The sequence below is a fragment of the Perca fluviatilis genome, chromosome 13, assembly GCF_010015445.1.
Source record: "Perca fluviatilis chromosome 13, GENO_Pfluv_1.0, whole genome shotgun sequence".
Classification (NCBI taxonomy): Eukaryota; Metazoa; Chordata; class Actinopteri; order Perciformes; family Percidae; genus Perca; species Perca fluviatilis.
The window spans coordinates 29,882,478-29,984,968 of NC_053124.1; the positions used below are offsets into that span (position 1 = coordinate 29,882,478).

General features: G+C 41.3%; 3 protein-coding genes and 1 long non-coding RNA gene across 10 annotated transcripts; 3 read left to right on the forward strand and 1 right to left on the reverse strand.

Moving 5' to 3' along the window:
- The first annotated feature begins 6,395 nt into the window (after positions 1 to 6,395).
- LOC120570845 (polyhomeotic-like protein 1) lies at positions 6,396 to 30,005 on the forward strand. 5 transcript variants are annotated; one of them, XM_039819431.1, is made up of 15 exons: positions 6,396 to 6,710; positions 8,031 to 8,158; positions 13,339 to 13,455; positions 13,894 to 13,965; positions 14,141 to 14,263; positions 15,904 to 16,068; positions 16,173 to 16,254; positions 17,087 to 18,066; positions 18,868 to 19,003; positions 19,117 to 19,286; positions 21,118 to 21,208; positions 24,111 to 24,198; positions 24,834 to 25,041; positions 26,188 to 26,395; positions 27,120 to 30,005. In XM_039819431.1, exons 2-15 carry the CDS (start codon positions 8,036 to 8,038, stop codon positions 27,269 to 27,271), a joined length of 2,715 nt encoding a protein of 904 aa, XP_039675365.1. In that variant the 5' UTR covers positions 6,396 to 6,710; positions 8,031 to 8,035; the 3' UTR covers positions 27,272 to 30,005. The 5 variants fall into 5 exon arrangements, with proteins under 5 accessions (XP_039675365.1, XP_039675366.1, XP_039675368.1 ...); XM_039819432.1 differs by having other exon boundaries at positions 8,034 to 8,158; XM_039819434.1 differs by having other exon boundaries at positions 6,397 to 6,710; positions 24,852 to 25,041.
- A 534-nt stretch (positions 30,006 to 30,539) lies between these two features.
- Positions 30,540 to 45,642, reverse strand: LOC120570846 (tyrosine-protein kinase STYK1-like). 3 transcript variants are annotated; one of them, XM_039819437.1, is made up of 10 exons: positions 45,370 to 45,642; positions 42,848 to 42,903; positions 36,426 to 36,632; positions 36,057 to 36,293; positions 35,647 to 35,828; positions 35,089 to 35,169; positions 33,649 to 33,857; positions 33,093 to 33,133; positions 32,674 to 32,770; positions 30,540 to 31,611 (listed from the first exon to the last, which is right to left on the reverse strand). In XM_039819437.1, the coding sequence occupies exons 2-10, from the start codon at positions 42,900 to 42,902 to the stop codon at positions 31,416 to 31,418; spliced, it is 1,305 nt and encodes a 434-aa protein (XP_039675371.1). In that variant the 5' UTR covers position 42,903; positions 45,370 to 45,642; the 3' UTR covers positions 30,540 to 31,415. The 3 variants fall into 3 exon arrangements, with proteins under 3 accessions (XP_039675371.1, XP_039675372.1, XP_039675373.1); XM_039819438.1 differs by lacking the exon at positions 45,370 to 45,642 and adding an exon at positions 44,482 to 44,752; XM_039819439.1 differs by lacking the exon at positions 42,848 to 42,903.
- On the forward strand, positions 31,518 to 46,036 carry LOC120570849. Its single transcript, XR_005641144.1, has 5 exons — positions 31,518 to 31,623; positions 32,676 to 32,761; positions 33,684 to 33,847; positions 35,665 to 35,747; positions 45,701 to 46,036. It is a non-coding gene; the product is annotated as an uncharacterized LOC120570849 (long non-coding RNA).
- Positions 46,037 to 50,937: 4,901 nt separating this feature from the next.
- LOC120570844 (chloride channel protein 1-like) lies at positions 50,938 to 100,303 on the forward strand. Its single transcript, XM_039819430.1, is given in 25 exon segments — positions 50,938 to 51,184; positions 62,723 to 63,020; positions 63,114 to 63,245; positions 63,548 to 63,676; positions 65,997 to 66,130; positions 66,304 to 66,381; positions 66,538 to 66,616; positions 66,854 to 66,979; positions 67,648 to 67,732; positions 68,063 to 68,164; positions 69,042 to 69,126; positions 72,698 to 72,853; positions 79,291 to 79,360; positions 80,974 to 81,084; positions 82,178 to 82,391; positions 83,394 to 83,527; positions 83,808 to 83,899; positions 86,322 to 86,393; positions 86,688 to 86,775; positions 88,820 to 88,902; positions 90,862 to 90,906; positions 93,929 to 94,033; positions 96,704 to 96,790; positions 98,154 to 98,330; positions 98,332 to 100,303. Coding segments are annotated over 25 exon segments (3,105 nt in total). The 5' UTR covers positions 50,938 to 51,076; the 3' UTR covers positions 98,647 to 100,303.
- The last annotated feature ends 2,188 nt before the right edge of the window (positions 100,304 to 102,491 follow it).

Sequence of the window (102,491 nt, forward strand, 5' to 3'; positions counted from 1 at the left end):
GGCATGTGTGTGTGGGGGGGGGGAATTCGTGGTAGAGGGAGACCTGAGAGAGTGACGGTGATTAGCTTCGGAGCGAGTAGCGACTCTAGAGTCACAGTGAGAGAAACAAAGTGTCTCCCCTGTGCTTTCTGACCACGGTGAGACATCTGTAGCAGGAAAAGTTAACCCTCTCGTTGATTTCATGTTGTTTATGGGGAAGGAGAACCAGGAAATGAGTCGAGGGAAATGGAACGCTACGAAGCCACGGCCGAGCCACGTGCGTCGTTGCGACATGTAGTTACATTTTTCGAGAGGTGCATGTCAGGCTACGGCGTATCGTCCGGCATAGGCACAGAGGGGTCTGCGGGGGTACGCCGTCGATTCTGCGCGCAACCATAAAAAGGCCTTAACTCAGCAGTTTTGATAAATCCATGGCCCTGTCCGTGGTGCTGAAGTATCAGACGGATTTTTAATTCCATCTTTTTCTCTGAGTCCGGCCCTTCTGTCAGTTTCGACTTGGATTTATATTATTCTTTAAACTTTTTTAGACTTAAAAAAAAATACAAACCCAAAAGCGTCGTTAGTCCGTCCCCCCTGTTAAAAATTAACAAATTACTTGCATCTGTCGAGGTAAGATAGCTACAAAGGGACATCCTGTGTGGTCTTGAATTTACCATACCAGTGCCAGATTTGTTATTATTTATTTACCAAAACCTTTTTTTGTCTGTTGGATGTAACCTATCGTGCTCCAAATACGGTAGTATTCTTACTCAATCATTCATTTTGGTGTTTCACCATGGTGATATTTGGAGAACAGAGGTTACAGGAAACGTAATCTCAAGCTCTGAAATTTGTTAACTCAAACAAATGAGATTCTGCCTCCAGTGCAAACTGCAAAAAAAAGCTTGGAAATTGTTTAAGAACTGAAACTACAGTCTGCCTTCAGGTCAAAATTGTTAAAGTCATTTTTCTTGAAAATGAAAATTGCATTTTGGTCTAAAACTTTCAGATGTGCTATTTTGTCCCACGTGTTTCAGGATGCCAATATGACAAGTTGTTGTGATCCAACATGCAGATTGTGTTCACACTTAGAAAATCTGTATAACATCCAAAGCCCAAACGCACTGAACGCGACTTTTAACACATCATTATCGTGAGTAACATATTAATCATGTATCCCAACATGGAAATAGCTATATAGATAATAAAATTAACAATTTGTCCTCCATATACCACCAAAATATCTTTGATTGTTGTCTGTAGGCATTTAAAATCAGACACTTTGGGTGTGTTTCTGGCTTTATTTGTCGGGTCTGTCTACGTTGTGTCGTGTGTGTAGCATTGTCAACCTTTTACATATGTATGCATTACCAACATTGTACAGTATCTTTGGTGTATAAGTGTATGACACAAAGTATATTTTTTACATAGTGACTCTAGTTGTGAAAATAGCTTTTTCAACTACAATAATTCATGCTGCACTTTGAGAAATATTTATTTATTCATGTAGCCTTTTTATTGTTTTGGCTACACTGGGAAGATATTTATCTTGACAAGTATTTCAAGTGATTTATACTGAAGTGTAACATTTGATTGGATGGATCTGCTTTGTTTGGAAAAACTGACTGATACGCTGATTTGAAAACAACTCTGTGGATAGTTTTCACTTGTTATGAGACTCATTTGATGCAATGTAAGCGGAATTGTTAAGATGAATATTTCTTACAGTGATGGGATAGATAGATAGATAATTGTCGGAGTCATGGCTTCGTTGTGCATTTCTGTATTTGTGGGTGATAGTGACGTGCTGTGTTTGCACTGGGGGAGGTGCGTGGTACACTCCTCTCATGGTAGTGTTCAATGTTGTATTCAACCTCTCCTTGCAAGGTCCTGCTTCTGTCTGTGGCTACGCCTACACTGCTCCATCAATAGGGCACTAACACTGAACTTTACCTAAAACCTGAGTCTAGTATGGATTAAAAATGCTTTCTATTACTCAGCTTGCCCAGTCGGGTTCGCTTTTTGTGATATCACAATTTCAAATACCTCCGAGATCTAAGCTTTAGTGAAAAAAAAGATTGTTTAATGTGACGTTTTAAAAGTGCTAAAGAGAGCCTATATGTCTCTTTAGACCAGGAGGGATTTGGTTTTGGTGTGCCACATCCATCCATAAGAATTTTAAGTTTAAGGTGCAGGTCTGTGGCCGGCCGACGGCAGGGTGCATTCACACCCATAACTTGTTTCCTCTGGTTCAAACCATTGTGGAAAATATAAAAAATTGTGTTCGTAGTTAAAACTGCCCATTTATAAGTGAATCAGGGATTGAAAATGAATCTCATATGACAGCAGTCTTGTTCGATAGCTAGTTGGTAACTTGGTATCCAAGCAGATTAGATATTTTTTGCAGTTTGGACAAATCAAGACAAATCCCAAAAAACAAAAGAAGCTTTCATTGTTTTTCACCTGGCAATACAAACTAAACGAACAAGCCAAATGCTCCAGACTTCAAGCTAACTTGTCTGGTGTGCCTGCACTCTAAGAGACAGCTGAATTCAGTGAATCACAAAAGTACGTGAAAGGATTGTAAGCAAATATGTGGACCCAGGTGCACACTGCTCCTAACCATAGCCATCTACTTTATGCACATGTACGAACTCAAAACGCTCCACTCACTGTACAAAGATAGAGAGTATAAGTATTCATTTGTAAATATGTATTTTTTAAAAGAGTACTATTTATATGTTGACTTGCACGGTCATATATGTGTTTGGATTATTTTTCTTCTTTGGGGTGCACGTGTTCATTTTGTTGAAGGAAGGAACAGACTAGCTGATTTTAGCTGAATATCTCTTTAAATAGTGGCACAGATAGCTGTTTTTGTGTGTGTGAACGTCAATCACTGACTAACACTTCTGTCTCCTCTCTTTCACCTCATGTATTTCTCATCCCTCAATCACAGCCATTCACTTTTATTTGTGTGCCTAATCAGATTTTTTTTGTTTCTCTTTTAAGAAGTCATGCCATGGCGACTGCTGCCAACATAGTGAGCCAAGGAATGAATTCCAAACATGGTATATTTTACAGGCTAATATTTACCCAACAGTGGGTTGCCTTTTACCCTTTAACTCAACATAGAATTCAGTTATTTCTCTGCCTTTTAACAAAAACAACATCTTATTCAGCTGGATCTGGCTGTTTGATTAAATCTGCAAAATAAATTGCATAATAACCAACCCGTTCTCACTCCCATTCCGTAAAATACAGACGCTTGATCAGGTAACTTTGGCGTTGTTATTGACGCTAAAAGTCTCCTTTAGCGTCAGATGGAAACGTGCTTTATCTAAACGCGCTGGGTCTGGACTATTGGTGTCACTTTTAACGCAGTTAGGTTTAGGACAAGTACGTTAACGTGACACGCGGGACAAGAACGGGACAGTTGGGTTTAGGAAATGAAGGACGGGACAGTTGGATTTAGGAAAAGAAGAATGGGACAGGTGGGTTTATGAAAAGAAAAACGGGACAGTTGGGTTTAGGAAATGAAGAACAGGACAGTTGGGTTTAGGAAAAGAAGAACGGGACAGTTAGGTTTAGGAAATGAAGAACAGGACAGTTGGGTTTAGGAAAAGAAGAACGGGAAAGTTGAGTTTATGAAAAGAAGGACAGGACAGTTGGGTTTAGGAAAAGAAAAACGGGACGGTTGGGTTTAGGAAATGAAGAACAGGACAGTTGGGTTTAGGAAAAGAAGAACGGGACAGTTGGGTTTAGGAAATGAAGAACAGGACAGTTGGGTTTAGGAAAAGAAGAACGGGACAGTTGGGTTTAGGAAATGAAGAACAGGACAGTTGGGTTTAGGAAAAGAAGAGCGGGACAGTTGGGTTTAGGAAAAGAAGAACAGGAAATTTGGGTTTAGGAAATGAAGAACAGGACAGTTGGGTTTAGGAAATGAAGAACAGGACAGTTGGGTTTAGGAAAAGATTGTAGGTGGGGTTATAAAATGAACCCCACTGTGTTGTTTGAACCGAACGCCACCCCAGCTAACCTCCCTATGCGGAATTTCGCCCTTTCATACCACTCCATTCCATTATCGCTCTTAATACTACGTCATCTTCACGCGCCGCGGAGCTGCTGCTCTGCCCGGCGCATTCCATACACACGCTGAGGGGCGCTTATTGCATCATATCTGACGCTGAGAGCCAATGACCAAGCGTCCGTATTTTACGAGTTGGGGGGGAGAATAACACGGCTCTGAAATCAACAACACAGTGTCACAGATTTGACTCTAACTCTACTCTGCTGTGATCTTTGTTTTTCTATTGTTTGTTTGGTCCTGATGTGTGTGAATAAATGTACTGTCTGTATGTGTTTGGGATGTACCTTAAGTCTGCTATTTGTGCCTCTCTGCTGCTCACGCATTCACAGACTGTTATTCAACGTGTGTGACTGGAGGGATTTTAGACACATACAACCTTTTTTCTGTATGCTTATGGCTTGATAAGACTCCATTAAGCGATACTTACAGGGTGGTTAGGGGTTCTGATGACTCTGTTAATGAGTTTTGGGGAGATTGACCTCAGCTGTGGTGTCTGGAATATGATGGAAATGAACTGAGCAGGCTACATTGTGGCTTCAGTGTGTGAATATTCAGGCTTTTTAACGTTTCTCTGTGCCACACCAGTTACCCCCCCCCCCCCCCCCTTTTGTTTCACTTGTGTTTGTACATATACAAGATATAATGTTAAATAAAATATTCATCATGTAACGAGACATGGTGTGAATGTGCACTGAGATCTTTTTATTCCCTTTCTAGGATTTTATATATCTGAATGTTGGGTGTGTTTGAGTATAAATGACATATCAAGATAAGATAGGATAAGAAAAGATAGATTTTATTAATCTCACAATGGGGAAATTAATAGAATAATATAGTTGTAAAATGCCTTCTGAGGCTTTGGAGGAAGTCTTAAAATATAACCATGGTCATGTTAACTTGGGTGTGGAGACTTGAACCTACTCAAACTGGGGTTATGGAGTTTGAAATATGTGCGTTGACCACAGTCTAACAAAAGATTATAGAGTTGCATTATGGGAAGTGTAGGATCTAGCATTCTTGGGGAGTTTGAAGACTAATAGTCAGAAGATCTCAGCCTCTGCAGCATCAAATGTTTTCAAACTACAAACACTGAACATGAATTGAAGTAATTTATTTATTTATTAATTTTACAGTCTAGCTGCAAGATACAGTAAATGTGAAATCATTTAAATCTAGTACTGAAGATATAACATTAATAGAAAAGCAATTTCTACCACAAACAATAGGCCTATAGGCTGATACCTATTTTTTTTTATTTCTGACAAAGTCAGATATGATATTAAGATGTCCTTAAATAGCAACAAATATGACAAGTATGACAAACACTACTGTGTGACAACTGATTTGAAGGGCACTGTCATGAAGTTTGGGATTTTGGGATTACAGGCTAATTCCAAATTCAGAAAATTTGATGGCACTGAAAGGAAATTAGGGATCATTATCTACGATTTAGCTAAAGATATTGTCGACATGAATGAGACTGTAGAGACGGTGTATTGTATAAGTTGTACAGATTTATCTTCTTTCAGTGATTTTAATTTTCATAAAATTAATATATTATATATAGTTAATAGTTATTATATATATAGTTAATATATTTTTAACATCTTGGGGCCCATGCTGGAAAATATTCACACTTTAAAACATTTAATCCCTTAGATAGATAGATAGATAGATAGATAGATAGATAGATAGATAGATAGATAGATGCTTTATTGATCCCCAAGGAGAAATGCAAGGTCCCAGTTGCTTAAAGACATCACACACAACATATAATACACATACATCATAAACAGGATGATAAAATAACAAATAACAAACAAACAAAAAAAATATCCACATGAATAATATGGACAATAAAAGAAAAGATACTAAATAAAAAATCCACATGAATGTACTCAGGGATGTATAAGCATGAGACACTTGCAGTGACAGGGCAGGTAAGGTGCTCTATGAGAGTGTGTGTCATGGTGGTAGTGCAAATAAGTCCAATAGTGCAAGGATAAAGTCTAGAGACCAGCATCAAATATGGACAATATAAGAGAATAACGTAGTAATATAAAAACTATATAGCAGTGCAAGGATAAAGTAAAAAAAAAAAAAAGCATTAAATATGGGCATTGTAAGGGAATAAAGTAGACAGTAGAATAGACACAAATCAACAGTCAATATTAGAGGTTTGAAGTGATAACAGGTTGGTGGGTCCACAACTACATCAAATCAGAATCTGTGCACATCAGGGGGAGAAGGGTTTCTCCTGCTTAGAGTCCCAGAAGGGCTCGGTCCGGCCCTGGAATGGACCGAGGAGAGTCCGGGAGTGTCCCCCCTGTGGTCTCTCCATGGAGGGTCTCTCCCTCTCCGTCCTGCTGCTCCGTCATCCCGTCGCGCCGGAAAAGGCAGAGCAGCGGAAAAAAAAGGAGGCGTTGCCCTCCAACAGCACCATCAGCTGCAAATTTATGCACAACAGTAAAAGCACTGCTGCTGCTGCTGCTGCTGCTGTTGCTGTTGCTGCTGCGGCCGTCCTGCAAAGCAAAAGAAAGGAGCACCAACAACAAGCTCCAGAGACCGGTGAGCCGCCTGGAGGGCTTCGGCAGCGGGCAGCCGGGTGCAGGAGCAGGCTGAGAAACCCGGACCGGTGACGGTAAGCACGTACCGAGAGCCCCCGTTAACGAGCCAGACAGCAGCAGCGGCGGCGGGGGCTAACGGGATGCTAGGAGGAGTAGCCTCCGGTGGATCCAGTGTTAACTGGTCTGAAACATGGAGGGTAGCTAGCTAACAGCCAGCCCAGTGTCTGACTATCAGATGATGCGTGCAGCTAAAGAGCTAAAGCCTTTTTTTTTTTAGGGTTAGGAGGCTGAAGCTAGCTGTGTGTGTGTGTGTGTGTGTGTGTGTGTGTGTGTGTGTGTGTGTGTGTGTGTGTGTGCGCGCGCGCGCGCGTGCACGCGTTACAGGGGGTAATAAAGATGCTGCAGGGATGAAATGGATACACCAGATTTAGGTGGGCCCAAACTTAGTCCACAGGTTAAACAAGTAAGAAGAAAAATGAAAGAAAAAAGTAAATAAATATTTGTTTATGTTTCTGGAAAATGAACAGAGTTGTTGATGAATAGGTGTGTGTGTGTGTGTGTGTGTGTGTGTGTGTGTGTGTGTGTGTGTGTGTGTGTGTGTGGGGGGGGTCAGTACTGTCCTCTTTTAATGATTGTTTTTATGTGTTCATAGTTGTTCTTTTCAAAAGCCTGTTGCACTTAAAAATAAAAATAAAACCAGTGAATTTCCCCCTAATACTTTCCTGTTGAACGTTTTGAATTCAGCCTTGAAAACACTAGACGAAATGAGAGTTTACTTGGAACACATAATGTGCAAAATAAGCGTTTCCGATTACATTGTTTTTGTGATCGTTGGGAGCCGATTGTGGATTTATTAAATACGACAAATTGTCATAAACATTGACGCGGGGAAAAAAACTGTTTAGAAACGCTGCAAAGAAGTTTTTAATTTTCTTTGGAGATTTTATTAATTGATTATTCAGGCATGCTTTTAATTTGGAATTTAAGTTGGGTTACGCTTGTGGTTTAACGTGCACAATACAGTTTTCTGTGTTCCAGTGGGGATTTCAGTGTCCAGTCTCCGTCTTTTTAAAGTATTTTCTGCAAGTGAACACGTTGTTTGTAAGTCACTGTGTTATTATGGTCAAATTTAAAGCTGTTGAAAGTATGTAAAGAAAACATCCGTCATCATCAACGTCAGTCTCCAAGTTCCCTATGTGTCAGTCAGTGTTAAGTAGTGAGTCAGTGTTGCACAGCGTCTCTTCTCAGTGAAGAGCATGTTTGTCAGGAACAGTGACGGGTGGTTTTTCATCAGCTGGGCTCTCCCAGAGAAAGTATTGTGTGTGTGTGTGTCTGTGTGTGTGTCTGTGTGTGTGTCTGTGTTTGACTGATGGACGCCTCCGCTGTCTCCTCAGCAGCCATGGAGACTGATGGAGAGCAGGGCCAGCAGGGGGCCTCGACCAATGGGAGCGCTGCATCTGGGACGAGCTCCCGCCCCTCTCCGATGAATTCTATGTCTCTGTATGAAAGACAGGCGGTGCAGGTAGGTGTGTGTGTGTGTGTAGGTGTGTGTTCAAATGCATTGATTATAGTTTACAGGCTTTCACTTTGTCCTGATTGGTGCTTTTTTTTTCTCCTTTTGACACTCAACAGTGTCCAAAAGGTGTAAAAAGAGAATTTTTTTCAAAACCATTTATGCTAAATTATGATCCTTTGAGTTTTGGCTGCATTAAGTGTTTCTCCTCCCTCCGTATGTTTATGTTTTCTCCACCTTGAGTTCACAGGTTAAAAAAAAAATACATTAAATGCATTAAATCCAATAAGGTATTACGGTTTTGACAGGTGTGCAACACATAAAATGATAAAATCAATGTTCTTTTTTTTCTTTTTCACTTTGGTATCTTTTTTTTTTTTTCTTGCTTATGCTGACTCAGCCAATCGGCTGTGTTGCCAATGATGTTAACAGCGGTCATATTTACTCATCAGCACAGTAAGCTTTAATAGGAGGGGGCTCTAGAGATCATACCTGCACCGAAGCCATCCAAGATTGTTAATCTTACACAATAATACATTTTAATCAATTGTATGTAGTGTTTATTAGCTGAACATGCATTTTTAACCCTCATTTATCTCTGTCTTTAATTAAAGAAGCAGACCTGATGTTGTTTTGTCAGCTGCTTGCTTCAGCAGCAAACAGGCGAGATGCTGCAGTTGTTGTCGTTGGTCATCATGATGCAGCGGTTTAGCTGTTAGTCTTGCGTTGCCAGACCTTCCTCCACAGCGCCGCGGAGGAGGGTCTGGCTAGTCCACACAGCATTCTGGGATTGGAGGCAAACGTGCTCTGGTTTATTGGCATTTCTTTAAACCAATCCCAATCGTCTTGGGCGGCGCCTCTGCTAAATAGCCTCGGGAAGGAACTTGTTTTGGTGGAACATGTGTACGTTCAAAAGTTGTCTTAGTTGTGCAACAGAAAACTCCGATTGGACAGATAGTCTAGCTAGCTGTCTGGATTTACCCTGCAGAGATCTGAGGAGCAGTTAACCATAGTCCTCACAAATTCACCGGAGTTTAAAATTCCAACACAAAGAAAACAGAAAAGGTAACGGATATCCGTCTGAAAAAATTTTCAGATTTTAAAAATGAGACTTCTGGAAGCTTTTGGCTGCTCGCATATATTAAAAACGTTACATTTTAAAAATGAAACGTATATTACAGTTGCCAAAAAATGTATGAATCTACTTCTAATAGGTTATTGAGAAAATGGAGACTGACGAGAAGTAATTCATTTATTTTTTTTAATATGGCATATAGTTTGTAGGAGCAAAAATCTGGTTAACGTCTGATTTGGTTTACGTTTCGTTGAATGTTGTAAATTCCTCATGAAACATACATGTAAGCTTTCACATGACAAAATCTGAATTTAGATTTTTATTTATTAATGATGAGTTGAGAATGTGTACATCTCTGTTGAGTTTAAAACAATACTTAAAATCTAAAATAATGAAGGGTTATGAAGTAATTTGGTGTTAATTTACTAGGATTGTACTCAAGTATTTAGTGTTATTTATTTTTTGTTGACTTTCTGGGTGATTCTATAGGAATTGTAGGAGAGGCAAAAATAAGCCTTGGCTTCAGCCTATTCCATTTTCGGGGTCAGCCCTATGTTCCCACATTTCTAAGATTTTTCTTAAAATTCGGCCGTTTCAACAGCTCTGTGTTCCCACATTTCAAAATTTTTTCTTAAAATTAGGCCCTATTTTCCCACAACCCAATGGTCCCACAGCCCTATGTTCCTACAATTCTAGGACATTTTCAAAATTAGGTCTTGTGTTCCTACATTTTCCTTCAATTTAAGCCCTATCCTCCCACAACATTTTTTTGGGTTAGGGGGATAAAATCTGATAAAATGTTATGAAAAAGGAAACATAGGGCCTAATTTTGGAAAGAAAATCTTAGAAATGTGGGAACTGTGGGAACATAGGGCCTAATTTTGAAAAAAAAAAAATCTTAGAAATGTGGGAACATAGGCACGCTCCCCCTTTTTCGGTTAGCTACGAGGGCAAATTGTGGGAAATAATTGTTTCTTTCATGTATGCTAACCAAAATAAAATTATTAATTACAAAATTACTCCTCATCATATTTGATTGTGAGCGGGGCTTGTTTGTGTATACATGAGGTCAGGAGATTGCAATTGTTTGTCTTTATACTTGATGATTTATGGTTAAGCCGATGATCTAGAGAGTGACTGAAACAGGGAGGTGAAGAAAGAGATTGAGTCGTGCTGCTGGGTTGATGGAGGCTCCTTGTCATTTTCCCAGGCTTCTGCCGCCCTGCACGGCCATCTGTCTTTGTCACCCTGCACACACTAATCCAGCCCGCCGCGCTCGCTTTCATCTCTCAACTTATGGCCGTACGAGCCTGCTCATACATCAGGCAGCTGGCAGGAGGCTTTTCACTCCGCTACAGCATCCCTCCCTCTGCCCTCGTTTCTCTTACTCCGCTTCTCTCTTTATTTTCATGGCACTGTACTAGGGTTGCACGATATTAATTAAATGTGATATCGATTATGAATATTGCAATATCGATATTCATTTCAATATTTTTAAACAATCAACTGACCGAACGGGTCCGACATGAATAAATAAATAAGGACCATGTCTATAGAACAGGACATGTTTTACTGGTTGGACAGTATAAAATATATAAATAAAGAGAACGGGACATGTTTTACTGGTTGGACAGTATAAAATATGTAAATAAAGAGAACAGGACATGTTTTACTGGTCGGACAGTATAAAATATATAAATAAAGAGAACAGGACATGTTTTACTGGTCGGACAGTATAAAATATATAAATAAAGAGAACAGGATATGTTTTACTGGTCGGACAGTATAAAATATATAAATAAAGAGAACAGGACATGTTCTACTGGTCGGACAGTATAAAATATATAAATAAAGAGAACAGGACATGTTCTACTGGTCGGACAGTATAAAATATATAAATAAAGAGAACAGGACATGTTCTACTGGTTGGACAGTATAAAATATATAAATAAAGAGAACAGGATATGTTTTACTGGTTGGACAGTATAAAATATATAAATAAAGAGAACAGGATATGTTTTACTGGTCGAACAGTATAAAATATGTAAATAAAGAGAACAGGACATGTTTTACTGGTTGGACAGTAGAAAATATATAAATAAAGAGAACAGGACATGTTTTACTGGTTGGACAGTATAAAATATATAAATAAAGAGAACAGGACATGTTTTACTGGTCGGACAGTATAAAATATATAAATAAAGAGAACAGGACATGTTCTACTGGTCGGACAGTATAAAATATATAAATAAAGAGAACAGGACATGTTTTACTGGTTGGACAGTATAAAATATATAAATAAAGAGAACAGGACATGTTCTACTGGTTGGACAGTATAAAATATATAAATAAAGAGAACAGGATATGTTTTACTGGTTGGACAGTATAAAATATATAAATAAAGAGAACAGGACACAACTTTTCTTTTGTCTCTGATTCGTTCCGTTTTGTTGTCTCCATCTATTTCTTCCCTCACACTGTCACTCTGTTGAAATATTCACACCCGTGGTACGCTCCATAGGGTTTGTCACGTAGTGGACCCGTGCGCTGACGTGCACTAACATGTGCCAGCGGCACGGTAACTGGCCAATGAAACATGATCATTACAGCGCTTCAAGCGGGCTCTAAATCAAACACAACTAAGCCACACAGCCAACGGACGGGACGCAGCGCTCCACGATATAAACAAAATATTGCATCTTATTGCGACGCTTTCGATATAATATTGCGCAACGTGATACCGTGATAACGATATTGAGTCAATATATCATGCACCCCTACGCTGCGCTTCCTTTTTCTTCCACTTCATTCAGGTTGTTTTCTCCTGCTTCTTTCCTCCTTCCCTCCCACGTCTTCTGCTGGTTGTCTGCCGTCACCTTCTCCGTCTCCCTTTCTCCGTCTCCCTTTCTCCGTCTCCCTTTCTCTTACATCATCCTTCAGTAAATCTTTCCTGCTTCTTCTCTAGGATTGGAGCATCGAGAACTGGTTCCAACTTGGAACCGTTAAAAAAAACAAAACAAAAAAAACATTCCAATGGAATTCTTTTTTTTTTTTTTTATTGGAATCGTTTGGAATATTTGGTTTCCAGTCCGATCATCGGTTCCAAATTTAACACAAGCAAGTTTTGGTTGCCATAAGCGGCCGCCGTACTTTCAGGCGCGTGTTGTTGTGTTGCAGCCACGGAGCACAGTAAGCGGCGCTCTAAAGTGTGGCTTTATTTTACGTTGGAAAAAACCCGTAAAACTGTAAATCATTATTGAATCGTCTCTGAATATCTGTGAAATAAGCATGTGACTCGTTTCAACTCCACCCCTCAAAGAATCGGAATCGAGAATCGATAAAAAACGCAATCGAAAAGAAGAATCGGAATTGGGAACAGAATTGTTAAAAACAAAAATGATGCCCAGCCCTATTCTTCTGTCTTTTCCTCATATCCTCCTGTCGTTGAAGTGGGAATTGTAACTAAAATACAGGCCTGAAATAAGGCCCTAAGGCCAGAGAAATCTGACTCCAATTACCTAATTCCCGCGCCTTCTTTAATCGGACTTAATGTTTACCAAAACACAAGGATCAATCTGAGACGATGAGTTCAGTTAAGCAATAAGGGTACAGCATAAGGGTTACAACGCAGCTGTGGGTTCACAAGACGGAGACTGAGTTTCCCTAGCAATCAGACATCAAGTCAGACCTGGTTCACCGAGTTGTCCTCCGAATGATGAGCCCCGATCTGCTCTCTCCCTCAAGCTTTTATCCATTCCTCATGGGGGGGGGGGGGTGTCTTCTTGTTTCTAGACAGAAACTGGTGTCTTCACAGACACACACGCACAATTTGTCGGGACCTTGTGGTGCAACTTCCTCGTCTGTTCTCGCAACCTTCAAACAATGCACCTCTATGCCATAAAAGCCTAAACCATTTTAGGACTTCATCAGAGGTCATGTTTAACCCCTTCCTCAATGACTAACGCGGCTCTTTTGCAACGAGCTCATACACACATTTTGTGAATAAAACATTTCTACGTCTATTTCTCTCTTCCTCTCGGTTTCTCTCTTGTCGCATGTTTGCTTAACAGCCCCATGATTGTTCTTTGGTCTCCTCTCGTCCTCCCTCCTCCAGGCCCTGCAGGCGTTACAGAGGCAGCCGAATGCAGCGCAGTACTTCCAGCAGCTGATGCTGCAACAGCAGATCAACAACGCCCAGCTGCAGAACCTGGCAGCCGTGCAACAGGTAAAGGTGTGTGTGTGTGTGTTATGCCATTTTAAAATAGCTTGAATATATGTCAAATTCTGTGCCAAGTCTATTTTTTATAAGTCAGGAGATTCACAAAGGAGCTTACAGAGACGGCAAAAAAAACATTAGAAAAAGTCAGAATGGAAGACAAAAAAGAAATAAGACTAACTTATGAATCTGGAATCACAGAACAAAATGAAATGGCAACATCCTTATTAACAAGGCCAACAGTTTATATATATATAATATCACATTTGCTGTGTCCATGTTCCAAATGGTGTGTTTGTGACCAAAACAAAGAGCCACGTTTAGCTGCAAACATCCCAATTTTGATTTTGTTTGGAGTAGACTGAAACATAAAGCTCTTCTCTTCTCTTCTCTTCTCTTCTCTTCTCTTCTCTTCTCTTCTCTTCTCTTCTCTTCTCTTCCTCTTTCTTTCAGGCTACTCTGGCTGCCAGTCGTCAGTCAAGTCCTTCCAGCAGCAGCTCTTCTCAGACCACCAGCACCACAGCTGTATGTACTGTTTTGTGTTTACACCAAAATGGCTGCTCTATGTCCCTTACAAAACGTAGCAAACTCAGTATCGCTGTAACATTTCCTCTCAGCTGACCCACCCCTATTTTTTTTTTAATAAAAGCTACATACTACACGTTGAAGTTGTTCATTATCGGTATCTTGTATTTGACAGGCCATTGTAACATCTGGATCTACAACCAGCAGCCGTCCTATGGGTTCCCCGGCAACATCCACAATCAGCCAATCGGTGCTGCTGAGTGGGACGGCAGGGGGCCAGGGACAAATGTACCTGAGGGTGAGTTTCATGCTAAAATGTTATTTCAAGCACATATTAAATAACTAGTGCCAGTGAGTGTGTGTGTTCAGTGTGGTGATGGCTTGTGGAAAGAAGCTGTTCCTGAGTCTTATTTGTCCTGGTCCTGATTGGCCTGCAGCTCCTGCCAGAGGGCAGCAGGTAGGGCGTAGGCAGGATGGGAGAAGTCTGTGATAATTGCCTTAGCCCTGCTGAGGCAGCGGGATGAATGGATGTCCTTCAGGGAGGGGAGGGGGCAGCCGATGATCCTCTGTGCGGTGTTGACCCATCTCTGGAGCTTCTTCCGTTCTGCCTCATTGCAGTGGGAGAACCACACCGTGATGCAGTACGTCAGGATGCTCTCGATGGCGGAGCGATAGATAGATAGATAGATAGATAGATAGATAGATAGATACTTTATTGATCCCCAAGGGTAAATTCAAGGTCCCAGTTGCTTAAAGACATTACACACAACATACATCATAAACAGGATGATAAAATAACAAATGAATAGTCTAATGAATAATATGGACAAGAGAAGATACTAAATAAAAAGTCCACATGAATGTACTAAGGGATGTGTAAGCATGAGACGCTTGCAGTGACGGGGCAGGTACTGACCCTGTGATTCGGTCTGCATGCTAAGGTGCTTTATGAGAGTGGGTGTCATGGTGGTGGTGCAAAGAAGTCCAATAGTGCAAGGATGAAGTCTAGAGACCAGCATTAAATATGGACAATATAAGAGAATAATGGAGACGTAGTAATATAAAAACTATATAGCAGTGCAAGGATAAAGTATTAAATTCAATATGGGCATTATAAGGGAATAAAGTAGACAGTAGGATAGACAAGAAGGTCACTAGGCTAGGTAGAAGGTCACTAGGCTAGGTGGCTAGGTAGAAGGTCACTAGGCTAGGTAGAAGGTCACTAGCAGCTCCTTGCCCACGTGGTTCTTCCTGAGCACTCTCAGGAAGGGCAGACACCCATACTGTGTCTCGAATCGCACACTTCTGTACTTACTTAATTACTTAATTTGCTATTTTGCATACATAGTGCGTTCACAATGACAAAGCATGGCCAAGTGCAGCACTACGAGTACCTGGATGCTACGCTCAAAATGGTCAAAACGTTGAGTGTGGAAACGTGGGACACTACTCGCCCTCAACGGTCGCCATCTTTGCTACGTAGCGGAAGCCACAGGACCACAAACGTATTTTTTAAACTTGTGAAAATGGCGGGCTAGGAAGCTTCAGCGGTGGCGATTGAAACCCTGAACTATACAAATGTAATTCATACAGGTGTTTTTTTTTTCTTCAGTAAGTTCCACTATACTGTAGTCAGATAGTGAGAAAACAAGCCGGTATATATGTTTTCGGGCGACAATAGGTGGTGGTAATGCTCTGCCCGGTTACAATTTACCGTTAAAAAGAAGATGACAAGTCATTTTCGGCCAGTGGATGACGAACCTGTCGAAATTTAGGCACTACCAAAATGAGTACACACTGTACACGGTGTACTACATGTAAATATACTCACGAATCCAATTACAGCATCCAATTACAAGTATCCAAATTGAGACACACCTCCAGCTTATACTTGACATTAGTTTCTTTGCGTTTGATAGCCGTCTTGTCGTCCTGCAGGTCAACCGCTCCCTGAGGGCCCCCATCTCCTCACAGCTCATCTTTATGCCCGGCAACACGGCAACCGCTGCCGTAGCAACCGTCACCCAGCAGCCTCACGCTCAGCAACAGCAGCCGGAAGTGACACCGACTTCCTCGTCCAGCAGCCAATCGGATAACGACCAGGTTTGTGGAATGAATGTGTTGGTGATTTGAGTACAAACTTTGTATCTTCCTTGCCACAGATTGCCTTTTTATCTCTTCTTCGTTCTCTCCTTCCTCGTCTCCAGGTTCAGAATCTAGCCATGCGAGGTATGTCCAGTCCCAAAGGCGTTGGTGTTAAGACTGAAGCCCCAGAGAGGAGTGACTCAGGTAGGGAGGAAAGGAAAGGCAACCTGAAAACCATATCAGGTTTATGAGGTTATAATATGTCGGTGTTGTGTTCGGGTGATGCAGGTTTAAGTGTCATAAGCCCTTATTTGCATTTGTAATAAAAGCGGAGGCTGTCGAGTAAAAATCCCACCGCAAATGACCTACCGTGGTTGTGTGATAATATTAGCGAGAATCGGCAAGTCTGTGATTCGGGGGTTGTATTGGCTGCGTTGGCAATTACAAATAGGTGATATGGAGTAAATCAGATATCACGATGTTCTTGACCAAATACCTCGATTTCGATATTGTGTATAAAATATCTTCAGACTTAGATTTTAGATAAATAATCATCAGTAATGTGACCATCATTTCTAAGTGGGGGAAAAGGCAAATAATAGAACAGCTAGAACAGGCTGGTAAGTTCAGAAAAGTACATCACTTTACTGTAATGCAGCTTTTAAAACTAGTAAAAGACTTCATAACGTTCCCATGGCAACAGGGTAAAATGGCTGCTCTTGTGTGAAGTAAAAGCAACATTTTTCAACTTTCTGCTAAGATATATCTGACTTTTTTGCAATGACAATGGGGGGGATTATGAAATCATGCAAGCCCCGCATATTTTGCGCAGAAATCGGCAATTTATGCGGCTAAAGTGTGGCGTATTTGAAAAAATGCGGGCCCCGCATAAATATGCGGACTTTGTCTGATTATGCGTTGAATTATGCGATCGCATAATCGCGTTTTTCTGGAGGGACTGACAAATGAAAGTTTTGACAGAGCCTTGACATCCTATGTGGGGGGGTGTGTCATTTGTTTTTTTCTGTCTTTTCAGCTGCTTTCTCCCTGGTCCAACCCTCCCACCAGTTAAACTCCCAGTCCCCCACTAAGCCAAGCCAGCCGCTGCACCAGCCGCCCCACATCAAAATCCCCACGTACCCTCAGCCCACCAACCTCAAAGCCCACCCTTCGTCCTCCGGTGCCTCCTCCTCGTCGTCCTCGTCCTCCATCCCTCTCTCCCAGCTTCTGCTTCACGGAACCCGGACCCTCACCACAGGGACCACAGCTCCCACAGCAGCGCACACTCTGGTCCTAGCGTCCAGCGCGGCGTCCCAGGCCCACGGCTATCCCGTCGGCACGGCGGCCATCAAACCAGCGGTCAACGCTCAGACCCTGGTGGTGCAGCCCCTGCAGAAGACCTCGCTCAGTGCGGAGAAATCCGGCCACGGCAACGGACCCATCCCCATCCAACCCAAGCTGCAGGGGCTCCGCCTGCCCCTCCAGCTGCCTTCTAGGAACCCCCCTCCCATCCTGCCTGCCCCACCGCCCGTCAGCAGCTCCGCTCAGCCCCCGCAGCCGCCGCCGCACATCCCTGTTCAGATTGTGGGTGCGAGGCAGAGCACGCTGGGAAACACCCAGGCTCTGGCTCTGGCCCGGGGGAACAGCTGCTGCCAGGACGGCGCCGCGGTCCTCAGCAGCTCGTCCAGCCTGCTCACCATGGTGGCGTCCATCGCGTCCAGGGAGGGCGGGGTCGTGGGCCGAGGGGTGGGGCTGAAGACGCTTCAGTCGCCCCAGGAGGCTCCCCCGTTGGCTCAGGTCTCTCAGGTGCATCCGCAGGCCAATCAAAGCTCTAGACAGGCTCAGAACGGACCGCTGGCCTCGAGCCCCGCCTCCTCCCAGGCCCCCACCGTTCCCTCTCCTCCCTCCTCGATGTCTCGCTCCTCCCTCTCCCTCCCCCTGGTGACGGAAGAGCAGAGAGGAGCGTCAGCCGTTGTGACCACCAATGGAGACTCATCGGGAAGTCGGACACCGCAGGTCAGCTGATTACTGATTACACTGTGTGTTGTTCAAAACATTGCTGATGTAGTTTAATTAAACAGTTTTCCCTCTTATTTTTAAGCCCTGGTGACTTTCGTCTAAATAAAGGTGACTCGACTCTACCTCTTCTTATGTACAGTGGCTCTGCTAAGTTTGTGAACCCATGCTAAAGTTGACTAAAAAGAGGAATAAAAAAAATCATCTTTTGGAAATTGATCTTAATGCCTTTATTAAAAAAATGAGGAAAAATCCAGTCTTTAAGGACACCAATTTTCTTTGTGAATGAATAATGTAACGTAATTAAATAAATGTTCTTCCTTAAAATACAGGGGGCATGCGTAAGTACACCCCTATGTTAAATTCCCATAGAGGCAGGCAGATGTTTATTTTTAAAGGCCAGTTATTTCATGGATCCAGGATACTATACATCCTGATAAAGTTCCCTTGGCCTTTGGAATTAAAATAGCCCCCACCCCCCCCATCATCACATACCCTTCACCATACCTAGAGATTGGCATGGTTTTATGTCAGTTAGCCTAATAGCTGGTTTGATTTGCATTGAGAGATGATTTTATGGAAAGTACCCCATGCCGATCTCTAGGAGTCTGATAAAAGTTCCCTGCTTAAATTTTTAAAAGACATTCTGCGTTAACTGCTCCTCCATCCATCCATCCATCTTCGTCCGATTATCCGGTGTTGGGTCGCTCCTGACCCGTGTAATTATTAGCTTTATAAAAGGGACCAACTGTTATGTTGTTTTTTAATCTGTCCATCTGTTTACACTGGTTTTTGTTTTAGGGAAAGCAATTGTCTGGGTCACTAAAAAGAAAATCTGACTCCAATTCAGCCAATGATGAAGATGGCCCCTCCCCTCCACGGCTCCAGCCAGTCAGAGATCATGCCTCAGCACTCCAGACCAATCCCATCGAAGCAGGTAACAAAATAGAAATGTCTCTTAAGTTTATGAATGTGAATGTAACACAATATTGACAATTTTCCTGCTCCTGTCTTTTCTCCCCCTCGGCCCCCCCCTCTACCCACCAACAGGCTCTGGTGCTCCACCTCCGGCCTCCTCCTCTCCCTCCCCAGTGCTGTCAGTGTCCCGTGGGGTCTGCCAGGGGGAGAGAGCTCCTCCCCCCCAAGCTGTGGTTAAACCCAACGTCCTTACACACCTCATTGAGGGCTTCGTCATCCAGGAAGGGGCAGAGCCTTTCCCTGTGAGTACATGGGATTTGTAGTTTCTAAAAGAGGAAGCGAAAGTCCCTCCCCTTCCGGTGGACCTCGTGGGACCTTGATTCGGAAACAAATATGTATGGCAGTGAATGAGGAGAGACAAATTATTTTTTTGATTCCCGCTTGAATTGAGCCGTGAATTACACACATGATGTTTGTCATTTTAAAAGATGATTTTCCAAGTGAAGAAAGTCTCATTTTGTTTGTAGGTTTGTCGTATGACCGCTTAGTTTTGTGTGAAACCGCTCTCACACAATATGCGTCACCTTGCTTGATGCTCGGCTTGCTCGCTAGCTAGCTAGCTTAGTGCTGTTCCACAACACAGGTAGTCTTGCATTGCCAGACCTTCCGGTTTATTGGCATTTCTTTGAACCAATCATAATCGTCTTGGGCGGTTGCTAAGCGCCGGATGGAGCCACGGTGCCGCTGCAAAATAGCCTTGGGAAGGAACTTGTTTTGGTGGAACATGTGTACGTTCAAAAGTTGTTTTAGTCGTGCGACAGAAAACTCAGATTGGACAGATAGTCTAGCTAGCTGTCTGGATTTACCCTGCAGAGATCTGAGGAGCAGTTAACCATAGTCCTCAGAAATCCACCGGAGTTTAGAATTACAACACAAAGAAAGCGGAAAGTAACGGGACATCCTGCCCAAAAAGAGGGGCATCCGGCGGAATTTCCGGCGGCACCGGAGCAAACCCGGAAGTGGAACTTCGTGGATATAGACTATAACACAAGTAACATTATCTTACCTGATGATGTGTTTTATACAGCAAAGTTGTATCAGCAGAGAAGCGAAAGAACTAGCAAGATCCGCTGCTCGTGTGAGTAACGTTACATCCCGGTACGAAACAGACAGACACCGTTTGCTTCAGCAAGACGTCATCCATGTGACTTTGAAGTGTGTAGTCTTTCTAATTACGTATTTTCACAGTCTTACTACTTGCAAAATTATCTTTCGAACATATGTGTAATCCATGGCTCAATGCAAATGGGATTTTTCCCCATTCACTATCATACATGTTTTTTTCCGAATTAAAGGAACACGCCGACTTATTGGGAATTTAGCTTATTCACCGTAACCCCCAGAGTTAGACAAGTCCATACATACCCTTCTCATCTCCGTGCGTGCTGTAAGGCTGTCTGACGTCTCCAGCGGCATCAGGCCAGGACAGAACAGGCAGGTGAATGGTTCCAGAAATCCTACTGCTCCGAATAAGTGACAAAATAACGCCAACATGTTCCTATTTACATGTTGTGATTTGTAGAGTCACAGCGTGTACACAAAACAACGTAACATGAGACACAGCCATCTTCTATCCGTAAACAAACCGGGAACTATATTCTCAGGCGGAAGAATATAGTACTTTGGCGGAATGATTTGCTTTGCAGCAAGCCTGTCTGAGAATATAGTTCCCGGTTTGTTTACGGATAGAAGATGGCTGTGTCTCATGTTACGTTTTTTTTTTGTACACGCTGTGACTATTTTGTCACTTTTGTCACAATTCGGAGCAGTAGGATTTCTGGAACCATTCACCTGCCTGTTCTGTGCTGGCCTGATGCCGCTGGAACCGTCAGACAGCCTTACAGCACGCACGGAGATGAGAAGGGTATGTATTGACTTGTCTAACTCTGGGGGTTACGGTGAATAAGCTAAATTCCCAATAAGTCGGCGTGTTCCTTTAAGGTCCCATAGTGGTCCACTGGAAGGGGAGGGGATTTGCCTCTCTATACCACTTACAAGCACAAGACTCATGTATGACACTGGGCTGATGGTCACCAACCTTTAGTTTTGTTGCTTTTTGTGTTTGATTGACAGGTGTGTGGTTCAGTAAAGGACTCTGCTGGTGAGGATTTAACTAACGACAGTCCGGACACTAACCAATCAGAGACTGTTACAGCAGCGACAGGTAACAGCCAAAGGGTAGAAAATTGCCTTTTTAACGGCAAGTTAGTTGGACAGAAGCTCTTTGAAATTTTTTGCAAGCCTCAAAATACACAGAAATTCTAATTTTAGCATCACACAAATATGAACAAACAGCTTTGTGGTTTAAGTATAAGGGCATAACATTATAGGTGTAGATTTGCAATTAAAGCTAATTAGGCTGCCCATGCTAATTTGTCAATTAACCTTGCCAAATATATTCAAAGGGATAGTTCTGATTAGGGGTTGTTGTAGGTACTTATCAATAGTCAGTGTATTACCCACAGTAGATGGCGGTCGGCACAGAGTACCGACACGGAAGCTAAGCAATGTACTGCTGTTGACAGAGGCTAGAGCCCGACCGATAAAGACTTTTTAAGGCCGATATCGATAAAAATATTTGGTGATTTAAAAATCTGATATTCCGATATATCGGCCGATATATATTTAAAAAAAATAATAATCCAGAAACGCGTAACAAAACATAACCAGATTTCCCTAACATCAAAATATATTAAAGTTCTGATAAATGTATAAAAATACAAACTTAAGATATGAAACTTAAAGGGTTAAACACGAGTGTTGCCAACGGGGACATTGTAGAGCAGAACACTCAGAACATTGTTGAAGGGTGTTTCGTCCGTTTTTATTTTATTTTTTAAATATTCGTTTATCGGCCATTATAAATGCAGATACCGATAGTTTTGAAAATGCCTAATATCGGCCGATAATATTGGATGTATTGGTCGGGCTCTAACAGAGGCAGCAGCTAAAGGTATTTTAGACATCTGAAAAAAAAATCAATAGCAGTTTAAGTGTACTGTTTAAGTGTACTTTTCCTTGACTTTGGTGAACACCAAAGTCACACAATAACACAAAAAAAACTAACCGATTGAGACAGCGGTAGAGCACCAACTCCTGTGTTCTGCGAGGTGAAATGGTTATGAACCCATGCTAAAGTTGACTAAAAAGAGGAATAAAAAAAAAATCATCTTTTGGAAATTGATCTTAATGCCTTAATTAAAAAAATTTGGAAAAATCCAACCTTTAAGGACACCAATTTTCTTTGTGAATGAATATAGTATTGTAAATAAATAAATAAATGTTCTTCCTTAAAATACAGGGGGCATAAGTAAGTACACCCCTATGTTAAATTCCCATAGAGGCAGGCAGATTTTTATTTTATGGATCCAGGATACTTTGCATCCTGATAAAGTTCCCTTGGCCTTTTGGAATTAAAATAGCCTCCCCCCCCACATCATCACATACCCTTCACCATACCTAACTTAAATGACTGTTTTTGCCAAAGGAGTCTGGTGGCTTTGAAGAGAGCAGAGGTAACGACTTCAGTTCCCCGTCATAAATATTCTAAATATAGCGTAACTGATATAGGTTCTTTTCTTTAGTATATGCGCCCCATATACTAAGGCTGAGTCCTTACCACAGCGGCCCGGGTTCGAGTCCGACCCGCAGCCCTTTGCTGCATGTTCCCGCCCCCTCTACCTCTCCACCCTTATCTGATATAAAACTGATATAGATATATTTTAGGTGAGCCTTTTTTAAGTGTCTAAAGTCTGTTAAGCTGCTGCTCCCGTCCACAGCAGGACAATGCTTATCTTCCGTGTCGGTACTCCTGTCTGCTTCTCCAAACTGTGGGCCGTGCCGACCGCCATTTACTGTAGCTAATACTCTATGACTATGAAAGAGTAGTTAATACAACCACAATTTAAAAAAGAATTCACACTATCCCTTTAACATAACATGGACACGGAGGACAGAAAAAAGACCTTCGTGTGAGCCCTGTTTGTCCGAGCTGGGCCACAGGAACGCAGGCAAGGTTTTGATTACAGCCTTGGAGCAGGGAGTTTCCCACCTCTGACAGCAGAACAGCACAGTGAAATATCATTATAGTCTTATCCCTTGTGTTGTCCTCAGGTCACATTTGACCCGCTTTCAAAGTTTTAAATATCAGAAATATGGGTTTCTTTCAACCAAATTGCCCCATAATGACATGGATGTAGGTATGTAACTTTACCGTTCTTCGCGGGCAAAATGAACGATTACTTTCATTGAATTTGGGGTGTTTTATTCAATTTTATAGCATTCGACAAAAACATTTAAATGGTTTCAAAACAGTATCCTGACTAAACGTTGACATTAACCAGTCTGTGATCCACTTAACAACGCCGAACGCCGTGCAACCAGTAACCAGTAAAATAGCTCCAACACAGCGTTCGTGATTCGACTGGTCATGACTGTTATCTAAGATGGTGGCCGCATATAAATATTAACGCTACTGTCTTTTATAATCTACCTTTTGTAATAAACTGTCTGTACACTTATAAAGTTCTCAATGCTTCGGTTTGCATGTAGGGACCCTCATTATACTACCTCTATATTTTGAGCCTTGTTCGTGTAGAAATAGTGATTTACCCTCTGCCCCGAAAGCTAGCTTTAGCAGCTAATCACCAGTTTGCGTTAGCTTGTTTCAAGCTAGAGACGCATTCGATTAGCATGAAAACAGATCCCAGAGAACGGTCGACTAGGTACACATATGTAATTAACCCCTAGGTTCATTTTGCGCCAGAATTGTCCTTTAGGCTATTTTAGCTTTTTTTTTACTAAAAAATGAGATAATATGTCATATAAATCAGATTCATTTTCAATATTGCCCCAGAAGGACAACAAGTTAATGGCCGACGGAAAAACCACACAAGGGTTACACCTTTTAAAGCTATGTGAATGCATTTGCATTTCTTTGTGTTTCTCTGGATTTTCTGATGTAGCATTACAGCAGCGCTACACATTTATTTATTTATTTATGTAAGAAATGGTTCGAAACGATATATTATTTACCACCTGCTCTGTTTTTTGTTTCCCTCCCTCAGTGCTGAAGTGTGAGTACTGTAAAAACTTTGCTCCTGCCAGCCAGTTCAGAGGCACCAAAAGGTTCTGCTCCATGTCTTGTGCCAAGAGGTACTTCAACATGCATGAAATATAATATATGCTGTGGAACCCATCTTAGAAAGAAAATACTGCACTGCTGAGAGCTGCAGCCACTTTAGTGTCCATCACATTTAATTTTACAACGATTAAAAATACAAAACTTCTCACAAATTGACAACCGAGAAGACTGTTTCTCTCAAAAAGTGTGTGCATTCTCCGGTGGCTACAGCTGTATATTACACAGCGTGTGTGTTTTCTGGTCCCTTTTATTTATTTTTTTATTATGTTGAATTCTGTGATGATAGTGCCACTTCATCCACTTTTGTCTACAAAAATGGCATGTAAACTGATGTCTGTTTTTCGTGTCAAATTTTAGTGCAGTGAGTCCTGTACATTTTTTTGCTCATTTTGAATTTGCTCCATATCGATATGTATTTATTATGCCGTACATGTTTCACTTTACAAACAATGCACTGTCTGCATTGTTTTGAACAGTATGCTGTCAGCATATGATTTTACATGTTCTGCTTCTGCTTTACATTTGTCCCTTTGCCCACTACATGCGTATAGGTTGTATACCACGTGTGGCGCAAAGAGATAAAAACTGTATGTGTTGCTCGTCTTGGCTTCAGTACCGTATATGTCACTCTTTGTCTACGATACAGTATGTATTGGTTCTCCAGGTACAACGTCAGCTTCAGGCAGCCCTTCTGCATGCGGCAGGGGCCAGATCACGCTCCGGATCAGGATCAAGGCCAAGGCCACCTCTCCAACTCCGACGAAGAGGGAGGGATTGCCAGGCGCAGGGTCCCCCGAAGGACGAGCTCAGAAATAGCAAGTGCCAAGATAGCAGGGCGACCCATACCTGTTAAGGTGAGAAGGAGCCGCACGTTTTCATAAGCCTCTTTCCGACCAAGTAGTTACAGGAACGTAGTTATAGGAACAGTCCGCTTCTAAACAGTTCTACGAACTACTCTGCCCCAACACCGGTTTTGCCATTTGCATTCACACTGGCCAAGTGGCCATAGGAACTGACCTTTTCTTATTATAATCACAGCCATCTAACCACCACTATGCGGAAAAGGGAAAAGGAAAAAGACCCTGCCCTGAAGTAGGAGCTGAAAGAGTTACAGGAACTGTGGCCAGAGGAATTTAATAATCCCCAAATTGGTCCAGTCGGAACAGGAGAAAAAAAAAGGGTTCCAGGAGCGTTATGTTCTAGGAACTGCAAAAATCCCTCCGGCGGGAAAGCAGCTATACATCGAAACCAAAAAAAAAAGGTTTTTCATTTTTAAGTTATGAAGGATCCACATACTTTTACATACAGATGTAGTAAAAAAAACCACATTGAAATACATCAAAAGAGCCACAGTTTGTGACTTAGAGAGTGAGCTGGGCAAATTCTGAGGTGGAAAGCAATTTATGGATCCATCGATAGCTGTCAGTTGTTCAAGTTAAGCCAGTCTGCCCCCTAGTGGCTAGGATTAGGCTCACAAACAAAGCAACTAACTTGGATCATTCTCTCACCTCTCCGTGATTCTGCCAATTGGGGGACTCTATTTCACTGATGACACACACACACACACACACACACACACACACACACACACACACACACACACACACACACACACACACACACACACACACACACACACACACACAGAGGGAGAGCTTGAGTAAAGGTAATCATTGTCACTTATCTCTTACATTCTCATGAATACAGAAATAGTTTGAAGACAAAAAAGTGCAAGTGACATTTGAGGTTAAGTTTAGCACGAACCTGCAGAGGACTTTGCATATTTGATACATGCGCACACACACACACACACACACACACACACACACACACACACACACACACACACACACACACACACACACACACACACACACACACACACACACACACAGTCAGACCAGGAAACAATCCAGTGCAACCACAGACTTCCACTGTCAACCAGTACGGCATTTTTTGACGCCTTGCTCACGGGTTCCCCCACCTCTCCCCCTGCACAGTGCCGTTCAGAGTCCAGCCATTCAGATGAGGAGTCCAGCGGAGAGGAGGATGAAGATGACCCCATGTCGCTCTCGCCCGCCTCCTCGGCCTCCTGCCACCAGCTGCCTCCTCCGCTCCCGACGGAGAGTTCTGCACCCAGCTGCCTGCCCGCTAGCCCCGCCCAGTGGAGTGCGGAGGACGTGTCGCAGTTCATTTCCTCACTACAAGGTTGGAAGATTTTCACAGTAAAAATACTGATACATCTGATTTGTGCATATTGCACTTCATTAGAAACTAAATGTTAAATTTCCTCCAACTGTGTCATTGGTCTCTGTTATTAATGCTTATTTTATGTTGCACTGGCTTCATATTTAAGTTAAAATGTTTTTGTTTTTTTAAAGATAATTTTTTGGGCTTTTCCGCCTTTTAATGGATAGGACAGCTAGGTGAGAAAGGGGAGAGAGAGAGAGGGGGAAGACACGCAGGAAATCGTCACAGGTCGGACTCAAACCCTGGACCTCTGCGTCGAGGCATAAACCTCTCAGTATATGTGCGCCAGCTCTACCCACTGAACCAACCCGGCCACATTATTGATGTTTTTTGATAGGAAACTGAATGTCTTTGGGTTTTGGGGTCAAAAATAGCACTATTTTCTTATTTTCTGATGTATTATTGCCTATTGGTCCTAAATGATCACGGAATAGAGAAAATAATTGACCGATTTAATCGATAATGTGATTAATAATAACTTGTTAGCCCTAGTTCTCTGCATTCTTTTTTTTGTAAATGTCTGCTCTTTTCATGCAGTCTGTATCTTTCCCACCTTTTTTGTTCCTCCATTTTACATTGACCTTATTGCTCTTTTCTTCCTTCTCTTTGTTTTCTATTTGCTGCCCTCCTTCCCGATTTCTCGTTTGTCCCCATTAATATTTCTCTTCCTCCCTCTTGGCAGGCTGCGAGGATCTCGCCTCCCAGTTCCTGTCGCAGGAGATTGACGGACAGGCCCTGCTGCTGCTGAAGGAGGAGCATCTCATGTCCACCATGAACATCAAGCTAGGTCCCGCCCTCAAGATCTGCGCCCACATTAACACCCTGAGAGACTGATGTCAGTGTTTCTATAAACCCACCGTGTTCAAAGTCAAGCCCTGGGCATTTACCCCCCAAACTCCTGTTCCGTACCCAGTTCAGATGTGAAACTGGTTCCAGAGCAGTCAGAGTCCTGCTGGGGGGTGTATAAGGTACAGTTCATTTTCAAGACAAAGCCAAGCTTCTTGAGCTCTACGTACATAGGGCTGCAGCACTTGAATGTGTTGTTGATTTCTCCACTCTGGAGCACATGTTCAAAGGTCCTACTTGCACAGGAGTGTTGTTAATTATTTGCAAAAATCACCAACTATGTTTTGGTGAAGATACATGTTCCCTAAAATGTTAAGTCTGCGCAAAACCAGTACTTGCAGTCAGAAATAGCTTTTACCAAGTGGTTTCATTTTGCTGTTTAGTTGCACGATTTCAGTCTTACGTCTGCATTGTGAAATGCAGAAATGAAGGTTTTGAATGTATTTTTAACGCTGAAGTCATTCTTGTTGTGTGATCAGCAAATAAACAAAACGTTAGATCCATAGTACTTGCACAATATTCCCACACGTTATGTACAAACAGTACACTGGGCTGCCCTTTCCACAGACCTCGACCTAGGCTGTGCTTATCTTATTTCAGTATTTTTATTTTTATATTTGATATTTCTGCTGAAGTTCAACAAAACCTTGAACAAACTGCAGTTCATTCATTGTATCCTATTGCACAGAAAAGTTTTTTTTTTTTTTTGACAGCTTTGCCCACTTGTTTCAAATACATTCATGATTCTTTTTTTTTCTCTTTTCTGTCTTTGAGAACAATGTTGGTTCTCATCTAGGCGAACACACGTGATTTTGATTACAACTCTTCTTATTTAAGCCACAGTCGGCAGAGCATTAGAACAGAAATGGAGTAAAAGACACGGAATTTAATTCAAATCCACCCAAAACTAATGTATCAGTCAGTCAAAAGCTTAAAAACTTTAGTATTTTTTAAAGGAAGCACTCGGATGATTTATAACTTCAATGTTATTTATGTAAAAACTGTTACTTTCAAAATTATAATCATTTTGTAAAAGAAAAAACAGAAAAAAAAAACCATTTTTAAATGGTGGCACTTTTATATTGGAAGTGGCCTATTCTACAGCTGACAGGGTACAGTTAAAGTACAGGGTACTGGCCGCAAAAAAATGGCGGACCAGAGTCCAAATCCAAACCCACATCCCTCGAGGTTCAGAGAGCATTTCATATTTCCAAGTGAGGCATAAAAAAATACTCAACGTTGCATATTGTTTTCTCACATCCCTACCTTACTTTTTACACACGGTGCACCTCAACATTTGATAAAACACTACCGTTTTTACATGAAGAGTTTTTTCACTCTATCTCTAGGGGATCCTGTCTTTTTACGTTCATTTTTTTAAGCGTTGGACTTTTTGTTGACTGCTCTTTTAAAAGGACTGTAATCTGCAAAAACCTGTTACTATTTTGTTCGGTCGGGCAGTTTCGAGATCACTTCTCTTCAAATAGTTCAACCAGCTGCTCCTGATCTAAACGCAAGTATGTGTGTAAGTGAAGGGTAACATCGCGGGCTTGATTTTGCGAAGTGACATACAGTTGTTTTTGTTTTTTTTTAATGTTGAAAACAGATGAAGAATGAAAGTAAGCAGCACATGTAAGCTGTTAAATAAGCTGTTCATTTTGAAGTATCTTTAGGCTACATTCATCAAGAAAAGCCAGGAGGTTCGTAAAGAAAATTAGGCTGGTAGCCACATGTGGACCTACGCTTAGGATGGATGAAAACAATAATCGATGAATGAGTGTGTGAATGAGGGGGAAAAAAAACTTCAACTATACTGTAATAAGTGTACAATTTGCCTTTTTATATTTAAATGCACATTTGTTTGCTGGACTGCCTTGTTTAAGCTTTTTACTGTAGGAGTTTTCTCATATTATCTCTCTGTGAACCTTGTGGCCTTTCTCGCTAGTCTCTACGATAGGTTTAGATGAGGATTGTCTGTTTTTTTTAACTGCTTTTCATATCATTCCTTGTTTTATATTAATAGTGCTTACGTTTTTTACTATTTGTTATTTCAAGCAATGACATCTGTTGCCTTTCCCTAGGAAAAAAAAAAAAAAGCGTGACTGAATTTGTAGCTACCTTGATCAAGGAAATTAGCTGTCTTCCTTATAGCTTTGTCACATAGCGTGTAACTACCAACAGTATTTACCTTTTCTAGCTAGCTATCTTTGGCTTTGTTGTTAGTGACTGTGGCTATTACAGCATTTTCTTTCGAAAAGGATAATAGTCTCTTTGATAGCTGTGTGTGTTTTGTATTTCATAGTCGTCCCCCCCGGATTTTGAAGGGTTTCAATCTGCAGATCCCTCGGCATATTGTGAAGACCAAAAAAATAAATAAAAAAAAAAGCACTTGTACTGCATTACAAGTGATGTGAGCCACAATTTCTTAGTGAAATCATTGCAGGTCTGTGGTGATATCCAGCATAACATTTGTTGACAAGCAGACCATTGGACCTTTGTTTATTCAATCATCGTTCTCCCAAAAAGTAGCACTTTTCTAATAAAATGACAGTGGATTCTACAAAACATTTTTTTTCTTTTTTTTTTTAATAACGAGGCTACTTCAGAATCAAAATGTGTTTGTTTGCAATAATCAGAAAAAACTGCAAAATCTTGGAGGGACTGAGTTTGACGAGGAGACGCTAACAATACTATCATGCAAATAAATAACCAAGGAACTGTTTTAAAACTGTGATGCCTGTTCTTTTATTTTTGATATGGGACTAAACTGACCTATGAAGGTAACCTAACCCTGAGGGATGATTGACTCTTTTATGGTGTTTTTTTTTATTTTTATTTGCGTGTCATACTTCGCATGGATTGCTTTCAGTACGCGCCATGAGCTATCCTGTCTGACATGTGAGAACAGATCATTACAGGGTTATAGGGCTAGGATTGTTTTTAGCAAACCGGTTCATTTTCAGCATACCCATGTCCTTAGTCACTGTTGCTGCAGGCTGTTAAGCTTAGAATTGAGGGCAAAGCGATGCACTGTATTTATGTGACATGAATTGTAACTTCAGTCTCAGAGAACATCCTGTTGGGCTTGGGTTATGTTTAAGTGTCACACAGATGATATGTTTGGGTTATGGCTAAGGTTGGGTTCAGTTTAAGTTGAGGGAAAACACAGACTACACAATACGGTGTAACACCTGCATGTACAGCCTAATTATGGGGTTCGAAATAATACCAGTATTGCCACAAAGTAGACAAAAAGTGATGACAATTGATCATTTATTGATGACGGCAGTCGTCGTATCTGCTTTTCTGGATTGGTGGGTAATACACATAACCTTAATTGCAGGAGTATGTCAAACTGTTTGCAGCTGACATTTTGTTTAGTTTTTCTGGCTAACTAGTTTGATAGAACTTGCATTGCTTTCTTTCATTATATTATTTTTTTAGATGACCAAAGATTTGGTTTACAGAAAAATACATATTTACAGTCCATATATTACTCTACAAACATAAATGTTAAAGTGTTCCAACAGTACAAACAAATGGAAAACTAAAAATGTGTTTCATAAACAATATGCATTTTCTAATATGTTCTAAAAAGTTCTTTTTCATTAATTCTTAATTCTTGCAGATGTCCTTAGGGTAGTTGCCCATTGCCAGACCTACACGCTGCATCTATTGACACTTATTTGATAGCTCATCCACTTCTCGGTCCTCCGCTGAAGCTGAAGTTGTTCTGTCCCTCTTATTTCTGCCCGGAGGACTGAGGAACGAGCATCGAGGAGGGATCTTAGTGGAGCTATAGGCGAGGATACACGAGTGCAGCCTTCCGGGAAGCCGTGCAGCTGAAAGAGTTACTTGCTCCGCCCAAACATCTGGCGTATTTATGTGACTCTTCAGAGGAAAGGACGTCTCATTTCTCTAAAACACATTTGCTCGATTCCTCTCTCCTTGCATGATTTCCTGCGTCCCTCCCGTTCCTCCTCAGAGGAAGGGACTAAGACGAGGAAAGGAGGCAAGTGGGGGAGTCGAGGAGGCATGATGCACCAATAGCGTACATTACGATGGTAGTAACAGTACCCATATATCTATGAACAGTACCAATGTAGTCCAGACTGATGCCGCTCTCAGCGAATTAGAGCACAGCATAGTTGTATGCCTCTTCATATCCCGCCTCCCTCAGGTACTTCTCGATGTCCAGTGGTTCGGGCACTCTGAGAACTGTGCGCCCATTGGCTGATTTCTCTCCCGCCTGAAGTGTTCTAATAAGCTCCGACGTTGAGAGACGTTGTTCAGGGCGCCAATTGCTGCAGGCCTTGATGATGGAGTACCTACAGAACATGGTAACAATGTTAAACCGAAACCCAGCGAAAAACATATGTATCTCTCCCTAGATAAGAAACTTAGAGTTAGCATATTTATATACAACATTTTAATGATGTGGGTCGTCCTTCATGAGCGACGTGTCGTGGTCGGCCGTTTAAATTTTCTTTAGCTTAATGTTAGCTAGCTAGCTAGCTAACCAACTGTTGTAACGTTACCTAGCTAACATTAGTTTATCTTCTTGCAAATTTGTTTGTCTTTGTGGCTAAAGTAAAACAACAACAACAAAACTAAAGCAACTTACGCAGTCATTTTAGTTATCTTAACTAACATAAGTTATAAAGCTGAGTTTGACATTGACGTTATGTTAGCTGGTGTTAGCTAGCTAGCTAACTTAGCTAAGCTAAGTGAATTTACAGGGAGCGTGTCTATGTTCCCCGGGTCCTATGTTCCCTGGGTCCTATGTTCCCCTCTTTGTATGAGACTGGGGAACATAGGACCCTTTTTTTTAAAAAAAGGGTCCTATGTTCCCGGTCTGTTACTTTTTCCACCATTACTGCCAAATTCCATGGCACATAGGCCTATGTAACCCTAACTCTAACCCCCTTACCCATAGATTGCGGGGAACATAGGACCCAGATTGATAGATTGCAGGGAACATAGAACCCCGGTATGTATTGCTACAGGGGAACATGGGACCCTTTTTGGGAAAAACAGGGAATATAGGACTTTTTTCTAAAGAAGGGTAGGGCCCAGCGAACATAGGGATGACCCCAATTTACATGTTAAGTGCTTTCCTTTTAAACTCTAACCTTAGACTAACCTAAGAATGTTAAGTTGTATCCTAGAATGGCCAGCTGGTTTTAAGTTAATGTATAACATTAAGATGAGGAAGAAGGATATTGTGTCCAGTGCAAGAAATAGAACCATGTAATTTGATGCCAGCTTTTGATACTTGATGTTTAGTTTATGATAAAGTTACTTGTGATATGGATTCAGATTGGTACGTAACGTTAACCTTACTCAAACATAATATAATATAAAACTGTTTTATCATTTGTTTGTCTTACAGTGAGTTGGAGCAGGTGGCTGGCTGTTTGAGATGCTTTCCTCTTTGTAGATACTGCAGAAGTTCATTCGCCACGATCTGGGCAAATGGTGGGTCACCTGTATTACATGGGAGTATCATGTATTAGATTTAAGTCCCTTTACTTAACGAATATGCACTAAATAGAGAAATGAATATGCACTAAATACAGAATCACAGAAGTTTGGGAAATATTCATCTACATTTCTTAAAAATGTGTTGTATTAGTATCTAGTTTAGGCTTTATAATTACCTCACCTCTGTTGTATGAATTCTAGAAATGTGTTTAAGAATCCTCCACAGTGGTTCTTACTGTTGTACTGTTTATTATCTTTCTAAGGAGAGTTCACACTTATTTCTCAACTTCTCTTGAAGGTGTATTTAAAATTTTAAAACGCCTACCTAGTGTGACCATTTCATAGAGAAGTAAACCAAAGGACCATCTGTTAAAAGAGAGAGAGAGAAGGGCATTATGTTATTAAAGGGAAAGGATTTTGGTCCCAGATAAAACTAAACAGTAGGTGCAAATTTGCATAGAAACGCATCCTTTATCTCCTTCGATAGCCAATATATGCTCATGATAATTAATCTTAATTGTGCACCAGAAATGCCTTCATTACTCAACCTGGTTGATTTTTTTGTAACATCAAAGGATTATAATGTGACTGTTTTTTCTTTTTGATCACATAATCCAGTTGGTCTCTTTGTATGAAGCAGACTCTAACCTCTTGATGTTATACTTATTTTATACACGGTGGTGAAATGTGCTATTAATTACATAAAACTATAAACATATAAAATGTGAATTTTAACATTTCAAATAGCTTAGTTTTTCAAATTGGGATAATAATCAAGCTGCAACGTCAAGCGTAATAACTTGGCTGGGACATTTCAATGACATTATTTGTATTCAGACATCCTAATCCCATTATTTCATATTCTTAGAGAGGGTACTCACACATCACTGCTCTGACTGACGGCTCTTCTGCCTAGCACTTCTGGGGCCTGCCACTTCCTCATCTCCATGTCCTGCCCCGGTGTAACGGCCTGTGTTCTCCTGCGGTAGGCTGGGCCCAATCCCCACAGCTTCGCTGTCAGATCTCCATCAACCAGAACGCTGTGTGCTCCCACGTTGCCATGGATGCAGTTCTGACTGTGTAGGTACTCCTAGAAGATGTTCAGATAGAAACAGGGTATTAAGAGGGATTTTGGAAATGAGGATTGTTTTAGGACCTGGCTGTGGATATTCAAAAAATGTAGCACTGCAAGGATACTTTGTTTTCTATTGCCCCTTAATAAACATTTTAAAGTGCTCACATTATGCTAATTTTCAGGTTCATAATTGTATTTAGAGGTTGTACCAGAATAGGTTTATGTGGTTTAATTTTCAGAAAACACCATATTTGTGTTGTACTGCACATTGCTGCAGCTCCTCTTTTGACCCTGTGTGTTGAGCTCTCTGTTTTAGCTACAGAGTGAGGCATCTCACTTCTGTTCCATCTTTGTTAGGAGTCGCACATGCTCAGTAAGTACTGCTAGCTTGTCAGTTGCAGAGTATGAGGGCGTGCCATGCTAGCAGCTAGGTGAGCATTATAACGTGTGTTACAAAGTGACGCACGTTCATCACAGAAGTAAAGGCTGGACTACAATAGAGCTGTTTGGAGCAGTTTGTGAACAGTGTTTTCTGTTGGAGATGGTAAGTCCCTTTGGGGTGGACTTTGGGCTTTTTCACTTTGTAAACCTATAACATGCACAAAAGATATATATATATATATATATATATATATATATATATATATATATATATATATATATATATATATATATATATTTATATATATATATAACCCAATAAAGGAAAGGGGAAAAGCCAAAAAGAATAATATGAGCACTTTAATTGTTTTTAATTGCTCTTCAATCTTTCATGTAAAGCACTTTAAATTGCCTTGTTGCAGAAATGTGCTATATAAATAAAGTTGCCTTGCTTTGCCTTACAAAAAATACTACTTACAAACAATAACCAGATGTAACTTGGACATTCATAATGATTTAAACTGTATTCATACTTTTGCAGAATTCCTATTTTTTTGTTTAACCTGACAGCGCAACAACATAACCTTAACCCGAGAGTGATGGTACTGATGAGACTGTTTTTTGCCCTATAATTGAGACATCAGGGGAAAACTGCAAGATGGACAGAAATAAACTTTTGTTTTCCACCATATCATAACAGATGTGGAGGATATAGACAGATTGTGAGATAAACAGTAAGACAGAATGAGGTCTCTCACAACTAATTCCCACAAATACAGTATTTTGGTCCATGAAGCAGTGAGAGCGAGAGAGAGAGAGAGAGAGAGAGACTGACAGACAGACAAATAGCAGCAGTTCAACCAACCAGAGCAGAGGCCACTTGTCCTGCCATGGTGAAGATCCTCTTCTCTGTCATTTCACATGAAGACTCTAAACTCGAGTTATCCTTCAGTGAGGGAGAAGGAAGAAAGGGAAAACATTTCACATGAGTTATTGTCAGTCTCCTTATGGTTGGATACTAGAATTTTGAGTCAGACTTCCAGACCTGTTTTTATATGTAATGTGATATACCTTTCTCTCTGTTCATCAGCTAAATGTACCTGCCACTGTCAAGTAACTATGGATACTGCTGGTGTCTCTCCCTTTCAGTAGTAGTATGATGTATTGCTTAGCATAAATAGCAAACCATACAGATGTTTTTCTGCACTACATGACCCTAACCATGGCTGGACTGAATGTTCCTTAATAATTGTGTTATGGCCTCTCTTTGTTCTTCTGCCCATTGAGATTAAAATCATTCGTCACCAGTGTCCATCTTCAAAATAAGCTTATTCTTTTGCAGATGACAATTTAACGGTCATAAATATTGCCACTTGACTCTGAATAACCTGCCTTTGTTTTGTAAATTAATATATCACCGTACCTGTCGACATCTCCACAGGTACCCCAGCAGATCCCTGTGCTGCAGCTCTTCGACGACCATCATGAGGGGCGGCTGCACTGAAACCACACCCAGCAGCTCAGGTAGGGAGGGGTGCCGCCCCAGTCCTGACACGAAGGAAGCAAAACCCAAAAAGTGCTGCTTCTCACTGCTGTTTGCTTTCTCTGAGGAAGAGGTTAAATATATATAAGATAAGAGAGACTTTATTGTCGTCCATTTAAATGCCATGCAGAACAGTTAAACATGTTAACAGGATATTGTTTCACTTTTAATAAACCAGAAAAAATTCACTGAGAAGCAGTGCTCTCTTTTTCAGGAACACCCATCTTCACAGTTGCGTTACTGCGCACGCACGCACGCACATATGTTTGGCTTTGTAGAGCTCACTTTACCTTTCAGAACCCTCAGGATGACCTCTCTGTTGTCCATTCTGGCTCTGTATAGGCTGACTGTGTCATTAGGCCTGATGGAGAAGGACACTGGCAGGGCAGTGACCTGGTTAAAGGCTCCATGATGCCTCTCTGTGGACATCTGAGGTACTGCAGCCAGAGTTGGCCTGACAATCTGCTGCACTTGTTGAACTGACATCGGCAACTCTTCATGTTCCAGTGGGTTTATCCCTGTGGGAGCTTTTGAGAGATATGGAGAGAGAGAGAGAGAGAAATAATACATCGGTTTATGTAGTTCTTTGGTTACTTGAGTTCAAATGAAAACTACAACAAAAATAAGATGGACACCGAGACTTATGCATGCTTGCTTACCATCAACGCCCTGTAGGTGACGTCTGTGGCTGTGCCTCTGATTGGGTCCGTTCGATGAGCTGTGGTAGGGTTTAGGGGCTGTGATCTGTGTCCGGTTCTGTTTGGGTCCGTAGTACTTCAGTAAGCACAGGGCCAGTAAGGTGATCAGGGTTCCCAGGAGGAGCACTGTAGGGACGATGATCACCGCCTGCATGTGCTCCAATACAACTGAGCGAGAAAGAGACATTCATGTGTAAATGTCAGGTACAAGTAGGGGTGGGTATTCTTAAGTATTTCATCAATACCACTACTACTCCTATCAATACTCCTTAACGGTTCGGTTCTTTGTCGATACTCCTATTGTTTCTTTTTCATGCTTTCCAGAGAGAGAGAGAGAGAGAATTTTTGCGATGTTTTGTGACGCTGTCTTTTATTGCTCGATAACCTTATTTTCTGCTATGGAAATCTCACTCACTAATTTCCCAACTGATAACTCACACTGGGCGTAACTTTGTGCCGGTTTGGTTTTAGTGTTCTGCTTCGGGTACTGTTAAAAGGTTGCTTCTCTCAAGTGTTGACAGGCTGTTCTAGCTTAACATTACCCCATCCTCCATTTACACCAGTGTTGATATATAGCTAGATGACACTGGAATATAACACCGCACAATGGTATGTGAGTGCAACAACTATCAATACCCTCACTCTGTATTTTTTTTGGCTTGTACCATTGCAATACAGATATAAAAAAATAAAAAAATAAAAAATCTGTATTGCAATGGTACAAGCCAATCAATTGTATAAACACTCAGACGTGTCGGAAATTAAATAATCAGTTCCCAGTAGGGTTTGGTACCGAACCCGGTACCTTTACCCATACCGACCAAATCACGTTGGTACTACCAAGTATTGGTTCACGTAAAGTCAAACGGTACCACACACACAGTGAGTCACGGTGATGCCGATAAAGTGGTTTCAAGTGTGGTTACAGTTTTTCAAAACTTCACGGAGGCACCTTTCACCGCGATATGATATTAATGGCGAGCCGAAAGCGGTTGCGGTGCTATTGACATTACACTTCCTCTGACACAAGCAGGCACAACGGTGGTTTCTGTGCCCTGGGGAATGACTGACAGGCTGAGGTTGCAAGGCAAGGCAACTTTACTTCTACAGCACCTTTCAGCAACAAGGCAATTCAAAATGCTTTACGTGAAACATTAAAGAGTAATTTAAAGTGGTCATGATGAAAATAAAACCGGCTGAAATAGAATAATATACAAATGCAAGAATAAAAGTAGAATAATTATTCAATTTAATAGGTTGTAGGGACGGGTTTGGGAGGAGAGAGGGAGGGGTTTTATATTTTGTTTGTTTGTGTTTAATTTCTGTCAGTGTAAAACATTCTAAATAAATAGCAATGTTCTAAGTAAATAGGTTTGGAATTATTTTTACAACTGAAATATTTTTTTTTTGTAATTACAGAGGGATAGTACCGAAAAAAATACCGTTGGGTACCTGAACCGAATTCCAGGTACCGGTATCGGTAGTGGTATTGGTTGAGATGCGAAAGGTACCCAACCCTAGTTCCCAGTCAAAAACTGGAAAAGCTCAGGAATTCACACTATTCAGTTATAGATTCATCGTCTATTTGGACACACTGCTAGCTCTTTATTTTTGTCTTTATTCCTGTACTTTTTCTCACTATGATATGACTATGGCATGTGGAATGCATTTGTCACAACAGTGTTGTACTCTTTGTCATTGTCATGTTGAGCAACTTTTATCCTGCTGCATTGTTACTGCATTGCCAACATAACAAAATTAATTAGGCAGTAAGACTGGCACTAGACTGAGTCATTCAGACTCAGAGAATAAAAGATTCAGACAGTGCTGATTGATTACATACATCATTGAGCCATTGATCTGTTTTTTTGATAGCTTTGCCTGGCAGGAAATAGAAATTTCTTTTCCTGGTCACACAATGTTTTACCCAATATTACATTGTTTAATACCGTATTCTTGGTTTAGACCAACACCCTTCATATCCATTACCCTACACACTTGTTGTTGTTAAAATCCTGATGTTAATTCAATGTTGTTAGAAAGGATAAACCAGAATGTAAGCCACTGCTCCGTGTAAACATTATGTTCTTGTTGGGACACATTCTTAAGTGTGTCAAGAGCATTTTCTGGAATGGCATGAATCATTTCTTGTCATTCTCATTAAAGACTGTATTTAGCTTGAACTTTCGACACCTCTCCTCCACAAAGACTCAATACAAGTCCAACATTTTAGGCTGTTTACACCCAGTTACATTTTTGTTAACCTAAGACGTCTAGCATTCCCATTCTATTGATTGGTTGACTCCTAGTCTATTATCAGACTTATAGCTGAGTTTGTGCTGTGAAAAAAACGCATGTGGGGTAAAGACAATTTAAGGTGCTCAACGACAAAAAATAAATGCATAGAACGTAAGCGAAAATAAACCAAAATCAACCCTAAATCTTATTTTTTATATATGTGTGTGTGTGTGTGTGTGTAATATATATATATATATATATATATATATATATATATATATATATATATATATAAAAAAAAAAAATACACACAGTGCCTTGCGAAAAGTTTTCGGCCCCCTTGAACTTTTCGACCTTTTGCCACATTTCAGGCCTCAAACATAAAGATATAAAACTGTAATTTTTTGTGAAGAATCAACAACAAGTGGGACACAATCATGAAGTGGAACGAAATTTATTGGATATTTCAAACCTTTTAAACAAATAAAAAACTGAAATATTGGGCGTGCAAAATTATTCAGCCCCCTTAAGTTAATACTTTGTAGCACGACCTTTTGCTGCGATTACAGCTGTAAGTCGCTTGGGGTATGTCTCTATCAGTTTTGCACATCGAGAGACTGACATTTTTGCCCATTCCTCCTTGCAAAACAGCTCGAGCTCAGTGAGGTTGGATGGAGAGCGTTTGTGAACAGCAGTTTTCCGTTCTTTCCACAGATTCTCGATTGGATTCAGGTCTGGACTTTGACTTGGCCATTCTAACACCTGGATATGTTTATTTGTGAACCATTCCATTGTAGATTTTGCTTTATGTTTTGGATCATTGTCTTGTTGGAAGACAAATCTCCGTCCCAGTCTCAGGTCTTTTGCAGACTCCATCAGGTTTTCTTCCAGAATGGTCCTATATTTGGCTCCATCCATCTTCCCATCAATTTTAACCATCTTCCCTGTCCCTGCTGAGGAAAAGCAGGCCCAAACCATGATGCTGCCACCACCATGTTTGACAGTGGGGATGGTGTGTTCAGGGTGATGAGCTGTGTTGCTTTTACGCCAAACATAACGTTTGGCATTGTTGCCAAAAAGTTCGATTTTGGTTTCATCTGACCACAGCACCTTCTTCCACATGTTTGGTGTGTCTCCCAGGTGGCTTTTGGCAAACTTTTAAACGACACTTTTATGGATATCTTTAAGAAATGGCTTTCTTCTTGCCACTCTTCCATAAAGGCCAGATTTGTGCAGTATACGACTGATTGTTGTCCTTTGGACAGAGTCTCCCACCTCAGCTGTAGATCTCTGCAGTTCATCCAGAGTGATCATGGGCCTCTTGGCTGCATCTCTGATCAGTCTTCTCCTTGTATGAGCTGAAAGTTTAGAGGGACGGCCGGGTCTTCGTAGATTTGTAGTGGTCTGATACTCCTTCCCTTTCAATATTATCGCTGCACCAGTGCTCCTTGGGATGTTTAAAGCTTGGGAAATCTTTTGTATCCAAATCCGGCTTTAAACTTCTTCCACAACAGTATCTCGGACCTGCCTGGTGTGTTCCTTGTTCTTCATGATGCTCTCTGCGCTTTACACGGACCTCTGAGACTATCACAGAGCAGGTGCATTTTACGGAGACTTGATTACACACAGCTGGATTCTATTTATCATCATTAGTCATTTAGGTCAACATTGGATCATTCAGAGATCCTCACTGAACTTCTGGAGAGAGTTTGCTGCACTGAAAGTAAAAGGGGCTGAATAATTTTGCGCGCCCACTTTTCCGTTTTTATTTGTTAAAAAGTTTGAAATAGCCAATTAATTTCGTTCCACTTCATAATTGGGACCCACTTGTTGTTGATTCTTCACAAAAAATTACAGTTTTATATCTTTATGTTTGAGGCCTGAAATGTGGCAAAAGGTCGAAACGTTCAAGGGGGCCGAATACTTTCGCAAGGCACTGTATGTATATATATATATATATATATATATATATATATATATAATTTAAAATAAAAAGATATATATTTTTTTAAGATTATTTGTTGGGCATTTTAGGCCTTTAATTTCAGAGGACAGATGAAGACATGAAAGGGGGAGAGAGAACGGGAATGACATGCAGCAAAGAGCTGCAGGTCGGAGTCGAACCCGCGGCCGCTGCGGAGTAAACCTCTATATACAGTATCTCATAAAAGTGACCACCCCTCACATTTTAGTAAATATTTCATTATATCTTTTAATGGGACAACACTGAAGAAATGACACTTTGCTACAATGTAAAGTATTAAGTTTACAGCTTGTATAACAGTGTAAATGTGCTGTCCCCTCAAAATAACTCAACATACAGCCATTAATGTCTAAACCGCTGGCAACAAAAGTCAGTACACAGGGCTCCAGACTAACTTTTTGCCTTGGTTGCACTGGTTCGCCTAACTTTTTTTATTTAGGTGCACCAGCGCAAAATTTAGGTGCACCCAAATTTTTCAACGCTGACGTTAACGCTGAATGGCGATACATGATATATAGCTCTGTATTTTTTTACAAAGTGGGCTAAATGTTCAGTTTTAAGTCAAAGCCACTTTTCATAAGCTCTTTTATTAAAGCAGATTGTGATTAAAATAAAATGCAAAGACAGGGTTTCCTTTACCAGTTTAAAAATATACAGCTGCAACACATGTTAATGAAAGTTATCTAAAATAAATAGCCTAGGATATATTAAAATCTATCTATCTATCTATCTATCTATCTATCTATCTATCTATCTATCTATCTATCTATCTATATATATATATCTATATATATATATATATATATATCTATATATTGTATATAGAGATTGGCATGGTTTTATGTCAGTTAGCCTAATAGCTAATTTGATTTGCATTGAGACATGATTTTATGGAAAGTACCCCATGCCAATCTCTAGGTATGGTGAAGGGTATGTGATGATGGGGGTCTATTTTAATTCCAAAGGCCAAGGGAACTTTATCAGGATGCATAGTATCCTGGATCCATGAAATAACTGGCCTTCAAAAATAAAAATCTGCCTGCCTCTATGGGAATTTAACATAGGGGTGTACTGACTTTTGTTGCCAGCGGTTTAGACATTAATGGCTGTATGTTGAGTTATTTTGAGGGGACAGCACATTTACACTGTTATACAAGCTGTAAACTTAATACTTTACATTGTAGCAAAGTGTCATTTCTTCAGTGTTGTCCCATTAAAAGATATAATGAAATATTTACTAAAATGTGAGGGGTGTACTCACTTTTGTGAAATACTGTATGTGCGCCTGTTCTACCAACTGAGCTAACCCGGCCACATAACACCAAGAATATTTTAAAAAGGGTATCTTCCTGTTAAAAACACAATGTTGTAACTCAACACAGGACTCCTCATTTGTAAGATCTTAGTTGTAATGTGACATCTGGAGGCTGGATGTTGCAACATCAATGTAGACGGCAGCGGGCAGTTTCATAGTATACAGAAATAATGGTGTACTTTATGGTTGTTGAATACCAATACATTGTCAGATTTGAAGAGTTCACATCTTTGGTATCATGTTCAAAGAAATGGCTTTGAACCAAACTTTTTTGTTTGCAAATTGGTTACCAGGACAAATCAAGTAACTGTAGGTCTGATGTCAGCATGACCTCGGCAGAAGCATTCACCATTTGTCTGTTGTCTGCTGATGCACTAGGTTTACATTTAAAAAAATGATGTAGCTGCTTTACTTTAATGAACATACACAGTAGGCAGAGAACTGAATTGGTAATAGTGAAGGAGTAAAGGATGAAAAGGATAAAGTGGGAGGAAACTGGAGGATAGATACGGTAGAGAAGGCCACAGAGGTTGAAAATAAGGGGCAAAATAGTATAAAGTATAGATGTGAAATATTAGGTTGAGCCAATATTTCCCCATTAATTTTCCCCGTAGCTGTTGTCAGTTAGTTCTAACATTATCTATCAAATATTGGAATATAGGCGTGTTTTAAGTTTGCAGAGAAAGCACATGGCATTTGCAGAAAAGAGGAGGAATGTGAAGAGGATTAGTCTAACAGCATTTCAAGGAAAAGGGAGGTGAGAGACCGGTTGAGGAAGAGGGATTGGAAGTGAGAAAGTGTAGGTGAGAATGAGAGAGAGATGAAGAGTGGCAGTTGTGTCCTTACTGCAGAGGTGGTCATGCGGTTCACACAGATTATCAGCCGTGGAGCTGGATGACATGCTGGAGAGGAACACAGATAGGTCAACATTACTATCCGTTGGAGGAAGAGATCAGCATTACCTCCTCTTAGCAGCAACCCTAAGTCCTCTAAGCTTAGACGGAGTGATGCAGCATCTGCCTCTAATAACTCCAAATACAGTAGTAGCTGGATGAAGTAGCTGGTTCGGATTTTAACTGGGCTTTAGGAGCTATCAGTGAAGTTCAGTAAACAGCAGGGCACACGCCCAGGAGGATATCAACATTTTAGACTCTGTAAATATTTACTGTGGCCTTCTTTCTTTTTTTTATTGACATTATACTTAAATACATAGCAAATATTAACTGACCTTTTTTTATCTGAACTCACACAGCAAATTTATAAAGGAGTGCTCAGTGACTTGTTTTCTATGTGTATAGTTAACCAGCTCTCAGTTACATAGACAATAGAGGACCAGCGATCAGCATTACCATCGCTCAGCAGTGAGCGATGACTTTTTGTCTTTCAAAAATGGTTGTAGTTGTGAGCTTCAGAGAGAGTCTAGGATCATCACCACATTGTTTTTCCTAAGTAAAACAAACTTGGCAATAAGGCGTTTGTCAAGACAGCTAACTGGTAACTACAGACATATTCAGGTGAAAGTCAGTAGCTAAAAGGGAAACAAATAGTCCTGGCTTCTCTCTGCTTTTTCTTGTCGATAATGTGAATGACCAGTGCGAGCCAATCATCCTGCTACATCCTGTGTGATGTTGCTACTGCATGTACATTTGGTAGTGATTTATGTAACGAAAAGGCTCTTGAAATAATTTTTTTTTTTTTTTTTATTGTTTTGGGATATGCCGGGTTTTTTAGAAACGTTTCTATGCTGGGAAAACCCCTGACACAGTGCTGTTATGGACATTTCCACATCACTCATCCTTATGTAATCAAATGGAAAGGTTCCAATCAGACAGAGCTACCCAACCCTAACCCTTTTTGCAGGTTGCAAAACGTGAGGGGCACCACACCTTTTTTGTGTAAACCTACAATTAAAAAAAAAAAAAAGAGCAGCTTGAAGGCCTGCCTTTCAATTCATTCGAAAAAGCGCTCCGTCTGAATGTGGCCTAACTTTACCAACAAATGACTATCAGAGAAAGACTGTAACTGTAAATCAAACTCCGTAGTGAAACACAAAAAAAAAAAAACAATAGGAAGTGAAATACATTAAAACCTAACCGAAGGACAATATGAAGTTACAGGGGAAGTGAGCGTGTACTAAATGGGGAAATTTAATCCTGTGTACTTGAAAGTGTGACCCAGGTATTTTCAAACATACAATATATTTAACACTATTCGTAGATCTTATATTCAGGAGGTAAATCGGGAGGTTAAAAGGAACAACATATGTTTATTTTAGGGACCCAAACATTGCTGCTACTTGGATCCCCTGGAAACCGCTATGTACATGTACAGGCACATATACGGTTGTCCTCCTGTCGATCTAATTTGTTTAACAAATGTAGCCATGAGTCTGTCTGTCAGACTGGTAGAATCCAAAACACTACTCGCCTGACATTCAGCTGTCAGTCAAATAATACTTAAGAAATTGTTTTCATGCCTACCTTGTCCTTTTCTGTCATCTGGAAAACTGTTTCACCAAACAGTTCAACACACGTTATGTACTGTAATGTACACTACAGGCCGAGGTGGTGTAATGTTATTGTTAGCATTATAAGTGAAGACAATTGCTCATGAAAAAAGGACATTACAGAACAGGTTCAAAGTGTGTTTTGACTTGTTTCATGTGGTAATAATGCAGCCGTCATCCTCCCCTCTCATGGCATGGAATAAAGTTGACTTTCCGTGTGACATTTCCTTATGAAGTCTCAATGGTATGTAAGAATCCTTTTTAAACAAAACACAGACACTGTCCTTTACTCTTTACGAAGAATGTATGTCAATGAACCGGTTTGTCTGCATTGTTCTTTCACATTCACGTGTGACAATTACACCCCTGCATTAACACATACCTGCATGCACAACAAAAGACCGGCCGTCTCACGCCCACACACAGACATGCACGCCACACCACAAAAACAGACACTAAAATATGCTGTTAAAGACACACAGACGAGTAAAATATACAAACAAAACGGTGGGTCAAAACACACATTTAAATGTGTGATGATGCACATCAGATGGGATGATTCCACAGACATTAGAGATACAGAGATACCATCTGCTCACGCATACAGTGCCGTATGTAGATGTGCACTTACATGTACCCATAGACACATACGGAATATATCAGTGCATTGACACAAACACATATTGTGATATAAACGTTCATATTTTGTCCTGTGATGGATTTCAGCAGGAATGTGTTGAAACAAACGTGGAAATCACATCACAAATGAGTGATTTGGCCGCTGTTAAATCGCAGACTGAGTTTCAGTCACACATCCACAGTATTTAATTTGCCTTAACAGTTTTAGTTTTTTCCACCTTACCTGGCCGACTCTTTGCGGCTATCCAGGTGTCAAACTCTGTGCGCTCTTCTTATCCAAAACGTGTAGTTTGCTGTCCCTGCGAGCCATATAAGTGTGGAGTTGCAAGACAAATTGAAGTCCACCCTCTCAGTTTTCATGTTTTTGTAGTCAGTCTGCAGTATACAGTGACATCCGCAGGCTACACAATTTCCAGTGAAGATACTGGTGATGTTACAATCTCTGTTTCTATTTTCTTGTCACCAGCACAGTGCGTTTTCTCACTTGTGTCATTACTTTCTCTCTCTCTCTCTCTCTCTCTCTCTCTCTCTCTCTCTCTCTCTCTCTCTCTCAGGTTGGCCACACCCACCCCCAACTCCTTGCCACTCTTATCACCTCCACACACCTTGCACTCAGTATTTTATTTGCATGTATGTTTGTGTCCCTGTTCATGTTTTTTAATGTGTGCATCAAGTTTACAGACAGCTGGCTGTGTTTGTCAACTCGACAGACTTAAGGTTACTAGGTGGAGGTGCAACAGGACGCATTTTTCTGTCACCAATGACACGTTTAACGTTGTATCTTATAATGGTCGAGGCGAAATATCAAAACCAAAGAACTTCTATACAAACAATTGAATGTACTTTAATGTGAAGGGAAAATGTTAAGATATTATTAGAATTGTCTTCTTGCTCTTATTGTGTTTTCTCAGTGTAGGGCTTTGACTTTTGCCCAAAAATCATATTCGAAGTTCGTTTGTTTAATATTCAAATATATTTGCATATTTATTAATAATATTTTGACCATTAAATGCCTTCAGTAAGACTTACATTGTTATCAAACTTCGTATATGTTCTGTCCACCAGAGGGCAGTGTATCAGTCAATAGGCGTGCAATGATGTTTTCAGAAGAAAAACACACCGCCACGATTGTTTTTTTTTTTATTAAAAGTCAGACCCTGGATTAAACACAAAACAGTATGCTTACGACAGGAAGTTCGGAGCTTTCACCGTAGCCTACGTACGTGGTCTGATGTTTTTACTTTTGCGCATGAGTGAGTGAGTGAGTGACGGTGATTATCTGTAGCGTCAGAGCGAGTAGAGACTCTAGAGTCATAGTGAGAGGAACAAAGCATATCCCCTGTGCTTTCTGACCACGGTGAGAAATCTGGAGCAGGAAAAGTTAACCCTATCCTTGATTTCATGTTGTTTATGGAGAAGGAGAACCAGGAAATGAGTCGGGGGAATTGCAACGCTACCACGCTACGGCCGAGCGAGAGTTACATTTTGAAATGCGTGAAAAAGCCTCAGTAATCTGAAATTGAAAACGTTTACAAGCAAACACATTTACAACAAAATGCCCATAACCGGTTTGAATATTAAGGGCTGCCTAATATTCGTTCGAATATCAATATTCTTTTTAAAGCCCTATCTCAGTGTGGTGAAATTGGGACATTTTCATTAAGTGGCCAACATATGAGGCCTAGAGTTGGAAGTTTACGTGCATCTACTTCAATCAAACAAGTGTGCTGTATGTATAGACCTCTGTAATCAGTTGATCTCAGTTGCAGTTACTGAGCACAAGTAGAGGATTTTTTTGTCAACTGATTTCGTCGTCAAAGAGTTTTTTTTGGACGGTTTTAGTCCAGACCCTCTAGATAAAAGCTACAAAGTAGATACATGAGTCTTGAAGCTTCTATTGTACTGAATTGTTAAGACGTTTTTTTTATTTACCGTGTTCATGCTGGCAAGATATTAAGGAAGCAGACTCCAATGCACTTATCACTTTTATTTGAGCTGAAAGGTGTGTGTGTGTGTGTGTGTGTGTGTGTGTGTGTGTGTGTGTGTGTGTGTGTGTGTGTGTGTGTGTGTGTGTGTGTGTGTGTGTGTGTGTGTGTGTGTGTGTGTGTGTGTGTGTGTGTGTGTGTGTGTGTGTGTGTGTGTGTGTGTGCCTGTTTTACTATATTCGTTGGGTCCAAAACCGGGGACTACAGTATACTTGTGGGTTCTGCACAGCCTCGTGAGGGCAAAATGCTGGACCCCACAAGTTTAAAGGGCTGTTTGAGGGTTAAGACTTGGTTTTAGGGTTAGGTAATTAGGTTATGGTTAGGGTGAGGGTAAGGGTTAAGGTTAGGCATTTAGTTGTGATGGTTAAGGTTAGGGTAAAGGGGCTAGGGAATGCATTATGTCAATGATATGTCCCCACAAAGATAGTAATACAGACTTGTGTGTGTGTGTGTGTGTGTGTGTGTGTGTGTGTGTGTGTGTGTGTGTGTGTGTGTGTGTGTGTGTGTGTGTGTGTGTGTGTGTGTGTGTGTGTGTGTGTTTGTGTGTGTGTGTGTGTGTGTGTGTGTGTGTGTGTGTGTGTGTGTGTGTGTGTGTGTGTGTGTGTGTGTGTGTGTGTGTGTGTGTGTGAGTGAGATCAGTACTGGTGTTGAATAATGACTTTTCACCTGCTGCGTCACCTCCACCCTCCTTCCTTTTATAAAGTCAAGCTGGTGTGCTGACACACCCAGTCACTGCCAGCACTTTGGTCAGGTTTCACAATAGCCACCATATTGATCTTTATAAATATCTATTTAATGGACCTCAGTGTTTCCCGTACATGGGTTATACTTGGGCGCCCCGCCCAGGTAGATTTATACCCACCCAGGTAGATAAAATCCAAATTACATTTTTTCCCCCCCAATCAACGATGTAATTTCGTAGCACACAGACCAGCGGCCTCCAGCCCCTCCCCCTCGTGAAGTCGCGCGCCGCTTGCATGTCACAGTGTCAACAATTCACTTCAGGCTCAGAGGCTCCAGTAGTAGCACGCTGCTGGTGGTGTTGTGGCTTCCCGTAGGATTAAGTCTACTGATAAACCGTAAAAAACGCTACGGCCACACCGCTGTAGAAGCTCCACGATCATCATTTTAACAGTCGGGTTGTTCAGCCTCTCCACGACAGTGTGTCTGCTTGAGCTGATCTATATTTGGAGTTAACTGGATCTAATGGTTGCTAACCTTCTCTCTGAATAAAACCCAGCATTTTATAAAATTGGCTGTACAATTTTTAAATTATTTGAATGACAGAAATCTGTTCAAAAGACATCTTAATGAGTGCGACACGGACATGTTTAGTACAAAACCGCTTGTTTTACCGTTAACACGGGTTAAAACACTTTAAAAAATGAACAATGATTTATAACAACCAAAATGAACAAGACTTAACTTTGGATAGCCTTAGTGCCTAAGTGATAGTATATGATATGATGAAGTATATGATTTAAATTCTCAACCTGTGAGAAACACTGGACTTACTGTTTTGTGTATTTCCAGCGTTTGTGTGAAACGTCATTTTAGTGACCTTGCGGTTACTTGTACAATCCATCCTGCGAAGGCCACAGATGCAGTTCTCATTATCAGCCAGTTTCTGTTTGTTGTCCTATTAACAGACTGATTTCATGAAGTGGCGTATGTATGACGCGCCAATTCGTATGCCATTATTGGCGTGTTATTAAAGACACATACACGGATTATCAACGCCGTTTGGCCTCCCTTGAGTAACGTTACCTTGAGATTGCGTGTGAATTTACGCCGTAGCGAGTAGTATGAAAGGGCGAAAATCCGCGTAGGGAGGGTGGTCGGGGTGGAGGATGGGTCAAACACAGGACTTTCATTAAGGAGACCGGGGATCGCGTCCCGCGTGTGACGTTTCCTTGTCCCGCGTGTGACTTTTCCTAAACTCAACCGTCGCTTTCTTCTTTTACTAAAGGCATCCCCGTTTTTCTTTTCCTTAACCCAACCATAGCTTTCTTCTCGCGATAACACGCCAAGTGCGTATGTATACGCCTGCTCTATACAGCGTAGACATACACGCGGATAGCTGAAAAAGCGTACAGATAACATGCCACTTGGCTTAAGAAAGTTTATGTGTATGTTAGTTGCTATCAAATACTATGAAAGTATTGTGGTTGCTCTGGTTTAAAACCGCTAAATCAGACCGATCCTCTCACTGTATTGTTATTTAACTATCTATTTTTCTGGTTTCGTACTCCATAGGATTGTCATGGCTAAACAGACAAATATGTGACAAATCCTATCAACTTTTTTGAGGGCATACCAAATCATAAAATAGAGGAAGCATTTTTTTTGTTTTGGTTGCATGATCATGTTTTTCCTTTATTTGAGAGATCTGGTGCACAAAGTTTGGGTGTGACTTTTTATTTTATAAAATTTTTTTTTTTAACTTGAAAGCTTTTTTTTTTTTTACCATTAATAATGTTTTGTCTGTTTGTCTTGCCATGTTGGCTGCTGTTTAGTTTTTGAGAACTAATGTTTGTTATTGTTCACGCACAAACGTGTTACCTTTTGTTGTTTGCATGACTGTTTCTTAGTCTCCCAACTTTTTTTTTGTATGCATTTGAGTATTTATTTTTTTATTTTTATTTCAGGACAATGCACATTTGATGAACATGTACAACAGTACACATAAAAAATGCCAGATTGTAGCCCAAGGCTAGTCCATTAAGCAGGTTAAAGTTACAATAAAAAAAGACACAAGATACACAATAGTAGCATTTGCCATAAAACAAGGAGACTCTCCAAGGATTTAATCCCACATTTCTGTGTCTTTTTATGTGTCTGAAGACAGTTTGCTTTAACACTTGACTACTGATGAACACACGTCTGATCACATATTCTGGAGGCAACGGTCTAAAGTACTTTTGTAGCTCATAAATCTAAAATTTAAATGTCTTTAATTTTACCAGAATGCTTTTCCATAATCCTGTGCAGCAAAGACAGGTTTATTTTATTCTTGATGTTTGGTGGAACTTAATTTCCCCACCTTCAGTATCATGGTAATATTAAATAAGTTTAAAGTCATTGGTAATGCATGTTTTGCCTTGAAAAGTGATGTGAACTGGAGTTACTACAAATCACTTGATCTTTTCAGTTATGGCCCACATACGAAGCACGTCTGCATATAAAGCACATCCAGGAATGTAGAATCATCTTTTCCCACGCTAGTAATAATTCCTGGGCTAAAACCAGTAATCTTGACCCCTGACAATTCATTTGGTGATGTAATGAAGAACACAGTAGGGAAGCAAACATCCAGGCTCACTATTAGATTTGCCTCTGTACGTCATTGGACCGCCCTTTTCCTATATCAGGAATCAAACCAGGAATCCAGATCACTTGATAGATGATATGGGACAATGGAAAACTCCTAAGTCATTCCTCATTAACAGCTGGGAGGCAAGTGCATGTTAAAATGATCAATTGACAACACAAAGTCATCAGTTTTTCCACATGCCAGAAAGGGAACAGCATAAACAGAGGTTTACGCTGTCCCTCAATTGCCACTTATTTTCACACAGATAGTGACCGGACAGTATAAGTTGCTATACAACTCCAAAGAAATTATACCTCACTAGCTTCACACATGCAAACAGTGTAGCTGTGTTTGATGGAGCTCCTGTACAATCAGTTTGACATTTCTGACATTTAGTTTTCTTGTCCATTGCTGACTTAACTTCACAGGGGTGGGCAGTTAGCTTTGGGCATGGGGGGGGGGGGTAACCCCTGCTTGAGCTAGTTTACACCATGTCAGAATATGTGCGAGAGAGTGTGTGTGTGTGTTTGTGTGTGGGGGTCCATGCATGTGTATGTCTCTCCCTGTGTGGCAATGCAGCGTGTGTGTGTGCGCGCGAGTGTCCTGGCTGGGTATCCAGCGCAGTCCTGGTAATGCTGAGACAGACGTTGAGCGGGTGGGTTTATTTTTGGGACAGTGACAGTGTGTCAATGGCCGCAGATGCGTCGGAAAGGAAGGCTCTGAGATACAAGCAAACCCTGGTCAGTGTCTCTCTCTCGTTCCTCTCATGCTTTCTCTCTCAGTTGCTCTTTCTGTCTTTCTATGTCAATCTGTTTTTCTCAACTGTCAGCCATTTCTGTCATGCTTATTTCTCTGTATAGTGTGTCCACGTTGTGTTCCCCCCTGAATCACTCATGCCATTCTTGCATGACGCACCTGTATTGGCAGTGCAAGCTATGTGCATGGATGGAGCCTGTCTAATTTATTGTGTGTGAGCCTGTTAATGAACCACAATCTGTTGTGTGTATGCGTGTGTGTGAGTTCGAGACATGGCGAAGACCAATTAGCTGATGTATAACAACAGGGTCATGCACATGGTCACGCAACAGGTGCTCAGACACTGTGCACCTCCTTTGCCCCTGATCTTGGCATGCACATAAACCATGTGCACAGTGCACACACATATACACACTTTGTCGCTGTCTTGCCGTTTCTTTCTTTCCCGGCCGGCCACCTGTTTTGCTACCCTTTCTGCGCCTCGTTTCTTAAGCCCTGGTTGGTCTTAACACATCTAGGAATTACTTTTGTGACATGTGTGACACAGTATGTTTGAATGTTGTTTGTACAGTATGTGTGTCCTTCTATGTATGTCTTTGGCTGTGTATGCATTTGTGTTGTTACCTCATTTTGTGTGTAGGGTTCTCGTCCGTGTGGGTTCTAAAAAATGGAAACCCGATCATGCATTTGCAGTGGTGCTAATCTTCACCAGTCATGTAGTTACATGTGTGTTTTCGGGGAAGGCAGCGTGAAGGGTGTCTCAGAACATCTGGAGGATTATCATTATGGCTTTGGGATGATCTGGTATAGAATGTTCTCAGTGTTGTTGAGAGACCAAAAAAAATAGAAACACTTGCAGGTTGTTAGGCAATGAGATACAATCGCCCTGAAATAATAAACAATCACTTAGTTTTTCGTGAATGATGAATCATTCTGAAAAAAGATGTACAGCTGCAGAGCCTCTGCGGTGTTGATTGGCTGGTATGTGAGGGCTGGTGATCATGGTGACCTATAGAATGTAATGGTTGTTGAAACCCTATTCCTATGAGTAGTCCAGGAAGTGCAAAGTCATTTAACCTGTGTATGTGTGTGAGTGCACTTTTGAAGGCCATGTTGGCTGGGGTAATCCTTATGTTTACTCTGTCTCCCATGGGAGCAGAGAAGAATAGTTTCCTGTCACTTGCTTATTTATTTATTTTTTTTGTAATTTCTTGTGCATTGTGGGTGTCTTTATCTCTGTGTATGTGAATGTTTGTGTGTTCTAATCATTTTATAGATAATAGTCCCTTGAAGATAGCTACATGTAAAACAAAAATAAGTCATAACAATAATAATTATAACTCCTACTGCTATCTGCTACACATGAATGGGGAGTTAGCATAAGAGGAATGCATCGGGACTGGGATCCCAGGGGTCCTGCGGGACCCAACACAAATTTTGCGGGAGTGGGCGCTTTTAACAGGGGCTGCGGCTGGGAGCGGGTGGTCCAAAAATAGACAGCGACTCCCGGGATTTAGGAGCGCTGCTCCTGATCATATGCTGTAACCGACTATTAGCTTCGCCTAGCTTGGTTTCATTAGAAAATCAGCAACGCACATGGTGCATCCAAGCCAAACGCTTTATTAACACTCCTCTACTCCCTCTCTCTCACTTGTTTCCCGGGGACTTTAACATAAAATCGGTTAGAGAGTGCATTAAAAGAAATAAAACAACCTGAGCAAAACAAACCACAGCCAACAACTCATTCTAAAATAAGTGAAATAAATAAATGAATATAATGTCACTTTGCCCTTATATTGCACTAGAATAACTTTTATTGCACTTGAATGTAATTATGCACTAGAACGTAATTTTGCTACTTATTACCGACAGATATGCGTATTTATTAATACTACACAGTAAAATAACTAGTTTCCCTGCGGGAGGGGAGACGACACAAAATCAATGGTCAGTCTATTGACAATCAGTCTAATGTTTGCCGAGCGGGCAGGAGCAGAACACACACACTGCGAGAGCGGGCAGCAGGCCTAATGGTCAGAAATCCACAGGGAGCGAGCAGGAGCGGAATTAAAACAACCGTATCGTGCAGGGCTCTAGTTGGCAGTCATGTAGAGAATGTATGGAGTTAAACCCTTTTCTATTTTAGAAGACCTTCATATGCATTAGGTTTGACTTTAAATGACAGATTATAATGGCATGCACTCACATGTAGCTCTGTACAGAGGTATGCACTGGCTACCCATCAAATTTAGACTTGAGTTCATGATTCTGCCTACATTAAAGAGCTACTGCAGCAGGTCTCCGAGGTCCTCTGATTGGGGTTTGTTGCTTGCTCCAGGCTCAAAACAAAAGGAGACTGAGCTTTTAAGGTTGTAGCTTCTAAAATTTGGAACTCTCACCCATTGGGCTTGAACTCTTGAAAAAAGCTGCTGAAGACCCATTTAAACCTTTTTTTTTTATTATTTTTTAAGTGTTATCATGGTCTGTTATCATGGTCATTGTTAATTGCTTTTTTCCCGCCATTTTTGTCTGCATTTTATGTCTGTTTTGTCTTTTCCTTGCTATTTTGTCTTTTATTGTGAAGACTTCATGTCTGCTCCTGAATATATAAAGGTCACTGATTGATTGAGTGAGTGAGTCCTCGACTAAGAATTTTCATTGTCGAATCAGAATTGTAAAGTTTTGCCTATCTTCGACTGATCGTCGAATCATGTGGGTGGGGGGGGGGTTGGGGGCGACCGCCGTTCACGGATCATGAAAAGTCAAACTTAAATCTGTCATGGGGCGGTTGGATCTATTTACCCACTTTTTAAATTGATAAAAGCTTTTAGAAGTACAATGAGTCGTCGTGCTATGAAGATGATACACCGGTTCGTCTCGTCTCCATTGGTGTAAACTGGCAGCTTTCAGAACGCTGCAGACCGGTGCGTAGGGTTGGGTACCGAAACCCGGTTCTACTATGGAACCGGTTCCTATGCAACCAGTAGGAATTGGACCGGATTAGAACACACATTTCGGTTCCTCATTTTGGTTCCACTTAATATGTCAACTGAAATAGTTTCCCTCTGTCGCTCCAAAATGGACGTAAAAATATCACACTTTCTCTGTAGTCCGCCGTTGGCTAGCTACCGTAAATGAAGGCTACTTTTAAAATGCCATATTTTCCCTCTGGGCTCACCAAAATGGAAGTAAAAGCATATTAACCATTCATTGCACGTGATCGCTAGTAAACATATTCAGGGCTTAAAGTATTCCGGCACTGTGCCGGATCTCCGGCGTGCGGCCGTGAGGGGAAAAAAAATTTGGGAACTTACATGCGGTTTATTATTTTTGAGTCAATTGATTTCACCTACCAATCATATGAGAAGAATGCAGCTCTAACTAACACAGGGCTTAAGTACTCGGGCCTGGTGCCTGATTTCTGGCGTTTGACTATTTTAGAAAAATAAATACATTAAAAAGTCCACATGGGATTTGTTTTGATGCGCTGGATTAACCAATCATCGAACTTCCACCTACCAATGAAACTAGTTCTAGCCAATCAGATGCAAAGTAGGGCGGGTCTTTGCCGAAATGTGAGAGTGCGGTGCCGGTGTGGTCTCCGTGGTAATGCGGCTAAAAAAAATGGAGGCAAAGTTTATCAAACTTGGAGCATGTATATACAGCTTTAGTTGAGAAAGGAGTTAAAAACAAATGGCGCTGGGCATGATTAGAGGACAAGAGGAAAAGGGTGGAGACGGGAAGCCGTTTAGCACTTGGTGCCTCAAACTGAGGGAGCCGGGTGCTTGCTTCTGCAGCGCGTGTTCAAGGAAGACACTGGACAGCAGCAGCGGTAAGAAAGTGCTTGCTAGTCACAAAGCTTTGGTCCGTGCACGCTGTCATACGAGTACGTTACCGGCAACGACCGCTACCGTTGCGACTGCGCCTTCACTGACCGACCATGATACAAACAATACGTGTGTGCACGTTCATAGCGGAACATGATTGGTCATTAACGATGGCCACTGTGTAAAAGCTATCTGAAGCCCAAACTGTCTTGACAAAGCTGTCTGTTTGGACTCAGCATGGCAGGTATTTAAACATAACGGCCTTGTCCCAGAGTTTAGACGTCTAGCTATATGAAAAGCTAAACAATAAAACGTTTTTAATAATGTATGTAAATGTATATATATTGTAATGAATAAATGTAATGTAAATAAAGCAGCTAATATCAACATGGACAAAATCATGAATGTACTAATTTGCTTTTTTGATGATGACCTGGCCAAAGTAACAACACAACATCTAGAAAGTTTTGTTTTCACAATAATTCATTGTAGGATTATATTATTGCAATATGTAAATCTACATTGACTCTTACTTTAACATATGGTTGGAAGAAGTAAAAATGTATCCAAAACTTTTTAGTTTTGAAAAATTATGACTTTTATTATTGTGTAATGTCAGAAGGACTTTAACTGTTTTGCCAGTCAAATTCACTTTAATGAGTGCATATTGAAATATTACACCCCTCCCCACCCGTTAAAAAAAAGGTTTCAGGCTCAGGATTATTTTTTTTCACTTTAAGCCCTGCATATTACATCTTTGATGTAATTTTTCATTTTTTCAAGAATCTGTTTAGGAATCGGTACCGGTTCGGCATTGGAATCGTAAAAATCCAAACGATACCCAACCCTACCGGCGCGTTGCAAGTAGTTGCAAGTTTACACTCGTCCAGAATCTTTGATCTGAACTGGACTTTACGGCGCTGCCAAGATTCGACTGTGAGACTGGAAGTCGAATCAGGCTCTTTCCATTGAAGCATTAAATATTTGACTGTTGGGGATCACCCCTGAGCGAGCGATTTATTGATTGATGGAAAGGTGCTATATCAATTAAACCTCAATACTTTTTTTGTACCCACTTAAATGTGTCTATAGGACTGACTGAGTATTATTAAAGGTGCTCTAAGCGATGTTGGGTGACTGCACTTCTTAATAATAATTATAGTGTTTATTGATCCCCAGTTGGGAAATTAAAATTTACACTCTGTTTGTTAGAAATCACTACACACAGGCCTGAAATACACACAGACATGCTCAGACATGGGGACATCGAGAACTGATTCCTACTTGGAATCGTTTCTAAAATTACGATTCCAGTGGAATCGTTTCTTTATTTGGTTTCAAATCCGATAATGGGTTGCAAATTTAACATCTGCAAGTTTTGGTTTCCGTAGTGGCCAGTTGCTTGTTGTGTTGCAGCCATGGAGCACAGTAAGCAGCGCTCTAGTGTGGCTTTATTTTACGTTGAAAAAGCCCGGTAAAACTGAAACCCACCATTGGATCAAAATAAAACTTTCCTCTTATTTGTGAAATAAGCATGTGACCCGTTTCAACAAGAATCGGAATCGAGAATCGATAAGAACCGCAATCGAAAAGAAGAATCTCAATTGGAATCAGAATTGTTAAAGTCCAAACGATGCCCAACCCTAATCACAACCCCTCTCCCTCCCTTCCATGCTTCCGCGCACTAACCCCCCAACCCCCACCCCTAAGTCCTTCTTGTCGGTTATTGGCTGGAACACTGGAACACTGTTTGCCTCGTGGTGCAGGTTGGCCGTTTGTGGAGCCTGGGCTGTCTACAGAGACCGCGTTTTCTTTACAGTGTGTTCAGGGGACAGGCAGCTCGCGGATAGTGAGGAGATGTTTGCTGTATGTGACAAAAAATGTTGTATAAAAATGGCGGGAAAAAAGCAATTAACAATGTAAGAGAGACAGACCATGATAACACTTAAGAATGTTGGTCTTTCCTACAGAGAAATTGCGAAGAAAGTCAAGGTTTCAGTGAGTACAGTATTCTTCACCATCAAGAGGCACTTAGAAACTGGGGGAAACTCTGACAGGAAGAGGTCTGGCAGACCCAAAGCCACAACAGAATCAGAAGACAAGTTTCTGAGAGTCAACAGCTTGGGTGATAGGCGGCTCACAGGACAACAGCTTCAAGCACAGCTTAATAGTGGTCGTAATAAGCAAGTCTCAGTTTCAACTGTAAAGAGAAGACTTGGAGCTGCAGGTTTGATAGGTCAAGTTGCAGCAAAAAAGCCATTGCTAAGACGTCAGAATAAGAAAAAGAGGCTTGCCTGGACCAAGAAACATCGCCAATGGACTACTGAAGACTGGAAGAAGGTGTTGACTGATGAATCAAAATTTGAAATCTTCGGTTCATCACGCAGGGTTTTTGTACGCCGTCGAGTAGGCGAAAGGATGGTTCCTCAGTGTGTCAAACTGTCAAACATGGAGGAGGAAGCGTGATGGTCTGGGGCTGTTTTGCTGGATCCAGGGTCGGTGATTTGTACAGAGTGAAAGGCACCCTGAACCAAAACGGCTACCACAGCATTTTGCAGCACCATGCAGTACCCTCTGGTATGCCCCTAGTTGGTCAGGGGTTCATCCTACAGCAAGATAATGACCCAAAACATAAGTCCAAGCTATGCCAGAACTACCTTAGCAAAAAAAAAAACAAGATGGTAAGCTTAAAAACATGGAGTGGCCAGCACAGTCACCAGACTTAAACCCCATTGAGCTGGTTTGGGATGAACTGGACAGAAAAGTGAAAGCAAAGCAAGTGCCACACATTTATGGGAACTTCTGCAACAGAGTTGGGAAGAACTTTCTGAAGAATATTTGATTTCCATTGTAGAAAGAATGCCACGAGTGTGTTTAGCTGTTGTATCTGCCAAAGGGGGCTACTTTGGTTTATAAATTGATTCCATGATTTCTTTTTAAACTTCAATTATTTATTTGTTCTATTCCTTCATTTCAGAGTACAATAAGACATTGAACTGCATGAATTTCAATAAAAACCTTGAAAAATTGGGGTATTCTAAAACTTTGACCGGTAGTGTACATTAGTATGTCTGCGCTGTGTAGGATGGGAATAGGAAACTATAACTGTAAATTGGCAGAATACTGGGGAAACTTGGCTGTTTGGAGTAGTTATCAGTTCATACTTCCTCTTCATAAGTTCTTGAGAGACTAAAAGACAGCTGGAAGAGACACATAGGAAAAACTGGGGAATATGATGAGGCATTGAAAGATATACTGATGGAGAGAGAGAGAGAGAGAGAGAGAGAGAGAGAGAGAGAGAGAGAGAGAGAGAGAGAGAGAGAGAGAGAGAGAGAGAGAGAGAGAGAGAGAGAGAGAGAGAGAGAGAGAGAGAGAGAGAGAGAGAGAGAGAGAGAGAGAGAGAGAGAGGTGTGGGAAGTGTAATGAAGAATATTGGATCACACCGGTACTAAATTTAGCCCAGAGTAGTGTTTCAGTAGTGTCGGCAGAGAGTGGGGGGCACCGATGGAAGGAGGTAAGTGATTAGTGCAGAGTAGAGTTTCAGAGGGAAAACAGGAAGGTGGAATGAGGTAAAGGAGGAGAGTGTAGCAAGGATGGATTTCTGACAACATAACATACTCTGTGGTGACCATGTTGGAGGTCCTGTCCTGGCCTGCATAGCAGTGAACAGCTGATTGCATTTCGGAACATGCGACTTGGGTGTCTCAAATAGAGAGGTTTAATTTACGTGAATTTGGATAAATAATGATGTTGCCGCTTCCATTAGAGTTGCTAGTAAGGCTGCACGATATTTTGTTTCATCGTCTGCATTGTGATGTGTGCATGTGCCATAGTTACATCGCGAGACCGTGCGTTACGGTGTGTAACGCTACGACTACACACCGTTCTCCTTTTTTCATGATTGTTACCGGCCGCCCCTTCCCCTTTAAGACAGGAGGCATGTGGGCAACGTGTGTATGCTAGTCGACCACAACCTGAAATTTAGAGGAAGCAACATGCATGCATTATTAATCTCATTGACTTTAGCCTGGATTGATAGTATTATATGAATACAATGGTGGCATGAGTCAACCACTGTGTTTAATTACCAAATTTCCCTCTCTAAAATCATGTCCGAAGAGAAGTCACAGCGCTTAACTTGCTTTTGTGTTTGTAAAGCATTAACGTTAAACTAAGAATGGTTCACATAGGAAAAGTTCCTGTTTTATCTTTATTTTCTATGTAGATGCACTCCCCTACGAAATCACCCCAGTAGTCGAGAATTATTTCAAGTAGAACTATTCATGTCGTCTTGTAAAAATGTGTCTTTTTTTTAATACCGGCATATATATAGAAATGTCAGTTTTTTCCAATATTGTTTAGCCCTAGTTGCTAGTTAATAACATGTCAGCACTGAGACACATTTTACATGATTTATTTTGGTTAACAACACAAACAAATATGTAATAGTTGTGATTATTCTCAAAGTGAATACTGTAAACAATCATTGCTTTGCTGTGTGCCTCTATAGGGCTCTTTGTGTACTTTGAACTTAAGTGCAAGTATTAGTAAGTGGACCTTGTGAGTTGAGTTTATTTTTGTCACATATATTTTACAGATCATATATCTACAGATCATAATTCTAATTTCCGGTACAAGTGACAGCTCTAAAAGCAACAAATTGACAGCAAGAGCGGTAGAATGGGCCAATTTGTGTTAGTTAGTATAAGGGGCCTGTTTAACGTTTCTGTTTGTTATACAGTGGCTGCCAAGAAAGATGTTTCTGTGTAAATGAAACTTTCTAAAATGTCTAAAGAAGAATCAGTGCGCCGTGGTTACTCAAGGTGTACTGTTGACAGTTTGTCATGTATCTGTCTGCCGTTACATTATGGTAAGGTGATAGTTTTCGCCTTTTAAAGTGCACATGTGTGCACTCTTTGTTTGTAAGGCCCTTGCAGACATGAGCTTTCAGGACATGTCAGGACTAATCTATGATGAGAAAATCCTACCTTCTTAGAATGCATGGAACATCTCTTTGAAGGGTCTTTTTGCATTTTATTTTAAAAGTACTTTTTTTGTTTTGCTGAGCAACAAGATATTTAAGTGAGACACATTGTGTGTCGCAATTAACGTTGAACACATGAGCACCGCCTACCCAAGACATATGTGGCTTCTATTGTTTGAGTCTGTGTTGGCATTCAGTTAAAGCACATTGTGTATTATGCTGCTCAAGTTTCACTGTGCGATGACTGGCATCTCTGCTCACACAGCATCGCCGTGTGTGTGTGTGTGTGTGTGTGTGTGTGTGTGTGTGTGTGTGTGTGTGTGTGTGTGTGTGTGTGTGTGTGTGTGTGTGTGTGTGTGTGTGTTTGTGTGTTTTAATCCATCCATCTGTCCATGAACCTGCTAAATTAGAAGCTGTTGAAAGGTTACTGGCCGGACGTCTGAAGTGTCAGCACCAGACACAACTTATCAGCTTGTCCGTTGTATTCCTGGAGTTCTATTGTCTGCTGTTGATGTACCAAGAACAGTTTTTCTCACAGAATTAGTCTATTTGTGGCATGATTACATGTAACCTGGAGAAAACAAGTTCTGGTCCCACACCCCGCTCTTCCGAAGACAGCAAGTATGTTAAGTCTGTTTCTCTCTGCCGTTTAGTTTTTTTTCCCACATACAGGGTTTTTCCTGCATAGAGAAAGTTTTGGCGCCCCCCCCCCCCCAAAGAGATTTTAGCCGGCGCCAAAGGAAAATCACAAGCGCCAAAATGTCTAATTTCCAGCAGCCTATTATCCATAGCCACTATATACACATGCGGCTGGCGCTGAATTGACTGGATCTGAACACTCCGGTGTAAAGCCAGCGCTAATGGCATCGCTGTTTGCATAGTCAGGTTGTACCGGACTCTCGCAGGTGACCATTCTCAGCCTTCTGCCGGTGCTCCGAATTCTGCCTGTCTGCGTGGCGGGCTGCACTGCCGTTGATCAGTATTAAATTGAGGTTTCATAACCTGTGAAAGCGTCTCATTGTCGCGTTAAATAGCAGTCCAATTCCATGTTTTGAAACTGTTGTTTTTAACACCTGATGCGAGATGTACGGGAGTATGCATGAAAACCACAGTTATGAGCTCTTTATCGGTATTGACCTGACTCCACGAAGAAGCTGCGGAGGCGGCGGCCCGCTCCGTCTCTCTGCTGAGCAGTTAAGCTTTATTTACACTATGATGGTTAAATTTGCAATTAATCTGCGGTTCCCATGCATGCCGAACCATAGGGCGGTCTGTTACACTGCTGTATCACTGACAATTTATTTATCAGTATTTCGAAATAGAAAACATTAGGCTACTCTTTATATGTGTTCATAACACTATCATATTATTGTGTTGTTGCCTTATGTAAGTCACTCCTAACATTTTTCAACTTGGGAGCGAAATGTGTTCCTTGGGAAAAAGGTACGGTTAAGCCCTGTTCATAGTAATCAAATGAACTGGACTTTATGGTCAAGTGTGATGCAAAAGCCCCCTTCCCTTACTGCATTATATTCCATTATATTTTATATTTTGAATTGTTACCTGCCACCAGGTAATTTCACATAAATTAGGACGTTTTCACCATAAATGTGTGCCTAAAAAATGTATCAGAATGTCAAAAGGGAGGACCCCCAGACCCCCCGCTTCATATTTGTCCCCCCAAAAGGCGCATTCTCAGCCAGGAAAAACCCTGACATAGATACACGCTGGTTAGAGTTAACACACGTTATGCAGAGATCTGCCGTAACAAGCGCCTGTGTTAGCTAATGTCCGTTATCATAGCTAACGTTTTGTGGAAAACAGTGGCGGGGAGAGAAACAGACTGGCATGTGGTTTGAGAGTTCCAGGTGGACCTGTGAAATCTGTTGCCATAGACATATAGTAAAGCCAGAGGCTTACTGCGGTCAAGCAGGTGGGTCCGAATGTAAGCAAATAAATGCGCAGCTTTACAATGAAATAAGATTTCACCCATTTTTATATTTTAAAGAAAATGAATATGCCGCCACAAATAAGTAAATGTATGGGAAACACTGAAGAATATATATGAGCCCTCATTGTGGATTATTAGACAATGCTTCAGTAGTGTAGATAAATAAATGCGGTGTGATTTTGAGAAGTGGGAATGAGGAAAATAACAAGTTAGGTTCTGCGCTGACAAAAGTATAGCTGGCACATATTTAGAATCTATATTTTTATGGGTATCAAATCATCAACATGAAAAAAGAAAGCATACTGTATACTATATTTTGCAGCTTATGTTGGAGGTGTGTGAGATAGCTTGTGTTTGAAGAATAGGATGAAACAAATCCAAGAGGGAATCTCCTTTCTGAAAGAAATATTTGTGCTAGTGAGAGAGAGAGAGAGAGAGAGAGAGATGAGAATTGATCTCTTCCCCAGATGTCCCAGGCAATTTTCGTGGAGTCTGTCCAGGGGTGATAAATCTAGAGGCAGAGCCCATGTTTCCGCTTCCATTAGAGCTGTTTGGGTCAACACGTGCTCCTGTCTATTTTTAAAATGGACTCTTCTCTGCCAGCGTGCCAAAAGGAGAGTACTATCACACTCTACATTCTCACTTTCTCAGGAACTACCTGTACATGTTCCTGTCTAATGAATGAATGCTGGACATTTGTGTGAGTTGTTCTTATCTAGACCGATTGATTAATGGATCGGTTAACTTGAATGATTGACAGCTCTATGGGGAGTACCAAGAAAACCAAGGAGGCTCCGGCAGACGGGAGGCCACACGCCTGCTGACCGAGAGACAGATCAAGAAACATGGCAACCACCCCCGCAGCCATGGCAGGCCACGACATGGCCGGCGTGGCCATGGTCAAAATGGATGCCACAGTCGACATCAGCACGGCTATCACAGCAGACAAAGGAACCGGCATCAGCCTAACATGGAGGCAGAGGCTGACGAGCCAGATGAGCAAACAGCTGACCTCACGTCCTCTATGAAGAAGAAACGCTCCTACTCCAAATGTAGAGGTGAGCAATCCTGATTAAAAGAAGTAATTAAATAAATAGATGTCCTTATTTTTTATTTTTTTTGTGAGCTTTTGTATTTTTTGGTTTTGTCAGACTGTATAGCACGGGTGCAGCGATTCCTTGTGACCAGGTTGGGAGAGGACTGGATCTTCCTTGTTCTGCTGGGCATCACCATGGCGCTGGTCAGCTGGACAATGGACTATGCCAGTGCAAAGAGCCTGCAAGGTAAGACTACAGATCCCATAATGCATTGCAGAGGCCATTAAAGTAAAGGAAAAGCTTTACTTTAATAATTTACTTTTATGCCTGTCTCATTCCTTACCTTGTCTGCTACTTCTGTCTTCTATTCTCTCTCTTGCTTTCCTCTTTCACCCATTTCTCCTTACTTCATCCTACACCCTCTGCTATTTATACTTTTATATTTTATATTATTACTTTTTTTTTGTTTTTCCTTTTTTTTCTTCCACCTCTACCATATCTTTCTTTCTCCTCTCTTCCCTCCCTCCCTCCCTCCCTCCCTCCTTCAGCCTATAAATGGATTTATGGGGAGCTGAGGGGGAACATCCCCCTGCAGTACCTGGCCTGGGTTTCATATCCCCTGATCTTCATCCTGTTCTCCTCCCTCTTCTGTCACCTGGTCGCTCCTCAAGCTATCGGTCTGTACCCCCTTCCTCCTCGTGGTTATGTTCTCATTTGCCTTTAAGGCCCTGACGCACCAAGCCGACCGTCTGCCTTTTTTTCGGTCGATTCAACATGTTGAATCGGCGTCGGCTGTTGGCTGAACACCCAATTCATCTGATTGGCTGTTCGGCTTGAAAACGAGAGTGAGGAAATCAAACAAGTGACTGTGACAGGCACACACAGGGCTCCTTTCATTTTTCATCTCATCTGATCAATCCAATACACATAAGAGCTGTCAAAATTGGTCAAAAATAACGTTTGAATGTTTCTTCTAAAAAACACACTGGTTTGAACGATTGGAATAACAATTTTTTGCACATTATGTCCATAAGATGGCAAACGTACAAGATATACATAACTACTGTTACTACTACTAAAATGTAAGAACTTAATGTTTAATTCACACTCTCTTGTCAAATCTAAGGAAAGCACATTGCTATCGCCAGATGAGTGACAATTTAGTTTGGCTAATTTTCTGTAACCAGTGTTTGATGAAGACATGTTAGGTGGGTGAAATTAGCAGGCAAAATTAACTAACGAGCCAGCAGCCGGCCGTTCGGTCGCTCCACTCCCACTGTAGGGAGACCTCTTTGCCGAGAGAACGGATGACAGACCGGGAGAGGGACAGTCCGGTTAGCCATCTGCCAGTGTCCGCTGTCTTCCCGGCGGGGAGTGAAGCAGAAGGACCGTAGGCTCTGTTCGGTTCTTCCGCTGATCGAGCAAATGCTGTTTGTTGTGGGTATCATAGCAATGTTATCCGGTTACCCTTAGAATAGATTACCGCTGCCTGCTGGTATGGAGAGTTATTTCCTCTCACGCAGGCGCAGAACTAGGGTTGGTACGGTTCATGAAAAAAGATCCGAACCGCACGTTTCGCTAGTCTCGGTTCGGAGCGTGTGTGTGCCGCACGGTTCGTCAGTACACTGTTAAGCTGCACTAACCTCTTACTGCCGTAGTGCCCACTTTCGACACCTATGTTAAAACACTTACTGGAAATGACGAGCAGGATGAGTTTGACGAATGCAACCCATGGCAGCTGATTGGACGATGGCGTCACATGGGTCTTGCTGCTCCTGAATTTCAAAACAGACTTTAATGGCGGCTCGTTCAGAATACGATCTCGTATTTTACGAAAATAGTTCACCGAAACGTGTTTCTGAAAACATTTGAAGCGAGAAATAGGCCATGCAGTTGCTGAATCTGTCTTCATTTCAGATCGACAAAGGTCAGTTTAAAAGATTTTCGTCAGATTTCAAGAGACACCGAGCCGACCGCTCCTCAAGTGGAGTGGGGTGCCGCTGCTGCTGCAGGTCACGTCACGTGCAGAAATGTCAAGTGGGAGAGAGGCTGCCGGGAGCTGGAGGATGCGCCAGCGTCGTTTATAGTCTGGTGTGTGGGAACATTTTGGATTTCACGTTACCTATGATGAAATAAAACGATATATAGAACTGCCACTGTGTGCATGTTTTGTGCAACATGCATTCAATATGCTAATTTTAGCTATATACCATATGCTGAAGTATATTCTGGAGTGTTAAAGATTAAAAGAAAAAATAACAAGAACCTTACAGAACCAAAAACCGTGACCCTAAAACCGTGATACGAACCGAACCGTGATTTTTGTGAACCGTACCACCCCTACGCAGAACGTACGTTGGCTGTAGACTCTGCCGTGTGTTCCAGTGCTAATTTTTGGCCAAGACAAAGACGACGAGGGCCGAGTCCCCGGCTGTCGGCTTGGTGTGTCAGGGCCTTTAGTCTCTGATAGAATGCCTCTGATTATTAATGCATATTAGACAATGTACCTTTTGTATGCAACATCACATACTGGAATCGTCATCCCTGCAAATCAGTGAAATCAGATGCTGTAACTTTTGATTGGAATGAAACCCAGCTGAGTCTAAGCCCTCCAGGGTGCATGATTACCTATCAGCTTCACAAGAATACAAAATAATGTTTTTCACTTCATCTCCTACCTTTTTTTCACACGAGGTGATTACTCATAAGCTATTTCTCTGCAAATCAAGAACAAACGGTTTGGAAACGACACTATTTCGTGCAGAAGAAACCCCTCAACAAACCAGGAAGGTGTAGCTTCTCTAAGCAAGTAATTTAAGGTTATGGAAGTACTTTAAATTAGATTGTACATCTGTATGCTTTTTACATGGTTGGTGCTGTCCAGTTGCACCAGCGTCAACAGGAATTTTCCATAAAATGTTTGAATTGTTCTTTAATTCAAACATCTTTGTCCCCTCTTCCCCTACTAAACAACCTCTGTTCCACCTTCTGTCTCAGGTTCTGGCATCCCAGAGCTGAAGACCATCCTGAGAGGCGTGGTGCTTAAGGAGTATTTAACTCTCAAGGCCTTTGTTGCTAAAGTCATTGGTCTGACTGCTGCCCTGGGCAGCGGCATGCCTGTAGGCAAAGAGGTGGATGATCCAGATTTTTTTTACACAGATTAATTAACCAATCTCTCCCTATACATTTTCACTCAGTCTAACAACCAACAGCATCTTTGGTGTGGTGTTTGGTCTTACTGTATGTACTGCTATAGAACATAATTTCATTTCATTTTCCTGTTGTGCTCATCTGCTCCACTCAGGGCCCGTTTGTTCACATCGCCAGTATCTGTGCTGCAGTTCTCCGCAGGTTCATGTCCTGCTTCTCGGGAGCTTATCAGGTAATCTGAAGTTAAGAAACATTTTCATTTACATGCAACTTTTAAGTGGGATTATTAAAAAAAAAAAAAAAAACGTATACTGTATGAGACATTCCTCATCTATATGTTGTCTTTCTGTCGTCTCAATCCTCCTCTTCCTCCTCTCTGGATCAGTAGAATCCATACTGTTACACGGACATCCTGACAGTAGGCTGTGCTGTCGGGGTGGGCTGCTGCTTTGGTACTCCACTTGGAGGTACACAGCCTTTCTCTGTTCTGTGTCCCGCTCACACATTCAAAGTTCACACTCATTTGATATCTATGTAAATAAGAAAACATGGGGCTTAGGGGAACTTGAAATATCTACGAATTTTGCAATTTCTCAGGAAATATCATGTTGTTAGCATGTACTAGTCTTTAGCTTTGGCTTAGTGCATTGTTTTCGGTTGCTGCCTGTTCAATCACTGGTTCTTTCCCTATTTTCTTTCACCAGGTGTGCTCTTCAGTATAGAGGTAACATCCACATACTTTGCTGTGAGAAACTACTGGAGAGGATACTTTGCTGCTACGTTTAGTGCCTTCATATTCAGAGTGTTATCAGTGTTCAACAAAGATGCAGGTATGGATTGGAGAAAAGTACTTATCAAGATGTTTTGTCATTCAAATGTTGTGATCAAGATTGTGTCACCTTCTCTTTATCAGACAGGCAGTAGAGGGTGCCTTTGCGTCAATAATCATCACCAAGCCACTCTCATCTTTTTAGTGACACTGATTTAATGTATTTACTTTAGGCACAACATGCAATTTCCACTAGGTGGTGTCCTCCTCCACCATGTAGCTGCGGAGTATTGTAATGCCTGACCAAGGTTATGAAAATGTCTTATAAATAATTGAAGTGAGTTCTAGACAAACCAAGAAATGTCTTTTCTCATTTCACTGTGCCAACACTTTCCCATGACCTTCCAAAAGGAAGTTAGTCAGTTAATCATTAGCAAATTACAGAGATGATGTACAACATATTTTTTTTTTTTTAGATTATTTTTTTTGGGCATTTTAGGCCTTTAATTCCTCAGGACAGATGAAGACATGAAAGGGGAGAGAGAAGGGGAACGACATGCAGCAAACCCGCGGCCGCCACGTCGACGAGTAAACCTCTATATATGTGCGCCTGCTCTACCAACTGAGTTAACCCGGCCACATGTACAACATTTTTAATCTACAGACTGAATAAATATTATTTTTGAAATCCTGTAAATTTCACCTCTTCGCCTTTTCTTCGTCTTTCAGTAACCATCACTGCTCTGTTCAGGACAAACTTCCGCATGGATTTCCCTTTTGACCTTCAGGAGCTGCCGGCATTCGCCATCATTGGGTGAGTGACTAGAAAACTGAGCCAAAGACATATATGGCTGTGTGTTGTGTTTTTTGTGTTGTGTGTTTGTGTGTGTGTGAGTGTGTGTGTATGAGTGTGTCTGTATGTCTGTCTGTCTGTCTGTCTGCCTTCCTTCCTTCCTTCCTAATGGACAAGATGGAAAATGTTAATAAGCCAAACTTTATGCAAATGTAGCATTTAAAAACATGGAGAGTCCAATTATTATTAGTTCACCCTTGTCTCGGGGAACGAGAGAGACATAGAACGTGCAGGTGTGACGAATGAATAGATGACTTGACCTGGCTAATTTAAGTTTATTCCTTTGTGCAGGATCTCCTGTGGGTTCCTGGGGGCATTCTTCGTCTATCTCAACAGACAGGTGGTGCTGTTCATGAGACGACCCAATGCCATGACCCGCTTCCTGACCAAACAGTGAGTCTCCTATTTTTTTAATATTTGCTTTTTATATATATATATATATATATATATATATATATATATATATATATATATATATATATATATATATATATATATACACACACACACCGTACAGGCCAAAAGTTTGGACACACCTTCTCATTCAAATGCGTTTCCTTTTATTTTCATGACTATTTACATTGTAGATTCTCACTGAAGGCATCGAAACTATGAATGAACACATATGGAATTAATTAATTATCAAAAAAGTGTGAAATAACTGAAAACGTGTCTTATATTTTAGATTCCTCAAAGTAGCCACCCTTTGCTTTTTTATTAATAAGGGAAAAAATTCCACTAATTAACCCTGACAAAGCACACCTGTGAAGTGAAAACCATTTCAGGTGACTACCTCATGAAGCTCATTGAGAGAACACCAAGGGTTTGCAGAGTTATCAAAAAAGCAAAGGGTGGCTACTTTGAGGAATCTAAAATGTTTTCAGTTATTTCACACTTTTTTGTTAAGTACATAATCCCATATGTGTTCATTCATAGTTTTGATGCCTTCAGTGAGAATCTACAATGTAAATAGTCATGAAAATAAAGAAACACATTGAATGAGAAGGTGTGTCCAAACTTTTGGCCTTATATATATATATATATATATATAATATATATATATATATATATATATATATATATATATATATACTGTATAGGCTAAAGGGTGGTATGGCATGGGATCTTAATACTTGAGCACTTCAAATGATCATTTATTATTCTAATGAATTTTGATCAATTAATTGAATTTTGTTGGGATTTTGATTGTTAGAGATATTTACTTATGTTTGTTTCATTAACAAACCTTTTTTCCTGTTTTCCCTCCCAGCCGGCTGATCTTTCCAGCTGTGGTAACGCTGGTCATCGCCACCTTGACCTTCCCGCCCGGGTTTGGACAGTTCATGGCAGGAGAGGTCAGAGCTCATATGTTGTTTATAGGGAGAATACAGGGCATGTACATCTGTTTGTACCTGCATGCAAGGCTGACAGCTACAGAGAGCTGAGGAACAAAAAGCTGCAGCAAATGCCACCCCACAAAAGCGAACAGCTGTAACAAATTTACATGTTTTAAAACACCACTACTCAAAGATTATTTTATGCAAGAGTGCACTTGCTTTAAAACACCGCAGAACAAAGTTGCGGTGTCCAGTATCTATCGACAGGCCGTGATGTATCAGAACCAGAAAGTAAAATCCAACAATCTCTTAGATCTTTTATTCCTTTGGACACATCACAGACCAGTAGACTTGATAAATACAAGCCTGCTGTGTTCCCTTCACTGACCCTACATCACAGGATTTTTGCGTATTGAAGTTGATCTCGGTGAGGGAGAAACGGCAACAAACTTCGATCTGGTATTAGCGTGCTAGGATGAATTCAGTTAAGGGTGTTAGAAGCTCATGAAGGGCCGTCCACACCAAGAACGGTAACTATGAATATACAGTGTAGTTTTAAAAATCGAGTCCACACCCCAACTATACGACAAAAACAGTGGAGAACAATCAGAGCGATTTGGTGAACGATAGAAACACTGACAGCCAATCAAAATCCACCTGTATTTACAGCATGACACGGCGGAGAGAGCGAGGTGTTTTATTTTGTGTGACGTGTAAAATGTTGTAAAGAAATAACAAAATGTTCTAAGTAAATAGGATAAATAGGTTTGGATTTATTTTTACAACTGAAATTAATGTTTTGTTATTACAGAGGGAAAGTACCGTTGGGTACCGGAACTGAATTCCACGTACCGGTATCGATACCGTACCGGAAGAATAGTGAACGGTACCCAACCCTAATGTTAGATAAAGCGACGCTCTAATATTTTTCAAATATTAATCTATACTTGAATATTCGGTACACCATCAACTTATAAATGTGCATAAGAGGCCTTACTGTGATGTCAGTGTCCGTGTTTCGACATGGAGGGACGCTACATGCCTTGTAGTAGGGCTGTGACGATAACCGCATCACCGCAATACCGGCGGTGATGGGCCACTACCGCGGTGATGATGTACGCGGCATTTTTTATTTCTTTTTTTACTTTTTGCTCGTGGAAGTTACGGGAGGACAGATATCGTCTGATATGAAATGTAATGAAAGCAATAATCATTGTGTATATCTCCTAATCGACAAGAGTTTATGGAGAGAAAAAACAAACAACTCAAAGTTGCTCGTCACTTCAGCTTTGCATTTGAGGATGGACAGTCCATTGAGCTGAGGTGGACACATTAACGTTAACGCTGCAGTGTTTACCATTGCGCATTAGCCTAGCAGCTAACGGAGTTTCCTTCTGCTTATAGCTTAATCCAGACAAAACCGCACGGTTGAATTTCAGCCTGCATGCACGTTTTGTAGCCTAAACAGATCTTACAGTATATTGGTTATATTAGAGAGAGCAACAAGTTAGCGGGCTGCCGAGTCGCCCTCTCTGCTCTCTGTCTGCTCAGCTGCTAAGACCGCTGTGCTGCGAAGCGTCTGCCCTCAGCATTGTCGGCAAACTTTTTTTTTTCCTTTTTACTTTATTGACAATAGAGCTTTCTGAACTGTCTGTGGAATAGATCAAGGGAGAGGAGAGAAAGCAGAGTGGCCCTAAATGACAGCAAACACACAGTAAAGAGCTGAAATGGAAACACTGTGCTAATGGTTAAGCCGATGTTTTTTCGGGGGTAACGCCATTCACTTTACCGGCAGTATTAACAATAGATAGAGCCACCGTGTCTTGAGAAGCTGAAGCTTTTGTTTTATTGTTCACTTTTAACTCACTTTACATCATCTTTGCCATCTCTATTTCCTCTCGCTTTTCCTCACGGCGGCACTCATACGCTACTCCCCGTTACCGCTCGCTCTCCTCCACACGGGCACTGACGTCACTCACTTAAGGCACCCTGCCACTCTCGCTCTAACTTGCGCTAGTCTCGTAAGGGGGTTGTGGTTAACCGCCATACCATGGTGATATGTTGCTTCGTCACCGCGGTAAGAAAAACACTATACCGTCACGGCCCTACCTTGTAGCCTTCTGTGCACGCACACAAGCAGTTTTAAGGTGAAAGCCAGACGGAGCCATTTACAGTATCAGCAGCTCACCTACCAAGAGCTAAGATCAAATCACGTGTTTCACAGATGCTTAAAATAGACCACTAGAATAGACACTAACAGTGTGAAGCAGGTGTGTGTTATACACTGTTGTAAATGCATGCGTATCCATCTGTGTGCATATGTCAGTCAGCAACACCTGAACGTGTTTGTTTGTTTGTTTTCCATGCCCCCAGTGCATGCATTTCACACCCTCATTGTAGAAATGTCTCGCCCCTTTTACAACAAACTAAACGCATTGTTTTAACACTGCAGGGGAATGAAGTGATATCTACATTTAAACAATTTCACTCCAGAAAATAAATTTATATTTGACACACGCTCCCCCCCCCCCATAGAAAGTGTCCATATAGCTTTTGGGGAATTAAATCCAACCTGATGGCACAGTGCAGAGTGACAGAAGCAGCAGCAGCACAGTGAGAGGAGATTAAAAGCTACAAGGGTTCTAAACAGGACGTGAACCCACCACTTCAAAAAGGCACAGGAAAGCCTATTATTACATCCAGCTTCATCGAGGCCCACAGCAGCCTTTCACAGAGCGGATCCTCAACATTTCCATTCACACGCTTAATGATAAATTTCAGGGCCTCGATTCAACCCTAGCTTAAGCAGGAAGTACCAAAGTAGAAAAATCGGAATGACGCTGGTGTTGTTTTCCCCCCCGCAGCGGCGTTGTGCAGATGCGCGATGTGCTGCAATTTGTCCCTGTGAGAAAATTCAGAGGAATCTATGCAAATGTGCAAAATGGTTGAAGTAAATTAGTCATCCATGAGTCATCTAAAGAGAATGAGTCATTGGACACGGCCACCCGTACCCGTCTGCTTCCAGCTTTCTGGATGACTTCCTGCCTGTTTGTCCCACTTGACTTTCTTCCTCTCATCACGTTTTTGTCTCCCTTTTTCTTTTTCTCTCTTTCCTTTTTCCCCTTTTGTTTCTCCTTAATCATCCATTTCTCTCCTGGTCTCTTTTCCTCTCCCTTGATAAACTTCATCCCCCCCCCCCTTCCATCCATGTTTCCTTCTTCTCCCCACTTTACACTGTCCTTCCCTTTTCTCTCTGTTTCCCTCTCTTTTCTCTGTCTGTCACCTTTTACTTGTTTCTTCCTTCAATCTTTTTCTTTCCATTTTTTTCTCTTTTTTCCAGTTTTCTTTACACATTCCCATCTTTTTTTTTTTTTTTTTTTTTTTTTTTTTTTTTTTTCCCCCCTTTCCTCCCACTCTACCATCTTTTTTTCCTTTTTCCTTCTTCTGTTTTCTCCTCCCCCCTCTCTCCTCCATCTCCATTTCTTCCTCCACCTCTTGTCCACCTGACTCACACCCTAATCTTCCCTCTGTACTCCCTGCCCTTATCTCTTCTTCTCTCTGTTTTTGATTCCTCTCTGCCCCTCTCCAGCTAATGCCAAGGGAGTGTATCAACTCCCTGTTTGACAACTTTACGTGGACAAAGATTTCGGCATCACCTCCTCCGGCTGGTCTGGGCCTCTCTGCCGCCTGGCTGCACCCTGATGTCAGTGTCTTCCTCGTCCTGCTGCTCTTCTTAATTATGAAGGTCTGTGGCTGCCAGAAAAAGTGTGTGTGTCATTGCTTTTGTGTGTGTGTGTGTGTGTGTGTGTGTGTGTGTGTGTGTGTGTGTGTTTGTTTGTGTGTGACGTCAGTATTTTCGTCATCCTCCTCTTCATTAGGGACATTTGTTGCAGGTCACTCTTGTTGTGTGTTGGTAACAGGACGTGTGGGTGTGTCTTTGTCTTCTTCATCTCTTCCTGTCCAAGGTCAACAGTGCTGGCAAGCTGCCAGATGGATCATTCTTATGTTTTCTTGAAAGCAGCCACACACACACACACACACACACACACACACACACACACACACACAACACACACACACACACCCTGGAGAGTTTAACTGTGAACACGCAGAGGGTTGACAGAACTGTCTGTAAAAAAATCCTACAGCATATACACAGGTGGACAAATGATCACTAAAACAGTATGAACAATCCAATTAAATCACAATAACACGGCAGCTACATAGACCATAATGAATGCTTATGAGGAGCATGTATAATCTTAGATTTATATGTGAATATTCAAAGCATCATCATCATCAGGCAAGTAACAGGTTCAAAGAGAACAAGCAGTGTGATGCATCAGTTTCAGAAGGCACTGCACGGTCAGTGTAATGTCCAAGGCCATTTTTTATTTAAAGTTCACTCCGAAGTGCAGTAACTGCTCCCACCCATAAAAATGAATGGGTGGTTTAACATCCACACAATGTCAGAGTAGAGGACCTCATCCGAAAGGAACTTGATGACAGTCAGACCCGATCGGAATAGCAATAGCAACAGTTATAACCAATCCAAAAATTCATTCAACCCACCAACCAGAGCACCGACACTGGCAGCAGCATGATTCACTATCAATTGAAAAATAAGTAGCAATGTATTTAATTTTTCATGGTCCTTGTCTGCCTCAAAAAATCTTTTTCTTCTGTGATGATTATGAAACATGAGTGTGCTTGGGTCCCTTCAGGGAATAAAACACATTGACAAACAGATGCAGGACTTGAAGGGGTAAAGCGGACCCTACCGGACCCAATTCATTTAAATATGATTTGGTCTTGAATATTAGGAACTGAGTCGACCTGTGAAGATCTCCACGTTGTGTCTTTACGCAGCTCATTTCAGTAGATCTAACCATCCAACCATGTCAAATATACCGCTGCAGACAGTTCAACATGCAGTTTAACCGGACAAGAAAGATTGAGGTTGTTCGAAAAGAGTAATTCATACATACTTAAGTTGTATTGACATACTTCTGTAACTAGATTTTTTAGCTTAGAATTGATATCACGATTCTCTACCACGATTATTAATTTCTTAGCACACTCTTTGACTGCTTGCCTTTCATGTCTTCAGCTGTCCTATCAAAATAAAGCCACCCCCCCCCAAAGAATTGCGAACGGGCCGCTCGTGCAGGCCTGTCTGACAGTAAAGCAGTTGGGTTGTCATCCAGTTTATATAATACTGCCCCACTGAGAAATAACAGTGTAACCATCAAACTGAAGCTATCAGTTTGACTTGAATTGTAATCAAGACAGAAACACAGTCTGTTTGCTGCTGCAGAACACAGCACCAAGCTGTTGCTGCCTCCTGTTAGATGAAAATCTGCAGCTTCTCAAGAGCTCAAGTAGAGAAAAGTGAAGCAGTGGGAAACTGGGGAAACAGATTACCTTTCTTAGTAAATACAAAACCAAACTTTTCAATCTACATGGAAGCCACATTACACAAAGTTCGGTTCACACCAGGTGGTTGTGAGTTTCTGCCAAGTTAAACCACTAAGAAGTCGGGATTGTTCTGTCCTTTCCTGGGATTCCAACTGGAGACAAACCACTCTAAGGGCCCTCTTTTATCGATCTAAGCGCGCAGTGTGAAGCACCTGGCGCATGTGCGTTTAGGGCGTGTCCAAATCCACTTTTGCTAGTTTGACGACCGGGAAAAAGGGTCCATGCGCCGGGCGCATGGTTCAAAAGGGTTGTACTTAGTTTCTCTATTAATTCATAGGTGTGTTTTGGGCGTAACATGCAATAAACCAATCATCTCCCATTCCCTTTAAAAACCAGGCGTGTTTGGACCTTGGCGCATTGCTGTTATGATGGCGGATTTGCTGCTTAATATTTTTATTTGCGATCTTTTGCATGTTTATGTGCTTCTGCGATTCCCTGTGTGTATGTAACAAGCATAGTGTGCGCGCACTGTGCATAAGCCTTAACATTTCACTAATTTGCTGTTAAAATAACAATGAAATGCTGCGTTACTGACTTTAGACCAGGTTTTTGTTGGTCAATGGCGCGATCACTTCCCGCTGCCTCAAGATAGCAATACACCAAGAATGCACCTGAACACACCTCCCTGTAAGACCAGCACGCCCATGGGCCACAGATGGGCGCAGGTGCATTTGCTTTTTAAACGACGGGGGCGCTGGACGGGAAAATGACAACTGGGTCGGTCTTAAACTAGCAAAGACACTTTTTTTTTTGCGCTGCGCCGGTTGCAAGATAGGGCCCTAAAAGCTTACATCTTCCCAGCACCAGTAACTGCCGTCCATTAACCCTAATTTTGACCCGATGAATAGAAATATTTAAATGGTCCTCCACAAAATTTGTCCTAGATTCACTTCTCGTTATTAGATTTCCAAAATAACTTAAAATCCATTTGCCTTTTTAGAGTTAACCTCAAGTCTATTTTTCTGCAGTGTCTAAAGTCAAAGCAGGCATAAATGCCATGTAAGTAATCCTATCAACAGTGTTGGAGCCATTATACAACTTTGTTTTGTTTTGTTTATATACCACGTTGGTGATGCTAATTAATCAGCAGTTTTATGTTTGAGCACTGGGTGGAGCATTGTCTTTGGGAAGGCAAGTAATTAACAGCCAGGGATACACAGGTGTGTGGCTAAGGGGGAAAAGCATTCAGTGTTTCACTGCGTCGTGTCATGTCAGGTTGGCGTGTCATTCGGATTGATTTGTGTGCAAAAGAAAGAAAATGAATGGAACTAAACCAGAAACTAAATGAAATGGACTGTATCGCTTGTGCTACGGTGAGCAGACTGTGACCGAAATGCAGACAGATTGTGGACATTGATTATTGGCACCCAGAACCCGCAAGTTCTCCCCCGGTCCCACCTCATTGGCCTAATGTAGGAGTTGGTAAAAGACTCTACAAACAGGATATTAAAGCCCGTCACTCAGCGCCATGCACTGCATTGGTTTTGTCGTGGTGTTTCTCAGTTGAGCAGAGAGGCTCCCTGCAGTGAAAACTTAATTTAACCAAAACTGAGAGCAGCTGGCTGGTAAAACTCCTTTCACAACACACACGCATACTGTGTGTTTTTTGCTTTCTTGTCGCCTTCTGCTGCTGTCAGCCTTTCTCTGAAACCTACTCCAACACACACTCTCTGTTTCCCTATCTCCCTTTGTCCTACACATGATCAGACTTTCTCTTTGTTTGTCTGTATTTCCATCCACCTGCAAAACAAACTGTTAAATGATGTGCTAGTTACATGTAGGTGCATTGTAGTGAAGCAAACAGAACTTCTGCTTTGATTAAAATCTAGGACCAGTTTGGCTAAAAAATTGGTAAAATTAACCTTTTTTCCGAGTGGGGGGGCAGGCTAAGAAACCCTAACAATCCACCCCAGCAAGGTGTTGTGAGACCAGCTCTAGTCACACAGTCAGAAGGTACTGTAATCTGAACTCCAACAGGAAGACAACTTGTGTGCTCATTTCATGGTGACATCATAAGTGACAATCTTGCAGAAAATGGCAGAGATGAAATGCATTATTGGTTTATCAGCAGAGAATAAGATAAGTGATATTTTAAATTTAGGGAGGATAATGTCAGAGGGGCGCTCATTTTGACATGCTGCTCATTTAAGTTGTTTTGAGTGGCTCCACCTGCCTGCACATCGCTTTCCATTTTATCTGCAAATTGCAAATGAACCCTCGACTTTGTTTCTCAGCAGCTGTGGCAAACATCTTGACTGTACCACAGTTGAAACGAGTTGAACATTTTAGCCTTATGTAAATGACAGCAGTATTTGCCTTGAAGCGTAAAAAAAACGGTGGGGTGGTGGAACGGGAAATTTAGTCTTTACCAGCTGTGGATAGATATCTGTGGAGGAGAAGGAAGGAGAGATGGAGAAGGAGAAGTTGGTCTAGGATTGAACCGTTGTTGTCCCTTGCCTCCAAGGTAACCGACAAAACAAGAATGAAATACGGCTTGGCACAAGCTCATGTGAAGAGTTGGAGAAGGCTGGAGGCTGCTTATTTAGTTACACGTTTGCTTATAAAGCATTGACCCGACGACAAGCGAGGATTACTGGAGGCGATATTGTGCAATTTGTTTGATTCCAGTGGGTCTTTAGTGGGGCTCAAACTCAGGGTTAGGACAAACATTCCCAGGGTGAAAATCTAAAAGAAACATAGGAAGATGAGCGTGAACGTTCATATTTGACATTTGACGTAGCAGTTTATTAGATTATTTCGTCAGCACAACACAAGAAGAGATTTTCAAGACCCATATACAGTATATTTTCTATATAGATATACTTTATATAGTGTTATTTTTACAGCTTTTTATTGTTTATACAGCTTTTAAACAAAACCCACAAGCAGCTTATTTATTAGATAGTTTTATCTGTCACAGAATTACCTTTTTTTTTATGACCAAGAACGATGAGTCAGAGCTCTTACCTTCAGTCTTCAGTCCATATTTTCAGTCAGACTATAACTGTCTGTTTTTTTACTTCCATCTGTGTCTCTCTGTTACTTCCGTCTCTGTCTGTCTTTATTGCACATAAACAGGCACCCACATTTATTTTCACTCCACGTTGTTCTCTATCAGACAGTGGAGCCAACTCGGTGTCTCAGTGTTTCTGCTCCCGTCTATCTCTGGATTTGGTCCACTGATGAAAGTGTGTGCCGGACGCCTGTGTGTGCCTGTTTTTGTGCACTGTGTGTTTCTGCGTGATTGTGTTTGACTGTCAGGATTAAAAGAGAGAAGAAGACTGTGAGCGCAGTCCTCTCTGCCATCAGGATAGCAACCACCCAGTGCAAGATGTGCTAATGAGTTTTTATCTTGTACCACAGTAATTAAGTTCTCAAAGGATGATGACAAACGATGTGTAGAATGGTAATCTGGACTGTTAAAATGATAATGCAGTGTTTGAGAGCCCAGTATGTGGTGCCTGGGAATGGATGCTGGTGGTGTGACACACACATACACACACACACACACATACACACACACACCAAAATCCCAGAGCTTGAGTAAAGGTAATCATTATCGCTGATGAGCTCTCTGCAGCCAAGAACAAAGTGTATTATTGGGGGAGTTACATTCTGATGAATACAGAAATTGTTTCAAGACAAACGGTGCAAGTGACATTTGAGATTGAGTTTAGCTTTAACCTGCAGAGGAGTTTGCATATTTGATTAGTTTTTCACCCACTCAGTCCCACAGCCACACATTTATCTGGAAGCCGCCCAGTACAGCTGCAGCACCATGCGTTGCAGCTTCGCTGGAGCAGCTGTTGATTAAGTGCCTTGCTCAAGGACACGCCAAGGGTGTGATTGGTTCTCCTTCCCCACCACATACATACACAAATCTTCTTCATTCTTCACTTTTGTTGTAACCCATCAAGCTGCGACGCAGCGCATGCGCAAAGCTTGACGCAAGTGTCTTTGCTAGTTTAAGACCGACGCAGTTGTCAATTTCCCGTCCGGCGCCCGCATCGTTTAAAAAGCAAACGCATCTGCGCCCATCTTTGCGCCCATAGGCGTGCTGGTCTTACAGGGAGGTGTGTTCAGGTGAATTCTTGGTGTATTGCTATCTTGAGGCAGCGGGACGTGATCGCGCCATTGACCAACAAAAACCTGGTCTAAAGTTAATAGCGCAGCATTTCATTGTTATTTTAACAGCAAATTAGTGTAACGCGCCCAGGCTTATGCACAGCGCGCGCACACTATGGTTGTAACACACACACAGGTAAGTGCAGCAGCACATAAACATGCAGAAGATTACAAATATTACGGTGCAAATCCACCATCTTAATAGCAATGCACCTGGCTTTAAAAGGGAATGGGAGATGACGCTCTGATTGGTTTATTGCATGTCATGCCCAAAACACACCTATGAATTAATGAAGACACTAAGTACAACCCTTTTGAACCATGCGCCTGGCACACGGACCCTTTTTCTGCCGTCAAACTAGCAAAAGTGGATTTGAACACGCCCTAAACACACCTGCGCCATGGGGCACATAGTGTCAAGCGCTCAAACATGGTTTGCTGGCCTATATTTTAATGGTGTTCACATCTAACATTGATGAGATGCTGCTTCACCATCAACCTATGGCACACTTTGTTTGTATTGGTTTCCACCAAATAGTTCTCTTGTCTGAACAGTGTTGCACGTTTCTTGTCTTGCAGTTCTGGATGTCTGCTGTGGCCACCACCATGCCCATTCCATCTGGGGCTTTCATGCCCGTCTTCATACTAGGTGAGCAACAACACCTGTAGCCTTATATACTGTAGATGGAGGTTACATAAGGATGGCTGAGATGATGGTTATTTTGGCCATGTGTTTAGTGTTGTAAATGATTAGTGTTAATATTTTAAAAAAAGAAGCTTTTATTGGTCAGGTTTTGCACTTCATCAGTAGTATTTAATTGTTTTCAATCATTGCAGTAATACAAAAGTTCTATGATTAGCAACTGAAATCTTGAAATATGCTGTATGCGATTAATTGAGCTCCTTTTCACAGCAGCCATATTGACATGTCATTGCAGGGCAAACACAGGTGGAACTGATCAAACGAATTATCGTTGCGTTCTGTATAGTGTGTCACAGGCATTCCAGTGAGCTAGCGCCTGCATGCTAGCCCCTACCAGGGCCTTGGCCCACCTAAATGGAACTGGGCCATAACTAAATACACGCCTTTGCCCTGAAATGACTTCTAACAATTGGCTGCTGTGAAAAGGACCTATTAGTTATATTTGAGCAGACTGATTTTAGCTTCCAAAGGTTCATTAACTTTAATATGAGGTATCAGTTTCTTATTATTCAGATCTGAATTGCAGCAATCAGTGTTTAATTGCAGTAGTTTGCAGTTCATCTGTTATTTTTGTAGCGTGAAAGGTTTTGGAGCGTGGCCTTTACCAGTGCTTCACTTTAAAACATTCATCATTACCAGCCACAAACCACTTCAAATGAATGAACCCAGCTCTAGATACCATGGCTCATGATGATGTTGTTGTTGGTGTGTCTGTGTGTGTGTGCACGTGTCTGTGTGTGTGTGTGCATGTCTGTGTGTGTTTCTCTTTCTCTATGGTTTTAGAATGTGGCCTTTTCCACTGTAACATGGCACAAAACATACAAACTTTCCACACATTGAAATTACACCATTACAGTGGCTTCATGAAAAATGAAAAGCAAGACAGTTGCTGTGTAATCATGTTGGAAGCATGGTCTGAAATTAACCTAATATTTTTTATTTAGTCTGCCATTCACAAATATATCTTCCACTTTTGAAATCTATGCGCTAAATGAATGTCATTTAATGTCAAAAAATTTATATCATTCAATGTTGGTTATATTTGATACATATATATTTACACAAAAAAACATGAAATGCATGGTAGAGTGTTTATTTTAAACCGTGGCTTGCGGGGGTGGGGGGGTGGAAGCTCTATCCAATCATGCGCTAAAACTAAACGTGTCTTTCAGTTTTGCGTTTTCCCTGTCCGCCAAAGTGACTGATGGCCTGACGATTTTACACGCCACTGCCAGCAATTTACTTGCATTTGGGGGGTGCAAATTGCAGACCGTGGTTGAAATTGATTTTTTTCATTAGCCTTTCCATCATCTGCTGTCACTAGAACCACTGATGACTTGAGTTCTGTTTGCTCTGGTGATACACATCGGGGGGGAAAATCTGTTTAGACTCCAACAGAGGCTGACATTGGTGATATTGTTGTTGGTCTACATTATTCGTACTGTGCAGATGTCTCAGAATTAATAATTGAACTATAATGCTACTTATGTAAATCTTTCAAGGTACATCTTTTATTTTGAAAGTATAGTCACTTTTTTTTATTTTCTTTCCTCTTGTAGGAGCTGCATTCGGCAGGCTGGTAGGGGAGATCATGGCCACCCTGTTTCCTCACGGGATCGTGTTTGATGGCATCCTTTACCGCATTATCCCTGGAGGGTACGCAGTCATTGGTTAGTCTCCCTTTCCTTCTCTTAGCAAGTTCCTTAGTTTTATCACATTTTGTCAGCATATTGACAACTTCAGCTTTTGTTCACCTTCCTCCAACCCTACAATTATGACTAGTTGTTGACATGGCAAGACTAACATGCCTGGGCAAAGTTTAAGAACCAGCAATTAGACCTAACAGTATGTAACATAAACAAGGCACATCCTCTCAAATAGAAATAATAATCAGTCAGTACTGGATATTTTAAAATCCACATTATCAAAGCCTTACTGTCAAGCTGTCCATGTCCCTTCTGCCTCCTCCCTGTCCTCCTCTTTCTCCTCCTTAACTTTCAACCCCGGCTTGTCAGCAGTGGTCAAGATGTCCTCTTCCTCCTCTCCTGTCACTTCTCTCATCTTCTTCCTCCTCTCCAACTTCTCCTCCTCTCCTGTCAACCTCCCTGGCCCTCTAGTTGTCAAGTAGTTCTCCCCCGATCTTCCTCATCTCTCTCCCCTTCTTTGTCATCCTTTCCCTCCTCCTCTTCATCCTATCCCCCCTTTCCATCAGAGCATGTGGCAACTCTGCTCTGACAGTTAAATGTCACAGTGGGTTCCCTCTGCTGTCCTCACCTCAGCCACCGACCCAGAAACGTGGCCTTCCTTCACTCCCCCCTCTGTTACCCTACAAAGCCTCCTTTTTCTCCTTTGATCCCTCCTTACTTCCTTGTGTTACTCCTTCACTCCCCTCTCTGTCCTTTGTTTTATCCTTCTCTCTCGACCTTGTTGCTTCCCGTCGCCCCTCACATATCTTTTTCTTAATCTATTTTGCTTCTGAACCCTTTTATTGCTTCCTCTCACTGCCTTTCCCTTTTATACTCAGCAGTCTTTTTCTCACTATTCACTCATCAATTTGCTTCTTTTTTTACGTTCGATTATCTTTTTTTTTTTTTTTCTCTTGATGTGATTTTTCCTCTCCAGCTCCTCTTTCATTTTCCCTGGCCACTATCCCACAATCTTTTTCTTTCCTTAATTCTGCCTTTTGCTTCCTCCCCCTCTTTCTTCTTTAACCTCCATCCTCCCCCTCCCCCCTCATCCCATCCCATCCCATGTCTCTGACAGGAGCGGCAGCTTTGACTGGGGCTGTGACTCACACGGTGTCCACAGCGGTTATCTGCTTTGAGTTGACAGGCCAGATCTCCCACATCCTGCCTATGATGGTGGCAGTAATCCTGGCCAACATGGTGGCCCAGGGCCTGCAGCCCTCCCTGTACGACTCCATCATCCAGGTCAAGAAGCTGCCGTACCTGCCGGAGCTCGGCTTTGGACACATGAGGTTCGTGCAGATTTCACACGGCAGACCGCAAGCGGTCAACACTGATTGGCTTTTTATGAGATGGTTCCTTTCTTGCATATTTTTTGCATCTTCACAACCTCTGTCTGATGTCCTGCATGAACGCAACAAGCAAACTGTTTTAACCAGGGCTGGGTATCGTTCAAAAAAGTTCAATACCGATAACAATACCGTGACTTTGATACCGGCTCCTGAACGATACTTTTTTCGATACCTATTTCATAAAATCTATTTTAACAAAAAGAAATTACAACATTACACATTACGCCACAAATTTTTCCTGCGTGTCTCTACGACGCGTAACGTTAGCCAGCCAATCACCAACATTATGAGATCTTGGTAGAAGCATGCTGCATGCTGATTGGCTCACTGACTCTGATGAGATTTACTCCTTAGGTATTGAAATTGGGTATTGAATGACGAGGCATTTTTTTGATACTAACTGATAAAATAAAATAAAAAATACAGGCAGAAAGGATGTAATTGTCACGGATGTAATTGTCACAGAGATGTAAATGCTAAACTTGTTAGAAACGCAGTTTTCAACCTTGCAACTGTGGCCAGACAAAAAAAAGAATGGTCATGAATTGAAATTGTGTACTTGAGAGACTGGAATTGAGAGGATTTCCATCTTACAATTTCAGATCAGGAAACTTTCCAGTTATATAGGCCTTTTCAATGGAATTTCATTGCTAGGCAACAGCCTGGCCACTTGTTAACTTCCTGTCAGTTGATATCATTCACATACACTGCAACGGGTAACATTTAGAATGTGTGTGTTTACAGCTGTGAAATGGTCTATAGGATCTTAAAAGCCCATTTAATGTGTCCTGCCAATTAAGGGTAATTTGCTCGTGCAGTATTCTTTTAGGGGTGCATTTTTATTTTCCAACTTGATTAGCACATCTTTCTTTAATTTCGGTAAATCTATGTGTTTGCAAGTTGTTTCTGTCCACCGCCATCTGTGTGTCTGTCCTCCTACAGTCAGTACAACATCTTTGTGGAAGACATCATGGTGAGAAAGGTGAAGTTTATATCATCTCAGTCCACATACAGAGAGGTTCAACTCCTGCTGGACTCCTCCTCGCTCAGTTCAATCCCTCTGGTCGACTCAAAAGGTAAAAGAGTTCATTAATTTAAACCTAACAGTTGCTATTCAAAAACATGTAATGACAAATTACAATGACAATTTGTTATGTCTAGTCCAGATTGTACAGTAATTACCATCATCTTCACTCTAAGCTATTCAGAACCCAATCTTAGTATCTATGAGAAACAATTTAACCTACTTAATGTTTTTGAAGAATACTTTTGTCAAAGGATCAATGAACATGAGCAGGGCAGTTCAGCCACGGTTGAAGTCTGTGTGGTAATAATTCTTCCTCTTCCTGCTTCCAGATTCTATGATCCTTCTGGGCAGCATTGACAGATTGGAGCTTCTGGCTCTCTGTGATTGGTGGTTGTCACCAGAGAGAAGGCTCCTGATGCAGGTGAGGACAGTCAGAGACTGCACTATTGTCCGTTAGTGTTCAGTCTTATACAGTATAATAAAGTGTTATAAAAACGTCACGCGTACACTGTGGGTTACTTGGTTCGATATGAAGACAATGATGCAGATATAGAAGTAAATGTTTATTTTACAATATTTGGCTTAATTTTTTTATGTTGATTATGTTGATAAATTATGCTGCTTGGGTGCCTCTTGTTTTTAGCGGAAGTTGTTTTTGCCCGTTTCCATGGAGAGACAGACTGAAATTGCATGCATACAGGGCTCGACAGTAATGTTGCCCTTGGCAACCAGATTGAGTCAATTGGCAACCGTTTCGTGGCCTCTGGAAAAAAAAAAAACACAAATATTGAACAGGTGGTTGCCAAAGGGAGCAACCACCTGTTCAATATTTGTGTTTTTTTAATATATAAAAACAAATCAAAACCTACCAAACTGGAAAATCTTATTTCAAAAGAAGTCAATATTTTATTTGGTTGTCTCTGTACATTTTAAACACTAGCTACGTTCGTGTGCAACACAACATCTAAGTTATAATGCGACCGCTTTCCACACGCGCGTATGCAGTGAAAAGATACAGGCAACGCAGTTTTCTGTTCACATTAACGACGCATGTTAAAATCCGGTGCTAATATGGCACCAGTGCCCGGTATCTACCGGACAGAATAGCGACGCAGATTTCAGTGCCTCATTTCGGTGTCATTTAAATGTCTGCGCTGCTCTCTGATGCTGTGAAACAGACGTTACAGGCAACAGAAGCATCACTGCATGCCACGCTAGTAAACACTAATAACATACATACATACATACCATTAGCTACAGTAGTAACTGTATTCAACATGGTTAAAATGTGGACAGCTAAACGGTGTTAAAGTGTGGCTGTATTTCACTGTAGAGGATTCCAACAGCGGGACGTATAACAGTCTGCCGCTAAAGCTATGAGCTGTAAAATACCCTTATTATTAAAATGTGTGGTATAGTTACATACAAATTAATTGCTCCAAATATAGACAGTTTAAAACATGGCAACCATATTGTCAGTTTCGGCAAACAAAGGCTGATGCCTGATTCCCAAGCCGGCAACCACGTTAAAAAGTTAGTGTTGAGCCCTTGCATAGTAAATTCAAAGTGTTTGAATTACACTGTGGTTTTCTGGAGGGGGAGGGATGGGATGGTACCATACACAGGCACGCACATTTCAGATGTGTAGCTCTATCCAATCATGCGCTAATCTTACTAAAGGCGTCTTTCAGTTGTGCGTTTTCCCTGTCCGCCAAAGTGACGGATGGCCTGACCATTTTATACTCCGCTGCCAACAGTGTACCAGCATTTGGCAGTTGCAAATTGCAGACCATGGTTGAAAACGATTTTCTCATTAGTCTTGCCTCCATTTGTTGTCACTCGAAACACTGATGACTTGAGTTCTGTTTGCTCTGGTGATATAAATCGGGGAAAAAAATCAGTTCAGAGACAAAAATTATGGATTTGAATACCCTAACTAGGACCTTTAATATCCTTAGACCTGTGATTTGGATAAAGAAAGATTTCATGAAACTAATGAATAATCGTCGAAAGGTTTCATGAATGTGGCTCCTCTGACCTGGTGGAAGACCACAGGACCACATCATGTAGTGTAGGCAAATGTTTTTCTGCAAGCTGAAATACATTTGTAACACGAAGAGGACTGATACATGCAGACTGGAACAGCTAAAAGTAGAGATGTAAACACAGACAAAGCTGCTGCAGCAGTCTGGCTTTTTTTTTTTAGTGTCGACTCCACTCAGGAAAGTCAAACAGCCAAATACTGTACTGTATCTAAGAAGCCTTAAAAGAGAAACATCAAATCTCTGTAAAATGTTTTATTGTTGCTCAAAATCAGTGAGGTAGTACAGCTTCAATTATACCATGGTCTGAGTGAATACTCGATTCTGATTGGCTGCAGGGTGCCCATGAAAAAGTGATGTAGGACACCTACTAAAGGAGTTCTGGTGAAACTGACTGTTTACTGTTCTAAATGAATGCGCTACATTAAAACAAAAAGGAAATGAGTGTTATTTTTAACACTGTGTGCCGCTTCAGTGCCTCGTCCTCTGAACGCCACAGGATGGCGCCAACACACCCGCTGTAAGAAGTAAGCTATACTGCCCCTCTTAACTGACTTTGTTTCACAGCGAATAAAGTTATCTCCCATCGAGTTCGCTGTTCAGGTCGCCACTTCAGGCGGCCGACAGTAACGTTACACATCGCAGATAAAACTGTTTGTAAAAGTCGTTGTATTGTTTTGGGGATAATGACATACTGATAGCTAGCTGGTCTTGTTGTTCAACAGTATGATAGTTTGGACTTCACACTGAATTTGATTCGGATATTGTGACACCACCAGTCTGTATTGATGTGTTTACCAGAACCAGTCTCAGAAACACAGCTGGGAGTCCTTCGCCTTCATGGATGAGGAGGAAGAGGAGGATGGAGAGAAGGTGGGGCTTTGATTAGTTACATTTGTATTTTTTCTTTGGCGTGCCCTGAAGGATTTTTTGCCCCTGGCCACCATCATTGTTGTTGCTGCTCTGTAGCCATCTGCTTCAGTTTAAATGCCAGAAGTTACCTTGGGTTTGCTGAAAGCACCATCATTCATTTTGATTTCAGTATAAGCAATTTTGTCCCACCTTGAAATAAAACATAATTGCCTTGTCCAACACCTTTTAGCATTTTGTTTTGAAAGGTGCTTTATTAATAATGTCTACTTAGTTACATGTAGTTGTCTTCTGCAGGGCAGCCCGGTGCTGGAGGAGAGGAACGGCCCGCTGCCTCCTTCAAAGCCTCAGGAGCCCTCCTCAAACCACACTGCTCCTGTTCCTGGTGAGCTGAAAGGACTTCATATTCCTGAGACCTTTTTTTAAAATGTATATCTCAGTGTGTAATAGTTATACATTATCTCTGCACTAGCTGCTTCTGGGGAAAGGAATAGATGGAATTACTGTACTCTTAATAGGATGTGATAAATGCATGGACAAGTTTTTCCCGGTTAGATTCAAGATTCAAAATCCTTTTATTAATCCCTCAGCGGGGAAATTCACGCTGTTGCAGCAGCAAGTGATGGGGGAAAAGTACAAGACACTCTAAAGATAAACAAACAATAAAGAAATGTAAGTAAAGAGAATAAATAGCAAACGGTTGTATTAATGGTGCGTTCCATTTGTACCCGGAAGTCGGATTTTCCGAGGTCAACGTCGGAAACACGCCCCCTGACCTCAAGCTCAAAACTCGGACAACCTTCGAGTTCACCTAGCTCAAAATCAGTAGTGAAAGCTGTAGTAACTTAGAGTTTATTAGCACTTTTGTCTTAGTTGTGTCTCACTAAATCAGTCGTACACACAGTCCTGTCCAACTTCTATATGTGGACATGCTGTTATGTTTGTAAGCACACAAAAAAACCAGCGTAATGCCTTGTTATCAACTGGTATTGCTTACAATGGCTAACCTGGCTAGAGCTATCCCCATAATGAAACATCCGACTTGTCATATGGAACGCATTCAACTCTGGTGTGACGCCATTCCCAGCTCCGTCTTCCGAGTTCCGAGGTAAATAGAACGCACTACAGTCACACTATTATTAGCAAAGGATAAAGACCTTCCTCGGCCCAGTTTGCCAGTCTTCATACCACCTACTTGTTAGCCCTAAAATCAAGTTTCTGTTAAGGTTAAGTGCCACTCTAATGTCTACATTCATGTAGAAACAAACTTTGGAGGACAATTGCAATTTCTGATCTCTCTTCTATAGCTCTGTTACACTTGTGGAGTTGTGTGGCATGGAGTGGAGGCTGGGCAACGACAGCCTTATGGGGCTTGTCGTCGTAATATTGATTCCTTCAGACATGTTTTGCTCACTAGGGTGATGTGATAGGATTTATTCTTTGCTCTGTCTCTCCTACTTCTCCTCAAAAAAACATGTCAACTGATATGAAGACGCATTTAGTCAGAGCCCAGATGGGCTATGAAGCTCACCAGGTCCTCATATGTGTTAAGCACATCAGTGCCCCGAGGACACAAACACATCTCGTTGGTGCTTATAAGTGATGAAAGGAGAAACCATGGGAACTGATCTAATCATAAGGGATGGGGTTATTTCATAGAATCTGTAGAACAACAGCAGTAGCCATATCATTTAGTTTTTTTTTTTTTATCTGTCACTTTGCAAAGTTGGCTAAAGGTGGACAATTTTTGACAGTTGGTGCTATTGAGCAATGCTTTGATGAGCTAGTCACCATTTTGTTGAATCTTGTAACTCCTCTGGCACGCGCACAAGGACGTTCATGTTTGTGCGTGTGGATTTAGGTGATGCGATAGACATTCCTGCTGATTGATCCCACTTAATTGACAGTTTGCTGAAGAAAAGCACCAAGAAATGCTAATAGAAGACAAGAATTCCTACCAAGTCAGCCGCACCCTGGAGCTACTCATCTGTCCTACTAACCTACTAAACTATCTATTTTTTTTTAATTGGTCAGCATTTCACACTGTTTACCAAATTGACTTGAACAAGTCTTTTTGTGTCCGCCCTCAACAGATGTCAAACCATTGTAATTAATAACTTTGCAACCCTAATGGCAATGAGGTGGAAGGTTTGGCAGCATGTTCACTGAGAGTAACCAGATGGCGTGTATCTGTTGTGGCACAGTTAACTTTTCAGTAGCCAGTCACGCACAACAACAGACTCGGTGAAATGGTATCCAGGCAACAACAATAAGGAGTTGCATGGGTTGCCGCAGTCTGTCAAACCCTCCATTTGCAGTAAGGTTATTTTTACCAACAGCTTTAGGACTTTCAAAAAGCTGCATCTATATAATTTATTGACCTTCGGCCACTTCATTCCCCCCCCCCCCCATCCCTCTCTCTCTGCCAGAAAAAGGTCCTCTGCAGTCTGTGAGGAAAACCCTCAGGAATCTCTTCACCTCAAAAAACAGGCAGACAGAGGGACAGTTGCAGGTGTGTGGATGCATATTTTATTGCACGTCTATCCATTCCTAAGCATAACTGTGTGTATACTTTTACAATAGAAGTATTGACATTTTGTCTTTACTCTCGTTGGTAATTGTGTTCACTAAAAGCTTTGTATGTTTCTACATTGTAAACCTTTGTGCCCTTTTCTCTCTTCAGCAAACTATTTAGGGATGTCTGGAGTGTACTCAGTTAGCCAAGAAATTTCCCCTTGTGTTATAAACCATTGAAATGCAAATAACCACCCATCCTTTTGGCAAAGCCATCCCCAAACCACATACTCACACTGGCACTGATGGGGATATAAATATTTATCCATAATTTTGTGCACGTTGAATTTTTCATTATGGGGTCTGCTTTCTATTCAGGCAGATACACACTTATCTGATTGACAGACACACATGAATACACAACTGCTTCCTCAGACAAACTCCCTGAAGTTGAGCATTTTTCTTTTAACCTTCTCATATGGAAATGGGGAAGCCAGACACTGGAGGTAGAGTTATTATTCGGCTTGGCGGTTAGTCTGGCTCACAGGGAAAGCAATACATGTCATCTGTTTACACGAGCAGAAATGAAAACCACATTGGAAATAAGCATATGCTTGTAAGCTTGCAAGATTAGAATTTCATTTATGTTGTGCCTACTGCTGTGCCTTGTGTAATACCAGTCTGATTCCCTATTATGTTTTTGGATTCAATCCTTTTCCTGCATGGGGATTGTTTTTACAGCAGCGAGCCACAACACCACAGCCCTGAATATCAAATAGACACACAGTAGGAAATTGCCACCAGCAATCAAGCCAAACCATGGCTGAATTCTGGCTGTGAATCAGGTATTTGTCTACTTTACCAGATGGCAGGTAACCAGACACTGACCTTTTAGAATATTATCTGGCTGGTGCAATAGTGGCAGCATCTTGTTAATTCTTGCATTAGTATAATTGCTGTGCTCGCAGTGATAAAGACAAAGAAAGGGAATACAGCTACACAGAATGCTTTACTGAGTTGTACAGTGAGATAAAAAAAATAATAACAAGGGACCTTGTAAAAATGTCAAACCTTTCATTAATTTGTGTGTATGTGTTTAGGAAAAAAAGGTTAGCTCCCTGCTGCGTTCGGACTAAAAAAAACCTCACACTTGTTGCAGAGTCTGTGAGAAAGTTAACATTATTTTTGCTGCTTCAAGGACAGAAGTAGCATAATATAAATGCTATATAATGAATAATATAGGATGCATCGCTAATAAATTCAGTTTCACAAAACAAATCACAGCGTGTGGTGAGTTTTACCTCCTACATCCAGTTTACTCACAAAGGATGTGCTGTGGGAGTGATGAACCGAAAAAAAAATTTGTTACTCTAATTTGTCATATTTGCTGTGAAGAAAAAATGTAATTCAAGATATTCCTAGATTAAATTTTTTTTTTTTTTTTTTTTAAGATTAGTTTTTGGGCATTTTAGGCCTCTAGTATATAGGACAGCTGATGACATGAAAGGGGGGAGAGAGAGAGAGGGAATGACATGCAGCAAAGGGCCGCAGGTCGGAGTCGATCCGACAAGTAGTTATCTCTAGACAGTTTAAAATACAGATTAATCACGTTGTGTATTTGCTTGTAATGTTCAAACTTAAATTTTAATTGGAATGGATTATCTGTTACAGATGACAGAAATACATAAATCCAAAAGTAAATGTTGAGTAATCAGATTGTAAAACTGAACTGAAGTTGTCTGATGAAGTGGATCGAGAAATACGAAACAGATTCTGCTTTGACTTACTTTCCCTTCGCTCCCCTCATGTAAGACTCAGAAGATTATTAGGTGACATCCAGCCGCGTTCAGAGGTACAGAAGCGACAGAGGGTCTTTCTTTTATTTAATTCTTTTTCTTCTAAAATCACTCACAAACATGTCTCGTCTCTTATCTGTCTCTTCCTTTTTTGTCTCCAGGAGCCCTGTCCGCCTCCCCTGTCGGACACAATGACAACAGAGGAGGTATGGTAATGATGGAGGGATGGTGGTTGCATGGTTTTATAGAGATGTCTGCTTTATTGTCTACAGCATGGTGATCAAATACACACACACACACACACACACACACCTGTGCTGAGTCACAAAAGGAGTCTCAAGTCTTCTGCATCAGAGTACAAGTGACTGAGGTGGAGAAACTTTCTGCCTAAACAATAGTCTTTATAAAAATGGTTGACAGAAAGGTCTGTGAGCACCTCAATCAATTTGCCTGAAGAAATCTTAAAGATAGAACCAGGGAATATAAAACCAAACCTATCTGCATATATAATATTGGAAGATATACATGTGACCCTGATATAAAATCCAAAATGACAAGCATTACCTGTATCTGTCAGCAGTACGAACTGACATTTAAAAACACTGTCACTACCCGATGTGCATACCTGCAAACTAATCGCTTTTCGGCGAAAATCGCCGTTTTGAATGGGAAAATGTCATCCACGTGAATCGTGTAGATCCGAAGAGTTTTTATTTTGGGGGGAGTCCGAGACCCGGTGCTAATACGGCACCGGTGCCTTAACGACCGTTATCTACCGGACCGAATTGCAACGCGGGTTTCGGTGCCACTGAAATGCCTGCGCTTCTCTCTGATGCTCCGAAAACGGACGTTGGAGGCAACCTAAACATCGCCGCATGTCACGCTAGTTAACACTACACTTGGCAGCAGGTGACGTTAGCCTACCGTTAGCTAGCAGCTGGAGTAAACACGGTTAAAATGCTGACAGCTAAACGGTGTAAAAGTGTGTCTGTATTTCACTGGAGATGAACGTATAACAGTGTGCAGCTGCTGTTGTCGGAAAAACAACACAGATGTTGCGTTCACTTGAAATTCACCTCGCCAGCCACGTGCTGCATTCAAAGTTATTGTAAAATACCCTTTTCCCATCCAGTGGTTCTTTTCGTTGTTTAACAGGAACTTACTGGTGCAATAAGTTGTTATAAGTTATTGTTATTACATTTAAATAAATCATTTAATTTTGCCTTAGCAATAAACAAGCCGCTCTATAATGTCGCCGAATGTCGTTTTGTGCGCCTTTTTATAAAAAAAAAAAAAAATTAAATCCCTGATGTCAGTTCTAGATTAGAGGCTGAAGTAGCTTCAAGAACCTGCTAACGAGAGACTTCTGTAATGTCAACACAATAAAAATGGACCTACATAACGAAGTTCGTTCACCGCTGGCTACAAGTTAGCAATCAAAACAAAACAAAGGCTGTCACTTTAATGGCGTTTTGAGCTAACGTTAGCAATCAAACAATCATAGATAGCTAAAACGTTTTTCCAAATGATTTCCATCTTCTGTTATTCTTCTGTTTGTAATGAGAAAAGTTTATTATTTTATGGATTACCTTGGCGTTATGCCCGTAAACCGTTTAAATCCGAGCAAATGCGCAACTCACATCTGCACTCGACCCACATCGGGCAGTGACAACACATTTGCAGAGTGGCAATGACAAACTTGCAGCTGATTTTAGCACATTCCTCTTATGGTGTGAGCTTTTTAGTTTGGAATCCATGCGTCTGCCAACATTTATCAAATTAAGTCGTTTTCTCCTTGCCAAGACACTGCCAAGTGATACAAGGCACCAAAACTATAACAACAGAGTGCTCTAAGGTTTCCTCATTATGACGTCAATGCTGGCAGATCTCTTCACATACAAACCCATATCACATATAGGTCACAGATCTGTCACATTTGAGGAGACAACTCCGAATTGGGTCACTTTTTAACTGCAGTTTGAACACAGCCAGAATTTGAAATGAGACGTCTCTTTTCATTGGAGAGCACCAAAACAATATTGTGCCCTCCAGTCCTCTTCTGTCTGCTGCTCTCCCTTTACTCTTCCTGGCACTTTCCCAAAATGCCCCATAACGCCGCCCTGTAAATTCTACATGACTGCCGGCCCTGTCACAGCAGGCGGAGGCTTGTAGGTAAAATCCATAGAGAGGCTAAAAGGTGTCAGACATCCTAAATCTCAGAGGGGAGACCGGTGACATGCAAGGACACAACACAAGGTTTCAAGGTTTTTCACAGCTGCAAAATTCTCCTCAGTGGTAGCAAACCAACCTCCCCCCTGCTGCACATACTGCTCAAACACACACCTTCACTTTTACATCAACAAACAGCTCAGTGTTTGGATGATTTATGTAACCGTTAATGTTGTCGCCTAGGGGTTTCACAGAATATTCAACCATCAAAACTACTAATCGACGCGGTGGATTATTGTTGAATTTTCGTAAATCTGTGGTTTTAACATGGGTCAAAGTTGTTCTGCAGTGCAAGGCGCTAAAGCAGCGAACACTAATACATCCATGGAGCGGACTTTCTTTTTTTTTAGTGCAAAATAAGGATTTGTATAAGGATAATAAGGATTGTAGCGATAGTCAGTTTCAGGGACACACAGATGTCGTATATTTTCTATTCTTGCACTTTCATTATGGCGTTTCATTATGGTGAGTAGGCAGAATTTCAGTTTACACTGTTTATAACCTATTTTCTGTTTACACTTGCCATCTGAGGAAAATTTGTTAATAATCTGTGTCCTTATGACAGCTCATTCCACTGTGTGTCAGCCACTATTGATGTTTTTCAATAAATTAATAACATTCATACACTTGAAATCTGGGGAAAATCATGTTTATTGGTGAGATTGCAAATACAGTATGTATATATATATATATATATATATATATAGATATATATATATATATAGATAGATATAGATATATATAGATATAGATATATATAGATATAGATATATATAGATATAGATATATATCTATAGATATCTATATATATATCTATATAGATATATATATCCTGCGCATATTTAACTATTTTGACTTTTGGGGAGTAGTTGGTGACTACTAAACTACACTATTCGTTAATGCCCTATTGTTGCCTGGTATATTTAATCATAATTTATGTATATATCCCATCCTAAAAACAAATCGTGATGTTTCCCTCTGGCTAAATTGTTGCCGCAGATCAAAGCGTGGGAGGAGGCAGAGATGGACAAGCCGATGGAAATCGATGAGATACGAGTAGACCCTTCCCCTTTCCAGCTGGTTGAGAGAACATCATTACACAAGGTTGGTGGTGAAAGACAAAAGATAAACATGCATCATAGATGTCAGCTGAATTTTAAATCCAAGTATAAGAGCTGCTTTGAGAGCCCCTTGCTTCCTTACCTTAATCTAGTTCTAATCTAGGATTTGGGCTCGGGACACAGTGTGGAAAACACGTACACAAAAATGTGAACCAGTAATCGGTGAGGGTAAGACAGTTTCATCTGATGAAGAGGAGGGGTTGTTAAAAACTGATGTGTTATTAGTTGTGAATTTAAAGGTACCCTGTTAAGCTTTCTTGCAAATATACAGACCTTTGTTTACATTCAGGGCCCTATTTTAACAATCTTAAGTGCACGGCGTGAAGCGCATGGCACTGGTGCGTTTAGGGCGTGTTCAAATCCACTTTTGCTAGTTTAACGGCGGAAAAAACATCATTTCATCAAACATATTTTTTCATCATATGTTCATTAATTCAATGGCAAATTTTTTTCAAAGTTTGTCAAAATTTGAAATTCTCCAACAGCTCTCAGCATGTTCAGTGGCCATGGTATCACTTCAATGAATTTGCCACTGAAATTAGTATTGATTCATGATTTAGTGTCACTGGAAACGTCAATGACAGTCGTCTCTTGTGCACACCAGTCACCTCTTTAAACAGCAAATGTTTGTGGAAATCACTTGTCTGTTGTAGTTGCTAAGTAATTATTCAATGTTTGATAGAACTTTAAAGATTTTGTATGACATGACAAAACATTCTGTGTGTTGGATATGAAAATAACAGAACTGTTCAAGTGGCTTCTTCCGGGATTGCTCTTTTGCCGCTGGAAATTGCGCCGGATTTCACTCTTTTCGGGCCGGATGTCCGTTACCTTCTGCTTTCTTTGTGTTGGCGTTCTAAACTCTAGTGGATTTCTGAGGACTATGGTTAACTGCTCCTCAGATCTCTGCAGGGTAAATCCAGACAGCTAGCTAGACTATCTGTCCAATCTGAGTTTTCTGTTGCATGACTAAAACATCCTTTTGAACGTACACACGTTCCACCAAAACAAGTTCCTTCCCGAGGCGATTACGTGGCTCTGCCCGGTGCTTAGCGCCGCCCAAGACGATTGTGATTGGTTTAAAGAAATGCCAATAAACCAGAGCCTGTTTTTCGCCCGTCCTGGAATGCTGTGTGGACTAGCCAGACCCTCCTCCGCAGTGCTGTGGAGGAAGGGCTGGCAAAGCGAGACTACATGGACAGTAACAGCACGTTTATATGAACCTGAGGCAATTCATTTCCATCAGCGTTTATTGCGACGTTACTTATAATAAAATAGCAGCTCTAATAAAATATCTCAAGCAAACCTAAATTCAGTGTCAAGTCAATTTCTTCCGTTTTCATTCAAATGTATTAATCATTACGTCATCATTTGCATGAAATGACTTGGATTGATAGCCTGCAGCTGATTTTTATTGCAAAGCGCAAATTCACTGTGGACAAACGTTTATTTATTTTTGTCACAGGTATTACACAAGCAAAGTCACATATAAATGGAGTTCAGCACCTTCGAGCGCTCGTCAAGTGTTTGGTTAACGCTCCCACACTCAGCTCCTTAGGTTGTTTACTTCTGTAACATCTCATTCAGCTGAGGATGGGGATAAACTCTGCACACTTAGTGAAGACTTAGACTTATTCACACGGTGACACGGTGTCGCACAAAATAATTTTTTGATTTACATTAACCCCCAAACATATATTTTAACAACATTACAGTATATTTGGGATTTGGTGTGTTGGTTATAGGTGAACAGTCAATTTTAGCTTGTTAATGTAACATACTTAACTTACTGACGTAACTTAAGTAACAAACCTGCTTAATTTTACCCTAACAATTATCTTTTTTTAAATCTAACCAAGTAGTTTTAATTCACAACGTTAATCTCGTGTGTAAACCGTGACCGTTTCATAACGTGCCCACATCTCCCTTGAAGATTCGTATAACGATGTTTCATTATATGGGAGTGTAATTTTTTAGGAGAAATGGTTGTGTCTCTGTTACCAGCCAAAGATGCTGGGTTACATTACATTACATTATTAATAATATTTTATTTCTTATATTGATTTAATAATGTGTTTCCAATTTCCTTCCTTCTTTCCGGCATTGTACAATCGCTGTGAGACGCTCACATCCTCATTATGACAAATCTGAGGCTGATGCAGGATTTGCAGATATCTGCAGGATGCTGAAGCGGGTAAATGGCTATTACCATTGCTGTTGGCTTCTTTTGTCAACAGTGTAATTTCATTCTCATGGTAATATCCAGAATATTCTGCGTATTCATGTGCAAAAGGGGGCTTTGTGGTCGAGGTGTGCTGATGCATACAAAGTGCTCATCCAAAGTGCAGCCTTAGCCGGAATATGAGCATGAAAACACACTCAAGGACTTTTTTTCTGTGGTTCAACTTAGGCCTTTAGGCCGTTTGCTGTCTGTCTCTGTGACATTGTGTCTACACAGAGCTGACAGAGAAGCACAGAACACTGGAAGTTGTCTGCAGTCCCAGTCAGGTGTAAAATGGCCGTCCTGCTCCGAGAGCTAGAAGTTTGTCGTAATTTGACGCGGGACCTTTTCTCTCTCTCTCTCTCTCTCTCTCTCTCTCTCTCTCTCTCTCTCTCTCTCTCCCTCTCTCTCTCTCTCTCTCTCTCTCCACAGACCCACACCTTATTCTCACTGCTGGGGCTCAGTCATGCTTATGTGACCAGCATCGGCAAACTGGTGGGAGTGGTGGCACTGAAAGAGGTAAGAAACTTACATTTCTGCCTGTGTGAGTTTTTTTAATTTAATTATTTTTTCTAAACTTAAAACTGTCTGATGACAGTCACCTGAAACCAAAAGCAAGCATTCCATGTAATTCAATTCCCACTGATCTAAGTCTGAAAAAGCCCTCTTTCTTTTTTAATACACTCAACTTTTAGAAGTCTTCCCTTGTCGGTTTGAACTTTTAGAGGAAAAACTAATCCAATTGGTTGGTTGGAGTCTCATAAAGCTTTTTGAATTATGTATAAGTATTTTGTAAGCATAATCAATATGCCCTCTGTATGTTTTAGGTTTTCTTTGACTTGCTTCATTCCAGGGTTTTCCCTGCCGTTATACGGGTTTTTGCGCACCACCTAAAGCGTATGAACCAAAGACTTTATAAAATAGTATGAACATAACAACGCGGAGAGCATCTGGACGGGTGTCCGCTCGTTGTCTTTTGCACACGTGGCGCATGGTGGTGATGTGATGTTGCAGCCCACACATTAGTGGGTGTGCAGTGTGAGAGAGAGAGGAAAAAAAGAGCGAGGGAGGTGTGCTTGTCTGTGAGTATAAAGTTAGCAGTGACGTTAACGCTGTGAACAGTGAGCAGTGCAGTCGGCGGACAGCTCATCTGTCGGCAAATAAATGGTACAACTCCCCAAGACCCAAGCCAAGTTCTCGTGTCTCGCTTGCTACCTGCTGGGAAAAGAAAGCGAAGGGCTCACTAACTTAAGGTGGGCCGGCTTTATGGCAGAACGGCTTTTCCTATTTTAGTGACAAGCCACTCCTCCCAAGTTTTGCTTTAGTCATCTCTCCCTCGCTGCAACCAACAACCACTATTCCAAGCCGAGCTACCTGTCTCTTGACTGTAGCTTTACGGCTATAAGAGTGGTACCAATCGCCAAAATGTCCCTCAGCAAGAAAGTGAACAACTATATTTCACAAAACATCAAACATTCCTTTAACATTTTTTATTGCTGAATGCAAATAATTGCACGATTATGTCACTAATATGCAAATGAGGGTATGGCGTAATTTGCACCTCTAAAAATCCAGGGAAATCCCTGCATTCATTCTGTCTTCACCTGTTACTGTCTCCATCTCCACCTCCTTGTGTCACTCTTCCACGTTATCTATCCCTTTTTCCCCATAACTCACTGACCCCTGTCTTCTCCCTTACTTTTTACCCTCTTATTCCTCCCTCTTAGTCTTTTGCTGTCTTTCTACAATTGTTCCATGTGTCTTCCTTTTCTCACATTTCACCCCTGTCCTTTTGTATTCCCCCTCCTTCCTTCCTTCCATCTTTTTCCTCCACTATTTTATCCTCTCGCCCTTTCCTTCCTCCTCCTCCTCCTCCTTTCAGCTCCAGAAAGCCATTGAGGGCTCCACACGCTCTGGTGTCCGGCTCCGTCCTCCGCTCGCCAGCTTTCGGGACATCATCAACCACAACTCTGTTCCTAAACCTCCACCTTCTTCTCCCACTGCTGTTTCCTCTCCGACCTCCTCTCCCTCAGCGCCAACTGCTTCCCAAACTCCGTCCCAGACTCCGTCCCAGACTCCGTCCCCCCCCCCCTCAACCCCACCCCCACCATCACCACCACGAGAATGAAACGGAGGTATGGATAGAGCGCGTGGCGACGGAGGTGGAGGAGAGCAGCAGCTGCAGTGCAGGAAGTGGCGGTGTTAGCAGCAGCTCAGCCAGCAGGAGTTGCAGCTACAACAGCAACCTCACCCTCCCTCTCCCCGCCACTCCTCCCCAGGTCCCTTCTTCCTTCACTCCTTCCTCCTCCAACCTGAGACCCTTACAGAGACTCCTTGAGGGGGAGGAAGACAGTGATGATGAGCCAATGGTTTAGATTAGACAAGAGTGATGGTTATGTTTTTATAATGGAAAACCTTTTTTTAATGGTGTAAGTTTTTTTCTTCTGTTCTTAATGTGTTTCTCTGGTCTTTGGACACCCATTTACCTCTTTTTGTCACCACGTAGGTAGAGCAAAGATGTCAATGCTATGTAGAAATGGGGGGCGATATGGAAAAAATCTAATATCACAATATTGTTGACCAAATACCTCAATATCGATATTGCGGCGATATTGTAGGGTTGGCAATTGGTGCTTACAGAAAAACATTTACACAATGAGATTTTTGATAAATAATCATCATTAATGTGTATATAATAACTAAGTGGGTAAAGGCAAATAGAAAAGCTAGAAGAGTCTGGTAAGTTAAAAAAATTACATCCCTTTACTGTAATCTAGCCATTAAAACCAGGGACAGGTAACACCATATTACGATATCCAAAATCTAAGACGATATCCAGTCTCATATCACATTATCGATATAATATTGATATGTATTGCCCAGCCCTAATGCTATGCCAAGCTAGTCATAATTTCTTTTTTTTGAAGACAGTTTATCCCAGCCTTACTGACCCTGTCTGCTCATTTCACAGACCTTTACTTAACCCAACATCTGTCTTTTCTTAATAAGCTCGGTATGTGTGTATGCTTTTTGATACTAGTCCTGCCTCACTTCCTCCTTATTTTTTCTCTTTCGTGTTGATTTTCACACAGTCTCTAGGGTACATATATATATATACTGAAGTTGCTTCCAATATCCGCTGTTTTAAATTTTTATGCCAAAGAATTGACTGTTTCCTTCAGGATTGTTTTCTTGTAATGGGGTAATAGCATCCCAAACAGCATTAAGACAATTATGGCAACTAAAATTTACCATTTAATCCCTGAAAAATAAATGATGTCATTGCTAATGGCCCCTTACGGCAAGAATATATATATTGCACTTTTAGAATAAGAATTAAGAATAAACTTAAACATAATGTACTGCTATAATTTGCACTATCCACTTTGAATTTCGATTGAAGTGAACCCAGTGAACCTCTGCACTGTAGTTCTGCGTTACCTGATTGCGTATGTCTGAAAAAAAGAAGGTTTTTATCGGATGAGAGCAGGAGCTATTGAATTTTTGAACTGGCAACAGACCATCTGGATAACAGAAGACTAATGGAGCTGCTCAGTCCGCTGTGGAAGATTGTCCAAAGCCCCAAAACGACCTCTAAATTGTGTGCTGACCTTGTGAAGGCAGCCTGAGAGCTCATCTCATCACGGTCAAGTTGATAGATGGTGCAGCTAAAGGCGACTGACGACAGCCAAACCCTGCTGTGTCGGTCCTGGACATTGCTTCTCGTTTTCCCCAACATTAATGCCTTCCAGAGTTTTACAAATCACACATGGCTACTTAAAAAACAAAAATGCATTAATGCATTAATTAGCTTACTGAAATGACCTCATTAACAAAACTATTTAATATAGACCTGTCATGATGATTATTGAAGCTGCTCATGTGAGACGTCCTTCTGGCTGCGGCTACAAAGTGTTGATTTTTATTCTAGTTCTTAAAGGTCCAGTGTGTAACGTGTTTAGTTATTCATTATCAAAATCGGTGTTGCCCGTTCACAAACTTGTCCTTTTTCACAAGTATATCAACTCCAAGTATTCCTTTTGGCTTGAAATTTTACATTTGCGTTCGCATGAACTGGGGGTAGACGCTCCATATTCATGCTCCATCTTGAAATACGTTAGCCGGTAAGGGACATACAGGAAATACTGCTCCGCCTTTCACGTTTTCGCTGTCACATGATCAACTCACAGGTGCTGCTAATGCTGCTGATGGGTATCGTAGCTTCCCGGCCCCGGCAAGTTTGAAGAAGGAAACATGGAGGACCACACGTACTCAAAATCCAAATTTCAGGAACATGAGTCTTCTTCTTTTTTGAAGCGTGAAGGCTACCGTAGCTGTAATACGTACTTTGAACTGCGTGGTGCGAGAGAGTTGATTGCAATATATGATTTCAATGCTAGATGGGAGAAATTCCCACACATTGGACCTTTAAAACCTAAGGGCAGCCAGAGAAATGCAATTGCTATTTGAGCATTCGTGCACATATGAAAAGCCTTGACTTTCTTTTGTACAGTAAAATAACAGCAGTTAATTGCCTATTTACTGACCGACATGACTGAGAGCAGAAACTCAGCCATACCAGTTAATGAACTCATGAAAACAACCGAAAACAATGACCTAAAAGAGGCTGAAAGCTGCGTAGAGGTTCAGAATTGGGTGTTATTTCTTGAGTTCCGACACTGACTTTATTTTTTTTGATTCAGTGTTAATGTTAAAACGTCAAATTGATTAAACCCAACGTTAACTCAAAATGACTGTTCACCAAACTTGCCTCTTTGTGGACATGTGATTGATGAACTTCTGCTTACAATCGCCAAGATCTCCGTTTTCGTTTTCGCAAAAAAAAAAGTTGTTTAATCTGAAGCTGCCAAGTGACTACCTTAATAATTGCATTAATGTGTTGTTGAACGTTTCTTCTTGTGATGCATCCTTTTTCATTCATCCCTCCATCTCTTACACTCTTCTTATCTCCTGGATTCAGTTTCTCAGGTGCTGCCTTAAAAGTCTTTAAAACCTGCAGATGTCTGTGTGAATTAAAATGTGTGTCCATTTCTTAAGAGGGCTCTGTACTAGTTTAAGTGCGGATGTCTTTTGTCTCCCTGTGGTTGTAGTAAAATGTATGCATTTCTTTATATTCTACTATAGTCCAAATGTTATCTCAAAATTTATAAAACTGTGAAAGATTTAGCAAAATAAAGTTTTATTAAGTGAAATGCTTGAATTGTTCGCTCATGTGCTTGAATTTGATCTTTATTTATCCAGGTTAGGCACCTTGTAAAGGCAGACCATGTCAGGGGAAAGGCAGCACATTTTAACTGCAGACAGGCATCTGGAACAAGAACTGAACTCAGTCAAGGTAGGGAATAAATATAGATTTTTTGCTTTAGAATTCATCTTTAGAGACAATTAAAAGTCCTAATTGTGTTGCGTATACTGAGCACAAACTTGGCTACAAAGTACGTGCCCCGTTCTCTTTCAGGATAACTCCCTAGTCCTGCAGTGCCAGAGCTCCACAGATCTCCACAGTGCTCTATCAGCACTGGAGAAAAGTCTGGCTGCACGAGTTATCATTCTAGCATAGGGGGAAAACATTCTGGCTTGTTTGTATTTCTTTACATCCATTACAATCGTCTTGGGCAGCGCTAAGCTCTGGATGCAGCAGACGAGATGCCCTTGCAAAAGAGATGGCGGAAGGGGAGGAGAACGCTGGCTGAAATAGGCGACCAATAGCAGGCTTAATCCCAACAACAGTCGAAATCCGGCGAGTCAAGACTATATTACCACCAAATGAACATAAAAATAGTATCACATCAAAGGACATTCGATCGTCCGTCATGTTGAACTTTATTTTGACAGGATGACTGGATTTTTGTATCTACCTGTGATTTCTTACCTTAATTGCTTTTTATCTGACGTTCTGGACGAGTGGGTGTCACTATCTCATTTTGAAATGAAAGTCATTTTAGGCATTTAGTTAGTGCTCTTCTGCAGACCATTATGCAGTGAGGGATTTAAAAATGATGTCTATATCACGAAAGGTTTTCTAGTACCTTTATTGCATATGGACTCCACAGAAGTGAGTAAAGTGATTGAACACCAGCCTAATTAAACAGCATGACTGACATCGCAATTATTTCAATTGAACAAAAATGCCATAAGTTTGACCTCCACTTAAAAAAAAATCCATCCCTCATTTCCTATAGTCAAGTTGTCACTTTTT

Coding starts and splice junctions, on each gene's coding strand:
- LOC120570845 (XM_039819431.1), top strand. CDS start 8,036: ATGGAGACTGATGGAGAGCAGGGCCAGCAGGGGGCCTCGACCAATGGG. Junction 13,966..14,140: donor AGACCACCAGCACCACAGCT/GTATGTACTGTT, acceptor TGTATTTGACAG/GCCATTGTAACATCTGGATC. Junction 19,287..21,117: donor AAGGGGCAGAGCCTTTCCCT/GTGAGTACATGG, acceptor TTTGATTGACAG/GTGTGTGGTTCAGTAAAGGA.
- LOC120570846 (XM_039819437.1), bottom strand. CDS start 42,902: ATGTCATCCAGCTCCACGGCTGATAATCTGTGTGAACCGCATGACCAC. Junction 36,633..42,847: donor ACCGCATGACCACCTCTGCA/GTAAGGACACAA, acceptor TTTCTCGCTCAG/TTGTATTGGAGCACATGCAG. Junction 33,134..33,648: donor GTCAGTCAGAGCAGTGATGT/GTGAGTACCCTC, acceptor CTCTTTTAACAG/ATGGTCCTTTGGTTTACTTC.